Below are 144,179 nucleotides of genomic sequence, written 5' to 3' on the forward strand. Positions count from 1 at the left end.
GTTACACAGCTAGTAAGTGTCAAGTGTCTGAGGCCGAATTTGAACTCAGGTTCTCCTGAATCCAGGGTGGATGCTTTATCTACTGTGCCATCTAGCTGCCCCAGACTTCAATATCAATATGAACCAACAGTATGACATAGAAACCCCCCAAAATCTAATTTGCTCTTAAGTTGTGTAAATTCAAATGTAGTTTATAGTATGAGACATTCTTAACAATTCTACTCTGCCCTATCAGAACATCTTCTGGTCTATATTCATTTATGTGGGTCATATTTTAGGAAGCATATGTAATATATCTAAAGTGACCAGAGAATAGTGACCAAGATGGTATAAGGACATAAAACCAACCAATCAGGTAAGCCATATTTTTATGAAGCTTTTACTGTGTACTAAGCACTGTGCTAGGTGTAGGTATACAAAGTAAAAGCAAAACCATATCTCTTGGGGGCGGCTAGGTGGTGCAATGGATAAAGCCCTGGATTCAGGAGGACCTGAGTTCAAATATGAATTCAGACACTTGACACTTAATGGCTATGTCACCCTGGGCAAGTCACTTAACCCTCATTGTCCTGCAAACAAAACAAAACAAACAAAAAAACAAAACTCACAAACCGGACCAAACCAAACAAAGAAACAAACAAAACAAATCTCTTACTTTAAGGAGCTTCCATTCTAATAGGGAAGATGACAAGCACATAAATAAGTGCATACAAAATATATTCAAAGTTGGCAGAAGGAGGGGCAGCTAGGTGGTGCAGTGGATATAGCACTGGCCCTGTAGTCAGGAGGACCTGAGTTCAAATCTGGCCTCAGACACTTAACACTTACTAGCTGTGTGACCCTGGGCAAGTCACTTAACCCCAATTGCCTCACTAAAAAAACCCAAACCAAAACAAAAACAATGTTGGCAGAAGGCAACCTTAGAGGGGATGGCACTAGCAACTAGTGGCAGATAGGAAGATGACCAGGAAAGACCTCCTGTAGAAAGTGGCATTCCAGCTGAGCCTTGAAATGAAGCTATGGATTATGAGAGGCAGACATGAGTGAGGAAGGCATTCTAGTCATGGAGAATGACCACTGTGAAGGCATAAAGATAGATGTAGCCTCCTGTAGGAAGAATAGCAAATGACTGTATGACTGGACAGAAGAAAGTAATGCATAAGAAGAATAGAGTTAGAAAGGGTCCATTTGTGGAGAGTTTTAAATGACAGAGGAGTTTATATCCAAGTTTTGAGTTAATAGGGGACCATTGGAGTTTATGAGTGACTTGGTCAATCTTACATTTAGAAAAAACTCACCTTGACAGCTGAATGGAGGATAGACTGGAGTGGGGAGAGACTCAAAGCAGGGAAAATAGTTAAAAAGGCTATTGAAATAGTTTAGGTAGGAAGTGATAAGGAGCCCCGAACTAGGTATCTACATGAGTGGAGAATGAAACTTGTTAAAGCTATGTTGTGAAAATGTTGATGAGATTTGAAACTTTCACCACCCCTCCCTCATGCCTATATCCCATTGTGTGATTCAGAGACACTGGTCTTCCTACTATTCCTTGCACATGACACTTCATTTCCCAATCCCAAATGTTTTCACTGACTTTTCTCCATGTTTGGACATCACTCCCTCATCATCACTGACTCCTATTTTTCCTGTCTTCTTTCAAGTCTCAGATCAATCTCTACCTTCTTCAAGGAGCCTTTCCCAACCCCCCACCCCCTTACTGCTAGTTTTTTTTCCTCTGATTATGTCCAATTTATCCTGTATATATTCTGTTTATATACTACTGTTTATACGTTCTCACTCCCCTTAGACTGTGAGATTCTTGAGAGGAGGTACTTTTTTTCCCTACCTTTCCTTGATTTATCACAATGCTTGGCCCATTGTAGGCCCTTAGTAAACACTAGTTGACTAATGACAGAGTGGGAAGTCAAAATGACATCCTGTGGTTGTTAATTTGAGTGAATAAAAGGGTGGATAGTAATAGAGAAATTTGGAAGAAGTTTGAGTTTTGGGGGAAAGATAATGAGCTTTGATTCACTAAGTTGAGTTTGAGATGCCTATGGGACATTCAGTTAGAAATACCCAAATGCAGGTGGTGATTTGGGACTGGAACTAAGGAAAGAGATTAGGATTGGAGAGACACTCACATACATACATACATGTGTCCATGAACACACATGTACATATTTCTCTAAAAGCTAGAGCTAGACCTATCATTACGTATCTGGGAACCATTCATATAGTGATGACAACTGAACCATGAGAGTAGAAGGTCTAGAAACTTGAGGCGCATCTACAGTTAGTGGTCGTGACCCAGTTAAAGATCCATCAAAGGAGAATATGGAGAATATCAGAGATGTAGGGTAAGAATCAAGAGATAGCAGTGTCACAAAAATCCATTTTAGAGAGAGTTTTCAGGAGGAAAAAGTGATCAACAGCATCAAAAATAAGAGATCAAGAAGTATGAGGATAGAGGGAAAAAAGCCATTAATTTTGGCTGTCTAAAGAATATATGATATTTAATTTGGAGAAGAGAAGACAGGATATGGTAGTTGCCTTGAGGTATTTTAAGGTCTTTCCTTGTGGAAGAATGATTGGATTTGTTTTACTTGGAACCAATAGTCTAGAAACAGGAACAATGGGTATAAATTACTTGGGCACAAATTTAGACTTGAAATGGCTTTGGAAATATGAAGAGAGTTTTCATTATTGTAGTTTTTCAAGTAGAGGTGAGATAATACCTATATGGGATACTACTACTAATAATAATTATGATAACTAATATTTATATAGTACTTACTATGTGCCAGGTACTAGGCTAAGCACTTTACAATTATTATCTCATTTGATTCTCATAACAATCTTACTATTATTATCCCCATTTTACAGATAAGGAAACTGATGCAAAGAGAGGTTAGATGACTTACCCAGGGTCACACAGCTATTAAATGTCTGAGGTTGTATTTGAACTCAGGTCTTCCAGAGTTCAGGCCTGGTACTCTATCCAGTGTGCCATTTAGCTGTCCCAATATTATAGAGTTAAAGGGGGCTCTGATTAACAAAAAAGGTTAAGAATACTGGTAAAAGAACTTTTGTTCAGACATATATTAGTCTAGATGAATTCCCATAATTCTACATGAACAAAACTATGATGCAAAAGAGAGGGAAATAAATACAAAGGAGAGGTCCAATCAAAGGAATATGAAGAATATGAAGAGTAAGAAATTAGTTTTATTTATCAGTTATAGGATAATTCAGGAAAGTTTTAATTGTCCTTGAAGGACAGGATGGATTTCAACAGTCAGAGAAAAGGGAAGGGATTGAGAGTTTATTCCAAGAATAAGAAAAGGAATGAAAATGGGAGTGGACCAGATGATAAATGGGAATTTTGAGTAAGTCACTTTCATAGGAATGCAATCATGCAAATGGGAGTAATATGAGGTAAGATTGGAAAGTGATTTTGGAATCATTTTGCACAGGATCCTCAATGCTATGATGAGGAGTTCAGACTTTATTCTGTATGTAGGTAATGGTAAATGACTGTTGTTAAGGAAGGGGATAGGAGAAAAACCCCTTCTCCCACTTCCTGGCTGGAAGTCCAAAGAAAAACCTGCAGAATCCAAAGAATTATACTCAAGAGATGAAGAGAGAGAATGTTCAAGGCTCTGTCCTTTATTTAAAATCTACTGAATGGGTAGGTATTACTGACTTAGTTATGAGTCATTTTTGAGATAGCTGCCAGTCATAATGATAAGGAGCTACTAACAGCTCATGACTTTTAGCAAAGGCACATATGGCCCACCAGAAAGGTTTGAGGGGCAGGCCTATTTTTACAATATTCTATGGGTTGGCCTCTGCTTTATTAGGAAGGAAAATGCTTCAAGGAAGGAGTCAATAGGTGAAGAGAGGCTGAAAATTAGATAATACTTCTCCCATTTTAGCTCTTCTAGCCACCAAAGTAGAATATAAGCTCTTTGAGTGCAGGGGTGATTTCATTTTTGTTTTTGTATTCTCAACAGTAGCACAGAGCCATGCATGTAGTAGGTGCTTAATAAAGGTTTGTTGAATGAAAATAAATCATAAGTAGAGTATATATGCTTTAAACTGCCTTTTTCTTTCTTTCTTTTCCTTTTTCTTTTTTTTCCAGTAGAGGGGATGCGTTTGAATCCCCTCAGCACCCAATAATAATGAAACACTGGATTGTTTTCTTTAGTGTTTGGCCAAAAAAGAGAGTAAAGGTTATTTTGTTCTCATTAAAATAAGTTCCTCTGGACAATTTAAATTTCTGAAAATAGCATAGCCACTTGAGTTAACTTAGTACATGATGATATTTTATATTACAGCACCTAGATTATTTTGATACTTTACTTATAAGCAAGCAAGTTCATCACAAAACTTTGCTTCTAGGGGAGGTAGTATGGACTACTAGAAAAGAATTCTGGACATGAAATTGGAAGCCTTTGATCCTCTTCCTGGCTGTGACAATTAGTTCTACTTCACTATTGACTTAGCTGCTTAGTGTCTCAGTTTCATAGAGTGTAAAATAGAAATTTGAATATAGCTTATCTTTCTCTCAAGGGTATCATTTTGACACTGTGCTTATTTTATTTTTTAGTAAATATCCTAAGATAAATCCTTCCTCTTCTAATGTCAGTCTTTGGCATCTTTCCTTCACAAAACACCCCCCTTGTGTGGATTTATTAGATTTAATTTCTGCTTTTCTTTCTAACTGTCCTATTTTTCTGATGATTATTTTTCTTTTTCTGATCCTCAGTAGGATTAGTGCTACCATTCCAAACACAGGAGTTTGGGCTTATATATAAAAAAATCTCTGTTTGGGTTTTTCATAAAGCAAAGTCCATAGGACACCAAGGAACTTATCTGAATAGTGGGTGGAAAAAAAATCCCTTCTTGTCACATGACTTGATTTTGAATATATATATGAAAACCCAAAGAATATGAATAATAAATGACCTTAGAAATATTTCTTTCTGAATGGTACATAAATGGAAATATAGAGATAGAAATTTTCCAGGAAGTCATTTCATAAGAGAGTCAATATACCTTAGAGGGTAAAGATCTGGGCTTGGGGTAGAAAGCCTGAGTTTATATCCTATCTCTGACATATATGTCTGTGTGACCCTGGGCAAGTCACTTAACTTTCCAATACTCTAGGAAACCCTTTAAGACTATAAACTACAGAAAAGGTGTCAGTCTTCATTGGGAGAGGAGTTTTCTCATCCAGGAGTTTCAAAAAACAACAACAAGTCAGGTACTGAACCTATCCCATTGAACAGGCAATATGACATTTAAGTCTGCTTTCTGAGTTTCGTACTCTCATTTAAAGAGTCCATGGACAAACCAAACAACAAATGATGGAATATATGATGTGTCCTGTCTAACAACAGTCTTAACTCATCATTTTTTCCTTTTTACATTCTCCTTCATGGGAACTTTTGCCCTCCTTTCCACCTCACCCTAAGGGTCCTAGTTATTTTCCTTTTCTTTTATCAGGTGCAGCCAGAGATCCCTTTCAGAGCATTTAGAAACTCTTGATTTAATTTTTTTTCTGATAAAAAATAACACAATGAAGTCTTTGATGTATAAACCCTGCTGCTTTTCATTTGGTAGCACTCCAACCCATCTGTGAGTTTGCCGTGCCCCTATGCCTTGGGTGTTGGTTCTGTTTTGCATTGTTTTATCAGAATCCAAACCAGGATCTATTGAGTTCTCAAAATTGTGAGACTATAGTAGTGCCACCAAAGTTGATGTTAAGAATCATGGCTGCTCGGTGTCATTGTTGAAGAGGCACTCTGACTATAGTGGGGACCCCATGTGTGGGACTCAGAGAGGTTTCTGGTACAACAGTTACCTTTGATTGAAGACATTCCTGAATTTTAATAGAATGCAGGGATAATAATAATTAATAATAATGTTTATTATTGTTGCTATAATTAACATTTACATAGTGCCTACTATGTGCCAGGCACTATGTTAAGTACTTTACAAATATTATCTCATTTAGTCTTCATAACAAACCTGGAAAGTAGGTGACATTATTATTATCCATATTTTACAGTTGAGGAAACTGATGCAAATGGAAATTAATGATTTGACCCCAAATCATACAGCTAGTAAGTTCCTGAGGCTGGATTTGAACTCGGGTTCCGGACTCTAGGTCTAGGGCTCTATCCACTGTACCACCTAACTCCGTCTAATGATAGATAATAATGTAGATAGAGGAAGAGGTGCTAGATAATCTAATGACAACTCCTAGCTGGGTAAGGGTTTTCTAAAAAGCCAAGGCTAGCATGACAGGTAAAAGCAGACTAACGAACCTTGTTTCAACTACTGAGTACACTAGTACTGAGCAATAATTAGGTGCATACCTTTAATTTTCAAATGTATGTGGTTTGGTTTGTTTTTTTTTCTTTTTTTTTGAGGGGAGGGGAAAACCAATGATTTTAGTGGCATAGTGAGTTCCTGATGAGGTACTTCTACTTATGTGAATCATTACCTTCTTGGCAAATTATGGTCTTCGAGAGTTGCCTGGACTACTGAGGTTAAGTGTCTTGCCCAGGGTCACATTGCCAGTATGTATCAGAGTTAGAGTGCCAGTATATGCCATTTTTTTCTTGACTCCAAGGCCAACTCTCTACTGAATATATCTTGTTGCCTTTTACATATTTATTTTACCTCAGCGGTTCTCAAAGTGTGGTCCTGGGACCCCTGAGGATCCCCAAGACTATTTCAGGGCTCTCAGGTCAAAACTATTTTTATAAAAATATAAAGATATTTTAATTTATAATGCAATAAATATCGAAAGATACAACCCACATTAACCAGAGTTCTTTGAAGGTTTTCTCAATAATTTTTAAGAGTACAAAGAGGTCCCAAGACCAAAATATTTGAGCACCACTAGTATATGTATTTAATAACATTTTCCTCTGTTGTTAATTTTAGATAGAACCTATCTTAGAAAATATCCCTTTTCCCATCTCTTTTCTACCATCTAAATAGTGTACTACCTCTGGGCTGCATATCAGTTTTACATACATATTAAGAAAATTGAGGCACTGAAGTAGAATTAGTAGTTCAAATTGGCTTGTTTGTTCCCTTCTTTAAACCTACAGAAAGGCAGAGCATCACTATATTAATTACCTGGTCAGGGAGTATAATATCTACCAGGAGACAGTTTGTTCAAGCCATGAGCCCTGTGGCTTCCTAAGAGTCTCTGACACATAGCTCTGATTGCTAGAATATTTGTTAAAAACACCCTATAGATTAGATTCTAAATTTATCCAGTAGAGGATGCAATTTAAAAAAAAAATCAAAATGGGAAACCTATTTGGCCCCCATGTTGTATCTGTTTGGAATCTTCTTTCTCTGTCAAATGACCCTATAGACTTCTGGTCACAATCAATATATTGTGGTCACATAGTTTATTGATTGTAGTGAAATGGACTTGAAAATGAATGTAATGAAAGAAAAAATACATACTTCCACATGGAACCCTTAAAACAAACCATTTTCTAAAGCTCCTCCCCATTCTTTGAGGATTTTCAAGGAATTGCTGGACCTCATTTAGGGGTGGGATATACAACTAGAGCTACAGTTCTAGTCTATGGAATATAAACAAGGGAAAGCAGAGGAAACATAGGGAGATTACTCATAGTTCCTAGCTGAAGGTTTTTTTTTTCCCCCTATCATCCCAGTTGTGCCTGTGGAGACTATGGGTAAAAGTGGGAGAAGTGTTGGTATTGATCTCGTCTGGCTAGTAATTACTCTTCTTTTAGCAGAGCACATTACCTTAACGTTAATGTGCCAGGTTGAGTTACTTCTTTTGAGGAGGCTATCTGCCTAGGTCAGTATACATAAGGCAGTATGATAATAAGACATCTGTGAGGGATTTCAAGGTTTATGAATCATTTTATATACTTTGCATCACATGGCTTTCACAAGAACCCTACGAGGTAAATACTGTAAATATAATTATTCTTATTTTACTGATGAAGAAATCGAGATTTAGAAAGGTTAAGTGATTTGCACATTGTCCCCCAAATAGTGAGTGTTCAAAATGATCCAACTCATTTCTCTTTTGACTTCATAATTCTTTGCTATACTGCCTCTTTAACTATCTTGGGTTACTTGAAAGTCACCTGAGTTAACTTGATTTTTAGATAGAGGGATTGAAACCTCCATCCAACTCTGATATCCTTCTAGCCTTCTTACAATAAGGTTCCAAATCTTGTTCCCAAAAGACTACTATCTACTTGTTTAAGAGCTGATAAAGAGATTGCGGTTATCATCCAAATGACCCTTAGTCTTTAAGCAAGAGAAGTTAAATTGACTACATCTGTCATATGTTAGTGACAACTCTGCTCGTCATCCCCCATCCTAGGGGAAACTGTATCCTGAGCACACCATGATCATTTCATTGGTGTGAGATCAGAATCTTTCCTCATCAAACTAAAAGAACACAAACATCAGGGGTACAGTTTCTGCCCAGAAATACTAACATGACCTCATTCAAGGGAGGTGAGAATCACTGGTAGAACAGTAGAGATAACACAAAAAGTATTAACCTTCAGCACAATGCTATTTGACTATTTAGAAAGGATCATCAGCTTAGGAGTTGCAAGAAACCCTATTTAGCCTGTCTTTCATATTTTACAGATGAAAAAAATTGAGGCCCTGAGTGGAAAGCTGGGATATGAATCCAGACACTGACTTAAGGACAAGTTCATTTTCTATTTCACTGTTCTGTCTCAAAACAAACATGAAATTGCCACATTAACCTTTTGATAAGTTTGCAGATATAAACACTTGCAGTCATGAAATAGAAAAGTAAAAGCTTTTTCAGTCTTAGGTAAGCCACAAATGCAAAGGACAGAACTGTGGTTCAAGGACCTGAGTCAGTCTCTCAGCTCTGCTGCTTGCTCCCTGTGTGACCCCAGGCAAATAATTTGATCTATCCTAGGTCTTTGTTTTCCTTGTGTGTTGGACTAGATGACCTTAAATGACTCTCCTAGCTTTGATGGTTGCATATCAAAGAGTTAAGCTTTCAAATCGTTATTTTTCAGTATTTATGAGTGCATGGGCATTAACTGATATTGATCAAAGAAAGTTCACATTTGTATTTTTTGGCACTATGTCCACAAAAATTATATATTTTTGGATTTAATTTCCTAGAAACCTTATTATTAGTGATATTGTAAATTATAAGTTATAATCAAGGTATGGTTACTTTGGAAAGAGTACACCTGGAAAAAATACTCAAATAATTTCCTATCTCTACTTAAGAATATCATGGACTTGATCCAAGGCTGTTTTGGCATGTATAATTAGCCACATGTTAAGGTTGAGGTTTTTAAATTTTAAGCTGCATTTGATTCATTTATGTGGAAAATTGGAAGATATTTTTGAATTCAGGTGAATGGTATGGATTAAAAAAAAGAATGGGAAAAATGAACTTTGCTTCATAACAGTGTCATTTTGGATATGTTTTAGATGAATGTTTTTTCCTAATTGAGTTTTGTGAATTCTTCTTTCTGTTGCTATATGAAATCCATTCAGAGCAGAAAGATTTATTGAATATATTCAAAAGGCTATGGCACCAGGGGGCAGCTATGTGGCACAGTGGATAAAGCACCAGCTCTGGATTCAGAAGGACCTGAGTTCAAATCCGACTTCAGACACTTGACACTAGCTGTGTGACCCTGGACAAGTCACTTAACCCTCATTGCCCCACAAAAAAAAGACTATGGCACCAGTCATCATGTTTGATTAGGTGTGATTTCAGTGGTCCCTTTCCAGTTGTGAGATTTGGATTCTGTGACTCACCCCTTTTTCAGAAGAGTTTTTGAATTGGGCCAAAGTTTAATTTGACTAATGAATTTTTATTAAAAGCTCTTTCATATCATATTCCATTGAATCAGATTGCCTCACATAGAATAATGCCATTCACTTTGATATGGGTTAAGACAAATTTTCAAACTGATTTTTGTGGACTTAGTCTTCCATTTCTGTCATCTTTGCTAACTGCTCTCTGAAGTTCAGTGTTTCTTGTTTATTCTTTCACCAGTAGTGTACAATTTCTTCTCTGTTGCAATACTTTTTAGTTTTTCTTGTCTTTAATTTTTGTTGTCTGTATTTTTTTTTAGTACTGTGAATGGATTTGGGACTGTGGCAAAGAAGGACCTGTTGAAAGGAAATGGGAGAGTTAGCTTGGAGAAGAGAAGGTGTGAAGGGGGTGATGCTATGATGGATGTCTTCAAATATTTCAAGGGTTTTAATATGGATAAGGGATTATTATTATTATTATTATTATTATTAGTTGCTTGGCTAGAGAGAACAGAATTTGGAGCAATAGGTAGAAGTTTTAGAGAGGCAAGTTTAGACTTGATATAAGGCACAACTTCTTTTTCTAAGGCACTTCTTTGTCTTCATCTTCATCCTTCTTCTTCTTCTTCTTCTTCTTCTTCTTCTTCTTCTTCATAATGAGGCTTAAGTGACTTGCCCAGGGTCACACAGCTAGTAAGTGTCAAGTGTCTGAGGCCAGATTTGAACTCAGGTCCTCCTGAATCCAGGGACAGTGCTTTATCCACTGTGCCACCTAGCTGCTCTCTAAGGCACAACTTTAACAATTAGAGCATCCAAAGACAGTCTCTTAAGGTAGTGAGCTGCCAAGCATTTTCAAGTCTTCTAATGAATGCTGAATAAGTCCTTGTCAGAGATATTAGAGAATGGATTTCTCTTCAAATATGAGTTGGACTAGACGACTTTTGAAGTCTTTTTCAACTCTGTGATTCTTCAATCTAGCATCCTCCTCCTTTTATCATACAAATTACAAGAAAGGGCTGTCTTTATTCATTGGCTCTATTTTTTCCACTCTCACTCACTCACTCATTCACTCCTCTGGTTTCTAAGCTCATCACTCAACTGAAACTTTTCTCTTTGAAGTCACCAATGATTCCTTAATTGCAATATCTTGTGATTTTCTCTATTGATACCTTTTTTTTAAAGTGAGGCATTTGGGGTTAAGTGGCCTGCTCAGGGTCACACAGCTAGTAAGTGTTAAGTGTCTGAGGCTGGATTTGAACTCAGGTATTCCTGACTCCAGGGCTGGTGCTCTATCCACTGCACCACCTAGCTGCCCCAATTGATATCCTTTTTAACCTTTCTGCATCATTTGATATTCTGGACATTTCTTTTTGCCTTTCTTCTCTCTGGGTTTTTGTTACATGGTTCTCCTCCTACCAGTCTGACAGCCCCTAAGCTTTATTTGCTGAATTATCATCCATATGATTGCCCCCCCCCCCGCCCCAGTTAAAGTCTTCGTTACTTTGGGGCTGGAATATTGCAATAGCCTTCTAATTGTTCTCCTAACATTGTCTCTCCCTTTTCCAATTCAATCCATCCTCCATACTGCTGCCTAACTTATTATCTTCAAGTTCAAGTCTGACTAAATTCCTCCCCTAGTCAATAAACTCCAGTGCCTCCTTGAAATTTCAAAGATCAAATATCAACTTCCCTGGCATTTAAAGCCTTTTATGACCTGATTGCACCTTAAATTTCTAGCTTTATTATATATTACTCTCCTCCAAATAGTTTATGGTCTGAACATTTATTAAGAAACTACTATGTGGGGGGCAGCTAAATGGTGCAGTGGAAAAAAGCACTGACCCTGGATTCAGGAGGACCTGAGTTCAAATTTGGTGTCAGACACTTGACACTTACTAGCTGTATGACTCTGGACAAGTCACTTAACACTCATTGCCCTGCAAAAAGAAAGGAAGGAAGGAAGGAAGGAAGGAAAAAAAAAACCTACTATGTAGAGGTACTGTGCTAAGTACTGGGAATACACATAGGAAAAAAGACAATTTTTGACTTCAAGAAGCTTTCAATCTAATAATACACAAAAGGATGCTAAAAAGGGGGAGGAGGAGCTAAAGAAGGTGCTCAACTCAAGGACATTATTGAAAAGTCAGAGAAGTCCCCAAACAGTACAGCCTGGTGAGAAATGAGGTCTAAGCTGAATTCTGACCTTAAGTGGAGATTTAGGAGTTCATGATCCATTTTCCAATCAGAGGGCCAGACAGTGGTGATGAGGTGCAGTACAAAGATGGCATCTTGCAGGGTGATGAGATTTTCTGAATACTGAACTTCCTGGAAATTCTAGAGGAGTACAACCAGGTGAGAAAAATCCAATCAGACTGGACTTTTTGATATTCCCCACACTATATTCCATTTCCCTTCTCCATGCCTTTCCATTTGCTGTGCCTTCTAGCTATAATGTATTCCTACTTCAGAATTCCCAGTGCCATTCAAAGCACAGCTCAAATAGCCCTTTTTATTTGATGCCTTTCCTGATTCCCTCAGTTTCTAGGGACTTACCCTTGTTATCTTGTATCTATTTTGTCTGTTACAAAAGTCAGAGTAATTTCAAGCGTTCATAACTTAACAAGCATTCATTAATTGCTTATGAAAGATTAAGCTTTCATATCTTAAAAATGCACTCACTTCTGGAATACATATGTTCTCACACATATACATATGTGTAAATATACACACATGTTTTCTTCCTTGTCTAGACTGTAAGCTTCTTGAGAGCAGGAAGGATTTCACTTTTGTCTTTGTATCCCCACAGCTTAACATAAATGCTTTGTTAATTGATTTATAGAAGCAAGTTAACTAGGCTTATTTGGTTGTATTAAGACTGCTGTACCTTCATATTTTGGGACTTCAAGGAGGCTCTGAGCTCATCAAAATAGGAGCCTTTCCTATGGGAGTGTTGACCATTTGTTGTTGTTCAGTCATTTTAATGATGTCAGATTCTTTGTGACCCCATTTAGAGATTTCTTGGCAAAGATGTTGGAATGGTTTACCATTTTCTTCTTCATCTTACTTTACAGATGAGGAAACTGAGGCAAATAGCATTAAGTGAATTACTCAGGGTCACATAGCTAGTATGTATCTGATGTCAGTTTTGAACTCAGGTCTTCCTGACTCTAGGCCTGGTGCTCTGTCCACTGTACCACCTAGCTGCCCTAGGACATTTTGAATTAGTTGTTGAATTTGTATTCCATAGATATTCCACAGAGAAATTACTTGACATGCTGGGCTTTTTGCTATATTTCTTTGTTTATCCAAAAGCCAATTGCATGACATTATAGTCACACCTGGTATGATAATCCCAACATGTATATCTAAGGAGCTGTGAGCAAGTGTCTGAAATAAAGTGGGCCCTGAAACTGAGCAAAATGCAATAGGGAAAACCCAGAATATTTAAAATGACTATTAAACACCTGTGGTGTATAATCACAGTAGGAAAAACAATCCTCATATTGTTCAGATCAACAGTATCTCTAAATCCTTTCTTAAATTGTTCCCCTTTTCTTCTTTGTGTATCCTTCCTGCCTGCCTCCTCCTTTGGGGTTTCTTTCTCTCTGTTTTCCTTCCTTTCTTCAGGTGGGAATATATCCTTTCCAATTCTTTGAGGCTTTATGATCTCCCACCCTTGAGCAGGTGTGCCATTCCTGTCAGAGCTCAGAAAGACAGGCTAATGTTTCAGAAATAGGCACAGCTGTGGCATATTATTAAATGAAGACCAAAAACTAACGTGAGTGTAAATCATCCAACAAATTGTGCATCATTAATTCTTTATGCCAGTGCAGAGGTAGGTGAATAAAAATCTTCACCTCCTACCAAGTGCCCTGTAAAATCCTTGAATTTATTTTGATAGTTCTACATCATGGGAAAGCACAGTGGACCAAAAGACTCTAATGAATTAAACAAAGATGTTTACAGACAAAATGAGTTGAATGATATCAGAGAACCCAGAGTCTTATTTTTGTAGTTTACTTTAGTGTATCCATCTAGTAATAAGAGGCAAGTTCTTTGGGTCTACAAAGAAGGAAGTAGGGAGAAGAAAATGTTTGGCAAACCTTGAAAGGTTTAAAAATCTCTTTCTTCCTAGCTTCAAGAAAGCAATCACTGATATGACAAGATTATATTTGTTGGCACAAGATTTGTAGGCTGCCAGTGCCATTTTGTACTATATACTAAATCGAAAACCAGCCTTCAGTGAGAGATATGCCACATTAAAACATAACCCCCTTGAGATCAAACAGAATACTCTTTGACATTGCATTTCAACAACATTTCAGGAGAACAGTCATCTTGTTGCTTTTTTTTCCATTTAAAGGGGTTGATGGGCTTCTTGAGGTTGTATCTTTGAGGCTGTATCAAAATGACTAGTCTCCCTCCCTCCCCCTGACCTCCACATACATACCTATGCTTTCCATGACATCAGGGAATCCTGCTTAGGAAATACTCTCTACCAATAGAGAGCTAAAAACAATTCTACAATTTATAGATTTAGAAACTTGCCTGGGTCAGGGATAGTTAAATGACCTGGTCAGTGTCATACAGGGAGGATGTGTCAGAGAATGGTTAGCAGAGGAGTAGGGACGGAATTGAAAACAGGGAGTCTGAATCTGACTACAGACTTTTCTATGTTCTAATTGCATGTCTCTGAACAAGTCACTTAATAGTTCAGACCCCCACTCCTTATCTGTAAAAGGGGGATAATGCTAATTCCATAGGATGTTTATGAGGAAAGTGTTTTGTAAACTAAATAAATGTAAGCTATTACTTATAAAAGGCCACTAACTCAGTTATTGACCATCAGATAGATTTAAATAATTGTTGGGGTCACTGACTTTTTTATTGGTTAGTTATATTTGTGTACAACTCTCATACTTTACATGGTCCAAATATAATATATATTCATCAAGGAGTTAGAAACAATGATAATTGAAGATTTAAAATAAAATATTTGGAATGATGTGCAGTATGTGACTACTCTATTTTCTGTTAATTATTCAGTGGAGAGAAGAATTGAGTTATTCCTGCTTCCTTAATGGAATTTATCTCATGTCTCTGCTTCCATATTAGAGGGGGGAACACTGGTGAGCCAGGGTATGTCAAAAGAGTACTTGCTATTTTGATTTACAACCAATTTCTAATGTGTAGGACATCCAGTTCAGAAGGTTATGCAAATACACATTCCATAAGCAAATCTGAAATTTAACTGTTTCCAAAGAAAGTAATTCCATATTTAATTAAATGACTATTTTTAAACATCTACTATGTGCAACATACTGTGTTGATTATTAGTTCATGAAACCTTAAATTCCATTCACAATACCTTCTGTAGTTTATAATCTAGTAGTTGTTAGGGGTATGGGGAAAGGACTATATAACACACATGAATAGTATTTGACTGACAGAAGAATCTTTTACCAAAAACTTCAACATATGATGTTGCAAAATAGTATGTACTAAGAGTATTGAATATATCACTTTACCTTTTGAGGCTTCAATTTCCTCATCTTTAAAAAGTAGGTGAATTGATCTGTAAGATGGCCTTCTACTTAACAAGTATAAGGGGCAATAAATAGTCCAGTTTGGTTGGAGCATAGCACACATATAAGGGAGAGGTATGATGTCAGACTAGAAAAGTGAGGAAGCAATAGGTCATAGAAATTCATGAAAGTTAGACTAGATATTTGGAGTGTATTTAGTGTTAGATAATGAAGGCAATTAAAGGGTTTGGATCAGAAAAGTAACTGAATGTAAGCTATGAATAAAGATGCAAATTTAATCTGGCAGTTGTGTAATAAATGAGAATGAACATTCTTAGGTAGGATCTTTTCCTTCACAAGTTCTCAAAGAATAGTAGTGGCAAAGTGCCTCTGTGGCAATGAATGAGCACAATTGCATATTATTTTAAAAACAAGACCATTAGAAAATAGATCAATGTCCCAAGTGGGCGACTTCTTCCACTACCACATAATCTTGACATAACAGCAATTTCTCATACAGATTGTTTCTGGGATGATGTACAAAAACAAAACAAACCCACAAACCATAACCTAGCGATTTAACAATTTGTCATTTTAAATTTAATCAAATACACAGGCAGGCCAGTTCTTATATTGGAGCTCAATCCACAGTAGGGAAATGAAATTGAAGAATAGGAGGAAAACCTTCCTGTGAAAGTTTTTTGTTGTTGTTGTTGTTAGTTTTTACATGTGTAGTGACATTATGGTTCTGGGACTACCTTGGAGTCAGGAAGACCTGGGTTCAAGTTTTTTTGTTTGTTTGTTTTTGGAGGGGCAATGAGGGTTAAGTGACTTGCCCAGGGTCACACAGCTAGTAACTGTCAAGTGTCTGAGGCTGGATTTGAACTCAGGTACTCCTGAATCCAAGGCCAGTGCTTTATCTACTGCGCCACCTAGCTGCCCCTGGGTTCAAGTTTTACTTTTAACATATACTAGCTGAGTACCACTGACAAATAATTTAACTCCTCCTTTGGGAGTTAACTCCTTTCCTTGAGAGACATAAAGCTCTCAAACTCTAGGTTACTGGTCATACAGCTAGTAAGTGTCAAGTGTCAAGTGTCTGACACCTATGGGAAAAGGGTTTGGGGAGTTTCTCATTCCAATGATATCTTTCTTAGGTCAAGACCATTAGATTTTCTACTCCTAAGTTTTCCATGTGCTTATTTAGAGTCAATGAGAGTGGGGGGAAGGAAATGGTAGTAGTGAAATTAACTTCATAAAATGCTGACAACACCAATAAAAAGAGAGAAATATTGGATTCTTCAAGAAGCCTTTTTTTTAAACAGTTTGATTTTTCCATTTCACTTCTATCCTCATGGTTTTGATTAAAAAAAAAGAAGGGATCCCTTTGAGAGGGTAGTTTTGAGATCTTAATTCACTCTCCTATCTGACTTTGCTCTCATGTTTGAAATAAATACTTTTAAAAAAGGGTAGTTAGTGCTATAGAGAACTAAATACTAGGCTATATATATATATATATATATATACATATATATATATATATATATATATATATATAGGTATAGGAGAACTAAATACTAAATACTAGAACTAAATACTCCAGCAGCTTAGTAGTTTCACATTTGGAGAATCTGTTGATTAACTATATCTACTGAATAATAATTAAAGGATTTGCAAAGAATAAGCCATTGACAACATGGGAAATTATTGAATACTTTATAATCAAGTAAGTCTAAATGGACAGCCTAGCATATCTAAGGCTAACTTCATCCTGTCTTGTATATATATATTTAGCCAATAAAATAAAACATCTTTATAATAAGAGAATGCTGTATTGATCTCATTGTTACCTTTCATTTCAACAACTTTATTGATTTCTGCACATGGAGTACTTTCAATGTGTAGCATTAAAAACTCCATCAGCTCTGATATCACTGTTTTGCTTAGGTCCCTTTATATCTTCCTGTTCTTCTTTCCTTTAATATGCCCATGTGAGATGGGTTAAAGAGAAATACAGTGAGAAATACAGGTGCCCTAGTAGCTTAGAGGACAGCAAACAGTCAGTAATGCTTCTAGTGAACAGATATGCCATATTACAAACCTTGTCATATCCTTCAGTCATCTTGCTCCATCTCTTTTCTCCAGGTATTGAAATACTGCCTATATCTCAAGTCTGAGCCCAAATATTACCTTCTCTAAAAACCCTTCCCTAATCCTCCCTAGTCAGACATGATTTCTTCTTTTTCTCTGCATAGGATTTCACTCCTGCATCATACTCTTATTGTATGTTCAAAGAATCCTAAGGCATATCTTTCTCTAGCTTGAGCCATGCCAAGGAGAATGGTCTTGAGACATGTTCTTACTGTAAAAGGACTATAGAGGAGGCAGCTAGGTTGCATAGTAGATAAAGCACCAGCCCTGGATTCAGGAGGACCTGAGTTCAAATCTGGCCTCAGACACTTGACACTAGTTATGTGACCCTGGGCAAGTCACTTAACCCTCATTGCCCCACTAAAAAAAAGACTATAGAACCTTTCCCCCTTAAAGAGTTTTATTTTCTCCCTTGATATATTTATAGCAATGTCAGTTCATTCCCTAGGGTAGTATTTGCAATTTTCAAAGTACTAAATAACAGACATACCATATATAGGCAGAGGGTATAGAATGACAGAGACCAGATATTAGGGAATGCATCGCAGCATCCAAAGTTCTGTTGGTCTTAGCATGCATACTAGTGGTGGAGAAAGCGATAGCAATATTTTCTTTCAAAAGAAAATCAATAAACATTTTTGAAAAAGATCACACAGTAAGTTAGTGTTAGTTTTTCCTGTCCCATTCCTTGTCTTTTACCCTAAGTGTACTATCTTTGACATTGTGGAGTCAGAAAAACACTGACTAGCTTTGAGACTCAACAAAAATCACTTTATGTGCCTCAGCTTCACTTTCCTCATTTGTAAAATGAAGAATTTATAAGAGATGGACTCTCAAGTCCTAGATCTAAAAGATAATGGTTTGATGTGGATCAGCCCCATATACTGAAATACTGCAGTTGCCTTTTTTCATGGTTTTCTTTTATTCTTGTTTTTTTCTTAAATGAATTCTTTTTTATATTTGGTGCATTTAAATTTTTCCTATTGTGTATAAAACCAATTTTCAACATTCACTTTAAAGTTTTGAGTTCCTAAATTGTCTCCCTCCTTCCCTCCCCTTCTGCCTCATTGAGAAGGCAAGCACTTTGATATAGGTGTGGCAAATAAAATTATATGTAGTCACCCTATAATTGTCCCAAGTGTTAGGGAATTTAGCTGGAATTTATAATACATTTGTTACTTAGAAATTAGAGGCTACTGAACCAGTTTTGGGGCATTAAGCATTTATTAAAGTATGTTAAATATTAGTAAAGAGATGGAGCACATGGCTCAGAAAGTCAAGAAGCCCCTACATACCTAAGATAGAGGCGAAAGAGAGAATAGCATGGGAGAAGGAAGAGCGTGCCAAGAGAGAGGGAGAGACCCCTCTCCAGGGCTTTTTAACCTGTCTCAGGTAGAGGTGGGTCACTCCACCTTGATCCAAGCTAATTGGCTGGTAACATTCAAGTTCATTGATTGACATGACTTGAAGGTAGTCTTAAGTTAGTTAACTTCTTTTAGTTAGTTAGGAAGGTCGATCTACATTTCCTTTGAAATTCTCCTGACTCTGGGCTGGCCCTGCAAAACCAGCCAGAGTTCCTGTGTATGTGTGTTTGTGTGTTTGTGTGTGTGTGTGTGTGTGTGTGTGTGTGTGAGTCAGTCCCCCAAACCCCATTATTTTCTCATATAGGTTATAAATGTCCAGTCATACAAAACACATTTCCATGGTTAGTCATGTTATGAAAGAAAACACAAACAAAAAAAAAAGAAAGAAAAAGAAAGTTTTAAAAGTACTCTTTGATTTGTATTCAGACTCTATGAACTCTTTCTCTGTCAGTAGATAGCATTTTTCATCAAAAGTTCTTTGGAATTATCTTGGATCATTGTATTGCTGAGAAGTCACTCACAGTTGATCATCATACAATATTGCTTTTACAGTGTACAGTATTCTGATTCTTCTCACTTCACTTTGCAGAAGTTCATGTAACTCCAGGTTTTTTTTTTCAGAGCATCCTACTTGCTATTTCTTATAGTGCAGTAGTATTCCATCACAATTATATACTATGACTTATTCAGCCATTCCCCAATTGATGGGCATCCCTTCAATGTCCAATTCTTTGTCAGCAATAAAAAAGTTACTATAAATATTTTTGTACGTGTAGGCTCTTTTCCTTTTTTGTTTTTTGTTTATCTTTTTGGGATAGAGACCTGGTAGTGATAGTGCTGGGTCAAAGGGTATTTGCAGTTTTTATAGCCTTTTGGGCATAGTTCCAAATTACTCTCTAGAATGGTTAAATTAGTTCCCAAGCCACTAGCAGTGAATTAGCATCTCAATTTTCACACATTTCCTCTAACCTTGGTCATTTTCCTTTTTTGTCATATTAGCCAATCTAATATGTGTGGAGTAGTTGCTCAAAGTCATTTAAATGTACCTTTCTCTAATTAATCATGATTTAGAGCATTTTCCCATATGACTAATAATAGTTTAGATTACTTCCTCTAAAAACTGCCTATTCATGTCCTTTGACTATATATCAATTGAAGAATAACATATTTTTATAAATTTGCCTCAGTTTTCTATATATTTTTTTTAAATGAGGCCATTATCAGAGAAAACTTGCTTTAATTTTTTTTTCACAATTATGGTTACTAACCATATATTTCCCTCCATTCTATTCCCTCTCCCAGCCTCCAATTTATCCTACTTTCTCTCTCTCCTTTCACTCTTCCCATCCTCAAAAGTGTTTTGCTTCTGACTACTGCCTCCCCCAATCTGCCTTCCCTTCTGAAGATCAGACCCACACTTCTCTTATCTCCTTCCCCTCCTACTTTCCTATAGGGTAAGATAAATGTTTCTACCCAACTGAGTATATATGCTATACTCACTCTGAGGCAATTTCTGTGAGAGTAGGGCTGAAGCATTTTTTGCCACCCTACCCCCATTCTTCCCCTTCACTGTAAAAACTTTTGCACTTCTTTAATGAGATAATGTACCCTATTCTGCCTCTCTCTTTTCCATTCTCATAGTTCATTTCTCTTTTTTCACCCCTTAATTTTATTTTTTAGCTACTATTCCATCATATTCAACTCAGACCAGTGCTGTCTGACTACACTCTTTCTAACTGCCTTAATATTGAGAAAATTCATAGAAGTTACAAGTATCATCTTCCCATGTAGGATTGTAAACAGTTTAACCTTATTTAATCCCTTATGATTTGTCTTTGCTTTTTACCTTTTTATGCTTCTCTTGAGTCTTGTATTTGCAAGTCAAATTTTATATTCAGCTCTGGTCTTTTCATCAGAAACGCATTGAAAACTCTCAGTTTCATTGAATATATATATTTTCCCCTTGCAGGATTATATTCAATTTTGCTGGGTAGGTGAATCTTGGTTGTAATCCTAGGTCCTTTGCCTTCTAGATTGTCACATTCCAAGCTCTCTGATCCTTTAAGGTAGAAGCTTCTAAATCTTGTGTTACCTTGATCATGGATCCATACTTTTTTTATTTTTTTTTCTGGCTACTTACAATATTTCCCTTTACTGGAAGCTCTGGACTTTAATTATTATATTCCTGGGAGTTTTCATTTTGGGGTCTCTTTTAGGATGTGATCGTTGGATTCTTCCAATTTCTATTTTACTATTTGGTTCTGCAATATCAGAGCAGTTTTATTTGATAATTCCTTGAAAGATAATATATAAGCTCCTTTTTAGATTATGGCTTTCAGGTAGTCTAATAATTCTTAACTTATCTCTCTTTGATCTTTTGTCCAGGTGACTTGTTTTTCTAATGAGATAGTGCACATTTTCTTCTTTTTTATTATTATTTTGATTCTGTTTCATTGTTTCTTGATGTCTCAGAGAGTCATAGCTTTCACTTGCCCAATTCTAATTTTTAAGGAAATATTTTTTTCAGTGAGTGTTTGTACCTCTTTTTTTCCTACTTGACTAATTCCACTTTTCAAAGGAGTTTTTTCTTTAGTAAATTTTTGTATATTTTCCTCCATGTGGTCAGTTCCTCTTTTAAAGTTCTTTTCTTCAGTGAATTTTTATATATCCTTTTCCATTTGGCCTATTCTCTTTTTTTAAGGTGTTATTTTATTCAGTATTTTTGTGCTGTTTTTTTCCAAGATGTTGACTCTTTTTTCATGATTTTCTTGCATCTGTGAGAAAATAATTATTAATAATGAGTTTCTGGGGGAGGGTAGATCCAGTTTAACCCCCCTGCCCTCAGAAAGCTTATTTTTTTTTGTAGGGCAGTGAGGGTTAAGTGACTTGCCCAGGGTCACACAGCTAGTAAGTTGCAAATGACTGAGTCCAGATTTGAACTCAGGTCCTTCTGAATCCAGGGCTGGTGCTTTATCCACTGTGTCACCTAGCTGCCCTCCCAGAAAGCTTATTCTTAAGGAAGTTCTAATCTCCTGGGGGTACAATAGGAATGGAGATTTATTCTTTTGTCTAGCTAAATTGAACTGATGGGATTATACCACATCTAAAGACTGAACTTCATCCTTTGCAGGAGGGTCCCTCTTATTAGGTCATTACATCATGAGGTCAAGGTAGAGTTCATTTTAATATGGACAACCCTCAACTCATGTCAGCCAATGGAATTGAATTATGCTAGCCAATGAGTTTTGATCAGTGTGTAATGACCCATCTTTATCAAAAGAGAATAAAAGCCAAGACCACTCAAGGGTCATGGCTTCTTGGCATTCTTGGCTTCCTGAACATGCTGTCAGTTGGTGAGCTCTCACCTCTTAGGGTAGGTTCTAGGCCATGTGTTCTCTTAGAGACAATATGACTCTGGGGCTTTTCTGCTTGTGTTAAATGCCACATGGTCAATACTTTACTGATATTCAATATTAATTAATAATAAATACTGCCTAAATGAGTAAAATAGCCATATAAATAGACATTAATATATAAGTAATAATAATTTAGAAAACTCAGACTACCACAAATAATTTAGAAAACACATATCACTCTCATTTCTCCCCAGTTTTTCTTCTACCTCTCTTATTTGATTTTTAAAACACATTTTTTTAGTTCTTCCAGGGATTATTTTTGGGCCTGAGCAATTTTGACTTTGTTGTCTTGTTCTGAGTTTGTGTTTTGATCTTCCCTGTTACCATAGTAAGTTTGTATGGTTAGTGTCTCTTTTTTGTTTTTTGCTCATTTTCCACTTTATTTCTTGAATTTTAACTTTACTTTAAAGTTTGGCTCTGCTCCTGGGTTCCAGGGGACACTGTCCCAAACTTCATGTAGCTATTTTTAGTTGAGGTTCTCAGGGTCTGTAAGTTTTCAGTTATTCCAAAGTGGTACGATCTAAAAAGAGATATGTTTAGTACTTTCCTTGCTTGTGCTCTGGTCTATAAGCAACCACAAGCACTCTTCTCTACCCTGGAACTGTGACGAGGGTTCAATCTCCACTGTGGCCACAAATTCTGGTGTGCTTGTGCTCCTGCTTGCATTCAGACTGTGACCCAGAACTATATATGGCTAATGTAACAGAGTTTTTCATCCAGTGCTAGCAAAAGGTTGCCTGTAATCTCCTTTTGATCAGTTGTCTGACCCCCTTACTATCTATGGGATAAAAGGTCTAGAAGCCCATGCTACCAACATAGCTGTTCCCAAGGCCTGCTGCTGGCTTGTGCAGGTGTTGCATCAAATTAATTCTTACATAGATTTAAAAATATCTCTGAGTATGCCCAATAATCAAAGCAGAGACTAACAATGAGAAAATTGTTTGGGTTGCTTTCTAATTAATACAATTTCCTACTTATGAGTGGTCTTCCTGGGGAGCACTATTTAAAATAGAAGCAATCCATGAAGATTCTATCAGTAACCTTCTCTCCCCAGTGTATTATATGTTTATGATACTCAGTGAGGTTGGATAATCAAAAGTATAAAATATGCCACTTTCAGTTTATCTGTAGTTAAGCTTAGGATTTGTGTGTGTGTGTGTGTGTGTGTGTGTGTGTATGTGTATGGGGCAATGAGGGTTAAGTGATTTGCCCAGTGTCACACAGCTAGTAATTGTCAAGTGTCTGAGGTAAAATTTGAACTCAGGTCCTCCTGAATCCAGGGCCAGCACTTTATCCACTGCGCCACCTAGCTGCCCCATTAAGCTTTATGATTTAAGTAATTTGGGTAGCATAGAAAAGATCTAAACTTATGGTCAGAAGTTAAATGTGTCTGAGGAGTCTGGTTTACAAATTAAAATGACAGAATTATTCTTTACTACCTTCTTAATCTGAAAAATTAAGTTTTCAGTACTTGAAACATTTGATGCAAGATCTGAAAGGGAGAGTTCTCTTTGTTCAAGGGGTAACATGGCATAGGAACAATAAAAAACAACAATAATAACAATAATCTAACTCAATTTATATAATGTTCTATTGTTTGTGAAGTGCTTTACACACACACACACACACACACACACACACACTCTCTCATATAATATCTCACCCAAGCTTACTGATGACCTGTGAATTTGGTATTAGTGTTATTAACATCCTAATTTTACAGATGAGGAAATAAGTGATTTCCCATATGGACATGTGGTAAACATAAGAGACAGGATTTGAACTCAGGTATTCCTGACTCCAGAATTTCCTGAATTAAGAACTTTATTTATTATACCATGTGGACTCTCCCAATAGGTATTCAAGTATTTTACTGAATAAATGTTATAAGCAAATTATTACTGTGCATAGAACCAAGAATTTTAAAAAAAAATCTCATAATATAGTTGAAGAAACTGAAACTAAACAACTTAATTAAGGTCAAACTGCTTTTTAGGGGTAGAGCATCAACTAAAGCTTGACTTCCCATTATTCTTTTTTTTTTTAATTAATTTTTTATTTTTAGTGAGGCAATTGGGGTTAAGTGACTTGCCCAGGGTCACACAGCTAGTAAATGTTAAGTGTCTGAGGCCGGATTTGAACTCAGGTCCTCCTGACTCCAGGGCCGGTGCTCTATCCACTGCGCCACCTAGCTGCCCCAACTTCCCATTATTCTTTATGTCAAGATACCTCCCTGTATATAGAGCTAATGGTCTTAATTTTAAAAAACAATTGTATCATAAACAAATATTCTAAAGGGCATTCTGCTGCCAAAAATGGATGTGGGGGTGAAAGAGAGAAAAGGCAAAGATGATAAAGAAGAAAGTTGACCTTTTGTTTTCTTCCAGAGAGACTTAAAGAGGTCATCTAGTCTAATTTCCTGCCTGTAAATAGAGATTCACAAAAAACATCCTGGATATGTTACCATTGATCCTTTTGTTAATAGAGCCCTGGGCCTCTTTTGATAGCTCAAGCTTATATTTAGCAAATGATGCTAATAGGAAGTGGTTGATTCCTCATATTCTTCCTGTTCCTTATTAAACTCCTTTCTTTATTTCATTTTGAAGCACATAATGAACTATAAATTTAATATTTAAAAGATTATCCGAGGACAAATTGGTACAATAGGAAGGCAGGCAGTTTGGATCAGTGGATACAGTACTGCAGTTGGGGTGGAGGACCTGAATTCGAATCCCAGCTTTACCACTTATTACCTCTGTAACTTTGGGCAAAGTCACTCAACTTCTTGGAGCCTTAAATTTCTCCTCTGTTAAGTGAGGGGACTGAACTCTAAGGACCTTTACAGTTCTAACTCTATGATTCTAGAAGTAAAAAGACTTGTTCCAATTTTGACTCTGCCATTAACTAATCTTGGGCAAGCCCTTTCATCTTTCTGGGCTTTGGATTTCTCATCTATCAAATGAGACAATTAAACTGTATGGTCTCTAAGAGTCTTATAGTATTCAGATTATGTGAAGTAAATGCTTCTTAAGTAAAGAAGATACAAAGGATATTAATTTGATTTGATTAATTTAGGACACTGTAGTAAATGACTACTTTGTAGTTAATTTAGGACACTGTAGTAAATGACTACTTTGAGACATTATCAATAAAGAGCCACATTCAGCACTTTTCCACTATTACCTTTATAACATTATGGACACTAGACTGTGCTAATGAAGGCAGAACAGGTATTCCTTTCTTTCAGCATTAGCACTCAGGAAAAAAAAAAGAGAGAGAAGGAACACCATTACCCATTCTGCACTAATTATGCAAAAATATTGAGCCAGTATTGATCCAAGGAGTGTTTGAGAATAAAAAATTCCTTGACAAAGCTAAGTGAAGGGGTACATACAGTTACAAAAGTGCAGAAACTATCTGTGTCATCACAAAAATGCATTTTTCAAGGACATAAACATATCGTTCCTGACAGCAGGTATTTTATTAGACCACTAAACCTTTCCTGTCTCAAATTTTGTACAGATTTGCCAAGTCAAACTTTCTTAGATGAGTTGTTCCCTCATTTCTTCACATACCTCTGCAACCTTTTTATTAGCTTAATTTAGATTTTCCTTTGCCATTTGGAATGGAAAGAACTGATAAGAAGATCTTGTCACTCCTGTTTCATAAAGAAATTAAGGGCAAGAGCCCAATACTTAGGTATTGTCAGCATTCCCAGAGCTTGTGAGAGAAAACGAAGCTGATCCACATGTATTGATAGGAAATTAAAAATCAGTCTGGGAAGCACACTTCCATTTCCTCCCTTTTTTTAATGTACAAAATTGCCCTGGAAGAACTGCTGCATTAAAGAATAGCACAGAATGATATTCTAAAGGCCATTCTGCTGTTGTAAATGGAAGATAGGGGGAAGAAGGGGAAGTACAAAGATTAAAGAGAAGATGGAATGGCTTTTTTTCATTCTGTCAAATGACTGTTTATATTGGGCAATATTGCAGGCTTGTAGGTTCAGGCTGTGAGTTCTTCAAATCAGAAGAGCCATTTAATATATAATAGAGAACTGTACAGGCAAGTCATTTATAAAAAATGAAAACATTTTTATCTGCTTTTTCACAGAACAAGTTTCTTACTTCTGAGACCTAGGAGGTTTCTGTTCACATTAGGGAAATGTGAACTAAGAATTGACATAGGCTATCAATTTGAATATATTACATTTATGGAATTAGTAGCTTGAATGCTTTATTTGTCCTAATATAGATTCAGTTCTTGTAGGGTCATCAAAGCTTACATTTACTTTATCCATTGACATTTAGATCATAGGGCAAATCAGAATTCAGGACCATATTTACCACATAGGATAAATGATATAACATTGAATTCTAAATCAGAATATTCCTTTTGTTGCTACTGTCTTTGGTTGGAGAAATGCAAAACGCTTTTTGAAAATGTGGTATCTCGTTCATTCTAGTTAAACCTAAAAATAGATGAGTAACTGTTATAACTCCTGTTTCACTGTTGGACAATTGAGTCACTGACTTAATTGGCTTTTCAAGGTCAGAGAACATTGGAATAACTGGAGTGAGTAATCTAATTTAGAGCTTCAGACTGTCCAGTATCATGATTATTGTAATCTCTCCTATCACTATCATTCTTAGGGCTTAGGTATGTATACATTGTGACAGTGTAAGTGAACGAGAAAATATCAAAGTCAAGGATTGAGTGTCTGGTTTAAATCAAGTGAATCTCTTCTACTATTTGCAGTTGCATGAAGAAAACCAGATCAGTTATTCCCCTTAGGCTTAGATTGCCTGTTTGTCCAATTAGGGTAGTATAGACTAGTTTACCTGTCAGATCTATGGATAAGGGAAGAATTTATGATCAAAGAAGAGTTAGAGAACATTATAATATTTAAAATGGATAATTTTGATTACATTAATTTTTTTAATAAAAGTTTTACATGAACAAAACCAATGCAGCCTATCTGGGAAATCTGGGAAAAATTTTAAATTTTTCTGATAAAGGCTTCATTTTTCATATATATAGAGAACTGAGTCAGAATTATAAGATTACAAGTCATTCTCCAATTCATAAAAGGTCAAATGCAGTGAACAGGCAGTTTTCAGATGAAGAAATCAAAGCTACCTATATTAATATGAAAAAATACCCTAAATCACTATTGATTAGAATGAAAATTAAAACAAGTCTGAGTTAATGACTCATACCTATAAGATAGGCTAACATGACAGACAAGGAAAATAATAACTACTGGAGGGATTGTGGGAAAATTGGATACAATGTACTCTAGGTGAAGTTGTGAACCGACCCAAACATACTGGAGAACAATGTTCAACTATGCCCAAAGAGCTATAAATCTCTGCATACTTTTTGACCTAGCAATAGCACTATTAGATCTCTATCCCAAAGAAACTTTAAAAAAGGAAAAGCACCCATTTGTACAAAGATATTCATAGCAACTCTTTCTGTGGTGGCAAAGAATGGGAAATTGAGGGGATGTTCATCAGTTTGGGGATGACTGAACAAGTTGCACTATATAATTGTGATAGAATACTATTGCCCTATAAAAAATGATGAGCAGGGAGCTCTCAGAAAAACCTGAAAGACTTACATGAACTGATGCAAAATGAAGTGAGCAGAAACCAGGAGAACACTCATAGTAACAGTGATATGTATGATGATTGACTGTCAATGACTAAGTTGTTCTCAACAATACAATGCCTCTATGACGATTCTGAGGACTTTTCATGAAAAACTACTATTTGCCTCTAGAGAATAGAATTGATAGAGTCTGAATGCAGATCAAAGCATACTATTTTTTACTTTTTTGGGGGGGGCTATATTTTCTTTCAAGACATTACATGGAAATATGTTTTTCAGAATTGCACATGCATAACCTATATCAAATTGCCTGCCAGCTTGGTGTGGGTGGGGGGAAAGAAGGGAGAGAATTTGTGAAACTTAAAATTTAAAAAAAATGTAAAAAAAATTGTTTTTATACATAATTGGGAAAATCTTATTTAAAAAATACAGGCTTGATTTCTGTCTTTTTGGATAATGGCTGAACTGACAAATTGAAAATAATGACAACTCATGTTTAAAAGGGGCACATATTTGTGTGTATGTATGTATATATATATGTGTGTGTGTGTGTGTGTGTGTGTGTGTGTATATCTCACTTCATTTGACCTTATAACAACTCAATTAGGTAGGAAGGCAAATATACCTATGAGAACTATGCAAAAGAAGGCAGAGGATCAATAACTGAGTATATAGCTTCCAACCATTATGGGAAATGAGGAAAATTTGTAGGGATCTGAATATGATGTTTGTCTTTTCACTGTGACTATGTTACTAACTATTTGTGCTTCTAAAGGGTAGACTGACTCTCTCTTCTAGAAGATAAAGTAGAGGGAAATGAAGAATACTTATTCATTTTTCTAGGTGGTCAGAGATTATCAAATGTCACTAAAGTAAAGGGGAGGAGAATAGAAGACCCCTCATGATTAAAAACAAAGGAGCGAGAAACGATTTAGGAGAAAGAAGGGAGTCTTGAGGCTGGAAGCTAGAACCTCTAAAGTCTGGAAACTAAAAGGTAAGTGGATGTAATACGGAAGAGAAAGGGAAGAAGAGCACTTAACATTTGGTACTAAGTAACATATATGAAGATACTCCCAAATAAAGAGGATCTGTCTTTTACCTCTTTTGTATCCCCAGTACTTAGCACAGTGTCCTGGCATGTAGTAAAGTAATTTATAAATGTTCATTGATTGATTGATCTAGGACTTTTTAAGAGAAAGCAATCTACTGGCCTCAAAGGAATTATAATGAAGATTCACAGATAACATCAGGAGAGATGAGACATGGTCAAAAAAAGAGAGAGTAGTGGTTGGTGATTCATGTTGAGGGTACCGAAGCAACTAGTTGTCAATATAAATTTAAAATTCACAGTAAGAGGACTGCTGTCTCCAATAAACTATGATGAGAACTTTCCAAGATTTGTCAAAACTGATAAATATTAGTAATTATTGTTATTTACATGAGGACAAATGGTATTGTTGCCAGAAGTAATCTGGAGAGTATTCCTTAAGATTTCCTCAAGTCTGGGTAACAAATTGAAGATAATAAGGATATAGGTATATATTTCATAATTACTGCTTATAGAAGAAGGCAAGGGTTCTCAAAGATAGAAGCAATTTTGAGAAGTGCAGAACTTGCTAAAATGTTAAAGATTGAGATTAAGATTTAACAACCTTGTTAAAATGCAGTATAATGAGTGCTTGGTCAGGGACAGAATACGCATAACAAAAGCTAATAAGAATATATTTGTCTGGAGTATTGGAAATCCAGTCAAGTGAGCTTTTTAATTGAAAAGGAAGGGGGGCAGCTAGATGGCACAGTGGATAGAGCACTGGCCCTGGAGTCAGGAGTACCTGAGTTCAAATCCGGCCTCAGACACTTAACATTTACTAGCTGTGTGACCCTGGGCAAATCACTTAACCCCAATTGCCTCACTGAAAGAAAGAAAGAAAGAAAGAAAGAAAGAAAGAAAGAAAGAAAGAAAGAAAGGAAGGAAGGAAGGAAGGAAGGAAGGAAGAAAAGGAAGGGAGAAGGAGAAAACTGCTTATGTGCATATTTTAGTTTTAGAGGAAAATACTAGAAACAAAGTTGGTCTTTACAACTGGTGAATAGTTAACCAAATGATGACATATATATCATATATGAATATAATGGCATTGTAAGTAGATGAGGAGATATTCAACAAAATATGGGAAGACTTGTATGAACTAATGGAGATTGAAGAAAGGAGAACCAGTAAAAGAACATATATGACGACTACTATAACATGAATGAAAAGAACTTTATAAAGCAGCTGCTTTATAATTAAATGCAATGGATAGTATGGGTTTTGAGGGTTTTTTCATTGAGATGCTCTAGTGCAAGTATAGTTAGACCAAAATTTAAGTAAGGAAAACTACAATTTGGAAGTAAATGGGTCATAATTAAGCCTGACCATGTCACTACTCAAATACCCTGAGTATCTCAAATGTTCTATTGCATAATAGGACAAAATGCAAACTACTCAACCTGGTGTAGCTTCTTTCACAAGTTTTCAGAGACTAATGAGAGCTCCCCTGAGAGAGGAAGACTGTCAATGAGAGAGGTGACTGTTGTTTGGGATGAGAGAGTATGAAATCTTGAAGTCTGTGGAGTTTAAAATTTTTTTCCAGGGGGAATACCAGGAGATGGGCACAGAGAAAGTGATCACATATAATTTGAGTGAAACCAGATGTCCACCACTGGCCACATAGACAGTCACAGAAGAGCAAGAGCAGTAGTGGACTGAATTTCCCTTACTTGCGATGGCAAGTGGCTGAAAGTAAGGGGAAAAGTCTATTTCCCTTCTCTGCTTTGGTTGCTAGTGCCCTGTCTGCCATTGGGGTGACTGGGGAAGTCAAGTCTCTAGTTCTTCATTCTAGAAAACTTGAGTTGTAACTTTCCTTTCTTATCTCCACATAAATCTACTCATTATGTGTAAAGGAAATGCATTTTCATTTAAAATTTTGTATGGAGTTCATGAGTATTGTGTGCTAATTCAATTGCTGATTGTTTGAACACTGAACAGTAGATAGAATCAGAGGAATAATTTGTTCTCTAGCTATTTGGGATTGTAATGCCTTCCTTGTGTAGTCCTATGAGCTATACAGCCAACTGTTTCTGATTGTGCTGGGCTATTATGAGAGTAGAAAAAAATAGCAAACCATTTACCCGATATGTGGCAACAATATAATTTCTCAGAATTTTTATACCAATACAATTCTAGGAAAACTTTTAAAGCTTATCTCATGTCTTTAAATATTTAAGAAAAATATCTGGGCAATTGACACATTATTTATTTCTCAAATTAATGTATTAATACCCAATAAGGGGATGTTTTAACCAATATTGAAAATCGTCCCAGTAAAACACTTTGCTCTAATTCATGACCATCAGATTACAGAGTGTTCTTCTGTCCATGAACCATAGGACATATTGTCCCTTAACCATTTAAAAAGTGCCCTTTATATTCCTTTATTACAAAGTGACCAAATCAACTACAGGGTTTTACAATCTGTTATTAGAAAAATCATAAAGGGAAACAGAACAAATGGAGTAACCCAAGAAATAATAAAGTCTAAATGAATTCTCCAAATCAATGGGAATCGTATCTAGCCAACATTGTTGGAGCAGAAAGGCCATTTTCATGTTGCCAGCACTAACACATATTTATTCAAATACTATATTTTTCTCTTGTAGATAGTGCCCCCAGATTTGATTTATTCTCTGTCGAAGTAAAAGTGAAAAACTGCCAAACCTCAGGAAATAAATTGAAACTATCTCGTATATGTTTTCACACAGGCATTGAGAAAAGAAACATTTTATCCTCTTAATGGGCCGCAGAGACAGAGGATTATTATATGGATCAATCCTTTCAGAGGAATAAGACTTTTAAAAGTTTAGACAAATGAGCCAATGGAAATGGGAGGCAAAGAGATGCTCTCTAGTTTTTGAGTTTTATTTTAAAATTATGCTGATTTTAGTATTATCAGTGTTTACCCTTTATCTCAGACTAAATGACTTCTTGGTTCTAAACCATTTTTGTGTTTGTTTTTTGGAGAAAGAAGGGGGATAAATGAGCTTCTGGAAATGGTGTATTATGTTTGGATAAGAAACAGGAGATAGATATTTTGCTAGTAAATGGAGGGGCAGCTCTCAGTTGGCAATAGGAAAGCAAGTGTGCCTCTCTTGATCATCTCAAAAATGTAAATACAAGCTAGGTTTCCAGTACAACTCTATCTGTTCCTCAGATACATTAGGTGTGTAGGAAAGCACTGCTACAAGTTTAGAAACTATAAGCTTAAAAAGTCAGTCTTATTGCAGAATCACCAGATAAGATTTTGATGTGTAACATGACCTTCCTTTTGTTTCTAAAGAAAACACAAAGTGATTTTGATGATGTTTGACTTGCATACTTTCCTGAAGTGAGAAGTGTTCTGTGTATGGTCTTTAGAATGAGAAAGGGGGAAAAATAGACTAAGATATACTAGAAATACTAGTGAAATGGATCAAAGAGATTTTTTTGCACATTTGCCAGAAATAATCTTCTGCATGGGTGATATAAGTGATTGTCTGATGCCCTTAACTAAAAAGACTCCCATGGAACATTGTACTTTCTGCATTGGTGGCATGTAGCTGTTTTAGCACACCTATTATTTGCTACTGAAGTCACAAGGATCATGCAAATTGGGGAGGTTCCTCACCATTAACAGATGGTGATGGATGAGTATGAAGCCAACACAAAAGGCATAGCCTTCAATATATTCCCCTACAGTATTCTGCTCAGAAGGAATTCAGGATCTTCTATGTCCATTTTTGTCCTTTCTCGAGGCCCTGAAGTACTGTTGATAAGGATGTTTTGAAAAGCACAGACTGATTCTCTACTGTACTGATTCTTCCCTATATCATCCTTTTGTTCTGTCTTCCCATGGTGGTGCAATGGATAGAGCATTGATTCTACAGTCAAGAGGAGCTAAGTTCAAATCTCATCTCAGACACTAGCTGTTTGACCCCAGTCAAGTCATTTAACTCCTGTCATCCTGATGTATATCTTGCCATTGAACCTAAATGACTCTGGGGGGTCAGTGAAGTTATTTACCTTTCATCATCCTCCTTCACTTAAATCCAATTCAGTGCAAGTTATTCCACCATTCTGATGTCACAGCCAACTTCAAGAATGAAGGACAAACAACGACAACAACAACAGACCTCTACAGAGGAAACAAAGCTGAGGTTGTTCCAGAGTATTTTCTATTTTCTCAAATTTAACAAAATAAATGTAAAAGCCTATAAAAACCCACTGGAATAGGATTCCCATTTGATATACGGAAAATAGTGAATGGATTCATTAATTTTTTCTTAGCTTTTATTGTACAGATTAAGTCTATCAAAATCCTGTTTCTTTTGTTGTTTTTCATTTCTACAACTCTTTTAGAATAATCATAGCTTGGAGTTGATCAGAAGGCTCTAGAAATCAACCAAAACATGTTTTATACTGATAACATTAGATCTTGTGATTTAATTAAATTCAAAAAGTAATTGACTAAATACTTATTATATACCACATAGGTATACAGGTGGTAGGGCAGCTTGGTGGTGAAATGGATAGAGCACTGGGCTTGGAACTGAGAAGATATCTTTCTGAGTTCAAATCTGACCTCAGACAATTACTAGCTATGTGACCCTGGGTAAGTCACTTAACCCTGTTTGCCTCAGTTCCTCATAAGTAAAAATGAACTGGAGAAGGAAATGACAAACAATTCTAAATATCTGCCAAGAAAACCACAAAATAGGGTCACAAAGAATTGGACATGATTCAACTGTAAACAACAACAAACAAGTGATGGGCATGGAAAGGTAAAAATGAAACAGTTTATGCCCTCAAAAAGTTTATACAGAGGTAGGAAATCTAGAAAGATAAGCAAATACAAAATATGGGATAAGAGCAAAGATAAGGACTAGAATTTTGGTTTAATTGGTAAAGGGAACATACAGATAAGAAAAATCCTTACCAATGCAGGTTTGAACTTCCTCTGTAACTTAGAGTCTTTGGAGAATTGCCTTGAACATAGAAAGTCTAAGTGGTTTACCAAGAGTGATTATATGTCAGAAGGGGAACTTATACTCAGGCTTTCCTGACTCCATTGGCTAGCTCTCTATCCTCTACGATATGTTGCCTCTCAAAACCAAAATACGTCCAAAGTTCAAATTTCAGGCTGGGGAGAACATTAACAACTTGAGATGTGGATGTGAGGAGGTAGAAATGATAAAGGAGAACAATTCATACATGGGGGAAAGCCCCATTCTTTCTTAGACATCATAGTATTGTGGTGCCTTCTGATCAAGTGTCTCAATATATTTATACACTTTAACACTTAGAAGGAATATAACAGATAAATAAAAACCCAGATTAAAAAAAAAATCTGAACAGAGATCATTGAGAAAAAGAAAATTTAGATGTGTTCCAATTGAAGGGATATAAAACTCTATGAGATATATGAAATTCTACAATGAAGCTTTATGTAAATGGAGCAAAGGGACCATTGTTGTAAAGGGATGGTTAGAAGAGTTGTTTGCTACCATTCCATATGGCTAAGAATGCTCAGGGCATTTTGGTCAGAGACTTTAAAAACTCTGCTTATCTCTTATCACATCTGAAAATTTGCATTGGAGTGGTAGGAGCCCTCAGCAAGGAAAAGAAAATATATGTATCACCCTTACTTCCCCTTTTTTGACCTGACTATTCTAGAATGTTTCGTCCTGGGGTGAGATTCACCAACTATCAATGAAGAAGTCAAGTGGAAAATCTGAGGACTTAGAAGATTTGACTACTCAGTGGCAGATTTGCCTACTTCAAGAGTCATTTTGTTATATAGTACTTAAGTGTTCCAAAAGTTTTGGTGTACCTTACAAAGTGTCTAACTTAGTCTCAGGGAGTAATTTATTCACTGTGGAAATTTTCAACTATTCCCATTCTGCACACTTATAAATTCCTTTTAGTTTTATGGTACAATATGTGAATGCAATCAGCTTTCAACTGTTCCTGCCAAAGCTATGGAACATTGACATGTATGGATAATTGAAATCATAGGTAATCTATCTAAATGGAAAGCCAAGATTTCTTATCTCATTTAACCTGTCCCTTTAAGAGAGACAGATCAAAAAAGTAATGGATACAGTCACGATTCCCTGAGAAATGGGCTAGGTCATTGACAAATTTTCACAGACTGCAATCCTATGGATAAATTTAAACATCAGGGAAACCTGGCTAACTCATCAAAATATCAGCATACCTCCAGAGAATGAAGGAAAAGAACAGACTATATTCTTGGTCTGAATTACCATTGTTCTAAAAGTACTGTGTCTCCCTTTAAAAAAAAGAAAGAAAGAAAAAGCAAAATAATGCAAAAATGCTCCTGGCTTACAAACTTCTGACAATGGATCACTATCCCCTGCTCTTTCTTCACGTGGTTGAGCTCTCATTAAAAATGCCCTTTAAGGTATATGATTTGAACTCTATTGAAAATTTTCTCTGCCATTACATTTGGATGGATTGCCTTTATTTCAATCTCACCAAAGGGCCTTTCCCTTACATGCATTTCTCTTGCACAATATCATGATCCTTTTCCCAATTTTCAAATACCATAGTATTTCAAAATAATACTTATGCATGTTTTTACTCTCATGCATTTTTTGTTTCATATTTTTGTACTTCATTTTCAAGGAAAAATGATGAGCATTTCCCACAAATATTGAGCCTTCTCTTTTTATTTTATTTTATTTTTTGGAAACTACTATACTGCTCTCAAGGCTTTTTCTAGTCAGAATGTGTTTTCCCTTTTCCTGGGAAGATTAAATGTTAAATTAAAGAACAGTTTGCACCAAAGGGTTTAAATTAAAGAAACATTTTGCCACCTTTCACTGGGCTAAGTGAAAGAGAGCTGTCAACATCATTTTATCGCAGTTTTTAAATTTTCTTTCTTCCTTTTTTGGTCCCCCCCTCTCCTTCCCTCCTTGGGCTGAAGGTGCAGGGATTTTGGCACTTAATGTATCTGTGAAGAGACAATGGAAGTGAACTGAATTTCAGCAGATTTTCTAGTCCTTGTTCAGTAGGTTAAGTATCACCCCTTCAAATGAAAGAAAATCTTAAATGTTAATGCCACTTTTAATTGTTTTGAGAATCATATTCTTCCTCCTGGCTCACAAACACACTCAAATTATTATTTTTTTCACTCCAAGACACCTCTAGGACCTTGGAGATTAGATATAGGAAGGCAAAATATTAAGAGATCTTGATTTCATCGAACTTTGTCAATGATTTTTGTAAAGCTCTGGGTGAGTTTCTGGCCTTTAGTACATGTAAGTAGGAATCTAAAAGATTAATGAATGCTGCTGACCTACTTCACAGGGTATAGTGAAGAAAACACTTTGTAAACCTCAAAGAGCTAGAAAAATGTGACTTATTATTTCCAACTAGAATCCTGGTATTCATATGATTCCTTTCCCCTTCTCCTTGTTTTGGAATGAAGACATTAGAAAAAGGGGTCAGGGAAAATTCTGTAAGCAATAAGATGACAGAAAGTTTACCTGCTAGTGGATATTCAAATCTCAGTGGAATGTCCTTTTAATTGAAGTAACATCTGTTAGTAAGGGGGAAGCATTACTTAGGCCCCAGTAGATTGGCCTCTTGGGAGCATAAACAACTAAGCAGCCATCACTCCGCTTTGCTGTGGCCTACTTGGATGGCTATGTAAATGCCAGGGACTTTTTGGCATTATGTATTCATAAATTCCTTTAAACCAAATGGCTATAAGTATGTTTATTTAATTATATAATTATGAAGACGATGATGTTGATCACATTTAAGTTTACGAAGTCCCTTTACAGCAAGCCTATGAACAAGCTAGTACAAGCAATCTTTTTCCCATTTGACAGTAGAAGAGACTGAACCTCAGACAGGTCACATGTCTTGTCCAAGGTCACTTAGCCCTAGCTTTGTTTTTGCAAATGGAATGAAAGATCTACTCATGTTGGGTATGATAATGATAATAAGGCTTTTTGATTACCCATGATTGCTGGATAGCTGTACTTTGCTATTATATTAGGATAATGCATTTTGCTATCCTGGTAACAGTAAGTGATAGAAAATCTGCATTGTTTGCAATGTGTTCTGGTTGTTGTTGTTTTCCTGGTTAAAGGGCCGGCTGAGGTTTTCTTGCAAAGTTCAATTTCCTGAGATTAGAACCATATATCTGATAGTAAAGAAAAGGAAGTTCCTGCTTTTAATCCTGAATGTACAGTAAGAATCATAGAAAGTGAGAGAAAGCATGAATCAAGCATTAAGTCATTAAACTGCATCTAATAGGCATTTATTCAATGAGCCTTATAAATGTGAGTTGTGCCCCATTTAAAATCTAACTGGAATTATTGCACATTTCATTAGGGAAGATAATTACCAATTTGTTCCTTCATAAAAAATCATGTATGTATTAAAAACACAGTTGAGACTTGACTTGACATTTAGAAAGTAAACTGTGGTTACCTATTTGGGATAGAAGGAGACAGCCTTTTAAATGGGGTCAGGAGAGCCTCAGATTTTTCTCTACCTTCTTTTTCTTGATGTCTTTTTAAAAAGGAGACTCTGTATCAAATGAAAAAATTTGCTTTTCATCAGTTCCCCCACCTTGGTGAGGCAACTGGGGTTAAGTGACTTGCCCAGGGTCACACAGCTAGTAAGTGTTTAAGTGTCTGAGTCTGGATTTGAACTCAGATCCTCCTGAATCCAGGGCCAGTGCTCTATCCACTGCACCACCAGCTGCCCCTTTTCATCAGTTTTTAAGTGTGTCTACTTCTTCTATATGCCGATTTGTGAAATTTAAAAATATTGATGACCAAGACCTTAGTGTTGAATGCTATTCCATTCAACATCAACTCTGATCTTTGAAAAACTGGAATCCCTTCAACTAGGAGTCAGAACACTTACTTATGTTCTGGTCCTTGCTATGCTACTAACTAGCTATTAGCTAACAAGTTCCAACCTCTCTGAGTCTCAATTTCCTGCAGTCAGATAAAATTTTACACACACACACACACACACACACACATCCTTATTTAAATGATAGCTAAGATGCTGCTGCTGCTACAGATTGCATGTTATAAAAAGGCAGCAAGGCATAGTAGATAGGAATTTGGTTTCATAGGAAAATGGTTTGGGAGGGTAGGGTGGAATAAGTATTTATAGAGTGCCTACTGTGTGCCAGGCACTGTGCTATGTGATTTTTAGAAATATTATCTCATTTGATATCATTAAAATATTACATAATAATAGTATAATTATTTTCTTTCATTTGCAATAATATAAAAATATTGCCTCATTTATACCCAGGAGGATCTAGATTCACATCCTACCTCTGATACATACTGGGCAAGCCATTTAAAAACTCAATGCTCTAGGAAACTAAGATTGTAAGGGGCAGAAAACGTGGTGACCTGAGTTGTTAGAGGGCGTTTCATCATCTGTGAGTAACCTATACTGATTAAACATAGGTCCAGTCCCCATCCCTATTATTAATTATATTGTTGTCCTTGTTACTGTTATTACCTGAGGGCATCAGACTAAAAGTTTTCTAAGGTCCCTTCTAGTCCTAAAATAATGCTCTGGTTCTATTTTAAAACCTCCATTCTCTAGCTGTATGTAGTAGCACTGAATAGTGCTGTCCTATATGATAAGCTGAAAGAATCTGTAATAATGAGGAAGAATTTCATGTAAATGGCTTAAAAAAGTGTAGGGGGGCTACAGAGAGCCATGGAACACTTATTGATTTCTGTGTGTGTGTGTGTGTGTGTGTGTGTGTGTGTGTGTGTGTATGTTCATGTTCTTGAGCATCTATAGGTTGTTGGGAAACGGACTTTACTTAATTTCCCCTCAGAGAACTATTGCTATATGACTTGGGTCAGAATTCCATATGGTCTTCAAATTACTCTGAAAATGCCAGGGCAGTCATTTATGTGGGCTATTCCCATCTTATGTTGGGGTATCTTGTCTCTCAAATTACATTTATATACATACAAGAGAATGGGGGAAACAAAAGCAACAATAAGGAAATAAATATAACAGAAGAATTTCCGTTGATCTACAAGATTAAATTGGGAATATTTGAAAAAAGAAATTGGGGCAGGATTCTTTACCTCATGGGATAATGAAGCCAAGAATGGTGTGCTCTTTTTTTTTTTTTTTAAAGCTGGGCATGAGCAGAGCTTGCTAGATCCAAGGTGTCAGGAATTAGATTTACTTCAATTTAGCCAGCAGTTATTAAATACCTATAGTAGAAACAATGCCTTGTGCTAGATGCTGGTGTATAAGACAACACTGTTATACAAAGGTGTATAAGACAACAATTTCTTGCCCCAAGGAGTGAATGGTATAGTAGGAGAGATGAGACAGAAACATATAACATGTTGTTATCTGATTAGGTTCTATAGGACTTAGAATAAAAATTACTTTAGAGATTGTCCAACCTAACCCTTCATTTTATAGGTGAGTAAATTGGGACCCACAACAGTTAAGTAACTATTCCTGTTCAAAATTCAGTCTAGAGAGTAAAATGGAATAACACCGGGAAATATTAAAATCCTGGAAATCTTGACAGACTCTTGTCCCTACTTTATATCACAGAAATTTACTTCCAGTTATTTGTTACTTCATATATATATATATATATATATATACACACACACACACACACACACACATATATATATATATATGTATATGTATATATATGGGGCAATGAGGGTTAAGTGACTTGCCCAGGGTTACACAGCTAGTAAGTGTCAAGTGTTTGAGGTCAGATTTGAACTCACATCTCCTGAATAAAAAAATAATAAATAATAAAAATAATAAAGCTGATGCTTTATCCAGTGCACTACCTAGCTGCCTCCTTCCTATTTAAATTACAAAGGCAACCAATCTTGTAGCTACATAATTTATTTCCTAAACATAATGAGAAAAGCATCTTGTAGAGTGATATGCAGAGGAGTGCTCAGTCCAATTACCTTTAGACCACTCTCACCACTCTTCTTTTTTTTTTTTTTTTGGTGAGGTAGTTGGGGTTAAATGACTTGCCCAGGGTCACACAGCCAGTAAATGTTAAGTGTCTGAGGCCGAATTTGAATTCAGGTTCTCCTGACTCCAGGGCCTGTGCTCTATCCACTGCACCATCTAGTTACCCCTACCCTTCCAACTCTTGTAGGGGACAGGAGAGAAATCCCAAATCCCTTGAGCATCTATAGTTTGTGTAACGATTGTGTTACATTTCTGGGATATGTACGGAGTCTGAGACTGCACCGGAAACAAATGTAGAAAAAAGAAAAGCCAATTTTACTCTCCATCTAACCCTCTGAGATTTTCAGCACCCACCAGTCCAGTACCATTCCAGTCTGATCTTGCAATGCTACTTGATCCACCAGTCTACCAGTCTAATGGTACCTCAAGTACTATATCAAACAGCAGCATCTGACACCTGGTGGTAATCACATGTTTCCCTTCACCCTGGAATATTTCTCTGCCTTGCTCTTTAATTCCCTTGCACCCAAACTGAATGAATAGTCAAATGGTGGTCTTTTCCATGGGTAAAACCCATGAAAAGCAAAAAAGAAGGGATGTCTTGACTTTTTTCAACTTCCCAGAAGTTTCCCAACCTCTCACTTAGCTTCACTTTGATCCTGAGTACATGCTCATGCAGTACAGCTTCCAGTCTTACTTGATTCAGTATCTCCTTTTAAGAACCTTCAGGAGATCCTGTGGCTTCTACAGAAATGCTGTAGACTACTCTATACCCAAAATATGAATAACATTCATCCCCACAAGAAGCAAGACTCTTCTGTAAAGAAAATAGCATATGCTAAAACAAAACTAGTTAACTATCCTAATAATTTCCCCTTTTCCCCTTTTCATTTATATAGAGAGGGATGGGAAGACCAGATACGAGTACAAATTGAATACAACACTCAACTGACTATGAACATGCTAAAATTAAGATATTACCAGCTGGGTTTTCACAAGAGTATCATAAGAATTATCATATTGTCAGTCAGTTATTGTTGCTTCAACAGTGTGTATTTCAGAGAAAATATATTTGGATTTCAGGTGATCACTCAATGTATATAAATTTTTAAAGAAATCCTTTTATTTATACTAAATGCTGCAAGGTAGTTTATCCTTTTAACACTTAGAATTGTCATTCTTTTCATATATCCACTTCAGAAGCTATTCCAGAAGCCTGGAACTAATTCCTCCTCCCCCCAATCTCTTAAGCTATGAGATCTGGCCAGCAATAATCGTTCCTCCTTCTGCCATAGTCTGGCATTCATCCCAATCAGGCTATCAGGATCATATTGGGGAAGAAGAAGATGGACAATCAATTGCCCTTTATTAACTTTTATTTTTATACTTTAACTTCTAGGATTCTAGGTATTTCTTCTATGGTTTATTATTTTTAATTTAAAAAGTGCATCACCTATTGAGGTTTTACTATGAAACCCACACAAAATTTAAGCTGTGATTTTAGAGACTGTCTTTTGCTATTATCTAAGAAATACTTGGGGATGAGGGTATGACTGTGTAGTGAGGATGGCTGTTACTCTTATCTTTTCTGCTTCTTCACTGATGAATAGGAATAAAGTGGAATCTTCCTCATTCCCTTTCATATCTCCTCCCTAGGGGGTGGTTTAGGGTATGGTCTCTTCTTTGGTCACCTCGCTCCATCATCCTTTGCCTATTCTAGAGATCCTGAACTTTCCAACTGTCCTTATTCAAGACCCATTCTTGATCCCCCACTGATCACACCCTTATTTCCACCCCCACCAACACAACTTCACCAATGCCCCACTCTAAAGAGATCCATGGAATGCCTATTCCATAAGTAAAAAACTAGCTTTCATCTTAAAACTCCTTTTCTGCCTTTCCCTTCCTTCCTCCCTCCCTTCTTCTCTCTCTTTCTCTTTCTCTCTCCATCTTCATGTACTCCTTGAGACCTGGCTCCCCCTAGATCATAACTTTCATGGCCACTTTTTACAGCACTTGTTACATATTCACTCATTTCCCCTGACTTATTGGTCATGTCGGGGGAATAGGAACATTCCTTATTCTCCATGGCCACTTTCAGGCTTTCCTTCTAACACCATCCCTCAATAGTCTCTCTTCCTTTCAAGATAATTCAATCAATATTTATCACCTGATCAAGATTCTAGTAGCTGTCGTCTGCAGATCACCAGAATACTTCTTCCTCCCTCAGTGAATTCAATGCCTGTCTCTCAGTCTTTTCTATCCTCATCAACTCCTGCCCTTATCATGGGAAACTTCATCATACATACTGATATTCTCTCAAACATTCTAATCCCCAAATTTTTCAACCTACTTGTTTCACATGGCCTATTCTTCTAATTTCACCTCAGCTACAGAAAGAGATGGTCACAACCTTGATTTTGCCATCACAAAGCAACACATCAGAGTTCATGTTCCTGAACTCTGACATCCCATTATCTGGTAGTAATTTATCATTCCACATCTTTTGCTTCACAATACCAAACACTGTTTTTTGTCCTCACCACATCTTCTAATCCCTCTACCTCTCAGTTCTTTTCCAGATCATCACTCCTGCGCCAGCTACAGTCTCATCACTTCCCCATTTTTTCACCCCTCAGCAAACTCGTTTAACTCTACACTCTACTCCTCTCTCTAATCCCTTGTCCCCTTATCCTCTTTAAGATTTTTCCCCCATGGGGCAGCTAGGTGGTGCAGTGGATAAAGCACCAGCCCTGGATTCAGGAGTACCTGAGTTCAAATCCAGCCTCAGACATGTGACACTTACTAGCTGTGTGACCCTAGGGAAGTCACTTAACCCCCAATGCCCGCCCCCAAATAGATTTTTTTTTTCCTGCAAAGCCTCAGACTTGGATTACTTCCACTATCTGCTACCTTAACTCCTATTGACATGCTGCTAAAGAAGCTGGGGAAAAATCACAAAACCATGCTAAGTGAGTCCCATCACAGATTTTTGTTATATAAATCTTAGCTGGCTTCTCACCATGGAAAGACAATTCTTTTATACTTCTCTAGTTGATTCACTGTTCTACTCACCAGAACAAAATTTCATATCTTTTTATCCTCCTTAAACCTCTCTTGGCTCTTTATCTCCCCAACCTATCAGCTAAGAACCATGCTTCATATTTCATTGAACAAATTGAGGACATTCATGGAGAGTCCCCACTTGCCTCCTCCTGAAATCACATCAGATACCTTCCATCACCATTTCTGCCTTCACCATTTGTCTTATATGAAGACATGTCCCCTCTTCTTATTAATGTTATCCCCTCTACATGACCAAGTGATCCCATTCCATCCTATCTTCTCCAGTAGATTGTCCCCTATCATCTCTACTCCTTTTTATCTTCAGTCTCTCCTTGTCTACCATCTTTTCCCCTCCTGCCTGCAACCATTCCCATGTCTCCCCAATCCTATAAATCAAAACAAAACAAAACATCTCTTGACCCATCTATCTCAACTAGCTAACATCTTCTATCTCTTCTCTTTTTTGTTGGCTAACCTCATTGAGAAAACTGTCTAAAATTGCTGCCTTCACTTCCTTTCCTCTCAGTCTTCTTAACTCTTTTCAGGATGCTTCTGACCTCATCTTGCCTTTAAACTTGATTCCAGGAGGTATAGGAAAGGAGGAAGAACATTTTTGGCATGGACGACAGCCTGTGTTTAACAGTGCTGATAGCAGCCTGTGAAGAATTGTACAGTTGCTATGGTGGGACTGATTTAATCCTGCATGCCTCATTCTTAACTTTCTACAAGGGGCCTGAATTTACTTGAGAGGTCTTTTCATATGGATAGGCACAGATCTAGCTTATAGTCATGCTCTAGGGGTGTTTGGAAGAAGTTGAGAGTATCACGTAGAATTATTAGTAATTCATCCTTTTAAGACATTTTGGTATGATTTTCATGTAAACAAGAGAGCACTGAAAATATGTGTACACTTTTATAACAAAAGATAAAAGTAATTTGAGCATAGTAGATTGGCTTTGGCATTTGGGGCTTATCTGAAGCTCAGAAACAGGAAGAGATTGAAATGGAAGACAAAGAAGATTGCAATCAATTCCTCTTGCAAACTTCTACAAAAATCCCAAGTGAAAGAATTAAAGTTCTGATAGGTGAATGGTTAGATGATCTGGAGTTTATAGCTTCTGAAAAACAGAAGTCATTACTTACTTTCCCAGTTAGTACTAACTTCCTGTGTTACATGCTGTTTTCCATTCTTCTCCTGGCTTAAATAAGGCTGTTTGGTTGAAGGCAGGAATTGGAATGAAAATTTAGTGAAGAAGAAGTGTGGGGAATTAGACAGGTGTCTGAGCTTAGTAATTTTCTCTTACTGTAATACAAATTCCTTCTGAACCATTCCTTCAGAATAGAAGACATTGAACTAAAATTTTAAAATAGACTTGGATAAATTCTTTAATCGAGGCTGAACATCCAGTAAGGAAACATGTATATGCACTTGAGAACATTTTTCATACAAAGAAAGTGAATGATCTCACAAACATAATTTCAACATCTTTTTGAAGATGGAGGGGAGGCAGAATTACCGGAATTTGTTTTTACAGTTTAGGAAACTGAGGCAGAGATGTCATAAGTCTCAATTTTAGCCAGAGGAACAATGGGTTTATATTTTGCCTTTATACTTAATACTTTTATGGCCTTACTTATTCAGTGCCATACAATAAAACTACCAAAAATTATTTTACAGAACTAGAAAAAAATAATGACAACATTCATCTGGGAAAAAAATGTCAAGAGTATCAAGGGAATTAATGAAAATTGCAAAGGAAGGTGGTCTTGCCATAACTGGATCTCTATTATAGAGTAGCAATCATTAAAACTATTTGGTACTGGCTAAGAAATAGAGTGAAGATCAGTGGAGTGGTGTAGCTACACAAGACACAGTAGAAAATGATTATAGTAATCTTCTGCTTGATAAACCCAAAGATTCCAGCTTCTGGGAATAAGAACTCACTATTTGACAAAAAATTCTGGGGAAACTGAAGATAGTATGGCAAGAACTAGGCATAGACCCAATATTCCACACTGTATACCCAAAATAAGATCAAAATGGTAACATGATTTAAACATAAAAGGTGATATAAGCAAATTAGGAGAGCAAGGAATAGTTTAACTATCAGATCTATAGAGAACAGAATTTATGACTAAACAAGAGATAGAGAACATTATTAAATGCAAAATGATAATTTTGATTAAATTAAATTAAAACATTTTTTGCACAAACAAAAACAATGCAACAAAAATTAGAAGGAAAACATAAAGCTTGGAAACTATTTTTATAGCCATCTCTGATAGAGGCCTCATTTCTCAAATATATAGAGAATTGAGTCAAATTTATAGAATGCAAGCCATTCCCCAATTGAGAAATGGTCAAAGGATATGAACAGGCAGTTTTCTGATGAAGAAATTAAAACTATAGTCATATGAAAAAATACTCTAAATCATTATTGGTTATGGAAATGCAAATTAAAACAACTCTGAGATAACACTTCACACCTATCAGATTAGTTAATATGACAGAAAAGAAAATTATAAATGTTGGAAAAGTTCTGGAGGAAAATTGGAATACCAATGCATTGTTGGTAGAGGTGTGAACTGATCCAATCATTCTAGAAAGCAATTTGGAACCATGCCCAAAAAGCTAATCAAAATTGTGCAATTCTTTGATCCCAGCAATACCACTGCTAGTTCTGTATCCCAAAGAGATCATAAAAATGGGTAAAGGACCTACATGTAAAAAATGTTTATTGTTACAATTTTTATGGTTACAAAGAATGGGAAATTAAGGGGATGCCCATTAAATTGGGGAATAGCGAACAAGTTATGGTATATGAATGTATGGAATACTATTGTGCTATAAGAATAATGAACAGGATGATTTCAGAAAAACCTGGAAAGACTTACATGAACTGATGCTGAGTGAAGGCGAGCAGAATCAGGAGAACATTGTACATAGTAACAACAACATTATGCTATCATCCCCTATGATAGCCTTAGCTCTTTCCAGTAATACAATCATCCAAGACAATTCCAAAAGACTCATGATGGAAAATGGCGTCCACATCCAGAAAAGAACTATGGAGTATGAAATGCAGATCAAAGCATACTATTTTACTTTTTTTTTTTGTTTCTTGTGGTTTTTCCCTTTCATTCTGATTCTTCTTTCACAACACAACTAATGTGGAAATATATTTAATATGATTGTAAATGTATAACCTATATCAGATTGTTTATTGTCTTGGAGAGGGGAAGGAAAGGAGGGAGGGAGAAAAAATGTGGAACTCAAAATCTTACACAAATGAATCTTGAAAAACTATCTTTAAATATAATTGGAAAAAATAAAATACTATTAAGTGTAAAAAAGGGAACTTCTGTACTACACATTTACATATACACACATACTTGTATGACCAAGGGCAAATCATTTAATACTTCCTTCATGGGGTTATTGTGACAATCATGAAATAAAATATGTAATGCCTTACTGCTATAGTATCAAGTTTATGAAGGAAGGAGAGGATAATAAATTGTTGTAGTACCTTTTAGGCAGAGGCATAGATGGAAATATTAGTTTGAGGCAAGTAGTATTTCCTTCATTTTCCCATTTTGTAGTTTAGGAATGAAAAGGTCAGTGATTTGTCATGACCACTCAACTAGTGACTGAATTTGCTCCTCAATATTCATAGTTTAATCCTTTACAATTCCTCTAGTTCTGGGGCTATGTATTTGCTGATCTTCTCTCCATGAGTTTTGACTTAGGAAACTCACTGCTGTCCAAAACCCCCCACTCCTGGGGATATGCCTTTCCCTATTTGGAAATCCCTTGGGCTATTTGATTTTTTGTTCCTAGGGCCTTATGATTGAGAGACTATCACTGTCTTTCTATGAACCCGAGAGCTGTCATCTTTTGACTATTGTCCCTTTCCTTCTATTTTAGGGCTGTATTTGAGAGGCTCAATTCATATATCTACATTTTATGTTAGTGGTTCCTGAGGAGGATGCAGTGCAGATGCATTGGCTTTCCTGCTTTCCTACTTCCCCTTGGGAACCAAATCTGCTTTCAACTGCCTTAGCCCTGTTTCCTTCAGTCCCCAGTTTTCTTTCTTTTCTCTCCTCATCCTTATTGCCTTTTATAGGTCCAGTCCAAACAGTAAACTATATAGCTCATGTCTATAACTACTTGACCCTAATCAAATCATTTATTATTTTGATATCCAGTGTCTTATATCAGTGATCTGTGAATAGGTCAACAAATATCAAAGCCAGATACTTATCAGACCCTATCAAAGAGACCTCTTCAATCTTCTCAGTTAATTAATATATTTGGATATAACTCCAGAGAGATATAATCAAAGCTTTAATGGCCCTCTGGTCAGTATGCTAATTTTGTTAAGTTGCTCAGGGCTATTCCTGGTCATATCCACTATATCCCTAAAGTCCAAAATGACAAGGGATGAGATACAAGAAGGCCACCCCATATATTACATTTCCCATCTCTGAAAGTTGGAAAACACAGGTCATTTAGTAGCATTGGCATACAGAAATTTGGGATCTCTGATGGATGTGAATGTTATTCACTGTTGCTTCTGGTTTATATATCAAAGGATTATAAATATGGATATGGTATTTTTTCATTGATCTTACTACTTAGATGAAATTTTGCAGCCAGATTAAATTTTATTTTGACAGTTGAAATATGATGAAGAACGAGAATAAGACCTAATTCATGCCACAGCTATGTGCTCTCTAAGTTTTGGTTATTTAAATGTTTTTAAACACTTCTGAATGAACGTGGTATTTGGATGAATGAATGAAACAAGCATTTCTTAAGCACTTGCTTCATGCCAAACCCTCTGCTAAGTATGTAGTTACAAATATAAAATCGGAGATGGCTCTTACCCTTGGGAGCTTAAATTTTAATAAGACAGTAACGAGTGGGCAACATATATAGGGGATTGTTAGTCAGAGAGGAGTATTTTGTTTTGAAAGTTATAGAAACAGTGAGTGGAAACATAAATAAATGATACATCTCCACTAGCAATGATGGTATTGAATTTGATTATAGTTGTAGAACTACAAGGTAAGGGAGAGGGTAAAGGTATTTGTGTGGTGGGTGGTAAGAAGATGGCAGGGAGTGAAGTAAAGCACATCTGGGGCCTACTAGAGTAGAGACCATGTCTAATGTCTGACTTGTTGTTTTACCTTTGTACACAGCATACAGTTGATTTTCCATTTAGGATTTTTTGGAGGATTTTCCAGCCCAAAGAGCAAAGTATGAGCCTAATGGAAAAATATTCTTCTTTCTTGCAAAAATTACTTGGTTATCTATTTATCAATCAGGCATAACATTGTATAGATGGCTAAGGTTATAACATGAAAAAATGTGGACTTGATTTTGTTATACACATCTAGTTTTAAAACTGCTAGTAGTGGTTTAGTCTTCTTACTCATACCACTAATCCATCATGTTTAAGGCTAGCAATTGAAGAATATGGCACATTTCACTCTCCTTATGAATACCCCCTTGTGCCTCTTAGAAGAAGTATAATATTTTCAATGGATCAATAGAATATGTGGAGATATAATACCTATCCAAAGGCACTATATGTATAAATTCAATAAATGTGCAGGGAACACAGTGAGGTCACTCAGTGGCTTTAAATTAAACAGGTCCATTTATACAATGATGACTGCTGAAAATTATATTTCCTATAGGGAAAGAAAGTATATGATTCTATGAGGTCTAATATGAAAGCTGAAGCAAAATGGAATGTGCTTTACCTCCAGAGAGATCTTACTGATATTGTACACATATCATAAAAGAAAGAAAAATGGATAGGCAGTATTATGTTATTTTATGTTGAGGTGGATCAGAATCAGGGCAAATAATAGCAGATTTTTACACATTCAGCTCTTTTAAAAATTATATTTCATTTTCAAAATTAATAAACATTTCCATTACAGATAAGTACAATAAAATAATATTGCATATGGAACTATGAATCTCTATTATGCATATTATTTTAACATACATATATTAATATGTATATGTGTGTATGTTATATATATATAATTTAGCCTACTTATATGAACTTGTCTTTGTATCCTTCTGAACTTTCTTCTGTTCTTTCCCATGTATTTTTATAATGCTTCATTTTGATGCATGTTTATTTTTAGTATCATAATTACCACTACTCTATCCATTCCTCTTAATAAATCCCCCTACCTAAAAAAATGCCTTCCTTTATAGCATATAAAAATAAAAAGCAAAAAAAAAAATCATTCAGATGTGGGCAGTCTGAAAATTTACACCTTATCCTGTGCCATAGGTGTGCTATCACCTCTCTGCCAAGAAAGGGGAAACATGATTCCTTACTTCTGGAATCATGACTCATCATTTCATTGATCATAATTCTTCAGTTTTTCAAAGTTGTTTTACTTTACCTTAATATAGTCATTGTAGAATTTTTTTCTCCTGGGTCTGCTCATTTTACTCTGCATAAATCCAGAAAAGTCTCAAGTTTTTCCATATTTGTCCCTTTTGTCATTTGTTCATTTATTTGGACTGCATCTCTTTATCTCAACCAGTATGAATTGTGATAACAACTTATAGGCCTGATTCCAGTACTAATGCCTTCTACTGTCTTTCCTTTGTTAATATTTCCTATAGATTTGGTATATAGCCTGCTTTGTATATATTTGTTTGTATGTTGTCTCCTCCATTAGATTGTAAGCTCTTTGAGGAAAAGGACTGTCTTTTACTTTTTTTTTTTTCATCCCTAGGCAGTTAGCGCAGTACCTGACATGTAGTAAGTAGGCACTTAATAAATATTGATTGTGGCCTTTCACTCTCAGCAATAAACTTTGGCCTTTAAACATTTCAGAACTTAGAAACTCAAATAATACATCAACCTAGGTTTCCTCCAGTAGCAGGAATTGAAAGTTACCAGACAGAGCCTTTTTGGTCATTTTTTACTGCACGATAATAATTCATTATATTCATATAACAAAACTTGTTCAGTTGTGTACCAATTGATGGATACTCACTTTGTTTCCAGTTCTTTGCTACAAACAAAAGTTGCTGATACATACACATAGATATACATATATATAAACACATGTGTACATATATACATATATGTACATATACATGTGTGTGTGTGCACATGGGTTCTTTCCCTCATTCTTTGGTCTCAGTGCTATATATGCTTAATACCAAATTAATACCAAGACAGTGTGATATTTAAAATCTGATGTGTGATTGCCTTATCTCCCCCCTCCCCCCGCAGTGTATGTGCATGTGCATGTGTGCGTGTGTGCGTGTGTGTGTGTGGGGGGTGAGAACTAGCTAGGTTTACTGATACATTTGGCAACAATTTAGGCTTTTAAGCATTTATTAAAGTATATTGGGGGTTAGCAAAGAGAGAGAAAGCTCACTTCACCTAGCTATCCATGCTTCCAAAGAGAATACGTGAAGTTCTGAAAGTTAAGAGATCTGCCTACTCTGCAGGCCCCTGCCACCACCCGCTGGTTCCTGAATGAAAGAAGGATCCTCAGTCCGTTCTAGTGGAAGCTTCCTGCTGGATGGAAGAGGGGCTGTACCCTCACACAACACCAAGCTAATTGGCTGGTCCATTGATTGACATGACTTACAGGTGGTCTATGAATAGATGTAACTTCCAAATGCCAGGCAGCTCAGGATGCTAGTCACATGCTTTCTTTTCAGGGGGGGCATCGCCCTGGTCTCAAAATGTCTTTCTAAGCAGGGGGTGGCACCTGATTCTCACAATGGTTGAATTGATTCGAAGCTCCACCCATAGTTCATTAGAATTCCTGTCCTCCATTCTACTTCTGATTATCTTATTTTTAAAAATGTGTATAGGGGCATCTAGGTGACGCAGTGGATAGAGCACTGGCCCTGGAGTCAGGAGTACCTGAGTTCAAATCCGGCCTCAGACACTTGACACTTACTAGCTGTGTGACCCTAGGCAAGTAACTCAAACCCCATTGCCCCGCCCCCCAAATGTATATAGAGCCTTAAAATAATTTGTTTTAAAAAGAGGAACATAATTAGAACTAGAAGGGACATTAGAAATTATGTAGCTCATCTTCATTTTCTCTAAGTTCAGCAAATTGAGTCCAGAGAGTTTAAGTAACTTGCCCAGGGTTACTCAGAAAGTATGAGACAGAGCTGGGATTTGGTCAGATCTTCTGAATTAAAAGCTGATGTTTTTGCCACTACACTATCTTTTGTCTATCTTCTTGGTAGATATATTTGATATTTGCAGAGCATATTCTTCAAAGAATAATGGCCATCAAATGAAACATTTCCATTTAGGGTGCATTTTTATAGCCCTTAAGCAAATGAAATAACTTGGCAGTGGTATATATATAAATAACTGCATGGTGTATGTATGCATGTGTGGAAGGGGAATTTTAGGGGCAAATAAATGACCATTTGGGCAAACCCATATATATATATGATATAAATTGTTGCAGCACTTTTTGCTACAACAGAAAACTGTAAACAAATCAGATGCTAATCAATTGGAAGAATGGATAAACAAATTTTCATCTGAGCATTTCATCAGAATGCCTGAGGCCCCAGACCTTTATTTTTATCAGTGAAGATTTGTCATAAAGAAATCCCCTCTACCAATGTAGATTGGCAACTCTTTTACAACTTCTACTGTTAAAAATTGCCTGATACAAAGTAGTAATTATCAAAACAATCTGATGCTGACTTCAAAATAGAGTGGTGGATCAATAGAATATATTAGGTACACAATACATGGTAATAAATGACCATAGTAATCTACTGTTTGATAAACCCAAAGATCCAAGCTTTATGGGGAAGAACTCACTAGGTAACAAAAATTGCTGGGAAAACTGGAAAGCAATTTGGCAGAAAACAGGCATAGAGTAACATCTCATGCCATATACCCAAGATAAGGCCAAAATGGGTACATAATTTAGATATAAAAATTGATATCATAAATAAATTAGTGGATCATGGAAATTTTTACCTGTCAGATCTATAGATAAGGGAAGAAATTATGAGCAAATAAGTGATAGAAAGGATCATGGGAAGTAAAATGGATAATTTTGATTATACAAAATTAAAAAGTTTTTGCACAAACAAAACCAGTGAAGTAAATATTAGAAAAGAAGCAGGAAATTGGGAAAAATTGTATAGCAAGTTTCTCTGATAAAGGTCTCATTTTTCAAATATATAAGAAACTGAGTCAAATTTATTAAATAAGATAAAGGGTCAAAGGATATAAACAGGCAATTTTCTGAAGAATAAATCAAAACTATAGTTATGAAAAATGCTCTGTATCACTATTAATTGGAGAAATACAAATTAAAACAATTTTATGGTACCACTTTACATCTATGATTGGCTAATGTGACATAAAAGGAAATGAGTGCTGGAGTAAATGAGGAAAAATTGGAAGATTAATGTACTGTTGGTAGAATCATGAACTGGTCCAACTATTTGGAGAAGAGTTTGGAACTATACCCATTGGGCTATAAAAACTGTTTACCAATTTGACCCAGTAATATCATGATTAAGTCTGTATCTCAAAGAGATCAAAGAAAATGGAAAAAGACATATGTAAAAATATTTATATCAATTCTCTTTGTAGTGGCAAAAATTGAAATGAGAGGAAGTTGGGAAATAACTGAGCATGTAATATACAAATATAATGGAATACTATTGTGCTATAAGAAATGATGAGAAGGATAGTTCAAGAAAAACCTGGGGAGTCTTATAGGAACAGATACAAAGTGAAGTGAGTAAACCCAGGAGAATATTGTACACAGCAACAGCAATATTATAACTATGATCAACTATGAAAACCTTAGATACTCTGATCAAGACAGTTACAAAGGACTTATGATGAAAAATGATATATATGTCTAGAAAGGCAGCTCTGGGTACAGATTGAAGCATATTTTTTTACTTTATTTGTTTTGCTTTTTTTGGAACATGACTAATACAGAAATATATTTTGCATGATTTTCCATGTATAATTTATATCATATTGCTTGCCTTTTCAATAGGTGCAGGAGGGCCTGATGGGAAGAAGAGAATTCACAACTCAAAAAAAAGAATGCTATATATATATATATATATATATATATATATATATATATTTAAAAATTGTCTGAGTTCACTGAGGGATCAAATTAATTGCTTACGACCAAATAGCTAATCTTTATAGGATTTGAACCCAAATCTTCTTGATTCTTGAATCTAGGTTTCTATCTACTATGATATGCTGCCTTAATATGAGGTTGCCTGGGGGCAGCTAGATGGCATAGTGGATAAAGCACCATCCCTGGATTCAGGACTACCTGAGTTCAAATGCGGCCTCAGACACTTGACACTTACTAGCTGGGTGACCCTGGGCAAGTCACTTAACCCTCATTGCCCCACAAAAAAAACCAAAAAACCCAAAAATAAAAAATAAAAAGGAACATTTTCAAAAAAAAATATGAGGTTGCCTAGGGGAACAAAAATCTTCATGACAGAAATATTAATTAGTGCACTGAACATAGTAGGGAAACTAGTGCTCCCTCAAATGTCCTTCCCTATTTAACACTAGTATCTTTCCCCATTATCCTTATCACTTCAAAATCTTTGTCCATCAATCTCTTGATGATTGCCAGTGCTACATTAAAAGAGAATGATTTGAATATCAAAGATTTAAAAGAGGCCATGGGAAAGCTGATGAAGCTCTAGAATATTTTTATAACAATGCCCTCCTTATGATTATGCTGTGAAAATCAAGTACAAAGCAAAGGATATTGTATTGTATTCTGCTTTAATTTTTCAAGAAAAAGCATCCCTCCCAAAGTATCACCATTTGATTCACTCTCTACTCATTCCAAGAGTTATAAAAATAGTTAACAATTATAACCAAAATGTTATCCAACATAAAATAAATATTTTCATTTTTTTTCTTCATTTTTCAAGCTAAAATGCAATGAACCTTTCCTTCCTCCCCTACGCCCTACTATTTACTGTGAAATGTTGGTTTCCATCCTAAGTGGACTATTTTAAATGGCCCTTTTCTGGTACAAATTATCCTCAGATAACAAGGCCCTCCTGTCTGAATGTAACAGAATACAACTGGATCATAAAAATTGCTGAAGATGGGGAAATTCAGAGAAACATGTAAAACATATGAATTGATATAGATTGGAGAAATATACATAGGCTGAAGAAATATACATAGATACACATGTATACATATATCTACAATAACATAAAATGAAAACAGTACTAAAAGGGAGATAAATAGATTAATTTTGATGCCAGAAAGCAAATAATGAAACCCATTTTCCTTCTATAACATGAGTTCTTCACCTTTGGCAGTGTGATGAAGCCTATAAACCACTTCTCAGAAAAAAAAATGCTTAAAAAAAGAGTAAGATTGCAGAGGAAACCAAATTTATTGTGATTGCCTAAATGTAGTGAAAGTTACAAAAGAGCTGCCAATCTGCCTTGGCAGCAGGTTTTTCCTTACTGCAATTGTTCATGGACCCTTAAAATTTATCCATGGACCCCCAAGGTAGGTTAAGAACACCTCTTAAGGAGTTAAGAGGTGGAGGGGTGACATGTACAGAACTTTGTGTCCTTTGTCAGATGAGTTCATTTTGATAGCCTATTTGGCTGTACTGTTTTTCTCTTTTAAAAGGGAGTGAATGGTATATGGAAATTACTGCAACAACAACAAAAAAGCATCAATAAAATTTTAAAACATATGCAATTGTTGATTCATTGGTTTTGTGTCTTTGGGCTCTGTCATCATTGTATTGTAAAAGGAAGAAAAAACCACAGCTGAATGTGAAAGATGCCTAAATAGGGAAGTAGAGTCTATGCTCTACCTTGCCTAGCTTCATAAACACTCTGTGACAATTAAATTCTGTTTCAAGGATGACTAGGTAGCACAGTGGATAGAATATTGCATCTGGAGTCAGGAAGCCCTGAGTTCAAATCCACTCTCAGACATTGTACTAGCTCTGTGACCCTGAGCAAGCGACTTAACTTTTGCTTGCCTCAATTTCTTCATCTGTAAAATGGGGTTAATAATAGAACCTACTTCACAGGATTATTGTGAAGATCAAATTAGATAGTTGAAAAGTGCTTAGCAAAGTACATGGAGCATATAAATCCTATATAAATATTAGCTTTTTTCTGTTTTATTATACATAAGTGTGCTTTTAAAGTATATTAAATAACTTGGGAATTCATTTGTTTCAAAGTAAAACAAAAAAAATTGGTATACTGTTTTAAGATTTGAAACTACTTGAGAACAAAAATACTTAAACTCAATATAATCCCATTTTCTCTTCCTTCTTTGCAATTGGGTAAAACACTCCCTGGCCTCTGATCAATTCTATTTTTCTTTCTGTTGAAATATTTCTCTTTGAAAACACAGCTTAGTTCCTGCTTCTTCCATGAAGCCTTCTCTGATTTCTCAATTTCCTGCCCTTCTCTCTATATATGACTTATTTATAACCTTACACTTTAACTTGCACCATAGTTACTTGTCTACATAGTTTATTACCTCATTGGGCTTCTTGCGTAGCAGAGATTACATAATTTTTTGTATCCCATTGTATTCCTAGGATATATCATATTGCACTACATATAGTAGGTCCAGAATAAACAGTAGTTAAATGTGAATGTGTTTTGAGTCTGTGGTCATTAATACTATTTCCTTTCATAATGTTTGAAACAATACTGTTTTTTATCAATTAACCTCAACATAACATATCTTCTCCTAGTTTCTTAGCTAGAGGAATTTTTTTTTTTGTACCAGACACCCACAGCTTTATCATCCCTCTTTCTTTCAATCTTCATTTATAATGTTTCTCTAGCTTATTAATATCAATCAAGAAAAAATAGTTCAAATCACTTTGACCATCTTATATTTCAATAGATATTTGATTTCATCATTGAGAGAGGGGGATGGTCTGTGGATCACAACCCACTCTGTGGGTTTTGGAATAATATTTAAGTGGAAAATAAGGAAATGATAAATATGATTAACTTAGGGAATCATGGAAAGACATGAGAACTGATGCAAAATGAAATAATTATCTAAGAAAATGATATAGACAATGTGCATAACAATGTAAATGGAAAGATAATAAATAAAATGAAATACCACATAATTATAATGACCAAGCATGACCTGAAGACAAGTTGCAGAGGTATGGGCCTATGAATGTGGAAAACTACATATACTGTCAGGCATATACTGTCATGGGTTGATTACTTTCACTTAATTGAATTTTTTTTCCTTCTTGTTACATTATTCCTCACTGAATAAGGAAGGGAAGAAATATATATTCAGAAATAAATTTGTTATAATAGCAACAGTTATCAATAGAAACCTTTTATTAAAATGAGTTGTAAAGAATTAATTTTTATTTGAGGTTTTTATGCCTCGGCATGCACTGGCCTGGGGCTCCGCAAACCACACAGTGCTCCACCCACTGGTTGTAGACGTTGCCAGGGCTCTGGCACCTCATGCCACCACCTCTCGCCCACGCCTACATGGGCCTGGCAAAATTATAATGATTGGAAGCCTAGTGAGGACAGTAATGTGCCTGTCAGAGCGGCCATCCCATTGGCTGGGGCTGTGTGGGGTGTTTCTAGGTTTGGGGTAGGAGAATTGGGCATTCTAGGTGGAAGCTGGAAAGTGACAGTTGTTCTGCTGCATATTTTCAGCTGATTCCTGGGCGGTGGTATTTTTTCAGGTATTATAATTTCCCTTTCCCCATTTTCTTTCCTTTCCCTCAATCCTGCTGATCTTGTTTGTTTGGTTTTTGTTTTTTAAGTTCGTTCTTGTTAAATAAATCTTGTTCTGTTTTGAGGAAGGCTGCCAGTCTCCTTCCTTCCCCAGTATTGCAGCGAGCCGCTTAGCTAACACTCCCCAATTAAAATTGGTCCCCACAGAGTTAAATTTAGAGAATAGAAGGATATGCATTTATATAGCACCTACTGCATGCTCTGCATGGTACTAAGTGCTTTGCAAATATTATTTAATTTATTCTATTACCTCTTTGTTTGAAAAGCATCATAATGATGTGTTTAATTTGTCCCTAAAGCAGTTCCTGAACAAAGCTGTCTTACAGGGCCTGAGGTGGAAGGAGGCCTGTTCTAAGGGTTGTGAGAATTACAGAGGAAACAGGAGGCTTTAACCTCTCACCCTGCCTTCAAGAAGAAAATACACACGTGACATAACCTCCTAGAAAGTTAAAGATACAGCCCAGGCTAGCCTAGTTTCCTAAGCAATAGATGCTTTTTATTGATTTCTCAGGACTTTGTTGCCTTGACATGATTTCAGTGTTCAGTGAAGTCACCATACCATTAGGAAGGTCACTCGGTATAGATAAACCTCTTGCTTCTAAATGGGCTCTAAATATTAAATGAATTCCCAAGTATTTAGTTGAACTACCTGAACAGCATCTAAAGTAATTACTACATTAGTGGGAAAGTGAATTTGCACTTCTTTAATGCATTCAGCAACAAAATTAATACAAAGCAGTTGTCAGATAATTTGAGCAGTGAATTTATAAGGAGTAATTTTAATTTACATCCAACACTGCAGGCAATTTTTCTACAGCAATTTTTCATGGAGTGATTATGCTAAGCCAAGACAAAATGGTGTGTTCTCAGAAACTTATCTGTGGTGGAATGAACATTAATGATATTAAAATTTGAATGAAACCATAGGAAGAAGTAAGATTGTCATTCTAGTGTTTGTTTCGTAGTTCCAATGAAAGCAAACTCTGATATAAGTTGAAAACCCAGTTTATGATGCCTTCTTTCAATTATTTATAATGACTAAAATCAGAGATTCCAGATTACTTTGTGCATTTGATAGAATGTAAGTTCCCTGGGGGTAGGTACTTTTTGATTTTTGTGTTTCTATCCCTGTGCCTAGTATAGTTCCAGGCTCATAGCAGATACTTCTAAATTCTTATTGATTGTGTAGTATAGTGGAGAGATCATTTGACTCTGGAGTCAGAGGACCCAAGTTCAAACCCACTTCTTTTTTTTTTTTGGTGAGGCAATTGGGGTTAAGTGACTTGCCCAAGGTCACACAGCTAGTAAGTGTTATGTGTCTGAGGTCGGATTGAACTCAGGTACTCCTGACTCCAGGGCCAGTGCGCTATCCACTGAGCCACCTAGATGCCCCTCAAACCCCACTTCTAACATTTACTACCTGTATGACCATAGGCAAGTACTTTATCCATCCGGGCCTCAGTTTTCTCACCTATAAAATAGGTAGGATAGACTAGATGGCCTCTTTCAAATTCTAGATCTTTAATCTTATGTTTGATTTGCAGCTTATACAACATGGTTCATTTCTTTGCCTTCCTCCAATATAAGTCATACAGATATGGCAAAGATAATTTTCTTTTCAAATATGTTTTCCATATGGCACCTAATTAGCTACATTATGGAAATTATCCTTTAATAAAACCAGTTTTTTTAAAATTCCAATTTTTTTGGCCATTCTATTGATTATCATATTATCTCCCAAGAGATCAATGCAGATTATTTCAGAGTTGCATCTCAGAAAGAGAGATAAGAGGAGAAAAAGCCTGACAATAATCTATCACTCTAGATACATTTGTTTTCTATCTACTGGGTTCATATTATACCTCTGAGCGTAGGATTGTATGCAAATGTAATTAATATGCTCAGTTTACTCTCTTTTCCAGATCATTAATAAAAGTTCAGAAACCAGCCTAACACCAGTCCCTGTGGCACCTCCACTGGATGCTGCCCCCATAACTTGACTGCCTGTCATTTATCATTCATTTTCTGTTGTTCGTGGTCCTCTGGACAGTTTTGTAGTCCTTGTGAGAGTCATCCTAGCTGAGCCAGTTTGAATGGGTTTTTAAATTAATGTTATGTGAGGCACTGTATCAAATGCTTCACTGAAGTATAGCAACATGACATCTATTTTCCATTCTTTATCCATTAATTTTTTTAAAAATGTTACTTGATCACATCTGTCTGGAGCAATTTCTTTACTAACATTTGCTATTTCCTGATTCTGTATGTCTCTCTTTGAGTAACAGCCTAAACTCAGGGATATCAGCTTAGTGTCCTGTCCTGAGGTGTTTTTGTTGTTGCTGCATATTTTACTGTCCCATAACTTAGTTAAGATTGCCAGTGTGAAATCTTTAACAAGTTCTTAAAACTGAATGAAATAAGAAAAGGAAAGAACAAAATGATTATTTATTAATTGCCTATTATGTACCAGGTACTGTACTAAGAACTTTACAAATATTATCTCATTTGATCCTCACAACAACCCTGGGAGATAAGTGTTATCATTATTCTCATTTTACAGATGAGGAAACGGAGACAGACAGCAATTAAGTGAGGTTAAGTGACTTGGGATAGCTAGGTGGCAAAGTATTAGGCCTAGAGTCAGGAAGACCCAAACACAAATCTTACTTTCAGATACTGGCTGGACAAGTTATTTAACATTTTTGCCTCAGTTTCCTCATCTGTAATATGAGGATAATATTAGCAACTACATCTCAGGATTGTTGTGGTAACCAAATGAGACAATTGTAAAACTTATAGCAAAATACCTGGCACATAGTGAGCATCAAATAAATATTAGCCATTTTAAACTATTACTTCCTGGAGTCATGAGCTAGTAAGTGTCTGGGCTGTATTGAACTAAGGTTCTTCAGGCTAAGTTCTTCATATACTTTACCATTTTAGCTGCCTTCAAAAGAAACTTGTCATAGAATAACAGGACTGGAAAGTAACAGAAGACATCTGCCAACCTCAAGGAAACTGAGGCCCAGAGGTATCTGGTGAGTTATCCAGTTCACATAGCTATTAAGTTGCAGAATAAGACCTAAAACCCAGATTTTCTGATTCCCAGTACAGAGCTTTCCACTAAACCAATCTGCTTCCATGTCTTTAATTTTCTATTTAAGTGGGAGTTTGAAAATTATAATAATGAAAATATCTCCCTGATACTTCCCTCCTTATTTTCACCCCATATCATCACCATCACCACCCACTATCATCATTTTTCTCTCCCTTTTTCACTCTCCTTCTAAACTATTAGAAACTGAGTAGGTAACTTGTCCTTGACAGTAACTAATAACGAGGTAGTGCCCATTAGGGTTGCCAAGGAGAAATGGATCTTTGACTAGCTGGAAATCTCTCATTTCATCTCTTTAACCCCAGGGAATTGGTTCTCACTCTCATTGGCAAACTAGTCCTCCTGTTTCTGAGGGAAAGGAAAGTGAGAAATGGTAGCTCTTTCACACACTGGGGTTGAGTATGCCTTCAGGAGTACAGACTGCCACTGGCTGAGGTGGGGAGGCTGCTAGAGTCCACAGTGGTAGGGGAGTGCTTGACTGGAATGTGAACAAGAAAGAAATCTAGAGACAGCAGTGCCTTGGGAAGCAGATCCAATAAATAGTGGAGTGAGAGATGAGGAGAAGAGAAACTGGAGAAAGCCAGGAACCAGAATTCCAGAGCAGATGCTGAATTTTTTCTAACAGCTAAGATCAGAGCATAACACCAAAATCTGATTCATTCTTCATTTTATTTCTTGTATTTTAAAAATTAACAACAATTACAATACTATTAATAATATTAATTGAACCACAAAAGAATGTGGTGCATTTGAGTTGCAGCAAGATATTCTTTGGGTTAGTAGATTCACATTTAATTCACATAAATTGGCTGTTATAGCTTATCAACTCTTATGCTACCTAAGCTAATGAATAGTGACGATAATCCAGCAGATCTAGAATGATTTTAAACAGATGCTTTCATTATGTAAATTTAAGGAGCTGTATGCTAACTATCTGCAGCAGCTTAGTCAAAATCAGGAGAGAGAAAATGGTTTGATTTATGGCTAAATGGGGGCAGGTTGTTTTGCAAGACTGTAAGGTTTTGTTTGTGGTATATCAAGATAAGGTAATTGCTACTGGAAACTGCTGCAAGCAAGAGTTGCTTAATGATCGATGCCAACAATAGCAGGGTTGTGGAATTGGGGGATGTGCAGTACTACTCTGCTATGATTGATTGTGCCAACAGGTATGCTAATGTTGGGAAAGTATCTTTGAAGTATAATGGAAGACTACTAGATTTGATATTAAAAGACTAGAGTACAACTCCTGAATCTCTTACCTAATGTACTGTGTAGGTGGGATATATTTCATTTCACAAGCATTACTAAGTACCTACTATGTACTATCTGTTAAGGATACAGGTTTTTTAAAAATAGCCTTTAAGGAGCTTATATTTTACTGGGGGATCCAAATGTAAACAGATAAGCAAATACAAGGTAAGTTGAAGAGGGAATAGGGCACTGATAGCCAGGGGGATTAGGAAAGACTTCTCATAGGAGATAGCCCCCAAAATGGTCACTGAAGGAAGAGGAAGAAGTGGAAAAGGAGTGAATCAAGGCCCAGAATACAGCCAATGTAAAGGTAGAGGGATGAAAGATAGTGTGTGAATACATGAATTAAGTTGGAATACAGTGTATGAAAGGGTCTTCTAATGTGAAAACAAATAAACACTAGGAAACGGAGACTGGATGCAGTTCATGAGGGCATAAATGCCAAGCTGAGGAGACTCTATTTTATCCTTAAGTAATAAGGCAGATTTGAAGATTTTTAGAACAGGGAAAGGAAAGGAATATTTATTTAAATATCTTTTGAAGGCCAGGCCTGTGTGGTGCTAGGTACTTTATAGATATTATCTCTTTTGATCCTCACAACACCCCCTGGATTATCCCCATTTTGCAGATGAGGAAATGAGGTAAACAAGGTTAAGTGACTTGAATGTTAGGAAGTACCAGATTTGAACTCAAGTCCTCCTGACTTCAAGCTCTGCACTCTATCCATTGTACCACTAGTTGCCTCTGAGGGAGTGACAGCGTAAGGCTTTAGAAATATTATTTTGGGAGGGCAGCTAGGTGTGCAGTAAATAAAGCATGGCTCTACATTCAGCAGTACCTGAGTTCAAATCTGGCCTCAGACACTTGATACTTACTAGCTGTGTGACCCTTGGCAAGTCACTTAACCACCATAGCCTGCACCCCCCCCCAAAAGAAAAATATATTTTGGCAGCTGTGTGGAGGATGGATTGCAGAAGAGAGAAACTTAAAAGCAAGAGATCAATTAGTAGGCTACTGAAATTGTCTAGGTGAAAGGTGATGGGCACCTGAACTATGGTTTTGGCCATGTGAGTGGAGAGAAGGGGATGGATGTGTATGGTAGATAGATGTAGATGCTATGGAAGTGGAAGCAACTAGACAACTATTGAGTGACTATAAGAGGGGATGAGGGAAAGAGAAGAGTCATGGATGATGCCAACATTGCAAACCCCTATGACTACAAGGATGATGGTACATTCATAGAAATTATGGAGGAAAGGTGGATTTAGGGAAGAAGATAATGACATTCACTTTTGATATACTGAGTTTGTCTAGGAGGCACCTGGAAATGTAGGACTAGAGCTCAGGAGTGTGATGAGACATGAATATTTGCATTTAGGAATCATCCATTAAGAAATTATGATTGATCCCATGGATGCTAATGAGATCACTAAAAGATCTCATTAGATCTTTTAAAAGAGGGATAGGGAGAGAAAGGAGAGGAAAGAGAGAGAGAGAGGAGAGAGAGACAGAGAGAGAGAATATGAGAATAGAGAATGAGAACAAATGAGATTTTTTTCACAAAACCGGTCTTTTCTAGAGATTTAGTATATGAACTTAATCATTTGAGGTGGTACTTAAGGAGCAAAGTGATATAGTCGATAGAGAGCCAACCTCAAAGGCGGGAAGAACTAGGTTTAAATATTACCTCTAACAGATAAGCTGTGTGACACTGGGAAAGTCTCTTTAAACTTTGTGACCACAGACTAATAAGCTTATAAGATTCAGAAATTCTCTGATCTGCTGTGGTAAAAAAAAAAGTTTCCTTACTGAGACTTCCCTACACCCATGAAATGACAGCTCTGGACCAACCCTGTCACAGAATCAGGAGAATGGGATCCCAATAAGAGAGGGCTATCATGTGCTTTATAGTGTATCTAATCTACATTAGCTTGACAGAATAAATTTCTGTACTACTGAAATACAATGCATTAATATTAATCTGTTGACTATGGAATAATCCTCTAGTTCACTTCCTTGGCATGGTGTTAAACAGAACTGAGGGATTTATGAAAGTGAGCTGAGTGGGTCCATTACAAATTTATTCTAACTATTTTAATAAGTACTTTTTTTATTCTAACAAGTCTAACTAGTTGCTCACTATAGAAAGGCTATTACTTTTACTCCTACCTAATATCACACTCACATCAGCTCTTTCAAACTTATTGTTTCCCTCTCAAGACTTCTATTCCAGTACCTACCTGCAACCAACTTCAATGAGAATCTCACTTCATACTTCATGGAGAACATTAGATCCATTCTCTAAAAGTTCCCTTTTCTTCCTTCTTGATCCCCATCCCCCTGCCACCATCTTCCACTATATCCTCCTTCCCTCCAGTCTCATTGATGAGGTGGTCCTTCTTATTAAGAGCAACCATTCTTCATGCACCCTATATCCCATCCCCTCCTATCTTTTCTAGGAGATTGCCTTCACCATTATCCTTACTCTTTGCAGTCTTCAGTCTCTCCCTATCTTCTGGCTTTTGTGATGAACAAACATGTCCAATTCTTCTCTCACTCTCTTCCTAAACTCTCTGTAATCCCGCTTTTGACCTCATCATTTACTGCTCTTCCCAAAGTCACCAATGATCTAGTTGCTAAATCTAATAACCTTTACTTGCTCCTCTTCCTTCTTCATTTCACCACAGCATTTGGCATTGCTAATTACCTTTCCCTCCTGAATACTCTCTTCCTCTTCCTATCTCTCTCTCTCTCTCTCTCTCTCTCTCTCTCTCTCTCTCTCTCTCTCTCTCTCTCTCTCTCTCTCTCTCTCTTTCTCTCTCTCTGTGTGTGTGTGTGTGTGATTCTGTTCTTTCTTGCTTCTTCTACTTCTTTGTGTACTCCTCAGCCTCTTGGTGGATCTTCATCCACATAATACTCCCAAAGCTTTGTCCTGAGTTCTCTTTTCTTTTCACACCATATTGCTATAGTTGATGAACTCATCCGCTCCCATGGTGACTTTCATCATCCAAATCCCATTCCATCTATACCCCTCCCACCCAATTCTTCATTCCCATTCTCCTCAAACTTCACCTCACAAAGTTTCATCCTAACTCCACCCACCCCTGTCACTGTGCCCCCAGGAGTGCCTGTTTTATAGGCAATAAACTTCCCTTCATCTTACATTTATTCTCTACTAGTTCTTTCTGAAACTTGGCTCTTTCCTGATGACACAGTCTCCCTGACCACTCTTTCCAGTATTCTTTACTGCACCTTTACTCATTCTTCTTGGTTCACTGGTTAAAGCAGGGGAGTTGGAATTTTCCTTGCTCTTCACTGCCACTTCCAAGTGCCCCCCCCTTCCTCCTTCACTCAGTAACCTCTCTTCTTTTGAGGTTCATGCTGTTTGTATCTACTGCCCAATCAAAATCCTGATAGCAGTTATCTACAAACCCCCAGCTCCCCTTCTTTCCTCAATGAATTTGATACCTAGCTTACAATTTTTCTTTCCTCTCCAACTCCTGCCCTCATACTAGAGGACTTCAACATATATTCTTATTCTCTCTCAAATACCCTTGTCATTTAGTTCCTCAAACTACTCTTTTTTTACCCATGAGCTACTTCTCCAGCCCAACTCAGTCATACACAAATCTTGCCATCATCCACAAATGTACCACTTCCAAGTTAAAGAATTGTACCTCTCCCTCTGCCTTCCCCTTATATAACCCTATTTTTCATCCTCACTATGACATCCTATCTCTTGATTCCTCAATTCTCTCCCAAGCCATGACCCCCTGCATTAGCCGCTCTTTCCTTTTCTCCCCATCTTGATTCCTTAGTGAACCAATTCAATACTATTCTCTATTGAATGCATAGGCCCCTTATCAAATTGCCCATTTTCTCAGCCAAGCCTCAGCCTTGGATCGATCCCATAATTTATTGACTACATATGTGCGATAAACAAAGGTGGAGAAAATTATGCAACCATTCTGACAGGATATACTCCAAATTTATGTACAGAACCTCATTTGGGTCCTTGCTGCTGCTAGGCAACCCTACTATACCTCTCTTATCAACTCCCTATCTTTCTCTCATGAAAAAATTGAGAATATTTGCTTTGAACTCTCTTATATCCATTTCCTATTACTGAAGTGCCTTCTGTCACTTTCTCCTCCTTCAACATGTTTCACATTATGAGGTGGCCTTAATTTTTACCAAGGCTAATCCCTCTTTTTGTTCAAGTGATCCCATTCCATCCCTTCTCCTCCAATGTATTAACCCTTCTGTCACCCTCTCTTCTTTTACTTGTTTCAATGTCTCCCTCTCTACTGGATCATTCCCTATTGCCTAAAACATTGCCTGAGACATGTCCCTCTCCTGGAAATAAAAAGCTCACTTGATCCTTCCATGCCATAAAACTATCATTCTATTTTCTCTTCTGCCCTTTGTAGCTAATCTCAAAAAGGCTATCTACAAGAGGTGCCTCTAATTTCTCTTCTCTCACTCTCTCCTTAATCTCTTACAATCTGGCTATTGACCTTATCCTTTCACTTTTTCCAAATTTACCAATTATCTTAGTTGCCAGATCCAATGGCATTTTTTTAGTCTCATTTTCCTTGATCTCTCTGCAACCTTTGACACTGTTGATTACTATTTCTTCTTTGATACTCTCTTCTCTTTAAGTTTTGGGGATACTACTCTCTTCTGATTTTCCTTCTAATTATCTGAACACACCTTCTCTATTTCCTTTGCTGGATCTTCCTTTAGATCAAAGTTTCTAACTATAGGTGTACTTCAAGGATCTTACCAGTGTCCTCTTCTCTTCTCCCTCTATTAAATCACACTTGGTTATCTCATCAGTTGAGATGAATGTAATTACCATCTATGCTGATGATTCTTAAATCTACTTTTTCCTGTCCTAGTCTCTCTCCTAACCCCCCCAATCTTGCATCTCCAACTGCCTTTTAGACATTTGAACTGAATGTCCAGTAGACAATGTCTAAAACAGACCTCCTTATCTTCCTCTTTAAATACTCCCCCCTCTTATTTTCCCTAATACTCAAGAGGGTAACACCAATCTCCCAGTGAATCAGACTTACAAAAGAGTCATCCTGCATTCACTATCTCTCACCTCCCATATCTAAGCTGTTGCCAAGGCCTACCAATTTCACTTATGCAACATCTCCTGAATATTCCTCTTTCTCTCCTCTTACACTGCAACTACTCCAATGAGACCCTCATCGCCTCAGACTTTGAATATTGCAGTAACCTGCTGGTGGGTCTGCCTGCCTCATCTCTCTCCTAGTTCAAATCCATTCTCCATTCAGCTTACTAAAGTGTTTTTCATTGTCATTGCCCTACTCACAAAACTCCAGTGGCTTCCTGTTACCTCAGGAGCAAATACAAAATGCTGTTTGGCATAACTTAGTGATCTCGAAACTTTCCAGTCTTCTTAGACCTTACTCCTAACAAGTACTCTTCGATTCAGTGACATTGTCTTCTCCCCTATTCCACAAATAATACACTTCATCTTGAAGCTTCAGACATATTCTCTGTCATCCATGCCCTGGAATGCTCTCCTCCTCCCTTCCAACTACCAAACTTTGTGGCTTCCTTTAAGTCCTTACTAAAATCCCACCTCCTATGGGAAACCTTCCCTATTACCTCTTCATTTCAGTGCTTTCTCTCTCTTAATTATTTCTTATTTAAGTTATATATACCTTGCTTTTCATATACACATACATGTATGTGTATCCATAAACATATATGTATGTGTCAATATCTTCCATATATACACATCTATACATCTATACACAGTACACATATATGCATTGTATATATACATATATGCATACATGATGTGTATGTGTGTGTGTGTGTGTGTATATATATATATATATATATATATGCATGTTATCTTCCCCCCATTAGATTATATGCTCCCCGAGGGCAGGGATTGTCTTTTTCCTTTTTTTTTTTTTTGCATTCCTAGCACTTAGTACAGACCCTGGCACAAAATAGGAACTTACCAAATATTTATTTAATTGAATTGAATTCTACTTTCTTTCACACATTTTATATCTAGGTATACTGACCTAGTTTTTATTGCTTACACAAAATAAACCATCCTCAGTCTTCATGCCTTTCCACTGGGGACCTGCCTACCCTGGAATGCTCTCCCTCTCAACCTTCAACTTTTAGACTCCCTGACTTTTAAAAAATCTCAGCTCAAGATTCATTTGTTCCAGGAAGCCTTTCCCGGTCTCCCCAGTTTCTAGAGCCATCCCTTTTAAGATCACCTTCCATTTATTTGTTTTTTGTTTTGTTTTGTGGGGCAATGAGGGTTAAGTGACTTGCCCAGGGTCACATAGCTAGTAAGTGTCAAGTGTCTGAGGCCAGATTTGAACTCAGGTCCTCCTGAATCCAGGGCTGGTACTTTATCCACTCTGCCACCTAGCTGCCCCCACCTTCCATTTATTTTGTGTCTATATTATATGTTTGGTTATTTATGTCATACCACCCATTAACATGTAAGCTCCTTGAAAGTAGGAACTGTTTTTTGCTTTGTCTTTTTATCCACAGCAATTGGCACAATTCCTGGAACACGATAAGTACTAAATGAATTCTTGTTGAATGATTGATTGAATAATGTGAGTCTAATAGAGGGTTTACCCTTTTATTAAAATCCTTGTAAAGGAAAAAAATAGCTTCTGCAATAAGGTTTCTTTTTTGGTGTAGAGCTGTATGCAATTACTTTCAGAGCTTTAGCTGACAGTAAACATGGCACTTGACCTAGTCGATTTTTATTTTTTGTCTCCTCGAATGGGCAGTTGAAGAGGGCCATGTCAATTTTCCTGAAGCTCTGTAAAATAGTCACAGTGGCACTGTCATTTATGGTTCCATGGGTACTTTTTACCCATTGAAGTCAAGCCTAGGTCCTGGCCTATTCACCCCTTGAAGACTTAAATGAGCTGTACTTGGATGGTCATTGCTCTACCAGTTGATCTCTGAATTTTCTGTCTGAAAATGTATTACTTATTACAGTTTTATCAAAACTGGCATTACAGACTGTGTTATTACTGTGTTACAGGGCTTTTTCCTGTTAGTTCCGGGCCTAACTTGGCATAGAGAAAGCATGAAGTCATTACAATATTTTAGGGTTATTTTTAAATAGAAAGGAAAAAAACATTAAAAATTGAGAGTCTATTGTTAGCATTGAAGCATAGGCCATTTTTCATTTCTCAGGATAAAGACTTGTTTTCAGTAAAAACACACTTTCTATATTAGCCTGAGGGTCTATATCTATTATCTCTATGTAGTACATACTTTGGAACTACTACTCCAATTCTCACTAGCACTTATGAGTTTGGGCCCCCAGAGCATAACTAGAATATTCCCTCAGGAGTCTTGGGGTAGCCCTGAGGTGGTGGAGGAAGTTTTTCTAATACTGGAGCTCATAAGTCCCCCATTGATGTATTTTTTCATGATGGTATCAGGTTTACATCAATTAGTCTGGCTTAATTAGCTTTTAGACGGGGCATGAGTATAGTGTGTACAATTAGTACAACTGCTGCAAATGTTTTCCCCTACAAAAGCAAATAATTTAGCCAAACACTCTTCCACAAGTTCATAAAGGGTCTAGGGACAAGTGGGCTCAAGTTTCAAGAAAAGACATAGCAAAAGGACAGCTATCAGATATGAGAAGTCCTTTTGCTGGCGTCCCTCAAGATGTTCCACACTTAGGTATGGTATAAACTTTCTCTGAGCCCTTCATTGATATTCGAATCTACTCTATCTCATTTTTTTTTAAATCTAATCTTTTAGCTTCCAGTGCTGATGTTGTCATTAGCTATGCTGTTCTGGGGATTGACAGAGAACATCAATAGAAACATAGGAAGACCGGCCCCTCCCCCCCCACAATCTCTAGACCATTGAAACTCCTAAAGTTTGTCCTTTAGTAAAAGGTGTGTGGAAGGCTAAGGCTGAGGTACCCCCTGTACTAGAAGTTTTGTTTTTTTTTTTTATTCAGGAGTGTGTAGGCCTTATTCTTACTTTGTGGGTAATCAAGATGTATTCTTCTGTGGTTAAAGTATCAGGGTATAGTATTTTGTAAAGTACTTGAAGTACAGTGGTATGATATAATAAATATATTTACTGAACTAATTGTCACCCCTTTTCTTCAGTATCATAGATCCAGAAGTAAAGGAGACTTTAAAGGCCTACTTTACAAATGAGGAAACTGAGACGCAGGGTGGTTAAGTGACTGGCACAAGTTCACACAGGTGGTAAGCAGGGTGTTGGGATTTGACCCCGGTTGTCTGATTCTAGAGCTAGTTTTCTTTCTGCTGTACCATGTTATGTCTATGTTCTGTAGAATATCTGATTATGAAAGCAACAGTGAGGTCTAGGGTTCAGATATCATCTGTGGAGCAATGACAGTGGACAGAAGAAAATTCTCTTTTATGACCAAAGACTACATGAATGTTACCCCTTCATATTCTTACTAGAAAATTGTGATGTTGGTCACTTTTTGAATTTATTATACTTAGCTCAATGTCTGGAATGTAGTAAGTGCTTTAATGCATGCTTGTTTACTGATTCACAAGGGCAACTATGGAAAAAAATCAACCTTGTATATCGTGTTTCAACATAATTCATGACTATAACTAGAAAACCAGCTCGGATCATATGCTTATCTGATTATGGGCCCATAGCATCATTTTCATGTATAAATGACAGCACATTTTCATATTCAATAGATTACTTTTAAGCATAAGTGTTTTAGATGGAGAGTATTTTCATAAATTCTGGACTCAATTTACTTGTTGTTCTCCTCTCTCCTGTGATGTCTTCTCTTTAAAGTGGAATAAGAAATTGATGCAATAGAGGGAGTAGCAAATGAAATATCTGAGTTCATTATTTCCTTATGTAATTTCTGAAGAGGTTGCATCTGTTGCCTAAAGCCACAAAATATTAAGTTAAAGATATGAATAGAACCCTTGCAGATTCAGTTTTTAGATAGAGTATGGGCTTTGATAGCTTACAATTTTATTTTCCAACTGGGCTATCTTGAATGCCCACACCCTCCTACTTGACATATCTATTAGTAGAATTGTTCTAATCTTTTTTTTTTTTGGTTTGTTTTGTTTTTGTTATTTTGTAGGGCAATGAGGGTGAAGTGACTTGCCCCAGGGTCACACAGCTAGTAAGTGTCAAGTGTCTGAGGCAGGATTTGAACTCAGGTACTCCTGAATCCAGGGCCGGTGCTTTATCCACTGCGCCACCTAGCTGCTCCAAATCTTCTAATCTTGACCACAAAAAGGGGGAAATTATTCCTAGCTAACAATCATGCACATTTATTTGAAGGAGTTTCTATTGGGGGAGGAGTAGGAGGCAGCCTTTTTTTCACCAGACCTATCTCATTTGTATACCAATGAGTATTAGTCTGTCAGATGTCTATTTGCCACCTTGAAAAATTTGGTAGCACACTGAGCATGAGAGAATGAGGTATTTATTCAGTGTTAAGGGTAGAAGTAGAGTGGTCTGGGTCTAATACATGAAAACAATGGAGACATATTCTTCTTTCTTTCTTTTTTTTTTTTTTTTTTTTTTTTTTTGCGGGGCAATGGGGGTGAAGTGACTTGCCCAGGGTCACACAGCTAGTAAGTGTCAAGTGTCTGAGGCCGGATTTGAACTCAGGTCCTCCTGAATCCAGGGCCAGTGTTTTAACCACTGTGCCATCTAGCTGCCCCCGAGACATATTCTTAGGATAGGAATAGAGATGGGAATTATGGGATGTCAGATCAGAGAGATTGATGATGAAATGGACAGACTAAGAAACTAATAGAAGAGGATGAGGGAGTGGGGGGGAAAACAAAAAACAATTGTTTATAAAAAATTGAGACAAAGGAAAGAATTATCGTTTTGGAGGACAGAGTGAGGATTGCAAACTGTCTATATCACCTGCCCCTCCCTCTCCCCATTTAAATTACTGATGTTCAAGGCCTATTCTTCGTTTCTATATAATGGAGCATATTTGGTCTCTAGAGGAATTTGCCACAGGCAGGCATGACAAAAACTAGTTTTTCTTCTCCCAGAAAATATTTTAGATTATAGGGTATTTTGCACTGACCACTTAGTATTGGAGTCAACTCTAACTCCAGAACCCTCTTGGTTTGGATTTGATGTTGATATGAAATGAGGCGCTTAGAAGTCATTGAACAGTTAACAAAAGAAATTTTACTCTGCTCTGACACTGTAAGGATTGGCAACAGGGATACAATGGCATTTAATTTCTCTGTACTTGCCCCACCCTGCCCCTCTGGTCTCCATATGAAAATGCTCCTCTGGTCATCTGGGTAAGTTATGATGAAGGGCCTAGCGATATGTATGGTCTTCACAATCTCATTTTTTATGCCCTTAGGTGACCTGAAAGCTGTGTTAAAGAAGCTGTGCCAATCAGCCTCCTTTAGTGAAAGCTAATTTTTGTCAAAGGAGGAAAGAGGAAGAGCCTAAGCCTATTTCATATTGGGAATGGAGGAAAAGCTGGTAGATGTTAAATCCTATCACACCTAGATAAAGTGGATATTGCTTATATTTCTATCACAGGGAAGGGGAAGTGAACAAGCAATTACTAAGAGTCTACTATATGTTAGTCATTCTGTTAAGCACTTTTATAGCTATTATCTAATTTGGGATTCACAACAACCCTGGAAGGTAGGTGCTATTATTATTCCCATTTCACAGATGATGAAACTGAAGTAGACAACATTTAAGTAACTTGCCTGGGGGGTGGGGGGTATTGGGGGGTGGGAGGGGTAGTGTCACACAATTCGTAAGTGTTGAGGCTGAACTTGAACTGTGGTCTCCCTGACTCCAGTCCCAGCACTCTATCCATTGAGGCTGCCTCCGTGTCTCCATAAAATACCAAGTAAAAATCCATTTAGTTTTCCATGGGAGCTATAAGCAAAATCAAAAGACAAAAGATTTTACTTCACACTAGTATGAATTATAGGAAGACTTGTAGTGTCCTGTATAGAGAGTATGGTATTTTCTTTTTCTTCCCCATCCAAGTGACTGTTATCTGTACTCAAAGTTCAGACTGCTACCTTTCCTAGAAGAAAATCCTCCCAAGACAGGTCAAATCAAAAGACTACTATAATCTTTTAGTGATTTGCATGGACACAAGTGATACATTCAGAAGAAATTTAGGGATTATTGTAAAAGATCAAGAAATCTTGGGGTAAGAAACTAAAGAGCTAAGGGGCACAGATGTTATTTTCTTCATCAGTCTTGCCACTGAACAGCTGCTTAAGAAGGTGTATGAGGATAAATTTAGATTCTTGGACCACAGCTTAAAAATTAGCAATTATGGGTTCTTGGCCAGGCATTTAGTCTACCTAATCAGATTTTGGTAAGACTATCTGCCTTTAGTTTTACAAATATAAACAAAAGGGCTTTTAAAATGAAAAGAAAGAGAGGGGGATGGGGAAGAGAATTGTTTGTAGTTATATATAAATATTTATGTATGTATAAAATTATATCATATATACCAAACATGACATCATAAAAAGCAGCTAAAATATAGGGAGAACAGAAGTACATATTGCCAGAAATTGACAGGAGAAAAAAAATCAACAAAGCCCATTCCTTCAGATGACTATACACAGTTGCACATAATAAGTATATCAAGCTAGGTACACTAGACTAGAGTCTAATGCAAGGAAGCATATTTTACTTGCACAGTTATCATTCCCACTTGATGGGATGAAATTAATGTTTAGAATATGGTTCAGGAAAGGCATGTCTTCTTCAGAATAATCACATAAAGGGGTAGGTGGAAGAGGAGTATTATCTAATAAGAATCACAAATTCATAGATTTGAGAGTTGGAAGGGATCATTAATGTCCATGTAGTCCAACCAACTACAAAGTATCCAAAAGGTGGCCTTTACTTAAAGGTTTCTAAGGAAAGGGAGCCCACCATCTCTTGAGTCAGACCATTCTACTTTTGAACAGCTCTAATTGTTAGTAAGTTTTTTTCTGATATCAAACCTAAATTTTCCCCTCTGTAACTTCTACTCTTACTCCTGGTTTTTGCCCCTTCCTCTTGATGTAGTCTAATATACTATTAGCTTTTGGGGCTGAGCTACCACAGTGCTGACTCCATATTGACTGTTTAGGTCTACTAAAACCTTTAATATTTTTCTAGCATGTGCCCCTTAGCTTCACCATTTGCTTTTGACACCTAAAAGAAACATTTCTTCTGGATCTCCTCTCTTCTGACTGGTGACTATCTCCTCTCTAGACCACTATATCAGGAAAGTCCCAGTCATCATGCTCGCTTTCACTCCTTACATTCTAGCTATTACCTTCTCAGCCTTCCTGACATATATGCCATTTCTTCCTATCTCCCTCTGGTTCTATAACCACGATCCATGTCTGCCATTGTTCTTTAGTTTGGGGTTGGGGCTGTCAGTCTACTATCCTATCTCCCCATTCACAAACCTTGTAATTTTCTGGATCAAGTTGGCTCTTCCTGACTATCATTCTTCTTCTCTGTCCTATTAGAATGTAAGCTCCTCGGGGCAGCTAAGTGGGCACAGTGGATAGACCACCGGCCCTGGATTCAGGAGGACCTGAGTTCAAATCCAGCCTCAGAACTTAACACTTACTAGCTGTGTGACCCTGGGCAAGTCCCAATTGTCCATAAAAAACAAAACAAAATAAAAACAAAAACAAAAATAAAAACAAAAACAAAGAATGTAAGCTCCTCAAGGACAGGAACCTATGTTCTTGTATTTGTGTTACCAGTGCTTAGCACAGTTCTTGGTAAATCTAGCCAGTTCCAAATCTACCGTATTATATTTACAATTAGTCAAAATAGTAAATCCTTAATTGTTTTCCCCACTCATTCATCTTGTATGTGAATTGGAGAGTTGAATTTGGTACCCAAGTGCATATCTTTACTTTTTTTTTCTATTCGATTTCATTTTGTTAGTTATAATCCTCAATTTAGTGTCATCTACATATTTGATTAGCATATCATCTATGCCCATATTCAATTCATTGCTAAAAATATTAGACAGCAAAGGGTCAAGCACAGTTGCCTGATACTACACTGGTAATCCCTTGACATGTTGACATTGAACAATTAACAAACACATTTTGAGCCCATCTAGCCAGTTCCAAATCTACCGTATTATATTACAATTAGTCAAAATCTTGCTATATTTTCTACAAAAATCATATGAAGCAATCATGAAAAGCTTTGCTAAAATCTAGGTAAATTATATAGACAGCTTCTCCCTGATCTACCTGTTAAGAGAGGAAATTCTATTAGTCTGGTATAACCCATCTTGATGGAGCCATGCTGGCTATTTTTAATCCTGACTTTCCCTTCTAAATGGTTATCAACCATCTCTTTAATAATTTATTCTAGAATTTTTCTAGGAACAGAATCAAAATCACTGGTTTTGAAGCTGTTATCTTCCTTATGAAAATCAGGATAACATTTTCTCTTTTTTTATATAATGTTACCTCTAAAGTTTCCATGATCTTTCTTTTCTTTTAATTTATGGAAAAAACCAAACATTTCTATAACATGGTACAATAAAACAGATGATTGTACATGAAATTGTAAATCTGCTATGCACAACTTGCTATTTCTTTACACACACACAACAAATTTATCATGTAAATTTTCTTTAAACTTTTTTTTTCTTCCCTTCCACTTTCCTTCCTGCCCTACAGCTGGCTACCATTAGTCACAAATAGTTGTGTGTGTGTGTGTGTGTGTGTGTGTGTGTATACAAAACCTTTTTAACTTAGTGTAATTGAAATTATACATTTTACACTTACTTTTTCTCTATCTCTTGTTTGTTCATAAATATATATATACACACACACATTACATAAGTATATACATATGCATGTATATTTATGTGTGTGTGCATAAAATTATTCTATACATACTTCTGTTTATCAGTTCTTTCTCTGGTACAGCTAGAATTTTTCTTCATATATCCCTTTATTAGTTAATTTGGGTGTTTATAATAACAAAATAACATTCACTCAAAGTCATTCTTAAAAAATATTGCTGTTATTGTAAACAATGATCTCTTGGTTCTGCTCATTTTGTTCTTCATTGTTTTGTTTAGCTCTTTTTCATGTTTCTTCTAAACTACATTGAGCTCATCATTTCTTATAGTGTAGTAGTATTTCATCACAGTCATATACCATTACTTGTTCAGCCATTTCCTACTGATGGTCATCCCTGCAGTGTCATTCCTTGCCACCACAAAGAGAGTTACTATAAAGCATTTAGAACATATCGATTCTTTTCCTTTTCCCCCAGTCCATCTCTAGACATAGACCAAGTAATGGTATTTCTGGTCAGAGGATATAGGTAGGGGCAGCTAGGTGGCGCAGTAGATAGAGCACTGGCCTGGAGTCAGGAGTACCCCGAGTTCAAATCTGGCCTCAGACACTTAACACTTACTAGCTGTGTGAACCCTAGACAAGTCACTTAACCCGAATTGGCTCTACTAAAAAAAGAAGTATATAGGTAGTTTAATAATTCTTTGAGGAATAATCCCAGGTTGCTCTCCAAAATGGGTGGATCATTTCACAATTCCACCGACAATGAATCAGTGTCCCAATTTTCCCACATCCTCTCCAACATTTGTCACTTTCCCCTTCTATCATTTTAGTCAATCTGGTAGTGGTAACATGATAACTCAAGGTTGTTTTAATTTTCATTTCTCTAAACCAATAATAATTTAGAGCAATTTTAGGTGGCTAACTTGTTTTTATTTCTCCATTGGAAATCTGTCCATTCATATCCTCTTGACTATTTATCAGTTGGGGAATTACTTAATATTCTTACAGATTTGACAAAGTTCTTTGTATAGCTTAGATATGAGACCTTTATCTGATAAGCTTTCCTCCCCAATTTTCTGCTTTCCTTCTGATCTTGGCTCTTTGTACAAAAACTATTTTTACAAAACCTTTTTAACTTAGTGTAATTGAAATTATACATTTTACACCTTAACTTTTTCTCTATCTCTTGTTTGTTCATAAATTGTTTGCCCATCCATAAGTTTGATAAATAATATGTTCCATGTTCTAATTTTTTTTTGTAAAATCTCTCTATGTATCTAGGTCATATATTCCATTTGGACTTTATCTTAGTAAATGGTGGGAGATATTGGTCCATGTCCAATTTCTGCCATACTGCTTTCCAGTTTTCTCAATAATTTTTTGCTAAATAATGAATTTTTTTATGCCATAGCTAAAGTCTTTACACTTATCAAATGCTAGGTTATCATGTTTATTTGCTGCGGTGAATTGTATGTCTACTATATTCCATTGATCTATCTTTCTATTTCTTAGTCAGTACCAGATAGTTTTGATAATTACTGCCCTTATAATACAGTTTTAGATGTGGTACTGCTAAACCTCCTTGCTTAACACTTTTTCATTATTTCTTTTTATATTCTTGACTTTGTTTTTCCAAATGAATTTTATTATTTTTTTCTAATTCAGTAAATATTATTTAATTTAGATGGTGTTCGAATATATAAATAAGTTTGGGTAAAATTGTCATTTTTATTATATTGGCTCTGCTTACCCATGAACAATGAGTATCTCTCCAATTATTTAAATATGATTTTATTAATATGAAGGTTTTTTATAATTTGTTTATTTAGTCCCTGGGTTTGTTTTGGTAGTGTACTCACAGGTAGTTTATGCTGTCTGGAGTTATTTTAAGTGGGTTATTTTAAATTATCTCTTCTTGCACAATTTTGTTTGTGATATATAGGAATGCTAATGATTTTGGCATTTCTTCTCATACCTGAGACAGTATCTGGTAGTAGTGTTTCTATCAGAAGTTAAGGGCAGATGACATGTGATAGAAAAATCAGACTCAAAACGATTAGAAAAGCATAGCAGAAATGTTTCACTATACCTGAGGATGATATCTTGAGGATGCCAAAAGGATTTCCAGGAGCTGAGAGTAGCCCTTATGTACTGGTAGGAGAGTATTTCACAGACTTTTGAGAGGATGTTTTATAACAATTGTTTCAACTATACTTAGTCAAAACTAATTAAGCCTGACTGATTAATTGACATCAATGGACAATTATGGGTGAAGTACACTGAGGGGGATTCATGAACTATACCTTGCTTAAGCCCTCAGTGTTACTCCTAGAGTCCTGAAGAGAAATAGCAGTTTGTCAGTGTTTACTGGTTGGTAGAGAATAGTTCCTGAGTATATGCTAGATTGCAATCATAGGATTAGAGATAGAAGGGATCTCATAATAAGTACAGTCCATCCTACACATTTTACAGATAAGGAAACTGAGATCTAGAGAAGTAGAGGAATTTTCAAGAGTCACACAGGGAGTTAAATGTAAATTGTTGGCTTTAAAACCAGATCCCCACCCTCCAGAGCTGGTATTCTTTTCATGTCACTTTGCTGCATTTTCCCTTCAGAAGTACAAGATTCATTTTCAATTCTTCACCGTCTTAGTGTGCTCTTCACTTCCCAAACCAATTTCCCTCTTCCTATAACCCTTGATTTAAATGAACAACTAGAATTCAATGAAAAGATAATCTATGCTTTTCTGGCCTTCATTTTTTTTATTCAATGTCTTTGCAGTGTATTTAAGTTTTTTTTCTGGCAGCATAAGCTATGCCTGTGTCAATTACTTTAACTGAATATTATCATGCACTTTGATAAGTCTTGGGAGGTTCTCTGCTATTTCTTGGGTGTGTGCCCCAAGAAAAAAAAGCAGAACTATCTTCTGTTATCAGGTCAACAAATATTTGCCTCCATAGCTTTTATTTTAGAAATTTATTTTTCTCCAATTACATGTAACATCCATTTTTATAACTTTGGGCTCCAAATCCTCTTTCTTCCTCTCTTCTCACCCCCCCCCACATTAAGAATACAAGCAATTCAATATAAGTTATACATATGTAGTCATACAAAACATTTCCATATTAGTCAGGCTGTGAAAGAAAACAGACAAAAAAATCTCAAGAAAAATAAACTAAAAAAATTTATGCTTCAATCTGTATTCAGATACCATCGGTTCTTTATCTGGAGATGGATCACAGTTTTCATCATAAGTCCTTCAGAGTTGTCTTGGATCATTGTATTGCTGAGAATAGCTGTCATTCACAGCTGATCATCTTGCAATATTGCTGTTACTTTGTATACAGTATATTTCATTTTGTATCAGCTCATGTAAGTCCAGGTTTTTCTGAGAGCATTTAGTTTATCATTGCTTATAGCACAATAATATTCCATCATAATCTCATCCCATAATTTGTTTATCCATTCCCCAATTGATGGACATCTCTCAATTTGAATTCTTTGAAGTAGAAGAGGCCTGCCATAACTATTTTTGTACATATAGGTACTTTAACTTTTTGGTTTTTTATCTCTTTTGTGGTACCAACCTAGTAGTGGTATTACTATCTCAAAGAGTATGCATTTATAGCCCTTTGGTCATAGTTCCAAATTGCTCTATAGAATGTTTGAATCAGTTTATAATTCCACCAACAGTGTATTAATGTCTCATTTTCCCCATATCCCTGACATTTGTCATTTTCTCTGCTGTCCTGTTATCCCAATACAATAAGTATGAGGTAGTACCCGAGGATTGTTTTGACTTTCATCTCTCTAATCAATAGTGACTTGGATAATTAAAAAAAATCTGGCTATGATTATTTCACCTGAAAACTGTCATATCTTTTGATTATTTATTAATTGGGAAATGGCTCTTATTATAATAAATTTGACTCACTTCTCTATGTGTTTGAGAAATGAGGCCTTTATAAAGGAAACTTGCTTCAAAATTTTTTCACACTTGCTATTGCTTACTATGTTTCCCTCCATCCTATTCCCTTCCAAGCCATTTACTCTATTCTCTATCTTCTTTCACCTGTCCCTCTTCAAATGTTTTGCTTCTAAAAAAAAAAAAGAAACCACCAAAAAATCCCAAAAAGGGGCAGATAGATGGCGCAGTGGATAAAGCACTGGTCCTGGATTCAGGAGTACCTGAGTTCAAATCTGACCTCAGACACTTAACACTTACTAGCTGGGCAAGTCCACTTAACCCTAGGGCCTCACCAAAAAAAAAGAACAAAAAAAATCAAAAAAAATGTTTTGCTTCTGACTGCCCCCTCCCATAATCTGCCCTCCCTTCTATCACCTACCCCTCATCTCCTTCCCCCTCCTACTTTCCTGCAGGGTTAAAATAGATTACTATACCCAATGGAGTGTGAATGTTATTCCCTCCTTTGAGCCAATTCTGATAAGAGTAAGGTTCACTCACTCCCTAGCACCTCCCCCATCTTTCCCTCCAATTTATAAGCTTTTGCTTGCTTCTTTGAGACACTTTATCCCATTCCACCTCTTCCTTTCCCTTTCTTCCAGTGAATTCCTCTCTCCACCCTATAATTTAATTTTTTAAAAAGATATCATCCTTTCGTATTCAACTCACACCTGTGCCCTCTGTCTAAATATACTCCATCCAGCTGCCCTTAAAAATGAGAAAGTTCTTATGAGTTCTCACGTAGGAATGTTAACAGCTTAATCTTTTAATATCCCTTACAATTTATTTCCCTTTTTCCTTTTTTATACTTCTTTAGAGTCATTTAAAATCATTTAGCTTTTATGAAGGGACATTTACTTCAAAGTTATAGCAAGAACAAAAATACAACTATTTTCCCCTAAAACTTGGGGAAAACTCAGCTTAGTTTCTACATAACATCAGTCCATTAAGTTCATTTTTAGGTCCAACATGACCCATCAAATGACTTCTAGTTTCAGTTAACAATGGCTAGGTTTCCAGCTACTTCTGAAGGTCCCTTTAGGTCCAAACACAGTCTACAGAATGCTAGGGTACCCAAATTACCCTCCTGACCTTTTGTTTGTTTGTTTTGTTTTGTTTTGTTTTGTTGCAGGGCAATGAGGGTTAAGTGACTTGCCCAGGGTTCACACAGCTAGTAAGTGTTAAGTGTCTGAGGCCGGATTTGAACTCAGGTACTCCTGAATCCAGGGCCGGTGCTTTAACCACTGCGCCATCTAGCTGCCCCCGATATGTGCTTTTTAATACTTCTGTCTATAATTTGGATTAAGGTATAGTTAGCATACCTATCAGTTTGCAGATGACACAAAATTTACATAACTAATACACTGAATGACAAGTCAGGATTTGAAGATATTTTTGACGTTATGGAACACTAAGCCAAATGAAATGAATGAAATTAATACGGCCTTTACTTTAAAGTCTTGCATTTAGTTCAGAAAAATAATTCTCTCACACATCAGGGTTATATACTATAGTTGGATAGCAGGATATCCAAATAAGAATTAAGAATATTAGTGGATTGGAAGCAGGGTGAAAGGTAGTTGCAAAGAGTTTGTGGTAGAGGTGGTTGGAGGAGGAGAGAGAAGGGGGATCCGTTTAAGAGGGCAAGAACTAGATGTAATGGTAGAAGTTGTAAATTAAAACAAATAGTTTGATGTAATAGAAACTTCATACAATTTTTGCTATCTAACAGGGGAAAAGGAACCTTGGTAAATAGTAGATTTCCTTTTCCAAAGTTTTTAAGCAAAGATTTGATTACCACTTGTTTTATATAATAGATTTTTATTCAGGTACAAATTTGATTAGATGGTCATTTTCAACTCTCAGATTGCAGGAAATTATAAAATTTTGGGAAAGGTGATTTGAGACCTCCTTCTTGCAATACACATCAGTATTCTTTACTATTAAAATCTCTGATAATTTTATATCCCTAAGCAAAGTATAGCAAAAATGTTCCTTGGCTCACATTAAATTAATCCATCTTTGAAATAACCTTAGATAAAATACGAATTAGCAACAAACTTGACTAGCTCTATTTGAATATCTTTCTGTAAATAACTCAAATTTTAAGTATGTGAAAGGCTACCTTTTTAATGTTTTTGAGTTATTTGACTGTTCATGCATTTCTTTCTAAATGGGGGTACCCAGGCACTGTAGAGTGCCATTAACTAGCAATAGGAGCATTTAGTGAACATAATCAATTAAAATGATTCTGAAAAGGACTCTCAAAAAGAACAGAGATCTTTAATTCTTTTGTCTTAACTTACTAGATCTTCAGGCTTTCAGTTTTTGAAAAATACATTCATATCAACAATATAAGAATGCTTGTTCTAGTTGCTCTAGAGATTTGGGGAATTGTATTCTTTTTTTCCATTCTTAAAAATGGGTCCAATGGGGGTATATCTATTATCATGTAAGAAGAAAAGAGAACACAGATAGTTAAAGACTTCTCTTCCGTCCTTAGTCTATTATTAAAACCATATTTTTCTTAGGACAAATATTTGTTTGCTTACTTGTGTTTCTCCCTGAGCCTTATTATATATGACAAATGGAAAAAACTTACTTGAGTTTATATTGATTTCATACAATGACTATCATCAATGATCCTAAAAAACAAAATCAATTTTGCATAGAGTTTATTCACACTAAAATTGATTTTAATCCCATAAATCTATTATTGGACATGAAGTCTGAAAGTATTATTAAAAAACAAAAACAAAAGAACTATGGATTTAAAAGCTTTTCTTAACGAACTTTTGTAATTGTGAAAAACTAGAAATAATATAAATGTCGAGCAGTAGGAGAATGGTTTTAAATATGCTGTAACACTTTATTTACTTCCTCTGTCATCTTGGACAAGTTTAACCTCCATAGTTCTTAGTATTCTCAACAGTAAAATGGGGAATTTGAACTAGATCAGAGGGATCAGTCTGGCCTCTAACACTTCCTCTCAGTTCAGTGGAACCCAGATAAAAATATGATGAGAAATATTTAACAAAATAAATAAAAATACATTAGATACAATACATAGAAAAAATTGTAGTGTTCTAAGTCAATATGTGATCTGCAGGGATTCCTTATGTATGGGTTTAGTGGCTTATTTCTTACTTGAGTTTGACATCCACTGACCTAGATAACCTCTGAGGTCCCTTGGAGCTTAAGACCTATTACCCTATGGCTAAAAAGTATTAGGAATACAATGAAATACTTTATTTGTTTTATTTTTGTTTTTTGTTTTTGCAGGGCAATGGGGTTAAGTGACTTGCCCAGGGTCACCTCAGCTAGTAAGTGTCAAGTGTCTGAGGCAGATTTGAACTCAGGTCGTCCTGAGTCCAGGGCCGGGTGCTATATCCACTGCCGCCACCTAGCTGCCCAATGAAATACCTTATAGAAAGAAAGAAGGTATTACATAGAAAAGGAAAATATTATATTGCAAAGACCTTTATTCATATACTGTAAAATTTAAAAAACAAAAGCAGAAGAAATGGAGTATACATTAGTTATGATCAGATAAGGAAAAGTAACTGAGAATGAACAGGACAAGTATTCTAAGATGCTTTATATATTGAGTTACATAGGATATATGAAGCATGCTACTTTTGTCCTGCCAGTTAATGAGATCAGTATGCAAATGAGACATATTTTTGCAAATGATTATGCTGGAATATTTTGCTTACTGATGTCTATTGGTTACAAGGATTTTATTTGTCTCCTTGTCTGTATGCTCTTTCTCTTTAGTTTGGTGGTGAGGGAGGGAGAAGGTGAGAAAATAAATGCTTGGTGATTAAAAAATAAAGTAAAAGTTTAAAAAATAGATAATCATTGTATCATAGATCTAGAGCTGAAAGAGATTCTAGAGACCATCTAATTTTAGCCCCAAAAGTCAGTTTACAGATCAAGGAACTGGGGACCCAAGAGGATGAATGATTTGTTGAAGATTACATAGCTTGATATAGTCATATTTCGAATCCAGGTGTTTGGACTCTAAATCTAATTCTTTTATCACTGAAACATGCCGTCCATGTTAAATTAATTTAAATGAAAGTAAGGAATAAGTTATTTGTTTCACACTGCTATCTTTCTTTTTTTCTATGCTATTTAATGTTATTTTAGTGAAACCTGAAAAAGAAAGATTTTGATAACATGTTTAATGACCCATATGTTGAGGTTGTGTTCCTCTATTTGTATCTACAGATAACTTTGCAAATGTGAAAAATATGAAAATACCATTCATTAAAATAATAAAACTATTAAATAATATTTCAAAAGTAAGCTGAGAACAAATTAATTTAAGCAATTTTTAGTCAAACAAGCTTAGGAAATACTGGTGTCAAATTTTAAAGTACAGGTTGGTTTGTACTCTCATATAAAATATCCACTAATATCAATATTTCAGTGGCTTTTCTAATAGAAGTTGAAAATTTTTGGTTGAGCTGGCAAGTCTTAACTTCATTGTATTATTACAAGACAAGGTAAATCATGCAAATACTGAAATGACAAAATCCTCTCTTCCAAATTACCTAGAGCAGAGGTGTCAAAAAATGTATGCCAGGCAACACTCCCCCAAGTGTAGCCTGAACTAGATTAAAATATAATTGAGAAATATTCACAAAATAAAAAAGTATGATAAAACATAGATAATGTTTTTTTTGTTTCAATAGAAATAGATTTTCTTAGTTAATATAAGTCTTGAGGAATCTTAATGTAGGGATTAGTGGCCCCCATTTCAATTTCAGATCATCAAACCTTGGTCTAGCCTATCTCCAAATCTTTTTGATTAGACTCTACATCAGAAAAAAAAATTGAGCACTCACCATCACATACATGTATATTACTTATTTGTAAATCATATGCATGTATTCTATACTACTAATTATATATGCTATAAAACACACACAAAATCTTTAAAAATATAAAAGATGGGATGAAGATTAAATAACTATGATCCTAAAGTTTAAATGGAATCACTGGAATTTACTGAGTAAGGAGTTGATTAGCCTAGTGGTGAAATCACATTGGCAGCCATGTGGAGGATGAACTGGAGACAGAAGAGACTGGAAAGAGGGAGACCAATTAGCAAGTTATTTCAGGTAGTATGAGAGATGTGATGAAGACTTAAATTGGGTTGTATTATGGGAGTGTGAGAAGGGGACTATATGGAGAGATATGGAGGCCTGGGAGGTTGAAAGAATAGATTAGAATGATTGAATAAGATGATGCAGAAATGAAGGGTAAAGTGTAGTATGTGGACCAACAACCTCATTTGACTCTGTTGCCTTGGCTCAGTCAAAACACTTAAAAAATTAAATTAAAAAATCAAAACTGAGTGTGAACTGGGCTTATATATATAAAGCCTCTGCCTCAGTATTGGAATTTTTGTTTCACTGGGACTTGGAATGATTATGACCAAACTAAAACTTTTTATCTAATGTAAACTCCCTAAAGCTAAAGAAAGAAAACCAAGTGTTCCTTAGGGGTGTAGTTATATTGTTCCTTAGGCTCAAAATGAGCTAATTATCATCATGGTACTCTTTAATGATAATTCCTAGGCTGTCACTTTGTATGACTGTAGGTACTATGGTACCCCTTAATAGAAATAACAAAGTCCAAAAGAAAAATGGAGACTGGAAAGGGGATACATTGTAACACATCCATACTTGTTCACACTCCACTACTTACTTCTTCCCCCACCCAAAATCCTCACTGGCCTTTGCCCCCCAGCAGAATGTGAAGCCCCCTTTTCATGGTACTGGGGTTAGGTGCTGATGCAGGGAATTTGACTATGTAACTTCAGATAGTATCTAAATTTATTATAAATTTTCTCAATGGGACCAGCCTGGTGATAAGGATGTAACAATTGGAATGATGCCACCTGCTGGAGACTTACTGTAGCAAAGCTCTGCCATGAGCAGAAGGCCCTCTGAGGGCAAGCCATGTGGACAAGGTCCTAGCGTCAAGAAGTAACGTTTGCTTGTGGGTACTGTCTATCAAGGGCTACCAGCCAATCAACTTGAGGAGCCTCCCATTTCTGGGCGGAGGACATGAAGTAGGAAGCGACACTGGCGCAGATGCTGGCAGAGGGGGTTCTCTCTCTTTTTGGTTCCTGACCTCGCCATGGTGGGTGGATGATAGAATCTCTTAGAAATAGATAGATTTTTACCTTTCTCTCTGATTCTAATGCTCTTTAATAAATACTTAAACATTTAAATCTCTTGCTAAAGCTTATCATTTATTTGTGACCACTCAGATTTTAGATAGTTAGCTAGAATTTTAGCCCCTTTCAAGGAGACGTGCGGAATTTTGAAGGGAGTAAGGTAGTTGTGATGAAGATGAAACCACAACTTTTAACTCAAGGGAAGGGTAGAATGTGATCTATTATTCCACTAATCTCATTCATTGATCACTCACCCTTGGGTTCAAGCCATGTTCCTCTTGGGTTTATTCCATGGCCTTCACTCTTACTCAATACCTAGGAATGCATAGGTAGTAAGGCAGTTTTATGGTTAGAGTCAGGTAACAAGCAGAAATCATTGGGGTTGTAGTGCAGTACAAGGTAGAGCCAGATAGGAGGTCTAAAGTTCATGAAAAAGATTGACAAAGATCAGGCATAGGTCTATCCTTCACTAAATATTAGAATTATAAGATATTTAGCAGGAAAGGCCCTTCAGGATCTAATCCCCTTATTTTATAGATAAAGAAAAGAAAGTGACTTCCTCAAGGTAAAATAGGTATGGGAATTTTCAGTCAGTATATTACTGTATTTAATTGATTATAATTTCCAAAATAAATTTAGCTTTGATTTATAAGATGAAAAAGAAAAAGGAAAATCATATCTGTATTTGTCAGGCAAAAGGTAACCTTCCATCTTCAGGAACTGTTTGAAGAGATACCAAAATTGTCTATAAAGTTATTTTACTTCTCTTTAGAAAAAAAATGGCATAAAATATATTATTAAAGGGTTGTATACATGGAAAAGTAGATGGGCTATTTATGTAGGGAGAACAAGAAATCATTGATTGGCAACCTGAGTGCTTCATTAATACTCATACACTTTTCAGAACTTTAAGTAATTGGATGGACAATTTCCATGGAAGATATGGACGGAATTCTTATAGGATAAGAATGTATTTGTCAGGTGCTGTATACATTGTTGGGTGGGGGGGTACCTATATCAGTAACAGTATGGATCTTTTGAAATATCAAATTGAATAAAACTTAAGGATGGCTTATAATTGAGTAAGACAGAAGAAGAAACCTGCCAGCTCTAGAGTCCTGCCAATACACGTTTGCTGGGCTAGTGGAATATGATGGTGAAGTATCTTTGATAGTGACATAAAGACTTGCCTGAGTTTGAAAAAGTGCAATTCATCAGCTAAAGTGATCCATTGAGATAATTTGTATTCACTTAGTGTAGGGAAACTGCTGAACCAGACATTTTCTTCTAAAATTCTGTAGCAGAGATTGGCCCTTATTTTAGAAACCAACCCTGAAACAGCGTAAATTTAGTATGATTGAAAGCAGTCTATGGCTACATAAGAATACAGGTCTTAAAATCTATAACTGGATATAACAATACTTTATCAGATAGTTTTCAGGCAGCCCTCTCAGTTTTTTGAAATATTTGAAAATGAACACATGAACTTGGGCTCTAATTGATTTGCCCTCATTAGAGTTGCTGTTCTGTAGAATTGAGAAACTCGTCATCTGTTTACTTTCCTAGTGCCACATTGCTCCTTTATAGAGAATTTGGAAATCTCTTAAAATTTACTTTGGAAATGCTTTGAAAATAGGATTGGTTTACCACCTTTCATATGGAATAGCTGATCTGGTTCTCTTCTGAATTTTTTATCTTGGGACCTTTGATATTCAGGTTGCATATTCACTTTGCCTCATGAACGTATCACTTTAATGACATTCTTAATCCCTGTTCTTCTGTGTTTCAGCTTGCTCAAATCCATTGCCCTTTGAGTAATACTAATTTTCAATTCCTCAGAGACCATAATGTTCCATAATTCAGAAACATGGTGGAATATCCATCCTTTAGATTATAAAATACTTGAGGACAAGGAACATTGTTTGCATTTATTGTATTCCCCAGCACTTAGCACAGTACTTGACACATAGCAGATGCTTAACAAATATTTATTGATTCATTGATATTTTTGGTATTAAAAATCTCTTTAGGGAGAAATTTGGTATCATTAAAAAAAACTTTGAGAAATTTTAATAGCAACTGTAGGGGCCAAATTTAATGTGGGGAGAGTTAATTGGATGGCTCGCCATAATATTGTGGTTCAGAAAATAATGAGGGACCTCTAGGTCCAAAGTTTCCTCTCCTCCAAATTGCCTTTTTATTTTTTAGTTATTTCTCCCAGGCCAATAAGAAAGGAGCTTAACAGCCTCTTTTCCACAAATAAATCAGGTTTAATTAATGGGAATAAAATACACAACAAAGGTGAAATTAATAAAGTCAAGAACAAGGGAATAGGGAAAAAGGAAAATGGATAATCTCCCTAACTCTAACAAAAGCCTATACAATCCCCCAAACTCACTTCCAGCTCAGCTAATTCAAAGAACAGGGCTTGTTTATTAACTCACCACCTGGGGTCCATAGTTTCAATGGGAACCGGCAGCCAGTCTCTAGTTCTCTCAAAGGCCAGAGAGAGACCAAGAGTGTATCTGCTACTTCCTGTTGGAGTTCCCCTTTCTACCTTTTTTCTTCCTCCCCCCAAAGAGGAGGTCCTTCAAGTAGTGTGGCTGAGACTGGTTCCCTGTTGATGATGCAGTCCACAGCCTCTGAGGACACTCCTTCTCAGGGTTGGCCAAGTTTAAATTAGGTGACTAACAGGGCAGGCCAGGTGTGGCTAAAATCTAATCACCTTTAAGTGGGTACGTAGTAGTTTCTCATTCACACCTAATTCAAATACCACTAAGTCAATCAAGTCAGACCCCTGGGAGTCTGCCAAATTCCATTATTTTACCACATAACTTAGCCCCCTCTTTTCCTTCTGTTGAATGGTGGACTTGAATCATTATCTACTTAAAAACCTCTGACCAGATAAATATCCTGATTATATGGGTTCTATGGTTGTCATTCTAATTACACACTACTGAAGATAATAGGTATTCCTTCATCTACTTAATTTTTTTTCCTGTGTGGATATTTAAGCCACACTCCCCCTCAAGCGGTTATTTATCTCATTGGAGAGGACCTGCTATATTTCAAGACTTGTAATTAACACTATGTCCTCTGCAAAAAGGGACATCTGTACAACCTCACTGTTCACCTCTATGCCTTCTGCTTTGGATTTTTGCTAGATCTCCTCCATGACAACAATCACTTTTGGTAAGCATGTGTCTTCCTGTTTTATGTAGCTCTTGATATTTATGATATGAAAGTAATTAGACAAGTCATTTCTGTTTTTCATAGACTCTGCTATGATTTTGACTTATGTGTGGGAGTCAACTTGTTTAAGAACTTTTAGGAGGGCATTTTGCTCTAAAAATTGAATATGATTTTATAATCACATAGGATCTTGTGTTATCTTCATCTTTTAGCCAATTATGTGATAGAAAATGTGGAACCTATTCTGAAATAGTCTTATGAATATAGCCTATTCCCTCCTATAGTTCTCATCAAGTGTGTCCTCTATGCATGTACAAAATATTCTTTAAAAGTTTTTGTATACATGGGAAGACTTGTTTAAATAGGTCACATTGGAGTTGTTTTACAACATAGCCTGCCTCCTTTTTAAAAATTCTTTTTTTCTAGCTTTGTAGTAGTTTTGATCTTTGCTAAAATAAGTCAGTGGTACACATATAGCTGATTCAGGAATGAATCTATAACAAGTTGTTTCCTGTATATTAAAATAAAATCAATTTCATTCCTGTGATGTTATTCATGATTTACCAGGTTCATACCATTATGATTCTCTTTTTGGAGAAAATATCCATGATTTATAGGCATAAGGCTTCTGTGTGGTCTTGAAGCCTTTGGAACTCTCTTATTCCTTAATCTTAATCTTTTTTTTTTTTTTTACATATTTTTCTGTGCCCTTTCTTATTCTTACCCTTTAAAGTTACTGAGCATCAAAGTATATGCTTATTTAAATTGGGGGATCTTACCAAGTTCTTTGAAGACTTTCTGTACCTCTTTCTTCTCTGCAACAGATGTTAGCATGTATCCTGAAATTATTTTCACTGTGATCTTTTTGTAAATACTTAATGAATATTACAATATGATATGGCCAAATGTCCCATGAAATGATTTTTTAAAATTGCTTTTTGGTGCACAATAAAACCAATCCTGCCAACTTTTATTTCCCTCTGTGAGAGAATCTGGAAGCTACCCCTCCATTTAGCTGCAGTTTCTTTTTATATTTTTGGTTTCATTTATGGTGAAAAATATAAAGATGATGCAATTCATTTCCTTTAAGAGTTCCCCTGGTCATTGGACAAGGATCTTACATTAAGTGTACAAGAAATGAAACCCGGATGATTCTTAGCACCTTTTGTCCTTTTCTCTGCCTTTTTACCACCATGACTTCAGAAGGAAAAGGAGACAACAATGAGGGTCATTTTTTCTTTTTCTTTGTGTCATTGCCTTCTACAATCCACCAGATAGAAAGCTCATTGGAGAGAACTCTCTCCTAACTGAAGTCATACTGGTTCTCAGAAAGCTGACAATCTTGCTGATACCATAATTGAAGCCTTTTTCTACTCAGGCTAGAGGCAGAGCCTATGCTCTGAAACCATAGATTCTGATGATCCATACCTCCAGGCCAAGGTGAGATATTGTAATGCATGGAAATGGATAGATACAGCTCTTTTCAAGCATTTCATTGGCTTACTTTAATCACTTAAGATTGAGTAAAATTCACTGGCATGATTCAAATCTCTAACAAAATTCTAATGTTGTTGAAAGGATATATATACATACATACATGTACACACACACATATATATACATACATATATGTATACATATATACATACACATATATAATATAAATTATTTCCAGAAGGTTTTGAGAAAAGAAAAAAAAGAGGCTGAGTTAGGGACACTTTGTTGTAAAGTATGAGACATTCTGTTTCCTAATAATTAATATTAAAATAATCCTTTTTAGTCTTTCTTTGTATTCCCAGGTTTTAGTACACTACCTGTCACATAGTAAATACAAAATAAAGATTTGCTGACTGTTTGACTGTCTGACTGCTAATTGGATCTGTCCAGTGGTAAAATTGCCTAAAGGAGTAGAGAGCATCCCTTCATTGTTGGTCTTCAAGTAGGAGCTAGATAGATATGTTTTAAAGATATTGAGATAAGGTTCCCTCTCAGATACAGATGGGATTATGTGTATCTGAGGTTTCTTCCAATCTTAGAGTCTGTAGTTCCGTGATTCTCCACTATAACTCCAATACAATGTCTCAGCCTTTCATGAATATGGTCATGGTTTTTAAAGGCTTTGCCAGAAGATCACACACCCAGTAGCCTCAAGGAAATCAGAAGGGATCAAGTACAGACCTAGAAATAGAGTTGATGTCTGTCATCTGAGAATCAGTTTAGCTAATTTCAGGAGGCTTATCACCAAAGAACTGGACATCAAGTAATAATTGTTAAGATTTTTATCATCATCATCACCATCATAATCATCATTGTTATTATTAACTACAACAACTTATTACAATGACTAAGTTCATGAAAGGGTTGCAATGCAGTATGAATGAGTTGGGCAAGTTCCATAACATTAAACTTACAGGTATTTTATTTTATTTTATTTATTTTGCAGGCAATGGGGGTTAAGTGACCTTGCCCAGGGTCACAGAGCTAGTAAGTGTCAAGTGTCTGAGGTCGGATTTAAACTCAGGTCCTCCAGAATCCAGGGCTGTGCATTATCTACTATGCCACCTAGATGTCCCCTCAGGAATTTTAAATATTGATAAATTGTTTTTAACAATATTTACATAGCAATTAAAAAATTTAAACAAATTCTCAACTTACATTAAAATTTTTTAAAAGAAAGAGCATTTACATATACATAGTAGAACACTAAAAGAAATTGGATGTGAAATTGTGAGTCCCTTTCATATCATTTGCTTTTGAAAAAGTTAGATAATAAATTCCACATGATACTTTCAAAATTATTCTACTTGTCTGTCTTTACTTTTAAATTTCTTTTCTCTTGTGAAAATGTTTTTTTAAGTGTAACTTTTTCTTTGTTGGGATCACTTTTGGCCAACCTCCTCATCTCAGAGTCCATTTCCCCAATTAAAATGGAGGATAAAACCCATTGTTATAAGTTTACATAGGGCCATGTCTCAAATGCATCTCTATATGCCCTGTGTCCATCATTGCATGTCAGGAGGTGAGTAACATTTTTTATAGGTCCTTTGGAGAATAAAGTTCATTTGATAATTACTATGCCCTTCCCTTACTTCGTGTTTGTATAGTACTCTTCTAATTTATTCCAATTATGAAAAAAATAACAAATCCTACCTCCCTTCTTCCTTTTTCTATATTAATATATTATTTTTACTCTCCTTTGAACAGAATCCAGTCTGCCCTTAGCAGTATTTTTCTTACCTAACTCCCTCAATCCACTCTAAAGACATTAAGATCCTAAAGGATGCATGTTTCTTCTCCCTCATTTTGGAAGGTTAGTACTGAGTCATCATACCAATCCTTCCAATTACTCAAAATAAATTTACCTTTCTAAGTTTCTCTTGACTCTTGCTTTAGCATTTCCTAGTTCCTCCTCAGCTCTGATATTTTTATCAGATATGCTTGAAACGTGCTTTATTTCATGAAGGTACATTTTCTCCCTGAAGAATTATTATTAAGATTCCTTGGTGCTTGTACTCCTTTCTACTTACTTGGAATATTTTTTTGTTTTTTTGTTGAGATGGCAGTTCTGGATTTTGCTACAACATTTCTGGTCTTTCAAAAAGTAATCAATGGATTTTTCTGTCTTCCCATTGCCCTCTGATTCTAATAAGTATGTTAGTTTTCATTATTATTTCATGAAATTTGGTGTCCAGATAGATATCATAGTTTTCAGGGAATCAAATGATTATAAATTTATCTTTTCGTGTCCTCTTTTTTAAGACAGGCATTTAAAATTAATATTAAAATATTTCTCTATTTTTTCAATATTTTGATTTGTTCTAATATTTCTGTCTGACCTCTTGGAGTCATTAATTTCAGTTTCTTCTCATTTTTGTTCTAATATATTCTAATTTTGTTCCAGGGCCAAGTTCCACTCCTTTTTGTGTTCTAGGGGTGGGGGTAGGGTGTGCTGCATAGCCTTGACCTGACTTCCTGTGCCATCCTCAACCTCCCAAGAATCACCTTGAACATTAGATCTTCAGAACCCTTTATGATCTATTAGGACAGAATCTGAGGAGCTCAGGTCTCTGAGTTGATCCAGTCTGAGTACTGCCACACTAATACTGGTTCCTTAACTTTCCTAGCCACTTTCAATGCCCCTGATGTGGGTCTCTGATTATTCGGGTGCTTTCTCAGGGAACCCTCTACCCTCTCTACCTCCAATGACTCTAGTTAGCCTGCAAGAGTGTTTGCCAATTTATTTGTGTGTGCTGACACTGCCTTTCCTTATGGGGTCCCCTTATGTCCACTGCCCTTGATCTTCTGGCTTACTTTTGTTATCCTGGGGTAGAAGAAGTCACTTCCCATAGTTTCTCATTGAATTTCTTGAATCTGGTGTTATTTTTAAGTTTTGTTGTAGTACCAACTACATACAGCAACCTATCTATGTAATTTCAGAGGTGCCTGTTTCCATCTTGGCAGGAAGGCATGTATGACACTTTTCTTATAATATATTTCGAGGCCATAAGGTGCAAGTACTGCTATTCACTATTCATAGATGATGAAAAATGAAGTTTATGAAAGTTAAATGACATGGTTACACACCAAGTATGTCAGTGCCTAAGTAAAAATCAGGCTGCCTCATGAAGCAGCTAGGTATGAATGGGCTAGAGCCCTATGTCTAGAGTCAAAGAAGACCATAGTTTAAATTTGGCCTCAGACACTTACTACTACCTGTGTGACCTGTGCAAGTCACTTGTTACTTAAACCTTTGTGTTTTAGATTCTTCATAATGTAAATGGGGTTAATAATAGAACCTGTGAGGCCGGGTTGGTTTTAAGGATCAAATTAAATGATTGTTGGAAGGGACTTAGTGAAATACCTGACACAAAAAGGTTCTATATAAATGACTATTCCTTTCTCTTCCCTCTCATGTTAATTTTCAGTTCTTTCCATTAAACCTTGCTGTACCCCTTGATTTTGCCACTCATGGATTTAGTTTTAACTGGAGCTATGATTTTATTAGCTTAGGGAAATCGCCTGTGAAGAAGGTTTCTGTCTCAATCCTGACTGGCAGGTTTTCTGCAATTTATATTCTTAGACTGCTCCTTGGAAGAACTGAATAGTTAAATGACTTGTTCATGGTAAGAGACAGGATTTGAATCCAAATTTTTCTGACTATGAAGTTACCTCTATCCATTACTATATACTGCTTATATTGAATTTGCAAATTGTAATCACTTTTATTTTTAATCATTTTAATATTAATGAATGGATATTTAATGTTAATGATTTTTAGTTTATTTTTGGCTGGATCTTATGTAGCCAATTTTCATTACTTTCTTGGCTATGCTTCTTTCTGGATTTCCCCATCATGACTCTGCTATAGTTTTACCTTGGAACCTCTCAGTGCTTACAGCCTCATACCTACCATGTTGGCCTCTTTCTTCCATTCGTGGGTTTCCCCTACGGCCTCCATCTTGGAGAGGGGCCCAAGCTGCCTAATCTTCCTTTCTCCTCTGTCTGTACTCCTGACTTCTAGACATCAACACAATGACCTTACATTCTTCACTGCCCATTTTCAGAGCCCATTTTTATATTGTCCTCCCCATTAGAGAGTACTCTCCCTGACAGCCTGCAGGGACTGTCTTTCATTTTGCTTTAATTCCTATCCCCAATGTTTAGCACAGTTCTGACATATGATAATTACTTAATAGTTGCTTGTTACTTGTTACCTGTTGCTATCTTTCATAATAAAATATGAAGAAAAAATCTACCTTCCCTCCTGTCCCTCTCTCAATTCCACTATTCAAAATAAAATACCATTTCATGGTTTAAGCATTATATTCATTCCAAAATAACAGATAAATGAATTCAAAAGCACTTATTAGGTACATATAGAGGTTGAAAGTTTGGGGTATGTTTGTTTATAGATTTTTGCAAAGATATTTTATGATCTAAAAAAGTTGGGATGATTCTAGTAATGACATATTACTATGGATGACATGGATATGTCACACATATATATAATGCATAAGATAAGCAGTTATGATTATATATGCATTTAATAAGTAGCTTACAAATATAGCATTATCCTAGACAAAGCACCTGATTATTCCACTGGCTTGTTTTTTGATCAATAACACTGCATTGCTGTGCATATTAAGATTAAATTAACCATTTAAATTAACACCATCACAGCAACAACTTCATTGAGCTGATTTTGAAAATGTTCACTGCACTATTAAAGCTAGGAGATTGTTTCCTGTCAGCATTTGAATTGTAACTCAGTGAAATTGTTGTATAATTCAGAAGCCATCCCAGCTTTGTTTTAAACAATCTTTCAAAATTTGTGTACAAATGATTATCTGTAAAATCTGAAGAACTAAGAGTTCCCAAGGTTTGCAGCATTTATAATGCCTTCCATGTGTTCAAATCTTTATGTCCTTTCATTTCCCAGTACAAACAGAACGCCTAGACTACTTTCCTTTTGCAGACACAGTAATGGCACTTTGGAGTCATAAAATACTTTTAGCTGAGGATTTTAGAGCTTTTGGCAAATGTTAATTAACTGTACCTCCTACCAGCCCTGTGAGGGAGTCACAGTAAGTATATTATAATGCCCATTTTATAGAGAAGTAAATTGAATAAACAATGTAAAGAAATCAGATCAAGCAAACAACTTCTCTCACTATAAATGGTTTCCACATATTTATGCATTATAATTGCACTTATAAGGTACACTAAGCTCCACATTTGCACATCATATATTGTCAGCAATCATGATTCTCATTTGGTAGTGATCTAACCAAAATTCTTAGTATACAATAATATAACTTCTCCCTTTTGACACTTGATAATTTCCTTCTAGTCTTTACCAGAGGTGGTAGGTTAAGGTAGAAAGAACACTGGCACAGCTTGGGGCTGCTAGGTGGTAAAGCACCGGCCCTGTATTCAGTACCTGAGTTCAAATCCAGGCCTCAGACACTGACACTTACTTAGCTCTGTGACCCTGGACAAGTCACTTAACCCCAATGCCCCGAAAAAAAAAAAAGAAAAAAAGAAAAAAAAAGAAAAAGAAAGAAAGAAAGAACACTGGATTTTGAGTTGAGACCCAAGTTTATAATACATTATAGGTGTCCTTTTTTATTCTCTTCATTTATCCATTTTTGCTTTGCTTATATATCTCCTAATGACATCCTGTATTCAAGCACTAGACCTATACTCTGTCATCAGCAAATTCCCTCTACTAGTACAGATGAACATTTTCTGTGTAGCCCATAGTCTTAAAAAGCTTAGAGCAGTGAGGATAAGTGCCTTGTCCAAAGTCAAACAGTCAGTATCTGCCAGAGGTGGAACTCAACTCAGGTCTCCTTAGCTTCCAGTTCAGCCCTCTGTCCACTCACTCTGCCTTGGTGCCTCTCATTGCCCAGAAATTTTCCATATCTTTTTTTCATCAGAGCCCTCACTCTTGTGGGTTTTTTTTTTTTTTTTTTGCTTCTCAAGCTTCTGTAGTAAAGTTTCTGTTTGATGTTGAATTGTTTATTTTGTACTTTGTTACTTTTACTCCTTACATGACCCTAACTTTTTGCCTTTTACTTTCAACTATTGATCAAGTGATGTGTGAGAAAATAATTATTAATAATGGATTTCTTGTGGGACCCAGGGATCAGTTTCTCAGTCCTTTCTCCCCCAACTCCAGAAAGTCCTGTTCTCCTTGATCTGGGACAAAGCCAAGGGAACAAAAGAAATGGAGAAGACTCTTGTCTAGATGAGTGAAGGACTGTTGAGATCAAACCACACCTAGATAATGGACTTTGCCTTTGCCCTTCAGTGGGGGGGTCTCTTCTCCCTGATGTCATCTGTATAATTCATTTTAATTTAGAACACTTTCAAGTCATGTCAACCAATGTACTTGAATGATACTAACCAATTAGCTTTGATCAATATATAATGACCCTCCTCTATTGAAGGGATAAAACCTCTTTGAAAAGGTCACAGGCTCGCTCTCTCTCTCTCGCTCTCGCTCTCGCTCTCGCTCTCGCTCTCGCTCTCGCTCTCGCTCTCGCTCTCTTGCTCTCGCTCTCGCTCTCGCTCTCTTGCTCTCTCTCTCGTCACAAGCTCTTGGCTGACTTCTTGGGTCTCCTTGAGACCACGTATTGTCTCTCTGAGAAACATCATGGGTCTTTTGGGGCTTTTCTCCTGCTCATTGGCATGCTAAAGCACTCCCTCTCCTTTCTCTACCATGTGGTCTAAGACCATGAGAAGCCAGGGAGTCTAATGGTCAATCCTTTATTGGTATAATAATGTTAATAAAATAATATTCTTGCTGCAGAAACTGATATAGCAATAGTAATGAATTTGTAAGACACAGAAGCCAGGATTTCTTTCCTCGTATTTCTTTTTGTTGCCTTTTATTGGGTAATATGACATTCAGGTTTTCTACTGGATATATCAGGTAGATGTTGATATAATCTTCTGGTGCCTTTCCTGGGACAACCAATTGCTCTCTTAAGTCATTTCTACTAAGGTGGAGTTTGATACTTTTTCTAACAGGATATTAATTGCTACTTCCATGCTTCTTTCTCTGGCTCTTAACCTTGGCAACAATTGCTACATAAACTATTGTGTGTTGGCCCTGGCATATTTTTACACTTTTTCTTAAATACTGTTAGAGAATCTGCACAAATGATGATTCATAATGGTTGTAGCAGATCCCAGCTATTTGAATTATTGTTTTGGCATAATTGGTCTGCTAGTTGGATTTTTGCCATCGCACTTGAAAAGAGTATTTTGGAATCCCAGGCTCAGAGTGCCCATCTCCTTTTTAAAAATCACTGGAGAATTTGATGCTGTTTTTCTCATATTTCATGATTAAGTATAATTTCTGGAGTTTGCATTAAGTGAACATTTTCAATGACCTCAGAGGCTCTAACTTTTCCCTTTTCAGAATTTATTAGTTTCTGGGATTTTATCTCTTATTTTGTCTAATAGAGATTTAGATATGAAGCCCATTTTAATTTTATTTATTTTTGTGATTTCTCTGCATCATTCAGAAATAGACGGTTGTATGATGGGGAGCTGATGGAAGCCCTTGGCTGTAACTGATGAGATGTTTTCAGTTTTGTTATATTTTATTGGCATTTAATGAAGCTATTCATGCCTTCAGTCTTTTTTCATATGCATTTGTGGTTTGCCCATTTTAGTAGTCAGTGCCATCTGCACTGAAGCATTTCCAAGAGGAAAGGAATTGATATTTCATATATGATCTGATAAATTTTGCTTTCTTGGTACCAGAACATGAAGGAGTTCCATTTGCTCCACTCCCATGTTAAGCTGATCACCATGACAGTTTTGAGTAGGGTCGTTCTATAATGCAATGCTACCTCATCTATTTCTTGCATACAGTAGAGTAGTTTTTATCACATGTCCTTTATAAAAAGAGAACCAAATTTACAAACTACCATGGGGTGGGGGAAGATATGAAAATAGGAAAGATGGTTTTGTTATTAGCTCTCTCTAGATGGATAAAGAGGAGGAAAGGGGAGGAGGAGGTGGGTTGGGTGATAGACGAACAATAACTTTTGATATCTGGATTCTCCAAGAAAGAAAGTTCACCAAATTTGAGGTCCTCAATCAAGGCTGATAAAAGCAGCTTCACCCTCCAGTGGGTGAAACTTTTTACCACATTGATCACTATATACCATCCAGCCTCTATTTTTCTTCCCTAAATTTCCTTGCTCAGCCCCAGATGCCTCAGAGATTAGAGGGCAGCACTTCTCCATGCCAGTGGAGTTACAACCTGAAGGAGAAGACAAGATTCCAGTTGGCTGGTTCAGCTCTATTCCTCTCTCTGTTGTGTGTCTAATCATTCCTTAGAGATTTGAAACTACATTTCTACTGGATTATGCATTTGATCTCTGGAATCTGACCCTGAGGATAGGGAGAATACCAGGGGCTAAATCTGAATAATTCTAAATTTAAAAGAATATAAAAAATTCACAGCTCCACATGCAATTAGTGTGAATTTCTTCCCCATACTCCAAGAGAGCTTTCTTATCTTTCATCACCTTTGCTAATTTGACAGTGAGTGATTCTCCCTCAGGGTTATTTTATTTTGTAACTCTATAATTAATGCTTGGCCCATAGTAGGTGCTTAACAAATACTTATTGACTCAATAATTATTTTTAGAAAAATTTACCCAGTGGTATTGATACGTATTTAATACATTTTTTTCTTTTGAAACCTATTTGTTTACATTTTTGACCATTTGTTTCTATCAGGAAAAGGCTCTTATAATAGATCTCTGTCAATTTCCTATAGATTTTGGGTTTTAGGCTTTTATCAGATATATTTAATGTAGTATTTTAAAAGACAAAGGAGGCAATTTCAGCTACATAAAAATTTTTAAAGCTTTTATACAAATATTGGTCAAATCATTAGGATCAGAGGATGAGAGAGATAAAGGTGGAAGAAACCTCAGGGGATGCCTTGTTTGAAACCTTCATTTTATAGGAGAGAAAAAAGGGGACAAAAGAGTTTAAGTGCTGAAGGTCAAATAGGTAGGTAGTCAGTGAAAGAAAGAGAGAAACGGAGAGACAGACACAGAGAGAGATAGAGATACAGAGAGAGAAACAAAAACACACACATACACAGAGACAGGGACAGAGAGACAGAGACAGAAACAGATTGAAAAAGCAAGAGATCAGAATATTTAAAAATTAAAATTACACACAAGATAGCAAAAGAAAGTTCAGAAGATAACACAAAATAGGGTATTATTAGTACTGACATAGTAAATCATGTGTTATAAAACAAGCTATATGTAATAGATTCATATGTCATATACGGTCCTCATTTTCTAGATTTTTTATATACTGGAATGCCCATGCTTGTTGATGATATTCTTTTTCATAATAATAATTTTTAAAAACCACAGAGAGTAAAATAAAATAATGAGTAGTAAGTATTGCCTTACAAAACATAAAGACGGGGCAGCTAGGTGGTACAGTGGATAAAGCACTGGCCCTGGATTTAGGAGGACCTGAGTTCAAATCCTGCCTCAGACACTTGACACTTACTAGCTGTGTGACCCTGGGAAAGCCGCTTAATCCTAATTGCCCAGCAAAAAACCCAAAACAAAACAAAAAGAAAATGAAGACTTCAGGGGAAAAGAAACATGCAGAAATCTTGGTATAACACACACTTAAACGTGATTATCTCAAAACTATTTATAGATGAAATTGGAAGACATTCACACAAAAGGATGCAAAATAAGCCAGATCAGCCAGTGTTATTATAGTGATGATCAAGAGAGGAAACTGAGTCACTACATTTATGCTGTTAATACCTGATGTGACATAGAAGAAAATAAAAATGACAGTTAAGAAGATGAAATTGGGAAGAGTACCTAGCCTTAACCAAGCATAGACATAACAAAAATTTTATGGTCTGGGTATACTTTTTTTTGGATAATAAACATTTTTATTTAAAGTTTTGAGTTCCAAATTCTGTCTCTCCTTCCCTTCTTCCCATCCCCCCTCTCTAAGGTGATAAGCCATCAGATATAGGTTATATATGTGCAATTATGTAAAACATTACCATATTAGTCATTTTGTACAAAAAAACTCAAATAAAAGAAAAAATGAAAGAAAGAGTAGAAAATAGCATGCTTCAGTCTCTGTTCAATCAATATCAGTTCTTTCTTTGGAGGTAGATAGTATGTTTCATCATTAGTCCTTTGGGATTGTCTCGGATTCTTGTATTGCTGAGAATAGTTAAATCATTCATAGTTCTTCATCAAACTACAGTGCCATCACTATGTATAACGCTCTGGTTCTACTCACTTCATTATATATTAGTTCATTGAAAGTCTTTCCAGGCCTTTCTCAAATTATCCTTCTTGTCATTTCTTATAGCACAATAATATTCCATTACAATTATATACCACAGGGGGGCAGCTAGGTGGCACAGTGGATAAAGCACCAGCCCTGGATTCAGGAGTACCTGAGCTCAAATCTGACCTCAGACACTTAACACTTACTAGCTGTGTGACCCTGGGCAAGTCACTTAACCCCAATTGCCTCACTAAAAAAAAAATTAAAAAAAAAAATCCGGCCTCGGACACTGATACTTACTAGCTGTGTGACCCTGGGCAAGTCACTTAACCCCCATTGCCCCACAAAACAAACAAACAAAAAACCCCAAATCAATTATATACCACAGCTTGTTTAGCCATGCCTCAATTAATGGCATCCCCTCAGTTTCCAATTTTTTTCCACCAGAAAAGAGCTGCTATAAATATTTTTGTACCTATAGGTACTTGCCTTTTTGTTTTTTATCTCTTTTTGGATACAGACCCTAGGAGTGGTATTACTAGATCAAAGAATATATGTGATTTTAAAGCTATTTGGGCATAGTTCCAAATTGCCCTACAGAACAGTTTGAATCAATTTACAACTCCACTGACAGCACAGTTAATGTCTCTTTTCCCCATATCCCCTTACAATATTTTGTTATTTTCTTTTCAGCATACTTTTTTTAGGCACTGCTTTATTTTAAGAGCTCTCAAAATACCAAGAATTAATCTAATCAATGTAGGCATTTCCTCTACTGCATGTCTTGACCCAATAAGTTATCTGTGTGATCCATCTCATTCCATAAGTTTGCCATGGCGAGTCAACCCGAGAATGGAGGCGTTCCTTGAATTCTCTTCTCATCACAAGAAATGAAGAATGCTAACTGCTCATCAGCTTTTTATCCCTTGCTTATTTGCTGTAACAGATCTGTCTAACTGATGAAAATTATCATACATTTTGTAGAATCAGAGAGTTTCAGAATTATAAGGGACCTTAGTGACCACCTATTCTAAGACATATCCATAGTAAACTGCAACTATATCTGAGAAGTGGGCATGGAGATTCTACTAGCAGACCTCCAATTGTGGGGGAAGCCTCTACTTCTAGAGACAGCCCATTCGACATGAAACTAAAACTTCCTTCTTTGTCAGTTCCACCCACTGCTCCTAGTTCTTCCTTCTGTGATTAAACATGTTTTGCTTTTCATCAGTTTGGTAGAATCTCTCTTATTTTCCATAGTCTTTCAGATATTGCTGACAGTGAGTCATTCTGGGTTCTACAGCTTGTTGAAATAAGCACAAATCAGAGGAATGAGAGGATTTTTCTGACTACAGTAATCATTCTCCTTAGCTCTGAATCTCCATTATAAGTGACAAGCACCTCCCTTTTTTACCCCTTTGGTCAGAAGTTAATGATTGGAGGGTCAGCAGATGAGGTTATTTTCTATTGTTCTTGCTTTCAAGAAATTGTGTATGTAATATTTAAATATAGAGGGGAGTCAGTCAATCAGTCAGTCACTTAATCAGCAAGCATTCATTAAGGACTTACTAGATACTTGGGTGGTGTACCAAATGCTAAGGGATACACAAATGACAAAAGTGAAAACATGCCCTTCTGTCACGGAGCTTTATTTCTTTCTCTTTTTTTTTTTTTAGTGAGGCAATTGGGGTTAAGTGACTTGCCCCAGGGTCACACAGCTAGTAAGTGTTAAGTGTCTGAGGCCAGATTTGAACTCAGGTACTCCTGACTCCAGGGCCGGTGCTCCTATCCACTTTGTGACACCTAGCTGCCCAAGGAGCTTTATATTCTATTGAGGGAGAAACATTTATATACTTGTATTACAGTGTCACAATATATTATAAATACTTTTCTCTTCTATTAGAATATATTTCTCTATATGATATAAAGTATATATCCAATGTATAGGATGTACACACACCTATATGGAATATATATCCAATGTATAGGATATATTCTAATTATGAGATTACATTTGTATATTGTATACATAGAACCTTTATTATTATACATATTATATACATTATATGTATTATATATCTTGAATATCAGGAAAGGCATTGTGTGGAATGCTGCTCTTGAACAAGTCTTTTAGGAGATTTGGAATTTTAAATGGTTTAGATGAGGAAAGAGTGTATTCTGGGTGCAAGAGAATGCCAGTACAAATATGGAAAGTGGAGGTGGAGTGGGTTGTGTGCAGTACAATAAGACGGCGATTTGGCTGAATTGCAGAGTGCATGAAGGGGAGTTATATAATAAGGTTGGAAAAATGTTTGCAACCAATTTTTTGATGGGTTTTAAAATGACAAAAGAGTATATATATACTATATATATATGTATAATATACATTCATCTAGAAGTATTAGTTAGCCACTGGAATTTATTGAGTAGGGGAGTGAGACCTGGGCAGACCACTGTAAGAAAAATCACTTTGGCAGCTGAGTGGAGGGTGGGTTGGAATTGGTAACAGATACAAGGCAATGGGACCAGAAGCCATTAGAAAAGCCTAAGGTGATAAAAATTTGCACTAAGTCATGAAGGTAGAGAGAAAAAGATGAAAAAGGCTTTAGGAGAAAAGAATGACAAGATCTGGCAACTGATTGTATATGCATGGTGAATGTGTGGAGTCACATAGACCTCATGAGTCCAGTTCAATTACTTTTTCTGTTTTTGCCCTCTACAGCATATTTCAGCTTTCTTCAAGGACATCTGGGGCTATAGTACTAGTGTCTAAACATGTTCACTTCACTATCCTTGATTGGCAAAAAGAGTGTGTAACAAATTTCTTTTGTATGTAGTCTTCTTTTTGCTTTTATCCTTAAATGCCTTTACTTAGGTGGGTCTCTTGTCAGACTTTCTTTACACTGATTTTTTCCTTCACTGCTTCTTTCTATTTTATGCAGTAATACTGAGCCACAATCTTCAATGACCCTTTTCCATAAGTTAATATCAAATTTATATTCTAAGCTGGGGTTTGCACTTGGCTGCCCACATCTTCTGCTGGGAAGCAAAGTCAAATGTTTGCAGAATGAGCCGTTTGGGACTTTTGGTTTCTTCATTATGGCAAATTTTGTTCAACTTCTATATGAAATAATTATGATCAATGTTGACTTACTTTTCTCCATTGATTTCCCATTTAGGGGGAGATCACTAACTTTAAACAGGTCATGTTGAAAACTGTGTAAGTTGTACACAATATCTTTGGCCTCATTTTTATTCTTATTAGCCTATGTGATTTTTGATCTTTGTTTGTGAAATCAGTAGTTGCCTTGTACATAGAGATTCAATTCACAAATGACTTACTTCCACATCAGTACTGAGTTTTTGTTTTGATCTACTAATATAAGATCCATTTCCTTTCTGTGGTGTTATTTGGTGTTATCATGAACAGAAGCCATTTTTTTTTTTTCTTAAAGAAAGAATTCATTATGTAAAAACTTCAGGGGTTGTTTTCTTTTTTCTTTTGGTAGTCTACAAATCTTTGGCTTCTCACATTCCTTAATCATTGGCACTTTTCCCCCTGGGTACATAGTCTTAGAAAACTTAGGGTCATCTTCAAGCTATGATGAGGCAATACAGGACTTTGTTAAGGCAAAAATCCCTGATGATATCACTACCAAAAAATAAATCCAACAAAACATACAAGCAAGAAAACACCAGCCACTTTCACACCCATGTGACCAATTTTTCATTATAACATTGTTATGAAAATGCTATCATATACACATTTATATGTGAATTATTTTTATTCCTAATAAAAACATAAGAAACCAGAAGTTCTACAGACTTTGCAACTGAATACTGAGCAAGATTACACTATACGTGTTATTTGTTGATTTAGACTCAATGGAACATAATAGAACCATAAACATTCTCTTCCACCAAGCTGTCTATCATTTATATGTTCAGAATCATACAATACTCCTTGATAGATGCAACAAGAAATGTAACCTTGCTGAATTGATTCTCTGATTATCAATATCAAGGAAGACATAAAACAGAGAGATGAATATTCAGGAATGGTACTTGCTACTGGAATGAAAGATGTCCTGTGCAGAGTTCACATGAAAGATTATCTTCAGATAGTAAGGGTGAGCAGATACCACTGTTACTGATAACATTTTCCTGATTGTATCAAGCTTTGGAATATTTATCACAAGTTCAGATGCAATAGTGGAGGAGCCCAGAAGACACTAATCACAAGTGACATCTTCCCCTCTCTTTTATTTCCCCTTTCATCCTTGGGGTGTTTGTGTGTGTGTGTGTGTGTGTGGTGTGTGTGTGTGTGTGGTGTGTGTTAGTAAGGGCGGTGAAGGGTCCAGCTTCTAGATCACTACCTTTGTTTTTTATTTATTTAAATATTAATTCATTCATCTATCTATTCTAGTTATCTAGCTATCTAATTCATTTGTTTTTGTTGTTTTATCACCATGAGGTGATTGAGGGAGAATTATAGTTCCAAACGTTTTGTTTTCTTCAAACTTCCATCAGCCCAAATTTAAACTCAAACACAAGTTAGTGGGCTAAATACTTTTACTTAGCAAGGCCTATCCAGTATCAATGAAGGGAGACAGAGAGTTTATAAGGAAGAGTGGTCACAAATACTAGCCAGGACTGTCTATTGGAAATATTGCAGTCAATGTTAAGCTTCTGAATTTATGGGAAAGAAATAGCTTTCCTACTTGAACAGTAGAGAGAGGGTGTGGGGTCACAGTTAATACAGTGACTTTTTCTGTGGCTGTTAGTTGAGGGGAGAGGTAATATCCTGAGAAGGCTGTCTTACTTAATCAGCTCTGTTCAGTACCACAATGCCTCCTTATTATCATCCCCAGCATCATTCATGGCAATTAGTTATCATAGTCTCTCTGATTCAAAGAGCTAGGGGGAACAAGCCCAGTATTAACACCTTTCCATCTTTTCCTAGATGGAGGTGTGCCCCCATATTCAAACTTCTTCCTCTTCCTTCTCCTTTGAGTATCCTCACCAAACCTCTCTGCAATACGATCCAGAAGCCTTGATACCAATGGCTAACAGAAGCTTGAGAATACATATGCGTGTCAGTGGTAACCCTGACACAGGGTCAGGTTCAGGTGGAGGGTTACAAACATGAGGCTCATTTTCTTTTTCTTTTTTTTTTTTAAAGTGAGGCAATGGGGTTAAGTGACTCGCACAGGGTCACACAGCCAATAAATGTTAAGTGTCTGAGGACGGATTTGAACTCAGGTACTTCTGACTCCTGGGGCCGGTGCTCCATCTACTGCGCCCACCTAGCTGCCCCAAGGCTCATTTTCATTATATGATGTATTAAGACCAGAGGGTTGGATTTGATGGCCTCAGAGGTTCCTTTCTACTTATTTAGGACTATTATGATCATAAAACTGTTTATGATCATTATGATCCCTAATCCATCAATAAATACAGGTACTACAAATGGACAATGTGATGTCCCTAGAATTAAATAGTATGGGATAATGGTATTCATTGCATTTTTGAAATAGGGCAGCTTTTTCAAGCTGCTTCAGACACAAAAATTCCATTTTTAAAATACTGTGGCTATTGTCCTGTTTATTCTATCTGGCTTGTGAATCATGGAAAACTCCAATATTTGAAGATTCAAATTGTAAATGATTCAGACAGTAATGGATAAAAATAGGCATTGGCAGCTTGTAGTATTTTTCAGTGATAACATAGGTAAGAAATAGTATAAAAGATCACATCAGGGAAAGGTAGGTTGAAAGAACAAGTGATCAGGTCACATAGCAAGGTATAGGAATAGCAAATGAAGAGACCCGAATACACTACTGGTATCTACAAAATACTGAAAGGATTAGAGGAAGACCTAGAATACAAGAGGTAATCATGTAGGGAGGATTTATTGGGAAACATTGATAGGACTTTTGTATCATGAGAATATGCAAGATAGACACCTAATAATTGCTTAATTGATTGATGCATTGATAGGTTTAAATCTACATTCATGTAGAGAACACTTGTAATAATTGACATTTGTCAAAGTATAAAAGTGAGTTTAGACTTAAAGTTATTAGATTTTATGAACCCAAATCTTTTGATACCCTCTCTATCACTATATTTTGCTATGTTTTAAGGTGAGTATTTAAAATTATATCCCCTATTTTATAGTTATCTTGTCATGGGGCGCAGGAGCACCCCAGAATTCTTCTGGGGCACACCGAGGAATCTTCTCCTGAGAAACTAAACCAGAGGACAGATAAGGCCTAGAGGAACCAAATCGGACTGAGCTAGCTTGGGATTCCTACCCTTCATTCCGGTCTCCCTTATCCTGGGGAGATAAGTTTGGGTGTGGCTTCGGCCTTTGTGTTCTGAAGAGGGATCCGTAGCCACCCCTCACCCAATTCTCTAGTCACTACTAGTGGGGGATGGTCCTCCACTCCTCACCCAATTCCCCCAGCTACCACCAGTGGGGATGGTCCACCTTCTTTAAGGAACTTTTCACGGGCAGATGGTCCACCCCCATCAGTCCTCTATAAAAGTACCTTCCGGCTTCCCTGTTCGAGGAGATTTGGTACCTCTGAGCCACGTGCGTTATGCCAAATCTCCCCATGAAAAGTCTAAGGAGTTCTTTCATGGTTTCCCTCCCCCCACCCTTCCCTTCCCTTGCTCCTAAATAAAACTATTCACCTTGTTCTAACTAAGTTTTGTGTGCAAGAGGGTGTAATTCTTTAAGAGGAATTCCCAAGAACCCCAACCCCAACCCGTACCCCATTTCCCACTATATCATCTTCCAATAAATTATATTTGTATTAAACTAGAAATTTCCCTGAAAAGTTTGTGTTTTGTACTCCTAGTATATATTAAATACTTTATATTTTCCAGGAAAATTATGTATATGTTTTATTAATATGGGTAAATGTTAATGAGCTGAGCAGCAGTCAGTGTTTAGGCAAAGATTGAGGAAAATGGGAAAGGATCAGGAAGACTGAAAAAAAGAACAACTGTCCTGATTTTCAATAAAGGGGAAAGATTATGAATTGTGAAAAATAGCCCACTTTATGAGCTAGACATTGATTTCTGAGAAAATTCTAGATTGATCGTTCATAATCCTTTGAATGGGTGCTTACAATTCAATTGCTGAAAAGAATATACCTGGAAAAAACAGTTTCAGCTGGGGAGATTCCATTGTCTAGGGAATCAAGTTAGGTCAAGAAGCATTTATTAAGCACCTACTATATATCAGTACCCTATGTTAAGCAACGGGAACACAAAGAAAGATAAAAAGAAAAATTAAAAAATTCAAAAACCAAAAAACAGCCCCTGCTCTCAAGATGCACATATTCTAATGGGGGAGAAAACATGGAAACAACTATATACAAAGAAGATATATATATACATACAGGTTTAATGAGACATAATCATCAGTGGGAAAGCACTAGAATTTAAGAGGGAAAAGTAGAGATAACTCTTTCCCTCTGCTCCTTCTGAGTCACTCTTGAGGAGAAGAGGCTCAGGACTCATTCCTACTTAATACTCTCTGGGGATGGTGAGACTCTATGTACAGTTCAGTGAGTAGAGAGAATAACAATTTCTGAAGGGAATTTGTTGGGGAGGATAGAGGGGGACAAAACTCTGGGGGGAAAGCTTAAGTCAACTCCAAAGCCACTGAATATATCAGTCTGGCCCTCTGATTCTGTCTGGGAGAATGCGACTGGACAATAGGATTAAGTTAACTAATTGCCTGTATTCAAACATAAGGATGCTTCCAGGCAGAGTAAGGAGAATAAAAGCTTGATTGATAGCTAGAGTTATTCCCTTGCCACAAAGTGATCCCAAACTATTGAAAGTATTGCAGAAATATTCTTTAGAGCCTTCACAACTCTTCCCAAACACCTTATCTAATTCTTTCAATGCTCCCTAGGCATTTAGAATTATTATATAATATAATAATAATATCAAAGTTTTTACTAATTTATTACTACTAAATTAATAATAAATAACCAATAATTACTTAGTAATTGCCAGATTAATTTAGTATCTAATATATATTAGCTTATTATAAGGTACTTTACATGTGTTAACCCATTTGATCTCTACAACAACCCTGGGATGTAAGGCTATTATATCCATTTTACAGATGAAGAAACTGAAGTTATAAGGTTAAGTGGTGGTACCCAGGATGACACAGCTAATAGGTGTCTGAAGTGGGGTTCAGACTTAGGTCTCTTGTCCTGAAACTCTCCCACCTCTTGAACTCTATCCATTGTACCACCTAGTTGCCTTATATCATCAATGAATTAAATAGCAATATTGTTTTTAAATAACTTCGAAGGTATCTATGAGCTCTGCAGAGATGTCATTTGTTTTTCACAATAACTCTGTTGTGAATCGGTTTCTTTTGAGGGCACAAAACTAGTTCATTAGAAACCACAGGAACAAACAAGTCAATGACCTCAGGATTAGGATTAAGTAATACACTATTTCTAAATGGTTTTTGTTTTTTGGGGAATTGAACTTTATCCCTGGATTTTTTTTTAACACAAAGGAGAAAAAAAGAAATAGGCATCAAGGATAATACATGCAAAGGATTGGGGATAGGAAAAGTACTTACTGCTCTCCTGTAGTAAAAACAAAATGAACAAAATAGGTAATTCCTTTTGTTGTAGAAAACTTTTCTTTTTAGAAGAAAATTGGCTACAGTAACTCCTACTGGAGAGTTTTTGGGTTTAGAAATTCTTATTTTGCTAGATATTCTTTTAGCTGAGTCAGTTTTCAACTCAACCATTCTTGGTTGACTAACAATTGGGTACAAACTTGCAGTCCTCTTCATCACCTCATTAGTTCTTGAAGTGTGTGATCTAGAACATGTTACTGTCAGCTTCCTGACAGGTTTTCTCATTCTCATCTTGAAACCAAGTTTGGTGTACATAGTCAACTAAAGCAATCTTTTAATATCAAGGAACCCCCAAATCATTTTGTGGGGATCATAAACATGTTGACACACTAATGACCAGCTTGATGGTCATCAGCATTTTAGTTCATTTATATTTCTTGAGTCATTGGCAAAGATATTTCTTGTTGGTCATGTTGTTTCGGTCTTATCAACTCTTTGTGACCCCATTTGAGATTTTCTTGGCCAAATATACTAGAGTGGTTTCCATTTCCAACTTGAGCTCATTTACAGATAAGGAAACTGAGAGAAAAACAGGATTAACCTGATTTGCCAAGGATATATAGCAACTAAAGTATCTTAGCCTGGTTTTGAATCAGGTCTTCCTGAATTTTGGCCTGGCTCTCTATCCACTGTGCATCCCTTGCACCCAGTAAGATATTCCTTACATTCCATCAGTGGGCAAATAATATTCTTGATTGTCTCTTATGTGTATTCCTGGGGTACTGCAAAAAACTATAAGAAACGTATAAAATGCTCTTGCCCTCAAAGAGTTTACAAGTCTAACATTAACAGGATATCACAGAGTAAAATTGTGTGAAGCAGATGATAAATGCTTCCACAAATCAGAGAAAGACCAGTGTTGTCTAAAATAGTCAGAAAAGTCTTCCGGAAGAAGTTAGAATATTAACTGGCCCTTGATGAGTGGGTAGGATTTTAATGCATATAGGAGAAAGGAGAGGGCAATCCAGGTGAGGAGAGAAGTAGTTTAAGGTAGTATGGTAGAGAAACCTACTTGCCTAATTGATAGAGAGTACATTTCGGGGTGAAATGGGGAATTAAATTGAATAATAAGTATAGTAGGGTCAATTATGAATTTAGTTAAGCTAGTTTGTATTTGATACAATAGAAAATAGGGAATCACTCAATGTTTTGAAGTTTGACATGTTAAAAGGTGGTAAGTTGTCTGGAGGAGAAAGAAGCAGGGCATTTCCCCTTCAGAGGCAAGAGACTGGAATCAAGGAATTTGCCGAAGTTGCTTTTGCAGTAATCCAAGTGTACTGTGATAAAGATCTAGTTATACATGAAACTTCTACTTGTCCAGATTCCACATAAATAGAAAGCTAAAATCACCAAAATTACTCTCCTATACTAAATTAAGGATAATTGATATTCATAATGCTGATTCTGAGATCCTGTAAGATAGGTATATGCCTTCTGAATAATGAAAGACAAGATTATTTTAGACTAGTTATGGCTTTGTGCATTTTATTAATTTGAATTATTTGAAAATGATAATATAGGTTATACAATACGGCAACCCTCGATTCACCAGAACATTGTTATGAAGAGAACAACCGTTCCCATCAATAAGCACGAATTTCACGTTTTATTTTATTCAACTCCTTCCATTAACTCTAACTCTTCTGTTCCTCACATAAAACAAGTATTTTTCAGCCTTTGGATTTTTGTTCTCACTGTTTTACACCTGGAATTCTCTCCTTTTTTCTCTTAAGATTAATATTAGAAAAAGCATTTGATTAAGATTTAAAAATTTGTGTGTGTATGTGTTTCTGTCTCTGTTGTCTTCCTCCATAAGATTTTAAGTTCCTTGTGGGTAGGATCTGTCTTTATTTTTTGTATTCATATTTTGTGCTTAGCACACTTCTTGGAGTATGGTAGGCCATAACAAATATTTATTTACTAACTTGCTCTTAGCTAGTTCCTTGGCGTAGTGCTAAGCACTGGGAATAAAATATAAAAGACAGACTGCCCTCAAGGAGTTTACAATCTAAGGGAGAAGAAGACATAAAATGGTTCTGAAAGGGGTAGTGGGGAGCTCTCAATGGAGAGTCAATGGCTGAGTGGTTGGAAATGAGCTTGGCTGGTGTGAGGGTGGGGGAACTTCCTCAAATGGAGGTTCTGCTTTAGAAATTGGGGAGGAGTAGAAGTGTTGCCAATGTGAAAAGGCCTCCAGAGTGGCTTTTACACATTATTCTTAGATGCTATTTTCAATTAAAGCACAGCTTAAATGCCACCTTCTCTCTGAGTTCTTACATGATTATTCTTGTCTATAACAACCTTTTCCCCTTTAAATGTCATTTGGCATTTTTTCACACCTTATTCATGTACTTCTCCTATATTATCTATATTAAGTTATCTCTGTATGTATCTTCTTATCCCCCAGTTGGACTTAAAAGTTCGTGAGAACAAGGATTGTGATTTATCAAAGCTCTGAATATGTTCTAGCCTCTAGCATAGTGATCTACACATAGTAGACTATGAATAAAAGATTTTTTAAATTGAATTGAACAAATGAGGGTTTAAAATACTTTCAAGACAATATGAGAAAAAGTACTAGATTTAGAGTGAGAGTACATGGGTTCAAATTGTGACTCTTGTACATACTACTTTTGTGACTTCAGGCAAATTACTTCATCTCTCTGGGTCTCAAGAGGATTAGACCACATGATCCATCAAATCTTGCCAGTCTTAAATGTATAGTCAATCAAGTGAAAAGGTGCCTCTAAATGTTTATATTTAGAAAACCTATAAGTAACTGTGATTGTCATATTCAGAAGATTTTCATCTGTTCCTCTTTGCCTAATACTTTTTTTCCTGAACAAGATGGTGTCTCTAGGTTGAAAATATTATTCCTTTCCAAATCAGAACAGAAAAGAAAAATCCAAACCTATGTATTCGTGGTGACATTTTCTCTGGTTAGTGGAAAGTGGAACTATGAAGTGAAAATGCCTAAGGAAAAAAAAAAAGCTATCTATGTCAGATAATAGCAGACTGGTTTAAAAGAACAAGCCCTAGCAAATCATACACTGAAAAAACAATAACAAAAAAAATCAAGGAAGAGATAATGACATGCCAGAGAACAGAAGTGACCGAGACCAAGGTAAAGCAACTCATTACAAGTGCAGACATAAAACCTGGAATGAATACAAGGTCAAAAACAGAATTGTCACTTAGGACCTCAATTTCAAGAAACAAATCATATATGGCTGAGACATTGTCATGAAAGGTTATTTCTTGCCCTTTCATCAGACTTTTTATTGTATTTTTTGATTGATTGTCTTGAATACAAGCAACTACAATAGGGAACCAGGCAAAATTATTAGCCACATATTTAAAGAACATAAATATGAAAATAAACCTGAACCTAGCATTTTGGCTACTCTAACCTACAATATTAAGGTTTCTAAAAACATCTTGCCTCAACATATGCTTTTGCAATCATTATTTTAGAAATCATGCATAGTGAATAATTAATCTCCACACTCCCATAGCTCCTGCCTTCTAAATCATTTCAATATCTTTTGGTTCTCAGATTTCCTGGATTGAGTGCTGAGTTATATGACCTCTTTCTGAGGACTTGGTTAAACTCTCTTTTCAAACCATCTTAAACCTGTATTGCTAGAATATTCACATTTGTAGGAGGTAGTATGAACTGAATTAGGAAGTCCAAATGGTGGACTTGTAATTCGTAAGACCTGGGTTCAGATGTCAATTCTGAGCCTTACTGATTGTGAGGTCACAGACAAATCACCTCTCTGAACTTAAGGAGTCTCCCTAAGACTAATCATGAGATCATAGCTCTAGAACTAGAATGGTCCTCCCTTAGAGACCATCTATTTCAGCATCCTCCTTCTAAAAAGAGGGGAACTAAATGGAGCAGAGCCTAGATGGTGGAGGAAAGGCAGTGAGCTCTCAAGCTCATGACACAATAGCCCCCCAAAAATCCAAATAATGTCATAGGACAATTCCTGGAGCAGCAAAACCCACAGAAGAATGTACTGAAATCATCTTCCTAACAAAGACAGCTTGGAAGGTCAGAAGGAGGGAGCTGCTGTGCTGAGACAGGAGTGGAACCCAACCCCACAGTCACCCTGACACAGATCCAGTCCCAGGAAGGCCTCACCAGAGAAAGAGACCCTCCAGAGCCTCTGAATCAGCTACAGTACCAGTGTCATCTGGAACTAAGCTCACAGTCTGGTGAGAGGGCTGAGCCCTTGGCAGGGGGGGAGATTACAGGGGTCTATGCTGGTGCTGAGGCAGAACTTGGGTTTTTCACCCCTGCTGGGAACCAGGAAGTAGGCTTGAGTAGCAGTGGCCCAGGTGGGGGAGGGGTACAGGCTTGTCAGAGCTGGCAACACAACACACAAAGCTGGTGACTAGCAAGTTGGTCTGGGGTCATCTACAGACCGAGGACAGACCAGGCAAGTAAAGAATCTGCTTCTCCTTAAATCATACCTCCTGAAGCTTGGGATAGTGCCAGCCTGGAATCAGTGCCCCAAATTAAGGAGCTAAAATCAAGTAAAAGGAAAGGCAAGATGAGCAGACAGAGAAGGTGAGGACCATAGAGAGTGTCTTAGTGACAAGGAAGATCAAGGTGCACCCTCAGAGAAAGATGTCCATGTCAGGGTCCCCATATCTAAAGCTTCCAAGAAAAATATGAATTGGTCTCAGAACATAGAGGACTGCTCAAAAAGGACTTTTGAAGATAAAGTTAGAGAAGTAGAGGAAAAAAATGGAAAGAGAAATGAGGGTGATGCAGGAAAGACATGAGAAAAAGTCAACAGCTTGAAAAGCCAAATTGGCCAAATGGAAAAGGAGGTACAAAAGCTCTATGATGAAAATAATTGCCTAAGAATTAGGATTGAACAAATGGAAGCCAGTGACTTTATGAGAACAAGACACAATAAAGCAAATACAAATGAATAAAAAATAGAGGGCAATGTGAAATATCTTCTTGGAAAAACTGCTGACCTGAATATAGGTCCAGGAAGAGATCATTTGAAAATTATTGGTCTACCTGAAAACCATGGTCAAGGAAAGAGCTTAGACATCACCTTCCAAGAAATTGTCAGGGAAAATTGCTCTGATATTCTAGAAGCAGAAGGTAAAGTAGAAATTGAAAGAGTCCACCAATCACCTCCTGAAAGAGATCCCAAAAGGAAAACTCCAAGGAATATTATAGCCAAATTCCAGAGCTCTCAGGTCAAGGAGCAATATTGCAAGCTGCCAAAAAGAAAGAATTCAAGTACTGTGGAGCCACAGTCAGGATAGCACAAGATCGAACAGCTTCTACATTAAAGCACCAGAGGTCATGGAATATGATATTCCAGAAGAGGGGAACTAAAATGCAAGGAAGCTACAGAACTTGTGTAATAAGGTTGATTCTGACTCCACTCTTTCTCTGCCAGGTTACTAATGTTTTCTTTCACCCATAGTGTTCTCATGTACTTTGAGGTTATTGTGTAGTATCTGTCCTCACTCCCTATATTCTTCCATTTTTAGGGGCCCAGTGACTAAAACCCCAGTTCCATTTAATGACCTAACATAAGACTAACTTTTACAAAGGGATACTTACTTAAAAGATATAGCAATAACAAATATACAAACATTTTGCCCAATGTGAGAGCTGCTTAATTACCCTATGTTGTTGAGCTATGTCTTACTCTCTGAGACCCCATTTGGGGTTTTCTGGACAAAGATGCTAGAGTGGTTTGCCATTTACTTCTCCAGCTCATTTAACAGATAAGAAAACTGAGGCAAATGGGGTTAAGTGACTTGCCCAGGGTCACATAACTAGTAAGTATCTAAGGCTATATTTGAACTTAGGTATTCCTAATTCCAGGTCTGGTACTCTAACCACTGCATCACCTAGCTGACCTAAGAAATCTCTATACAACCTCAGTATAGGGATTGACTGAGTGATATGAATTAGATTTGAAGCACTACTAGCTTCTTCTGGGATAGATTCTCGGGCTAGCTAGCTGAAACACCTGGCCTGGATTCCTGGACTTCCGAATCTCCATGGCTTATAGTCCCATGACAAATCAGAGACTCTTCTCTCTGCACTTAGAATGGAAAAGAATGAACAAGGTCAAAGACTTAGGACTCGACTGTTTCTCAGAGCCATATAGTCTCCAATTTATCACATCATCTAACCATGAGTTGTGGAATCACCTCACTCCTTTATACAGGAACACAGCAAGAGTCATTGATGATGCTCACTTTTGTAGACAAAACACTTCTAGCTACACAGCCAATAGAAAAAGGGTCCTTCCAACCATGTAGTACTATAAAGTAAGAGGTTAATGAATGCTCCAGCTTTCACAGAAGAATGACCTTAGTGTCTTTGGTATAGATGACATCATTTTGCTAACTGATGGTGTCTACACATGTGCCAAGTCTCCTATTACACTTCTCCAAGGTGATACAAGTAATAAGTATCAGAAAGGGAATCTCAACCCAGCTCTTATGACTCTATAGTCTGTGCTTTTCCCACTGTAACACATTTCTTCCTTATATAACTAATTATAGATGGATTACATCTTTCTTGGAACCTTGATGTATTGATGAATTCTCGCAAAAATGTTCAGAACTGATTTTGACCATTAAAATTCCTGTTGGCCAACTAAATTTTGCATTAGCCTCACATGTATTTAGTAGTTCTATGAATTCACTAGGATATGTTTTTTATTCTTCTAATATCATTAGGTGGACAGAGCACAAGCATATATTTCCAGAAACAGGCTCACATAAAACCTTAACAAAAATGAACTAGAAAAAAAATAGGCCAGGTACATTTTCTGGGTTACTTTTCATTAGAACAATTATCAGATTTCCTTTAGGCAAATGCTGATTTCTTCTAGTCCCTGAGCCCAGGGGACAGAGCTTGTTTTCATTGCAGTCGGAGCTGCTCACAGAACATGTTTGACTTTCTAGCAAGCTGCAAAGTTTCACACCAAGATCCATTTTCTAGGAGGAAACGCATTATTCCCAAAGTAGAGAACCGAGGGGAGGAGATAGCATTGAAAGATTGCATGTTCTCTTTTCTACTTAAACATATGTACAAGGCCTACTGTGCAGAAGCTGAAATTCCTTGGAAAGGGACTGGGAAGCTAGGACAAAAGGAGGAGTTGGTTCTTTTTCTCTTCAGGTACTTCATTATAGTGCTATCTATAAAGTAGAGTTGAAGCTGAAATGTTAAAAAAAAAATCAAATTTTTTTCTATTTCCTCCAAACTGTTGAGTTCTCTAGCCAGTTGGTCATCATTGTTTTAATGAAGTAAGAATGGGTCTTGTTCATTTTTATGTAAATATGACATAGTTTGAAACATTCATCAAATTGTCAATTTGTTCTTAACCACGGTTTATTATGTAATTATGCTATGTGATAGGAGCTTAGAAATGTGGGTCTTTATATGTTATCGTAAGCTTCATGAGGGCAAGAACCCTGTCCTCTTTGAAATTTGTCTCCTGAAGTGCTTAATACAGTATACTTTATGTGGTAGACAAATATTTTATGAAAGCATGAGGTGAATATAAAATAATACAGAATGAATACAAAGTGATTTTGCGTGTGAAAGGAGGTAGTGGTGGAATTACTACTGGAACAATTAGGGAATCCTCTTATAGAACATGGATTTTGGGATAAGCCTTGAAGGGAGATAGGATTCTAAGAGTTGGAGATGTGAAAGAAGAGTGTTTTCGACATGAGGGACAGTCTAAGAGCTACTATGTGCTAGGCACTGTACTAGGGATAGGACTTGACCAATCTCTGGTTATATGAAATACCTGGAGACTAGGTTGAGTTTGAAACCAACTTTAGGACTAGATTTGTTCTAGGTTGGGCATATGGAATGGCTTCAGATTCTTGGACCAAACTTTCCTGCAATGCATCCAAACTTACAAGCCGATTCTATAAATTATCTGGTAACCTAAGTATAATATAGACTGAAAACGATTTAGTCTTTGGTTTACTTCTTTGGAATCTCTTCAAATCTAAGCTGACCCCATCTGAGTCCAGATCTGCATCCCTAGGTCTGACTTGGAACTGAGCTAATTTTTGAAGGCTTCAGTGAGGGGAAGAGAAGAGGATAGGTAAGTTATTGGGTGAATGATCTTTTGTTTTTAAATTCTACTTAATATTAACCTACAGACATCCTGACTGTGAAAGCTGAGTCAAATCTGTCTGGCTAACAATATATTTGGAACCAACCATCTTATATTTTTATAAGTCAGCACAAAAATCTTCCAGTACATCTGCCACTCTAATTTATACCTAAGAGGATAAAGCTGACCAGAAAGGCCATGAAAATGATGAAATTTATTCCCATTTGTTCAATTACAGTTTCTCTTTCAGAAATGTAGGTATATTGTTAATATACTTTGGGTACGTATCCTGACTATTGGAAGAGGCATATGTTGACCATAAAATCTAGTAACATAAAGGAAGTTAACACTCTTGAAACATCTGTAGATTATTCTCTAAAGCATTTTGCTTGAGAAATATAAGCTGAAAAGCTGGTGTGAGACAGACTATATTGCAGTAAGGGGTCCTTTCCTGTTCAATACTAAAATTAAAGCTAACAGGCAGAACTAACAATTTTGTTTTCCATACTTTATTAACAGCAACAATAACAATAATAATAGGCATTTATTAATATTGGACTTAAAGTTTCGCAAAATACTTTATTCTCATTGCCTTGTCCTCTCCTGTACTGCCTTCTCTTAGCTTCCAAAACAAGTCATCTCACATTTTTTTCTTTTCTTTTTTATCTGTTTTTCTTTTCACAAGATTCTTTTTCTAGTCCTTAAGTTAGATGATGAAGGTCTCCAGATGCTTCTGTTTGCAGACAGCATTATGCTGATTGTATTAAAGCCCAAGAACAATGCAGAGCCTCCTAGAAGAGATCTGCAGTCATACAGAAGAATTGGGCTTGTTCATTCACACAGGGAATATCAAATGGATGAAGACTATCTATTGTACAGATTGCAACATGTATTTGGATAGATATCTATAAGGATCTGAGTAGCATCCCTACCCTGCTATATGTGGAAGCCCTGGAAAAGCTCAAATCCCCTTAGTCATCCTTATCAGAGTAAAACTAGGAGTAACATCCCAAAGCTCTTACCCCAGTATCAGAGAGCTTGAATATCAATTAGTTGCCAATTCCCCAAGAGTTTCCCACTTCAATCCCCAGGTCAGAACTTCTCATTTTTTCTCTCAAATTCTTGGTCCTGTTTGACCTAGATAAAATCTTATGAAATCAACCAAACTTTATTTATTTCAGTACCTCATTCTATATGGAGCCATAGAAGGTTACCTAACTGGGGCAGCTAGGTGGCATGGTGGTTAAAACACCAGCCCTGGATTCAGGAAGACCTATGTTCAAATCTAGCCTCAGACACTTTACACTTACTAGCTGTGTGACTCTGGGCAAGTCACTTAACCCCCATTGCCCTGCACAAAAAAAAAAAAAAAAAAGATCACCTAACTGCAACCAGGCTCCCCAGTGGACAGCCCTATATCCCCTGTGGTAAATTTATGGAATGATATGGGCAAGAATCTCAAACAATGAGCAGGCATGGGCAAGTTGTGGTCTGCATTATTGGAGGGAATTCTTGGATTGTTAAGATCACAGATCCATGTGAGTGTTATTAAGTGGTATTGTCCAGGCTTAAAAACTGCTTATAGAAACAAATTAGTCACTTAAAGATGCTGTATGAGTTCTTGAATGCCATTATACAATTAAGCACATCCTCACTAAAATAAAATACTTTATAAGCTATATGACATATATAAATGCAATCTATTATAATTTTCTATGTGGTAGTCAATTGCACTAGAAATAATTTACTGAAGTCTTATTGTGGAAAAACAGACGATTTTAATTCTGGAGAACAGATGATGAAAGGAACATTCCTTCTCTTCATAGAGGTAGGGTATTCTGGATGGAGAATGTTGTATATGGTTTTTTTTTGAAGATTTTTTTTTTTTTTAGTGAGGCAATTGGGGTTAAGTGACTTGCCCAGGGTCACACAGCTAGTAAGTATTAAGTGTCTGAGGCCGGACCTGAACTCAGGTACTCCTGACTCCAGGGCCTGTGCTCTATCCACTGCGCCATCTAGCTGCCCCTGTATATGTTGTTAGACTGAGTTGTCAGTGGTTTTTGCTGAAGTGTTTTTCATTATTACAATGTGGGGTTCAATTGAGGGACATATGATATAAAAATACCAAAAAATGACCAATTTTTAAAAATAAAAATGTACTGTGGTTTTCTTAAATTCTGACTGTTTTGATAATAAACGTTGGGCCTTCATGTGACAAAGTACCATTTTAATATTCTTATTGTATTTTTCTTGTCAAACTTATTTATTTTGTAATAATTAAATATCTATGCATTTTAAATGGCTTGAACTGAGTGAAGGTAAAATGTGATTATTCCTTCCTGTAGATTTTGAAGGAAATTTGCTTTGTCTTTGGTTCAGGAAATTTAAAACCCTTTAGCGATTTCCTTCTCCCATCTATCGATAAGGTAAGGAGGGCTGTGTAATCTATATGAATCATTCAGTTAAAAAAAAAAAGAAGGTAAATTTCTGAAAGCAAAGAAAAAACATCCCTTTTTATTCTTTTCCCTGCTAAACTTGATATTATTGCATTGAAGACAAACTACCTCAAATTCGAATTTATAAACCTGGAAAACTAATAAAAGCTAGACATGTCAAGTGGCTAGATTTAGCCTTTTCATTACCCTGAATCCCTGCAAATACAACAATTTTCTAATATAATAATGTTTTCACATTGCATCAGAGGAGTTTTGTTTAGTTCAAATTGTAGCTGTGGCAAAGTACGGAAAACATGGGTTCAATTTTACCATTTGGAAGTTTGGACATTTTATTGTCTATCTCTGCTCTTTACCTAGTTTACTCTAAACATCAATGACCTTTCAAGTCAGAGCAGTTTCTGGAAGTTTTGATTTTTTTTTTTTGTTGACTGTTCTTTGAAAAATCTCTCTGCTCTCATATGGATTACAAAGCATTCAGAGGCTGGTGAAAACATATTCTTTTACATGTCAGATGGGAATTGTCTTGCCTTATTTTGTTTAAATATTCACCATTTTCTAGCATAACCATGTTGAATTCATATCATATATATGCACACACACACACACATATATATATATATATACATACATATATCATTGAAAATATTTTTTAAAAGTAGATCTGCTTTGCTCATTAGAAATGAACACATTCATGTTCTGCTGGAGTACATATAAAATATTTCTTATTTCAGAATTCATTCACTTCTCAAATATTTTAGTGATATAGTATTAAATAGTCTCAATTGAAATATTTTTGTTGATGATGTTTTTGACCCAGAAGACAATCTTAAATAAAAACATGAAGATATTCTTTGAAAATAGTTAAGCAAAACGCAAGAGTGTTTTGTTAAAAAAAAAAAAGAGTGTTTTGTTAAAAGAAAGAAAGGGTTCTTGTTTTACCTTTTAGTTAGTATCAATGTCATCCAGCTAGGTGGTGCAGTGGATAGGGTGCCAGGCCTGGAATCAGGAAGATTAATATTCCTGATTTCAAATCTAGTTTTTAGGTTTTTGCCTCACTTTCCTCATCTGCAAAATGAGATGGGGAAGAAAACGGCAAACCACTCAACTGAAACAATTGAACAAAAACAATAAATCAATGTCATCCATTGGTGAGTATCCTTCTCACAGAAGCCCAACTAAAGTTACTGTTGCTTCAATGGTCAATCTTGGGCTATTGAGGATAGGGTGATTCAGATATGTTGCTATATGTCATCCATTTTATTTGACCAGAATTCTGTTGTCACTTAGTGTTATCTTCATTTACACAGTTGTATTAATCAGTATAAATCTTGTTCATTAGATTTTACTCTCTTTGCTCTGTCATGTAATATGCTAGTATGTTTTTTTAAAATCTTCATAATCATCATTCTTATGGCATAATGGTATCCATATTACATTACAGAATTAGATTTGTATAGCATAATCTGTTTAGCCTTTATCATGGGACATATAGTTGGCTTCCAAACTTAGTTATTGCAAATAAGCCTATGCATTTTTTTTTTACAGAGAGCTATTTTCTTATTGTCAATTATCTCTTTGGGGATATAAAGAAAGTAATGAGGTTGATAGGTCATAGGATATGAACAATTTATTTTCTCATATAATTTTATATTGTTTTACAAAATCAACAAAACAATTAACAGTCCTACCAGTACATTAGTGGCCCTATATTCCCATCATACCTCCAAGATTGATTTTTTCATTTTGAATAACTCTTGAAAAGTTGTTTCTTTGATTTTTTTTTTCAATACTGAAAGTGTCATTTGTCACATAAGTAATGGGCTTTCACTTTACTATAAGAATAAAGGACTAAACCTCTAATTTCATTGGCATAGACTTTTGTTAAAATGAGTGACAACTACAAGTTTAAGTTTAAAAACTGTATATTCTCAAACACACACATACATATACATGTAAATACCTCCCCCCAACCCCCCACCTGTCCCATGCTGCTCCCACTATTGGGTTTATAACTACAGGAAATCAAAGAAAGAAATGAGGTCCAATTTCTACTAATATAGAAATAGTAGCACTCTTTGAGGTAACAAAGAACTAATAAACCAAAGTGGGTGTCCATCATTGGGGAGTAACTGAAATATTTATGATATAGTAATATAATGGAATGCTATTATACAGTAAGGAATGAAGAATTTGAGGAATTCAAAGAAACATGAAAATGTGTATAAATTGATGCCAAGTGAAATAAGTAAAAATAAAAATATATATACAAACAGTAATAACAGTGCTGTAATAAAAAGATCAACAATGTAAATAAAAAGATCACTAAAAGCAAATTAAATTATGAGTAAATAAAAAAAACATTCAAAGTCCCTGAGAACAGATAATGACATACCTCCATCTTCATAGTAGAGAGAAAGGAAACAACTAGCACAGAATAGTATAAACATTGTCAAATATGGTCATTTTATTAGGTGTTTTTGCCGAATTGTTACTTTTTATCATAAGTACATGCCTAATTTGGAGCGGGTGGGATGGCTATTAAAATTTTCCCCAGAAATGACTATGTAATAAAGACAAAATTCACCAATGCAAAAATTTTAGCCTACTTTGATACCAGAATTATTTGGACTATTGACATTAAATAAATTGAATTTCCATTGTCCAGAAGTGCTATACAATTGATAATTTTGCATTTCACAGATTGATACAAGTTTTTTTTAGAGACTGGCTATAGTGAACTTTACTGATTGTCAATTGTGCTGTAGTCAATTTTATTTTGGGGGTTAAGGGGGTCCTGAACTGAAATTACTATAGCCATAATGTAAGGCTGAGTTTTCCTTCAAGTTTTAAAACTTGCTAGGTAATTGGGTGTCGGCAAATGGCTTTTTATCAGAAGTACCTAATTATTGCAGATTCAAGAAACCCAAGGAATTAACTCCTTGAGATAGTCGTATGTAGTATTGTATTTAATAATGACCATTACCTGAAATCTAGCTACCAGGTTGTCTTTTTTCAGATGCATTAATTCCTAAATAACCTCGACTAAAGTGTGAAGGTGTTGCTATCTTTGTTGGTGAAAAGGTGAACTTAGATCAATTACATCTTGAATTTGGGGATTATAATAATTGCTACTTTGTGGTTGGTAATATATAGTTCCAATATATAGCATATATGACAAGTGGCTTACTGCATTATCCAAAAGGAGGTGATCATCTCCCATCCCCTGCTATCATACACACTTACATCCATCAAACAGAAGCCCAGACCATGTAGTCTTTATTAATAGTGTTAGTATTTGATATAACAAGAAAACATAATTTCTTCATATTAAAAAGGGAACTATGGGTTGACTTTGACCCTTTCCATCAAAAAAAATTGTGTTGGTACTTAGTAAGATACCTTGCCAGATTTGCCAAATGCAGGAGAAGTTAAAATTCATAAGAGAAAATGATATTACCTGCTTAACTTCTTGGTATGGGAGCAGAGTACAAACATCTGGTCACATTTTATATTAGTTGTTTTAAAACTTTTGCTATCATGGTTTATAGCTGGAAAAGTTTCAGAGAGATGAAATGATTTATCTAAGATCAGAAGCAAAATCGGAACTAGAATCTAGGTCTCCTGACTCTCAGTCAATTCCCTTTCTACTACCACAAGTTTCTCAAGCACACATGCATGAACACATGTGCACACATGCACACATACAGTGTATAACTTCAAAATATTTGAAAACTACCACTACCAGATCTAACTTAAGGGATTTTTTATGCACCAAGAATTTACAAAGATACCAAATATTGTGACATTAGACTCCCTCACCATGGCATGGAGGTGATTTTATGTTCTTCAGGGATGTCAGCTGAACACAAGTTATGGACTATGTCTGTTGCCCAAGGACTCACCTGTTTCAGTTTGGGGTTTCTTATTACCGAAAGTGGGGCCACCAAGTGATGAATATCTTTGACCAAACAGCTCACAAAATTGTCTCCTAAGGTATGGAGCAGTTTTGATCTGTGTTGGTGGAGGGAGTTCCCACACTGATAAAATAGCAGAGCTTTGTAAACATGGGAATAATAGTCTTGAGCCATTGAAAAATAGTCCAAATATATTGTAATGAACATTTTACATATAGAAAGTACCTTTCCTTTTCTCCTTCATGTTTCACTTGAATGTACTATTTAAAACTGCCCTTTTTCCCCCTCTCCTTTTATTTGCAGCATCCATCAGGAATCTGCTTTGTCTGAAAACTAATTAACTTGTGAATTTGTGGAAAGGATACAGCAGATTATTTAAAATTTGAGTACAAATTACTGGCTATAAATAATGTTACAACAACAAAATTAAAGGCATCTATTAATAGGCATCTGTCCTACTACCAGAGTAGTTATCTTATATTCAGAATGCATTCTTTTTTTTCTTCTGATTCTTTTTTCATTTCTAATTTCTCTCCTACCTTTACTCCCTCCCCCACCTGTTGAGAAGGCAAGACACAATTATACAAATGAAATCATGCAAAACATATCTTTGCATTAGCCATGTTCTGAAAAAAACACCATAAGAAAACAAGAAGACAAGTTTTTAATCTTTACTCTAAGTCCATTCATTCTCTATCTGGAAGTAGATAGCATGCATTTTCATTTACTTTTTTTTTTTTGTGAGGCGATGGGGGTTAAGTGACTTGCCCAGGGTCACACAGCTAGTAAGTGTTAAGTGTCTGAGGCCGGATTTGAACTCAGGTCCTCCTGAATCCAGGGCCGGTGCTTTATCCACTGCGCCATCTAGCTGCCCCAATGCATTTTCAATTTAAAGGGGGAAATATTTCTATATTTATTCTTTAAATAATCAAGCTGAATAATTCTATAGGGAAGGTTGTGGAAATACTTTATTACAGAAGCATATAATTCTGTTTGCAGTAAAGAAGTAGAATAAATTTAATCTCCATATATATGTATATATATACATATATATATATATGCCATATTTTCTAATCTGTGCATTCTTACTGAGATAATATATTTATATTTGAATTCTTACGGAGATAATATATTTATATTTGAATTATAAGTTTTAGGTATGCATTTATCAACATGTCCTCAATTTGCAATAGGATATTTTCGTTCACAAGAAGGTATTTGTTGGAATCAATTTGCTTCCTGCCTGGTTGATTTATGCACAACTTCTCTTATCCCTGGGCTCATTCTGATTTTACTTTTTTGATTCCAGCTTTTGCTGTGTTCCCATTTGTGTTTAACTGATTCAACTCATTCTTGTCTACTGCTATTCCTGCTCTATCCTCTGGTGTCATAACATAATATCTGATGCTCTGAGGTCTTCATGTCCTTTCCTTTCCTGTTCCTGACTCCTGGCCCCCCAAATGCCTCCCACATCATGCAACATGGAGCTGTGTCCAAATCCTCTTGCCTTGTTGACTCTACCCACTGCTTGGTCATCAGTGCTCCAAATTCAATAGTAATGTATAAAGAATATATGTCTTTGTCTCTAATAAAGCTAAAGTAGTTAGATAATATTTATGATAAGTAATGATGAATTTTGGAATGAATTGCACCATATCATAGAGTCTAAGGATGTTAGAAGTAGAAGAGATATTAAAGTTGATTTACTCCAACCCTCTTATTTTACTGAAGAGGAAATGGAAGCCTTCAAATATTAACTGAAATCTTCCTAAGAACATTCAGTAAATGGCAGAACTGGGTTTTGAACTTAGGTCTTATGACTCAAAAGTCCAGTATATTATTTATTGAAACATATTATTTGTTTTTCAACATATTAGGTTATTTGGGTAATTTGGATATTTAATGGTAATTATTTGAGTAAAACAATCTTTCTATAGGTAGGTCAGTATTGGAGGTGTGGTCTGGATACCATCATGCTACTGAGTCACCATTAAGAGGAGAAAGGTGCTTTGAGATGCTCCTTTGTGTGGCAATGGGTTTACACATATTTAACCTATGCTCTATTCCAGTTCCTTGTGTAACTAAAATTGGAATTAGTGTTTCAATATGTGTGGATTAGATCAGAAGGAGATTAGCCAGATCATATGGGAATCAAATGCTGAAATTTGACTAGATCAGGATGTTTGTGTAGACAATGAACCAAGAAGCTTCTTTGATATTTTGATAGATCATTGATTCCATTGGTTTATTCTTCCACTGGTGTAGATCACAACCCACTATACTTTTTCAACTTGTATGACTTTTGTTAGTCTCTTTCTATAAATACTGCATAGAGAATCTGTCTAGTGTGTTGAAGACTTTCTTCTGTTTCTTTTAATAGTTTAGGAATACCAACATAACAGAGAAATCATTTTAAACTTTACTTGGAATATTATATGAGACCACTGGATATTTTTCTAGCAGAGAAAAAGGTCAATCAATCAACAAACATTTATTAGTGCCTACCAAGTGTCAGATACTGTTCTAGGTGCTAAGAATACAAATCTAATAATAAAATAATCTCTACTTGCAAGAAGCTTTCATTACCCTGGCAGCGATTATGAAGAGTGTTTTAGAGGGCTTGAAGAGAGTTGAGATGGAATTCTCTAGTGTCTTAACTTATCCAACATTGCAGAATCTCCCTTTTGGGAAAATAACCATCTATATAAACTCTCAAATCATACATCAAAACAAAAAGCAAATCACAACAGATTCTGGTATTTGGAGGAGAAAGAAGATAGACATCAAAACGTACTGGAACTGAAAGTTGGCGCAGGGCCAAGGTAGACAGAAGATCATGACACAAAGCATTAGAAAACAGTTACCATGAGGAGGAAGCAGGAACAGGTAATCCTCTTCTCCACCCCAACATGGTAGCCCGGGGAAAAGCCTTCTTTGTGTGGGATAATAAATAAGTTACAGAGTGCCCCCTGAATTTGAGGGAAGCTAATACATATACAGACGTAACAATGATAAAAGGCAGCATTTCATAAGTGTCAGAAGAGAGGTATATAATGCTTTGTTATTTCAGAGGAGGGGGAAAACATGAGTTCTGGAGGTGAGGGAATGGGTGAAAGTCCCTCAGTCAACAAGCATTTATTAAGTGTCTACAATTTTCCGGGTTCTGTGCTAAGCTCTGAAAATATAAAGAAAGGCCAAAAACATAAAACAAAACAAAACAAACAAAAAATCAGCCCCTCCCAGTGCTGAATGATTTCACAGTTTAAAGGAAAAAAAGAATAGGGGAGGAGAAATCAAGGAAGGCTTTAAGAAGTTGGTTGAGTCAAAGACCACCAAAAGGAATACCATAAGTCTTTTCTTCTTTCTGAAAGTCCCATTTTCATGTTTTCATTTGTGGTTTTCCAAATGACTGAAAAGATAGAATTTAAAGTTTCATTTATGCCTTACAAATAACTCCGTTCTTGTGGACTTGTAGGGTGCATAACATGTTGTAATTCCTAGTGATTAGACATTGAAGTAAACAAAGGTTCTTTGTACAATTTAACACGCTTTTCTGTCTAGAAAGGGTAGCAATACCTCTGGGAAAATCTTAAAAACACAAATGCTCCTTAATGTATTGAGGCCTGGATTAGAGTTTTCCCAGGTTTTCATCCCTTAATTCATTTCCTCCAGGCCCTTGGCTAGAATGCTATGTGGGATCTGACATTCAGATAAGATCACTACATATGTTTGTTTGAAAGTAATTATTGAAATAAACACAGTTGACATTATTCCAATGTGCCAGGTGCAAAATATATGCACACAGGAATGCGTGTATCTTGGGAACAGTAGTATGTCCTTGGAGTATTAAAAAGTTTGTAAAGAAGATATTTAATATTTACATACTGTATGAATGTTTAAAAAATAGCACTTGCAAAATCTCAATTTGTAGGCACAAGTGAATCCCATCTGTTCATATTTAAATGCATTTGACTCCATCTTTATATTTTAAAATATATATATGATCTTCATCTCTTTTCATAACTATATTCATATGCAGCCATATAGTCAGTATATACACATAATAGACATGTTAATATATTGTGTTATTCCAAATATAGGCTGAATTTTTCCTCTAAAATTCTGGGCTTTTTAAAAACATGAATGTGTTATTTTGGAGGGTCTAGAATATAGTGAGTATTTAATAATTGCTTGTTTAGTGATTGGATTGCTAGTGCAAGTACTAGGAAAAATATTCAAACAGGTGAAGCTTATTTTTGAAGTTTGTCCTTGGTATCCTTCCATTTCTCCTCGCTACATACTTTTGCCTTCCTCTCTGATTTTCTTTCCCTCTACCATCTGCAAATCAATCGAACAAAAACTAACACTATACCTACTATATTCAAGGCATTATGGATACAAAGGGAAAAAAAGAGTTAGTTATCTAATGAGACCAATAACTTATGTGTGTGTGTGTGTGTGTGTGTGTGTGTGTGTGTATATATATATATATATATATATATATATATACACGCACATATATACATATATATACACACATATATACATATATATACACACATATATACATATATATACACACATATAAATACCCAAAATACACATGACCTAAAGTTAAAGATGTATATGTTTATATTACACACATATATGTATATATAACATACATACATATATAAAATGTCAGAAACTATTCTCTAATATATAAGTGGTCAAAGAATATGAACAAACTTCTCAAAATCATAACTGTAAACTGTTAATAACCACAGGAAAGAATGCTTCAAATCACTAATCATAAAAGAAATACATATCAAAACAACCCAGAGGTTTTGCTTCACACCGAGAAAATTAATAAAAATAAAAAAAGATAGGAATAGTGAGTGTTGGAGGGATTGTGGGAAGGTAGATGTGTTAGTACACTATTGGTGAATCCGTGAATCAGTGTATTCTTTTTGAAAAGCAAAGTGGAATCATGTGAATAAAGTGATAATATTGGTATCCTTAACAGAGAGATTTTACTACTAGACATATGACTCAGAGATGTCATTGGCAAGAATAAAGTCTCAACATGCACCAAAATATTCAAAGCAGTAATTTTTTTGTATTGAAAAGAACTGGAAAAAAAGTTGATGACCATTCATTGGAATTTGGCTGACCAAATTGTCATCTATGAATGCAATCAATTATTATTGTGCTGCAAATAAGAAATGATGAATATGATTAATACAGAGAAGCATAAACTTCCATGCCCTGATAGAGAGTAGAGAAAGCAAATGCAAGAAAATAATATGTATAATATCTATAACAATGTGAATGCAAAGAATAACCACAATAAAATATAAAATATTGAAGAATATAGTGCCTGGGACATAGTAGACACTTAATAAATGTATGTTGAATTGGTTTCAAAGATGAGATATGAGAAACACCTTCCCCACTCTTTGGAAGAGGCAGGGGATCTCCAGTTGTGGAATATTGCATATATTTTCAGACCTTTTTGATGTATTGATTTGAGTTTTTCTGTATTTATTTTTATATTTTTATATTTTAATTTTTTTTGGTTTTTGGGTAAGGCAATTGGGGTTAAGTGACTTGCCCAGGGTCACACAACTAGTAAGTGTCAAGTGTCTGAGGCCGGATTTTGAACTCAGGTCCTCCTGAATCCATAGCTAGTGCTTTATCCACTGTGCCACCTAGCTGCCCCAAAATGCTAAGTACAATTTTTTTTTTTGCATGGTAATGGGAGTTAAGTGACTTGCCCAGGGTCACACAGCTAGTAAGCGTTAAGTGTCAGAGGCCGGATTTGAACTCAGGTCCTCCTGAATCCAGGGCCGGTGCTTTATCCACTGTGCCACTTAGCTGCCCCTTCTGTATTTATTTTCATCCTCTTTTTTTTTAATTAAAAAATATTCTTTGTTATATGGGATGACTGGGAAGTGTTAGGGGATAAATAATGGGAGAAATTTTGGTGATATAAACACAACAAATATCAAGAAGTTATTTTTTTAAAAATAGAACAAATCAAGTCAGACTATCCTTATGTCACTCATGGCAGGGTTCTTAAAGTAGTATATGAAGGGAATGGTTTAGACATATTTTACTAAAATTTTAGGAAAGCATTTAAAAAATCTATCTTATATTCTTGTGAGATCTGTGAGTTAGAAAATAAAACAATTATATTAGAGATTCTTTTTTTTTCAGTGCAACAAACTTTCTTTTTCAGTTACATGTAAGGGTAGTTTTCAACATTCATTTTCATAAGATTTAGAGTTCCAAAATTTTCTCCTTCCCTCCCTTTCCTCCCCCCTCCACAAGACATCAACCAATCTGATATAGGTTATATATGAACAATCCAAAAGTGCTCTTTTTATCAGTTCTTTCTGTGGGGGTGGATAGTATGCTTCATCATTAGTCCCTTGGAAATGTCTTAGATTATTGTATTGCTGAGAGTAGTCAAGTCATTCACAGTTGTTCATAGAACAATACTATTGTCACTATGCACAATGTCTTCCCATTTCTGCTCTCTTCACTATACATCAGTTCATATGAGTCTTTCCAAGTTTTTCTGGTATCATCCTGTTTGTCATTTCTTATAACACAGTACCATTCCACTACAATCATATACCACAGCTTCTTCAGTCATTCCTCAACTGATGGAAATTTTCTTGATCCCCAATTCTTAACCACCACAAAGAGTTGCTATGAATATTTTTGTACAATTTTCCCCCTTTTCTCTTTCTCACAATTACTATTGTTAACTGCTTCCCTCCATCCTATTCCCATCCCCAGGATATTTACTCTATTTATCTTCTTTCACCCTATCCCTCTTTAAAAGGGATTTGCTTCTGTCTGTCCCCTCCCCCAATCTGCCCTCCCTTCTTTTGCCCTTCTCTATTTATCCTCTTCCTCTCCTATTTTCCTGCAGGGTTAGATAGATTACTCAATTGAGTGTGTATGTGATTCCCTCCTTGAGCCAATACTGTTGAGATTGAGGTCTTTGAGTCTATTCTGATGAGTGTAAAATTCATTTACTACCCTGCTCCTCCCCCATCTCTTCCCCCACTCCTATTTCTTTCATGTGGCATTTGACCCCATGCTAACTCTGCCCTTCCCCCTCCCCAAGTGAATTCCAGTCACCCCTCAATTTAACACTAAAGATGTCATCATGGGGCAGCTAGGTGACACAGTGGACAAAGCATCCACTCTGGACCCAGAGGGATCCCAGCCCAAACCCGGCTCAGACACAAGACAGTCACCCACTGCACAACCCCAGATATGTCCCCCAACTCCCATTTTTTATGGTTCTCTATGGTCTTGTATTTGAAAGTCAAATTTTCCATTAAGTTTAGGTCTTTTCATCATGAATATCTGAAAGTCCTCTTTTTCATTGAAGTCCCATTTTTTCCTCTGAAATATTATACACATATTTGCTGGATATGTGATTCTTCATTGTAATCCCAATTCCTTTGCCCTCTGGAATATCATATTCCATGACCTCTGGTGCTTTAATGTAGAAGCTGTTCGATCTTGTGCTATCCTGACTGTGGCTCCACAGTACTTGAATTCTTTCTTTTTGGCAGCTTGCAATATTTGCTCCTTGACCTGAGAGCTCTGGAATTTGGCTATAATATTCCTTGGAGTTTTCCTTTTGGGATCTCTTTCAGGAGGTGATTGGTGGACTCTTTCAATTTCTACTTTACCTTCTGCTTCTAGAATATCAGAGCAATTTTCCCTGACAATTTCTTGGAAGGTGATGTCTAAGCTCTTTCCTTGACCATGGTTTTCAGGTAGACCAATAATTTTCAAATGATCTCTCCTGGACCTATATTCCAGGTCAGCAGTTTTTCCAAGAAGATATTTCACATTGCCCTCTATTTTTTATTCATTTGTATTTGCTTTATTGTGTCTTGGTTTCTCATAAAGTCACTGGCTTCCATTTGTTCAATCCTAATTCTTAGGCAATTATTTTCATCATAGAGCTTTTGTACCTCCTTTTCCATTTGGCCAATTTGGCTTTTCAAGCTGTTGACTTTTTCTCATGTCTTTCCTGCATCACCCTCATTTCTCTTTCCATTTTTTCCTCTACTTCTCTAACTTTATCTTCAAAGTCCTTTTTGAGCAGTCCTCTATGTTCTGAGACCAATTCATATTTTTCTTGGAAGCTTTAGATATGGGGACCCTGACATGGACATCTTTCTCTGAGGGTGCACCTTGATCTTCCTTGTCACTAAAGACACTTTCTATGGTCCTCACCTTTCTCTGTCTGCTCATCTTGCCTTTCTTTTACTTGATTTTTAGCTCCTTAATTTGGGGCACTGATTCCAGGCTGCACTATCCCAAGCTTCAGGAGGTATGATTTAAGGGGAAGCAGATTCTTTACTTGCCTGGTCTGTTCCTCGGTCTGTAGATGACCCCAGACCAACTTGCTAGTCAACCAGCTTTGTGTGTTGTTGTTGCCAGCTCTGACAAGCCTGTACCCCTCCCCCACCTGGGCCACTGCTACTCAAGCCTACTTCCTGGTTCCCAGCAGGGGTGAAAAACCCAAGTTCTGCCTCAGCACCAGCATAGACCCCTGTAATCTCCCCCCTGCCAAGGGCTCAGCCCTCTCACCAGACTGTGAGCTTAGTTCCAGATGACACTGGTACTGTAGCTGATTCAGAGGCTCTGGAGGGTCTCTTTCTCTGGTGAGGCCTTCCTGGGACTGGATCTGTGTCAGGGTGACTGTGGGGTTGGGTTCCACTCCTGTCTCAGCACAGCAGCTCCCTCCTTCTGACCTTCCAAGCTGTCTTTGTTAGGAAGATGATTTCAGTACATTCTTCTTTGGGTTTTGCTGCTCTAGGAATTGTCCTATGGCATTATTTAGATGTTTTTTGGAGCAATAGTGTCATGAGCTTGAGAGCTCACTGCCTTTTCTCTGCCTATCAAGGATTCTTAACAGAGGCCTGAGATGCCCAATAGGTCTTTACTTTCTGGCAATATATTTTAGAGCTGATATTGATAAACTGAATATAATCAGAATTATGTGGGTCCTTGAGTCTCTGTGTCCATGTCATAAGGAGAACTATTGAAAGAGCTCTAGATATTTAGTTTGGAGAAGATTCCAGGTTAGTATAGTGCAAGGTGTTGTCTATATTTAGGAAGTGTGGGCGTTGAAATTAGCCTCAGGCTCCACAAGCGGAGCTTCCCCTCCCCCTCTACTTCAGCTGAGAGGCTGGGGTGGGGGTGGTGGGGGTGGTGGTGGTGGTGGTGGTGGTGGTGGGGTTCTGAGCTGGGCTAAGCTGTGTGGAGGAAAAACCCCAGGCCACTGTGCTGCTGTGCACACAGTGGGAAGGTGCAGGAAAACCCTCAGAGATGCTAGGGTTTGCTTCACCCAGTCTCCAGCTCCACCTGGGGAGCAAGGGCTGGACCTGCCCTGGGGGTGGCCAGTCCCGAATTTCACCTGAGAGCAGGTTAATAAAAAGGGGGGCTGACAAGAGACAAAGGGGGGAGACGGTACAAGGAGGTTGGAGAAGACAGTAAGAGACAAGACAGATAGAGGAAGGAGCAGTACGGTGTAAGGGGCTTTTCAGGGGTTCATTGCTATGGTAGTGAGAGAGAAGTTAAAGAGTGAAGCAGGGGGGCTATACAGTGGGGCTGTCAGCACAGAGGAGTTGGAGAAAGGGCTTTCCAGTTAGAAGGTAAAGAGAAGAGGACAGACAGAAAAGAGAAAAAAGCTAAGAAAGAGAAAACTGGAACATACCCTAAGGTAAGAGATGGCAAAGGCCCTTATTATATTAAAAGCAGATAGGTCGTATAATTTGCATTTCTTTACCCTTATCATTTACATTGATTTTTGTAAAGAAATTCTGCCTTGATTATTTAATTAAGAGGCTTCTTAATTGTTTGCTTATCAATTTGGGAGCAGTGTAGAGACATTTTGTAAATGGCCCATATTAAATTAATAGCAGTCAGATAGCCAGCCAGTCAAACCTCCACAGATCAGTCAAAATTCCCCAGATTAGTCCTCCAGTTAGATTAGGCTTTAGGTACCCCAGGTAGATTAGGCCCCACAGCCAAATTAGACCTAATCAGTTAAAATATTTTCACAGAAGTATAATAGCTATCCTCAAGTACTGGAAAGACTAACATGTAGATTATTCTTCTTGGTTCCAGAGAGGTAAACATATAAAAATTATGTGAAAATTGTAAAGTGGCCAGTTTGGGCTTGACAGGACAATTAGAATATCCATCCAGAAGCTCAATGGCCTATTCCAGAAAGTATTAGGTTTTCCTCACTGATGTTCTTCAAATTGAGGCTGGATAACCACTTGTGAGGAATATAAGTATCCAAGTGGTAGAGTGGATAGAACATACTGGACCAGAAATCAGGAATATTTGAGTTCAAATCCAGCCTCAGATACTAACTTTGTTACCTTAGCCAAGTCACTTAAGTGCTGCTTACCTTAGTTTCCTCAGCTGTAAAATGAAAATCATAATAGTACCTACCTTGAATTGAAGGTGTTGTGAGGATCAAGTGAGATATTTGTAAAGTAATTAGCATAGTACCTGGCACATGGTGGACATTTAATAAATGCTTATTTACTTCCCTTCCCTTTCATATGAAAATTGTAATGGCTGGATTAGTTTATATTTGATGTGTTTTCTAACTCTACTTAAACTTTCAGAGAGCAGAGGGAATTGGAGAAAGATAGCCTTAGGCACACAGTAGATGGTTAATAAATGCTTATTGATTGAGTAACATTCTAAGATTTGGGATGAGCACAAGTGAAGGTTCAGAGGCCAAAAAGCTGTTGCCATTTTCTGGTGATGGTGAGCATTCCTACTTGGCTGTATTGTAGGAAGTTCCGGAAAGGTGTCTTATTATACTTAGTAACTTATAATGTAATTCTATCAGAAGAATGACTTTCCTGCTTCCACTATTTCTAAAACTATGCGGGGACCTTTAAATAGCTGGGTAATACTAGTGCTGTAATATTATCCTTGCCCATATTATAGGTGTTCTTTTGAATTTGTGATTAAAAAGACACAATAACAATAACTTTTCCATTCTCAGACTATTACCTATTATTAGAGAAATTTCAGAGATTTCATCATTTAATTATCAATCCCAAGGTCCATAAAGTCTTACCCAAGTATTGAATTCATTTGATCATGTGTAGTTTATGAAAACTGACAGGGTCACAGTTGATGGCAAAGTGGTCACAGAGTCCAGATTTATACTTTGGGTTTTGACATCTGAATGCGGCTCAACACTTTGTAGCTGAACCTCTTAAAAATGTGCACAGAAAAGAGAATCCCCATTTCTTTAAGTGCCTCAGGCATCCTTTGTTCCTTAGGCCTCTCTAATGGCCTGCAAGCAGAAGAAGGGATTGGCAGCCTCTGCTGACCATCAGTGACAGTTTGTCATCTTATAGACAGGAAGATAACAATGACCCCCTGTCATCCTAAATAAACAACTTCCAAACCAAAGTGTCCTATTTTGCCTCCTTTGTCACACATGAAGAAAGACACAAAATTTCCGGGATTTATCTTGAGACCTGGTGTTCAAAGGCTCTTCTGTCCCTGCTCCAGTCAGGACACATCTGAAGTTTTAGACTCTCAGGTTTCAGTTCTTTCTCCTTGTGCTCATTTTGGCCTATAAATAATCAAGACCAGCAAAAAGAGGCTTTGTAGCATACTAGAAAGGCCACTGGAAGGTTTGGGTTGTAGTTTTGGCTCTTCACCTAACACTTTAAACTTTGCACAATCCACTTTATTTCTAAAGGCCTCAGCTTCCCCAAGTGTAAAATGAGGATCTTGGACTAGATAATTTTATGAAATATTAAAGGAGCCAAAGGGTAAGTAGTCACAGAGTTCCTGCTCATTTCAGTATTTCTTTATTCGATTGTATCACTTTTGCCAAACACTTGACTGAATATGTTCTATCTACCCTTTCTTGCCTTGACATCAGGGATCTGGTTACTCCTTGTGGCTTTGCTGAACCACTGACTCCAATATTTTTATACTGCTTTTGAACTTGGTAAACCACTGACACCTTGGGTTGATATCAGGGCTCCTAAACTACTGATTTGTTACAGATACCTAGCCCTGCAGTAACCTGCTTAATGATGGCTCTGAACCTCTACCTAGGTCAATCACATACCCAACCTCTGTCTGACTGGTCCTGCTGAGCTAGAAAGACACACTATCTGAATGGAGGCAGGGATGACTCTAGTGGGTACTGGATGCTCATAGTTCTGATTCTATATCTAACATTTCAAAAGCCAGGGATTTTGGACTTTGTTTTCAAAACAACACCATCTTATTGACCTATTTGAGATGCTGGTACTTGGGTCAAATTTAGTTTTTAGTAACAAGTAATAACATTATTAGAAACACAGCTAACCATTCATAGTGTTGCACAGCTCTAGTGTTGGCAGCCCTAGTGTTGCTAGCAGGTCACTATTCAAAAATTCCAAGCAGGCAGCAGTTGGTGACTGAAGGCTTTATTCATCTGAATGTGATGGAGAGTGCATTGAAGTGAGGTCCCTCACCTCTATTTATATCACTCAAGGGGTCCCCTCCAACCAATCACATTAAGGCATTTCAATACCCCTCATTTACATACTTCCCCCATCAACATGCAGCATAACAATAACAACCGATCAGTTTGTACAAATAGACCAATCACAGTGCTAGAAACTAGTCAGGTGGTACCAGTTGACCAATCAGATTTTACAAACTACAATACCAGGCCTTAACCTATTCTGGGCAAGAATGTCGGCTCCCCCTCAGAACAATACTGTGTTAACATACATAACTCTTCAAGAAAGAAAACCTGACTTGGGGTTGACCAATCAGATTGTTCTGTTTACCAAGCAATCAGATTGCAGCTTTAGGCCCCAACCCTATGCTGGAGTAAGAATGCCCCCAATTCCCCACTAAACAGTGCTTGTATAAACATAACCTTTCAAAACAATACTCGTCAGGGCTTGAGCTCCGAGTCACATGGGGATCACCTCAGGCGCCTCAAGGTAAACTCCCAGTCCAGCCAGACTCCCACAGAATCCAGGCCCTTCTTCAGGCCCTGCTCAGGCCTAAGGCCCAGGAGCTTCAGCTTGAAGCCTCGAGTGCCAAGTGGCCCACTACTGGGAGGTTTGGGACCACAAAGCTGTTGGGCCTGAAACTGGACTCACTCTCTGCCTTTAGGGCTCTGAGAAGAATCCAAATATAGTCTTTTCTCTCAACATCTTTTATTTTTTGATGAAAAATATCAGAATAACACAATGCTGCCTCCAGAGTAGATGTTCAATAATCCTTGTTGGTTGGTTGACTGAATGAATGAAAAAAAAATCACTTATTAATTGTCTACTATTGTAGGGATTATGGTAGGCTCTGAGATACAAGTATAAAAATGAAGAGTTTTCTTAGTTTATATTGTAATAGAAGGAGATGGCAAGTATAGGGGAGTGATGACCATGGAAGGGATTCTTGGTCTTGGAAGCCACTGTAGTGGTGAATGGAGAGATTGCTTCTTTCTAGAAGCAATGTTACTGTGTGAGTAGTATTTCCAAAGCCAGGGGAATGACAGGTTATTCATAATAATAGGGAAGTTAGCTTAAAGCTGGAGTGGATGGCAGGATACAATGTAAAACATAGCCTGAGGCCAGTTAGATATAGTGAATTTGATGAGTTTGTAGTCACTCATATGCTCACCAATCAGGATACCTTATCCCTAAGGCAGAATTTGAGAACTGAGTTCACTAACTCCTATCAGGATGGGGATTGTGGTCTGTGGAGACTGGTCTGGAGGGTGCTATTCGAGGTTGGGAGAAAGGTGAGAAACTGGAGGGGGTGGGAGGACTTGTAAATGGCAAGTTGCCCAGGATGGATGGAATGAAAAGGGATATGCAACCAACTTATTTTTTCCTCTCCCTTCTTTTACATTTATTCACTCCAATAACTCCATTACAAGGTAGCAGGATCTACTTTGTGGTATCTTCTCAATTGCCTTAGACTTAATCACTATTGTTAAAAATTTATGGGGGCACCTAGGTGGCACAGTGGATAGAGCACCAGTCCTGGATTCAGGAGGACCTGAGTTCAAATCAGGCCTCAGACACTTGACACTCACCAGCTGTGTGACCTTTGGCAACTCACTTAACCCTCATTGCCCCACAAAAAAAAAACAAAAGAAATTTTTAAAAATTATACATAAAGTTATACTTCTATGTAGACCATACTCGCTAAATTGTCTAGAAGCCAAACTTTTGGGTTTGATGCCTTGTAGCAATTAGTCTCTTCCCACGTCACAGACTAATTTCTCATTCTTTTGAGCAAGATATTGTAATACATTTTAGGGAATTTTCTTTTAAAAGAAAAAGTTCTTGCTCTCAAAAAGTTTACCATCTAGTTGTGAGATAAGATATGTACAGAAATAAATATAATGCAAATCAGAATATAGTAAATGCATAAGAAAGGTTAAAAAAATACATGAGAGATCCTAGAAAGATTCTGGATGATAAGCCTTCATGAAAGGGCAGCTAGGTGGTGGCACAGTGGATAAAACATGGGCCCTGGATTCAGGAGGACCTGAGTTCAAATCAGGCCTCAGACGCTTGACACTTTTTAGCTGTGTGATTCTGGGCAAGTCACTTAACCCTCATTGCCCTGCCAAAAAAAAGATAAGCCTTCATGAAGAAGTGGATCCAGGGCTGGGCCTTAAAGGATAGGAAGTAGTAGAGGCAGAGGAATGTATTTCAAATAGGAGAAATTGTGAGTAAAACCCTTAAAGGGTTCAAAGAAGGATCCTACTTGGGTATCTTGCTATCAGTGGATTAGTAGATACAAGTCATGATGTACAGAGGGCATCATTAAAGTGTGATGTATGTAATTGCTAGGGAAAGCTGAATAGAAACATAGAATAGCTCAGGGGATATTTTCCTACTCAATTTTTCTTTCAAAATGTCTTTATATTCTTTAAGAAATAAGACCAATTTTACACTGAAGTATTCTGCTTTTTTTTCTTGTAGATTATTAACACCAAAGTAAGGATAGAAAAATCTGGGGTAGCAAAGAGAGGGTTTTAATTATTTGCTTTCTGGATGGATATCCAAGAGGGAAAAATCTTTGCAGGGTTCTGAACTAATAATAGAGGAAGCTCTATAGTGTCACCACCTTAGGTGACTGTGGGGGAAGCTCATAAGGTAAGGTAAAACAATACATCTAGGAGGTTGGGTTTCATGGTTGTAGTCAGTTAAAGTATCATCAGCTGAAAGTAGTTTTATACTAAGCTTGTCATTTGACACGAAGAATTTGAGTTCTGCTGACAGTTTTAATGACATTAGAAGTAGGTCCCCTATCAGCTAATGGATATTTCATATTAGCATTGCATTTAGAAATTCAGTCAATTAGACCATCTTTTGTTACTTGCTTATTGAACAAAAAGCAAGGATATTGAATATGAAGAATAATTATGGTGGACTCAAGGTTGGTCCATTTTAGCTCATCAAGAATTTACTCTGATATCTAAATGGTACTGATAGCCATGGCAGTCTCTCTAGCATACGGTGCCTTGGAAACTGGCAACTTCATGAAGAAAATCACAGTTGTTTTTTATAACTGGGAAGTTCTTTGCTTTAAAACATATTTTTAGGTATCTGCTGCAAAAGAGGGTGTGAAGCAGGGGGAGTGGATCAGAAAATGCTAAATGTGACATGACATCTGAAAGGGGATTATATAATTTCACTTGGTGTCATGTCTTATTTTCTATTTGTTTCCAAGGAAAATTGCCAAGAGGATGGAGTCCTCAGGTAATTTTTCATCTTAGAGAATTTTTAATCCTGTTTTAAAAATATTTTACACACCCCTTTACAGATAAACATCACTTGTGCACCAATTGAAAACATTACTTTGAAAGCATAACTGAATGTCCCCATAGTCCATAACTGGCTCCTTCTCCTATGCAATGCATGGGGGGAGGAAGAGGGTGAGGAGGATTGGATTGAGGGAGCAAGAGGGGAAGTGACATGGCAGCTTCAAGAGGTTATGCTTCAGAGGGGCAGCTAGGTGGCGCAGTGGATAGAGCACCGGACCTGGATTCAGGAGGACCTGAGTTCAAATCCAGCCTCAGACACTTGATATTAGCTGTGTGACCCTGAGCAAGTCATTTAACACCAGTTACCTCAAAAAAAAAAAGAGAGACTATGCTTCAGTCAGAGGGAAAGAGACATAAGCTTTCAGACACCTAGTATATGCTTATATGTTTTATTACTTTTCATTACTCAGTTTCTCTGGCTGTCCCCTGTTCCTGGAATTTTCTCCCTCCTCATCTCTGCCTAATGAATTCCCTGTTATTCAAATCTCTGCTAAAGTCCCACCTTCTGCAAGAAGCCTTTTGCTCTTCCTTAATCTTTGTACTTTTCTTCTAAGATTATTAGCACTCTATCTTCATCCATCTTGTTTGTACATACTTGTTTGCATGTTGTCTCCTCCATTAGACTGTCAACTCCTTGAGTACAGAAATTGATTTTTTGCTCTCCTTTGTTTCTCCAGCATATATCACAGTGCCTAGCACATAGTAGGCATTTAATAAATGCTTTTTACTGGACGTGTTCTCTGATTTTTAGCTTCCATTTACTTACCAACTAATTTTATGCAGAGTAAAAAATTCTGTTATGTAGTATTCCAAAATATAGTATCATTTCTTTCTACCATTCACTACCAGGATTCCCCATTTCTATGTCTCTCCTGATACTCTCTACTCTAGACATCACATCTTATTCATTATTACTTATTACTTCCAGAACCCACATTGTAGTTCTTAATTCTCAGCCATATGAATAGCCTAACGTCTGTATCTATGTCTATGGTATGCATGTGAAATATATTAGAAAAGAATTCTGAGCTTTAAAGGAAGGACTAGGAGGAGTTGATCAATGATTCCTAGTGATGAAAGAGGGAGATGGTAAACATCAGCACATTTTTAGAACCCAAATCCTCAAAGATCATTTCAGTATTTGAACACATACTTTTAGGACTTTTAAAATGAATCTCTTAGCACAGCCTGGTGGGTCCAAAGAGTTCCTGGCCATTTTATGTGTACAGTTCATTGTATCTTCATAAATTCACACAAAGCCAAATAGTTTAGAAAAGATGAATAATGCACTTATAAACCCACTCTTGTGATGGCATATCTTTTATACATTTTAATAAGTCTTTTATATTGTATTTGGTACACATTTTAGTGATAAATAGATGACAATAAGTGCCTTCATTAAATATTTAAAATGCATTGTGTTTCTTATTATCTTATATACTATTTAAAGACCCATTAATAAAAAGTGAACAGCATTAACAAGGTTGCAGTAAGGTATTTTAAATGAAATGTGCTACCCAAAATAAAGCCCCATAACTCTAATCCTACTGCTTGTTGACATATTAGTGGGTGTTCAGAGTTAAGTGCCTGCATTGCCTTTGGTGAATGATTCGGCCTTTAGGGGTAGTGACCCATGGAGGTAGTAACATGTCTTTATTGTGTCACTCAGATATATTTTCTGGTTTTCTGGAACACTATAGATATAGATATGATACACACATAGTTATCTACATGGTTTTATATATGTATACATACCTATGTTTATATGTACATATAATGTATGTACATATGTATCTATATGATTGTGCACATATATGGTATATTGTTTGTGAGTGATTTGGAAAACTCTTCTTAAATGAGGAAAGTACATATTTTGTATACAGATTTGAAAGGAAGAACCCTACCTTCTGTTTCATTTGTAGATCATCATCATCTTAATTTCCAGTAGAAAAGTTCATGTTCAGAATGAAAGCTTATTTTTCTTCTATTTGGATAGAAGGGTAAAAGCTAATTTGTTTTTCTTTCCCATTAAAAACATTTATCTTTTGTGGGAGTCATTGGTTTTTATCAAGAACTTTGAAACCTGTTGCCTAATGATTCTGGTGTAGACAAAGTAAGCCTAACAAAATGGGACCCAATGAAAATAATAAAGGAACAATTCAGTTATGATTTGGAAGTCGTTTTCTTAATGCAATTGAGTCAATTCTGTTGAAAGAGATCAAGGTCTCATCAAAAAGCAGCCTTCATTTTCATGGGTTGTAATGAGATACCTTGAATTTCCAGTTGTGTTTGTTTTCACCTAAACAAATTAAAGGTTGTTTTTTTCCCTTGAATACCAATTACTTTTGTGAACAGCCAAGTTTACCTAATGAAAGTCTCCTATTTAAATGTTTATCAAATATAAGCCACATGGGAAACAGCATTTGGAAGGGAAAAGTCTTTGGTTCTTAAAGACACAAGAATCTAAAGACTTCAAACACCTGGGTAAAAATGTGGTTGATAATCTTAATATGTTATAGGTTCTTTATTCTACATGCTGATAAATTATCTCATTTCATCTTCATAACAGCTCCAGAGATATATAAAGCAGGGAGCCTCATTTTACAGAAGGCTCCTGGCAGTGGGTAGGAATGGGGGGCAGGGTTGGTAGGCAGGGTGTCAAGTAAATTTCACACAGTTGCCAGTTTTAAGAGCTGGGATTTGAACCCAAGTTTCTTGACTCTAAGGGCTAGCATTCCTTTCAAATGCCAGACTGCCTACCAACCATAAAGAAGAAAGGGTCAGAGGAAAAATAACTTCCTCATTGTTTGTGGTTAGTGGAATTCCTACCTTCTTGTCATATCACTCATTGAGAAGGGGATGGGGATTTTGACTGTTTGCTCTCGTAGTGACACTGAAGATTTTATAGCAATGGGCCTTTGAAGTTAAATTCTTCTATCTTTCTCCTGAAGCCCAGCAAGTGGGAGGATTAGCTTGTGTCTTTAATGAGGTGGTAAATAAATCAAGTGATAGGAGAAGCCTTGACTATAGTGAGCAGCAGCACTATGAAAATTAAAGAAACAGACCACAGCAAAAACCAAAGATGAACTGGGCCCCTAAAATAGAAGTTGCTATCAGTTATTGCTAATCCTTTTGTGTAGTTATTTGTCAGAGGAGGCCTAATGATATTTCAAATAAAAAAACAAAACAACAAAAACTTATTCATAGTTCAATCTGGTTTCCACCTAAGCCCAGAGAAGTGGGGTTTTTTTGTTTATTTTGTGCTGTTATCTAGATATCTGGAATAGACAGATATGATCTGAAGAGAAAAAGAGAAGGATTTTATTTATCTACAGTGAACTAGCCAAGAGGAAGGGGCAAATAAGCTCCAAGAGTATTATCCAGGCTGGATATTCTTTCAAGTCTCAAATCAGGGTATTGGACTGGACTTTTATCTATCTGTCACCTCTCAAACACTGGTAGCCTAGACAATGATAGATCCAGATAAAAGACACTTCCTATGTAGCTCTTAGGGGGCAGGTAGCCCTTAATTTACATTCACCAGTTTAGTTCCTTCAGTCCAAACAATAGTTAAATAAACAATCATCACAAAGGGCAAATAGTGAATAAGTCCATTTATTCAAGCAAAATTGTAAACAAAAGTTATATGGATTTGTTGTTGCTCAGTTGTTTCAGACTCTTTGTGACTCCATTTGGGGTTTTCTTGGCAAAGATACTGGAGCGATTTGCTATTTCCTTCTCCAACTCATTTTTTACAGATGAGGAATTGAGGCAAACAAGGTTAAGTGACTTGCCCAGAGTCACACAGCTACTAAGTGTCTGAGGCTGGGTTTGAATTCATGAACATGACTCTTCCTCATTCCAAGCCCAGTACTCTATCTACTGGTCTACCTAACTGTCCTATGGTATGAATTAGAATATGCCAAAGAATGGCCAAGACTAAATGGGTTCTTCAGCTGGGAGTAAGCTAAAAATCTCTTCTCAACCAAGGAGAGAGAAAACAATTTTAGTTCAGAGAAGTTACATTCTCAACAGTCTCTAGAATTTCAAACAAATCAAGGGATATGATTGGATTAAGTTCATGAATGTCATTCCAAAGTCTTTCTCTTTACCATTTCCTTAGAGGTGGTAAAGATTCTTCATTTCTATTTCCCAAGAAAATCTTGGGACCCTATTCAGTAAGCTTTTCACTCAGGCATACAGCATTGAGCTCAGTGGTTTTTCCTGCTAATCTAGAGTCCTGTACTCCTCTGCAACTACAGTAGTATATTCCTGGGCCTTGTCTGCTCTGCCCACTATGGTGGAAGCCCTGTTACAGTAAGATCATAGGTTCATATTTATAAAGATGGAAGGAACTTCAGAAGACATATAGTGTAACCCATTCATTTTATAGTCAAAGACCGTGAGGTCCAGGGAAGTTAAATGATTTGCCGAAGGTCACATAGGTAATAAATAAAAAAGGCAGGATTTGAACTCAGGTTCTCTAATTCTTTCCAATGAACTAAAAAACAAAACAAAACAAAACACTTGAGTTTCTTGTCTATTAATTTATTGCCAAAGAACTGCATTCTGATTTAACTGCTTCTTCATGAGCTCTGGGCTTATAAACAGAGTTATGGGAAAGATGATTTGTCACTTATTTCTTAAAGCAAGCTATTGCTGTTGGTGGTGATGTATTCTCTGTTCTTTTCAGCTCCTAAAGACATGATAAACTATAACATTTTAAAAAAAGTATTCATTTATTTTTTAATGCCAGAGATGTGTTAACTACTAAGAAACTCAATAGAAAAAGAATGTAAGAAGAAAGAGCTGGCAGACAACATTGGGATTCATGATGTTTTGATCAATAATTCTGTCTGAAAATAGAATATGAATTTCTATAATATGTAGTTCT

The sequence above is a fragment of the Dromiciops gliroides genome, chromosome 4, assembly GCF_019393635.1.
Source record: "Dromiciops gliroides isolate mDroGli1 chromosome 4, mDroGli1.pri, whole genome shotgun sequence".
NCBI classification, from domain to species: Eukaryota; Metazoa; Chordata; class Mammalia; order Microbiotheria; family Microbiotheriidae; genus Dromiciops; species Dromiciops gliroides.